Source organism: Podarcis vaucheri (assembly GCF_965113315.1).
Source record: "Podarcis vaucheri genome assembly, chromosome: 2".
In the NCBI taxonomy this organism is placed as follows: domain Eukaryota; kingdom Metazoa; phylum Chordata; class Lepidosauria; order Squamata; family Lacertidae; genus Podarcis; species Podarcis vaucheri.
The window spans coordinates 88925457-89062533 of NC_138760.1; the positions used below are offsets into that span (position 1 = coordinate 88925457).

At 43.5% G+C, this 137077-nt stretch overlaps 1 protein-coding gene and 1 long non-coding RNA gene across 3 annotated transcripts; one reads left to right on the forward strand and one right to left on the reverse strand.

The window, feature by feature from the left end:
• Positions 1 to 12897: 12897 nt before the first annotated feature.
• On the reverse strand, positions 12898 to 14746 carry LOC309526940. Its single transcript, XR_014217030.1, has 3 exons — positions 14677 to 14746; positions 13885 to 13963; positions 12898 to 13002 (listed from the first exon to the last, which is right to left on the reverse strand). It is a non-coding gene; the product is annotated as an uncharacterized lncRNA (long non-coding RNA).
• Positions 14747 to 23731: 8985 nt separating this feature from the next.
• Positions 23732 to 111183, forward strand: NCKIPSD (NCK interacting protein with SH3 domain). 2 transcript variants are annotated; one of them, XM_082209593.1, is made up of 14 exons: positions 23732 to 24038; positions 62172 to 62284; positions 64266 to 64461; positions 68778 to 68807; positions 72542 to 72629; positions 77022 to 77620; positions 86634 to 86804; positions 87911 to 87997; positions 91063 to 91201; positions 99593 to 99673; positions 100778 to 100906; positions 105736 to 105828; positions 107620 to 107792; positions 109501 to 111183. In XM_082209593.1, exons 1-14 carry the CDS (start codon positions 23868 to 23870, stop codon positions 109702 to 109704), a joined length of 2274 nt encoding a protein of 757 aa, XP_082065719.1. In that variant the 5' UTR covers positions 23732 to 23867; the 3' UTR covers positions 109705 to 111183. The 2 variants fall into 2 exon arrangements, with proteins under 2 accessions (XP_082065719.1, XP_082065720.1); XM_082209594.1 differs by lacking the exon at positions 68778 to 68807 and having other exon boundaries at positions 23733 to 24038.
• The last annotated feature ends 25894 nt before the right edge of the window (positions 111184 to 137077 follow it).

The window sequence follows — 137077 nt, forward strand, 5'->3', positions numbered from 1 at the left end:
AATACAGCCTCTGGGCCTCCTGGTGTTAGTCAGAATCTCCTTTCTGGTAACTGGAAGCCATATATTCAGTTCCTACCCTTTGGAGCAGGAGAAAACAAGCTTTCTCCATCTCCCATGTGATAGCCCTTTAGATACTTGAAGATGGCTATCATATCTCTTCTCAGTCTCCTCTTTTCCAGGCTAAACATACCCAACTCCCTCTACCATTCCTCATAAGGCTTGGTTTCCAGACCCTTGATCACCTTGGTTGCCCTCCTCTGCACATGTTCCACCCAGTTTGTCCATATGTTTCTTAAATTGTGGTGCCCAGAACCAAGGCAGAATAGAGTGGCACTATTACTTCCCTTGATCTGGACACTAGACGTCTGTTGATGCAGCCTCAAATAGCATTAGTATTTGTTGCTGCTGCATCACACTGTGGGCTCATGTTAAGTTTTGAGTCTACTAGACCCTTTTCACATGTCTAAACCACAGAGCCTAGGGCAGCGGTTCATATCCCCGCGACAGGGTGAGCTCCCGTTGCTCGGTCCCTGCTCCGGCCCACCTAGCAGTTCGAAATCACGTCAAAGTGCAAGTAGATAAATAGGTACCGCTCTGGCGGGAAGGTAAACGGCGTTTCTGTGCACTGCTCTAGTTTGCCAGAAGCAGCTTAGTCATGCTGGCCACATGACCTGGAAGCTGCGGACAAATGCCGGCTCCCTCGGCCAGTAAAGTGAGATGAGCACTGCAACCCGAGTCGGCCACGACTGGACTTAATGGTCAGGGGTCCCTTTACCTTTACCTTTACAGGCATTGCATTGAAATTCATGCTGTTAGCTTGGGGCTAGTTTGAACACAGAACACAGCAAGCTGACTCACACCGAGTCAGGCCATTTTTCATCTACCTCAATATTGTCCACACTGACTGGCAGGAACTGCCCAGGGTTTTAGACAGGACATTCCCAGACCTATCTGGAGTTGCTGGGGGCCTTCTGCTTGCAAACAGATGCTCTAACCACTGAGCGACAGCCCCACTACTATTGATCCTTTGTATTTAGAAATCTTTGGTTATTTTATTGTCGATTGTATCGTTTTACTTTGGAGAAGCTATCAGAAGTTTTTGAGATGTTGTAAAGGAAAATCTGCTTCACCCAAACAACAAAATTGGCTAGTAATGGATTTGTCTTTGGGGTTTATTTAATGCATAGGGCAGCAAAAATGGAGCGTAGGTTCCAAGATTAACCTCTTTAAAAATAAAATTCATATATTATTTGAAGGATAAAAATACAGTCTCTGTGGCCCTGTGTTTACCCTGCTGTCTTCAGCGCCCTCCAATTATCTCTCCATCTCTCTTACGCTGCTGTATAATTTATACCCCTGCAGTGGAGTGTTTTGAAGTGGGAGGTCAGGACTTGTGAGCTATGAGCCCGGAGCCTTAAAATTACCCCCTTGAGCCCCTTCGAGGTATCATTACGGAGCCCTCAGAATAGACTGCTGCAAAGTCTTGGCTCATCCTTCAATTTATCTGAATTTGCTTTATTTCTGAGCAGCACCCCTCAACAAGTCTACTGAGCGACCATGACTCTTAAATAAATGGTGGCCAGAGAAGAAATCCTTGGAGGAGCTGTGGAGTATCCTTTTGCCTGGAACACACTGGCTTGTTCCTACATCGCTACAGAGAACCAGGGTATAAGTCTCCCTGTGTTTTTATTCTCTTTGTGTCAGGCTGCTGCCAGCGACTCCCATGGCTAGTTGCCTAGGAATGTACAAAGCCAAGGAAAGTTCTTACCGTCCGCTTTTTATTCAATATTTACAGAGAGAGGCTATAGAACCCAGCCTCTTGGATAATGACATTGTCCCAAGTGAATCTCCACTCCACCCCCTGTCTCTCCCACTTCCTCATTCGTCAATCTCATCATGTCTACGGGTGCTGATAAGTGCTCTCTGCCTTTGAGCTCTTTGCTCTCCTAATTTCAAGGCTCACCCGGTTCTGGGAGAGGGGGGTCTGGAATGCTTTCTAAAGACAGTGTCCATCAGCTCCCCCCCTGGTGCTTCCTCTTTCTCTTTCTCTTCCTCCTCCTCTTCCATTATTTTTCAACTTTCCTAAATTTATTTCCTAAATCTTCAAGGATGCACTGGCAGCCTCAGTATCCTATTTGGGAATGACCATCATAATCATAGAATTGTAGCACTGGAAGGGACACTGAGGATCATCTAGTCTAGGCATGGGCAAACTCGGCCCTCCAGATGTTTTGGGACTACAACTCCCATCATCCCTAGCTAACAGGACCAGTGGTTAGGGATGATGGGAACTGTAGTCCCAAAACATCTGGAGGACTGAGTTTGCCCATGCCTGATCCAGTCCAACCCCCTACAATGCAGGAATATGCACCAGTCCCATAAGGTGATCAAACCTGCAATCTTGCTGTTATCAGCACCATGTTCTAAACCAACTCAGCTATCCAGGCTCAATTTCTTATCCCACTGTTAAGTACAGACTGAGGAAATCTTAGGCCTCGTCCATCCTCTCCGTTCTGGAGCATCCCTGGTATGGGAAAATCCAAACGGAGGGAGGGGAAAGGGTGGGAAGACAGTGATTTGGAGGAAAATGGCATATAGACAGCAGAGAATTAATGGAGATACAGGATGCTCACTATCCACATGGAACAACAATGATGATGGATGAGGCTTTAAACTCAGAGCTGACTCTCCAGCTCTGCCTTTCAAGTATGAGACAACAGGCTTTGAACTCAGTTCCACAATCAAGTGGCAAGTGGGTCAGGGAAGTGGGAAAGTAAGAGTGCCTCCTCCTTCAGATCCGTCAAGAAGAGCGAAAACAGCCAGCAGGCATTCTTGGGTGTCCCTACAGTGCCAGAAAAAAAGTGCTTAATTGACAAGAAGAGGCCGTAGCAAAATCAACTGGACTGTTTTTCTTGGGGTAAACAAGCCAAGACGGACAAGTTAATGGCTTGCGAGAGTTTGCCTTGAAACCTTCCATGTGCACATTTGCAGACAGAGAGTCCCTTCACACTCTGCCACCCATCATTCTCACCATTTCCCCCCTTTTCGCTTGCCTTGTTCCCTGGACCTTGTACGACCTTTTGTCTTTTTCTCTTTTTTCACTTCTAGGAATTCCAGCTGTTGACAGCAGCTGAATGTTCCTTCTCTGGGACTTCAAGGGAGGGGCCCTGGGACACTGCCAGGAGCCTCTATAGATTCTCTGCACAACAGGTTATGTAATAGAGCCTTTCGACAAAGAGCGAAATAATACAGAAAGGCAACAACAAAACTCTGCTGCATCTGCAAAGACGAATGATGCCAGCAAGCCACCCAGATGCAGACAGCCCCTTTTTCTTTGGGTTTCTGTTTACTTCTCACTCGCTGTAAGCCAGGCTGGAGATGAACATGCTGGTGTTTTCAATTAGGTCTCCTCAGCCAGCTCTCTCTCCCCTGCCTCACTTCTTCTTGGCAGCAGGGTGACCTTGTGTTTACATGCCCTGCTAATGGAGCCTGATGTCCTCAGCCAGAGGCAGCGGAGATGATTTATTCTCACTGTACAGGGATTGTCTTTCCCTGCTGCTGGCTGGAGACGTTTGTTTTTGTGTTTACCCCTCGATGGAGATAAATGAATTGAATCTTGCCAGTTGAATTCCAAGAGGGAAAAAGGAAGCTAAGTAGTGACTGGCCTAAGGAACAGCACCAGTGCTTTTGAACTGCAGTGAGGAGCAGGACTGGCCTTTCCATGAAGCAGAGTAAGGCAGTTGCCTCTGCATACCCTCCGACATTTCTCCGATGAAAATAGGGACGTCCTATTCCATTATTATTAGTAGTATTAGTATTTTATAATTTATACCCCACCCATCTGACTGGGTTGCCTCAGTCACTTGGGCAGCTTTCCAAAATATATAAAAACCTAACAAAACATTAAGCATTTAATAAACTTCCCTATATAGGGCTGCCTTCAGATGTCTTCTAAAGGTTGTATAGTTACTTATCTCCTTGGCTCGGGGGTCGCATAACTCCATATCCTCCAATGAAAATAAGGACAACCTAAGGAAAAGAAGGCCATTTCTGGATTAAATCAGAAACTAGGATTGCTTCTGTAAATACAGAACTGTCCTTGGACAATAGGGACACTTGGAGGGTCTGCCTCAGGTAGCAAATTCTGAGGAGTGGAAAGTGGCAAAAAAATGTGTGCCCTGTGGTCTGCCCTGCAGCCCCTAAGCTTAATTGCTGCCTGAGGTTGAGGTAGTCTTTTAAACTACCTGTGATTGTCTTTTAAACTTCATTCCAGAGGTGTGAGAAGATATGTATGACAGACTCAGTCAAATCTCCACTCGTTTCTCCTTTACATCATGTGTATAGCCATCACCTCGGTCCATGGATCTACCCATCTGTTGCTTTATGTTCCACTTTTGCATAGTGGGGAGATTTGTGTTCTGCTCTGGACTCTAAAGCTGGATATGACACATTGTCCTTAATGTCGACAGCATAGTTTTCCCATCTTTGAGTACGAATGCAAAATGCAATTTCGCAACGCTGTTAGATTTCCCCGGAAAAGAATGCTGTGGAACTCTTAGTAGTTTAGGCTGACCCAGCACATGTGCTTGCCAGGAAGGACCTTTCCCCTGCATGATTTCCTTTCTGTGGTGCATGATGTCAGTGTACCACGTTGTGCAAACATTACTGCGTGTGATCAAGCGCTGAGGATGAGCTGCCTCACTGGAGAAGGGCAGTGAATCCCTCAGGTTCCTGAGCAGACGATGGCCGGCACTTAAACTTGTTTCCTCTTGTTTGAGAGATTATCCCATTCTTTGTATTATCAAAGTAAACTTGGGTAGGGCATGTTTCTACTATCAGTAGCCTGCTTTTGGTCTGAGCATCTCAAAATGGCTTCTTTTTAAACCCTTGTAATGCTAAGCTAGGGACCCTCAACCATTAGCTGTCAAATTAAAGTCTTCCTTGCTTTGGTGTGTGTGAAAAAAAGTGAAAATCTGAAGTCTAGAAGCAAAGAGGATATAGCCAGCAAAGAGGATATAGCCAGTTTTGTTGTTGTTTGTTGTTTAGTCGTTTAGTCGTGTCCGACTCTTCGTGACCCCATGGACCAGAGCACGCCAGGCACTTCTGTCCTCCACTGCCTCCCGCAGTTTGATCAAACTCATGCTGGTAGCTTCAAGAACACCATCCAACCATCTCATTCTCTGTCGTCCCCTTCTCCTTGTGCCCTCCATCTTTCACAACATCAGGGTCTTTTCCAGGGAGTCTTCTCTTCTCATGAGGAGAAGTTTTATGCTCCTATAAAACCCTGAAAGAAGCGTGAGGCCAGAGCACAATACATTTTTTGTCCTTTAAAAGTAAAATCCAAATAGTCCCCATCTAGCATGTGTATTACCATGAACTGCACAGCTCCTGCTCATTCCTACGTGGCCTATAGAGTAGAAGGCCTTGGTACATGGAGCTCAAAGGTCAGATGGTCTCCTTCCCTGTCTGCTATTGTGCCCAACATTTGCTGCCTAAGGTTGGCTTCCTGTCCCCTTGTCTTGTGGTCTGCCTGCCTCTGAACACAACCCACCGCCTTTACGCAACATGATCCAATGAGTATTAATGCTTCTTTCCTTGTTTCATTTGAGAAACGGGGAAGAAACACACCTGCGGTGTTTCATGTTCCCGTTCCAGCCCTGAGGGCCATTAAATCCTATCAAAGCTCCATGTACTTTTTGCTCAGTGCCATATAGAGGTGGAACAGAATAGCTTCTATAAAAAAAACCAACACGTTTGAAGAATGGTTGCTTTGTTTGTGTCATTTCATCTGTTACGCAAGCAGTCTAAGGATTATATAAAGGTATCGAGAACATGGATGCCCATGTTTATGATACTCTGGAAAATATGGGGCATTTCAGAGAAGCTGGGTGTCAAGGGCAATAGATGCCTGCTTTTTGTGTGCAAGAAGAATCACTTTATACAGAGGGTACATAGAAAATATTACTGCCGTCTGAAGACTGGGAGAGGTTATGGACCACCGGTATGAAGTTTACTGCATGCAATGCTCTGAAAGAAAATATTATGAAAATGGTATACAGGTGGTACATGACCCCGGTCAAGCTGGCTAAGATATACCATTTGTCCGATAATAAATGTTGGAAGTGTAAGGAAGCTGAGGGGACATTCTTTCACCTTTGGTGGACTTGTCCAAGATTGAAGGCCTTCTGGGAAATGATTTATAACGAGTTAAAAAAGGTGTTTAAGTACACCTTCCCCAAGAAACCGGAGGCCTTCCTTGGGCATTGTCGGCCAGAAGGTGTTAAAGAAGGATAGAACTTTTTTCATGTATGCTACTACAGCAGCAAGAATTCTTATTGCTAAGCATTGGAAGACTCAAGATTTGCCCACACTGGAGGACTGGCAGACGCAATTGATGAACTACATGGAACTAGCCGAGATGACTGCAAGGATCCGAGATTTGGGAGAAGAAGCAATGGAGGAGGATTGGAAAAAATTTAAGGACTATTTACAAAAGTATTATAAGTTATATGAATCTTAAGATGCCGTATGACTTGGAATGTTAGCCCCAGCAACGAAAGTGGATTATATATGAAATTGGATAATATTTATGAAAAAATCAAAGTTTAAACGGGTAAAAATGACAATATGTTATATTTTTAGAGTAAATGGAAAACATGAGATTTAAACTTAAACTGCAATTGAAAGTACAAAGAAACACATGAAACAAGGTCATAATTTGCTGATAACTTTATTGTCAAGAATGCATTATGTGGGAGATGCGGGGAAGTCCGATAGAAATCTGAAATAAGTTGTTGAAATGGTTGTGATTTTCTGTTTTTTCTTTCTTTCTACTTTCTATGTTCTTTCTTTCTTCTGTTTTATCTGTAATTTGGAAAAAAAATGCAATAAAAATTATTATAAAAAAAAAAGAAAATATTACTGCCGTGAACTGCAGCAGTCTGATGAGTGGTGCCTATATGATCCATGTTTGTTGCAATTAGACTATTGATTCATACTCCCTAGAAGTGCCTTTCGTTTAAGAGGCTTATTAACTTGGGTTTTATATATACCGTTCCCTGGGAGGGCTCTAAGTATAGGCCTGCAGCAAAGGTTTGCCTAGACCAGGGGCAGTCAACCTGGTCCCTACTGCCCACTAGTGGGTGTTTCAGGATTCCAGGTGGGCGGTAGGGGGTTCTACGGCGCATGTTACTGCAGCACTGGTGGGCGGTAAGGAAACTTTACCATCAAGAAAGATGCATTAGTGGGCGGTAGGTATAAAAAGGTTGACCACCCCTGGCCTAGACCAAGGGAAGAGAGGAAGTGGAGAACATATGGAAGTTAGATGGTTCTTAGGGGAACTGTGCACAGCTAACCCTAACACATTTTTAGGTGGACATTCATAGTGTTTGAGGTGTACACCAAAAACTGCAAGTAGAATGGGTTGTGTCCATATAAATGGACACAACTAACTTAGGTCCATTGATTTCAATGAGCTTATTCTGGGTGCGACTAACATTGGCTACAACTCAATGTGCAAAGTTGTCCCAGAAACTTAGCATGTATGCCTGGAGAATAGGGAGCAGTCACAGATCAGTTCTGGTTTTACTTCAAACTACCCATCGCCCCCATTTCTGCATCTACAGCGGAGCAGAGATGGATAGGGCAACATGTGGCCCAGCGCCCACCTACCTGTCAGACCTGGAAATGAGGTGCCCTCTGGGCTGTGGCAGCAAAATAAAGGCTTACTTCTTGTGGCTGGAACTGAAACGGCCAGCACTTCCACTGAGTCCCTGCCTAGCACCTCCCCTCTTCAAACCACCCTCCCCGTGGTGCTTTCTAGGGTAGAACTAAATGCCATGAAGCAAACATGGGGTTTAAAACCTCAGGTTTGTCTCCTAATGCTCATGTGGGGCTGGAGGGTGTTTGCAGGAGAATCTGTGGGAAGAATGTGGTGCCTAATGATGATGTCCACCACTCCTCATCCCGTGAAAATAGTCTAGGAGAGGGATGCAGAGGACAGTCAACACATGGAGGAAGGCTGAAGCATCCTTTTCTCCACTGAGTGAGATTCTCCCCCTGCCTCCACATTGCTCCTCACCTACAAGCGTGTTTGGGAAGCATGTTCACTGGTGTGACATCTATTTAGATGTTCTGCCAAGACCCAGGATCCCAGTCTGGGGTCATTTCCACCCGACTTCTAGTTTGAATCAGAGTGTGGAGAAACTTTTAAGCCAGAGGGAGGGATAGATCAGGCCACTTGCTGTTAGAAGCTGACTCACACTGAATCGGTTTGTTGATCTACGCCACTCACCATTATTTAATCTGGCAGTGGCTTCCCAGTGTTGCAAGCAGAAGTCTTTCCCAGGTCTGCTACTTGTTATGGTTCATCTGGAATTACCAGGATTGAGCCTGGGGCATTATGGTTCCATCACACATGACCTGGGTCACAGCACTTTCTTCCCTCAGAAAAGGCTGGTGTCTCGTTGCCTAGGTGATGGGGCCTGTTTGTCAAATTAGAGGCCATGGCTCTCTTTGCATGCTTCTTGTTTGCTATGGATATACTGTCCTCACCAAGCAATAATTTATGATGTTTGCACAGCACTTGGAATTGCCTAGAAAGCTTTCCTATTGTTACCTCAACAGCCCTTGAACAAAGGTAAAGGTAAAAGGTAAAGGACCCCTGGACGGTTAAGTCCAGTTGAATTCGACTATAGGGTTGCGGTGCTCATCTCTGCTTTCAGGCTGAGGGAGCTGGCGTTTCTCAACAGACGGCTTTCCGGGTCATGTGGCCAGCTCTGGTGCATGGAGCACCGTGATGGAAGCCAGAGCAAAAAGAAAACACCGCCCCCCCCACTACCTATTTAACTGCTCACACTGGTATGCTTTTGAACTGCAAGGTTGGCAGGATCTGGGAGAAAGAGAAGATGGGTGGGTGGATTGGAACTGCCAACCTTATGAACTGCAAGCTGAAGTGGGCTGGTGGTTTAGACCACAGTGCCACCCACATCCTTCTTTACCTTTAACATAAGAATGTATGAACACCAGCAAAGCCCCAGAGGCCCATCTCATTTAGTATCCTCTTCTCACAATAGCCAAGCAGGTGTCTCTGAGAAGCCCACACACATGACTTGAGTGCAACAGCACTTTCCCTGCTTGCAATTATCAGCAACTGGTATTCAGAAGTATTACAGCCTCTGACTGTGCACAGCAGAGCCATCGCGGCTGTGAACCACCCTGAGACCTTTAGGTATAGGGTGGTATATAATTTCAATAAATAATGATAAAATAAATAATAATAATAATGGCTAATAGCCACTGATAGCCTTACTGTCAGGGCCTGGACTGAGGAGGAATGGTGGGGGCCGCCGCCCCTTCTCCTGAACCTTCTCAAGAACCGGAGGACAGTATAGATTTAGAACAGTGGTTTGCAGAGGGGCATAGTTCAGAGGCTGCAGAGGGGTAAAGCTGGGAAATATTGGAAGAGGAACAGCAGAAATAAGAACAAGCACCAGGGAAGACACAGCTGACAGACTCAGTGTCCTTGGGAAGCATTCCTGACCCCCCCCCACCCCAAACTAGGCGGGCATTACGGGTAATAGAACAGAGAGCTCAGCGACAGAAAGCTCAGATTAACCGGTGCAGGAGTGATGTAGAATAGGGATGACGTAGGGGGGTGGGACTTTACTTGGAGCAATGTCATCATGGCATAAAGAAGGCATAGGCAAACACAGCCCTCCAGATGTTTTGGGACCAGTGGTCAGGGATGTTGGGAGTTGTAGTCCCAAAACATATGGAGGGCCGAGTTTGCCTATGCCTGGCATAAAGACTACATTCCTTAGTCTCTCTCTCTGAATACTGAATAAATTCTGCGGTAAGGACCCTTAGTGTTATCTGCTTTTTTGGCTGCCACTAGGGGAGGGATAGGATTCCCTGAGCCTTGACACTTATTCTCCATGAATTTCTCAAACCATCTTTAAACCCATCCAAGTTGGTGGTCATCACTACACAATGTGCGAGTGGATTCTGTCGTTTAACTATGCGCTGTGCACTTTCTTTCGTCTACCCTGGACCCCCACAATCATGGCTCTTGGAAGCACAGAGAAAGAGGATCAAAGGACCCCTCCCCATCAAGATGCAGTGCCCTGGGAGAAGCAAGGCATGAGAACTCCTGGCTTTGTCTTCAGTGCTGCAGGATGCAAGGGGTGTGCTCTGCATTCAGCTTGTGGCACTTGCTGCGCTGCTGTCTTCATGGAAACGTGGCATAATTATCCGGAGTGTAAACAACAGCTGAGCACATTCCAGGGAACAAAAGGAGTTGCCTGAACACCTGGCCCCAGCAGGCACCTGTTGCTGCCATTCTGAGTACAGTATGGAGACAAAGCTGGTGCCAAAGACCAAAGCAAATTGCAGCATTATAAGGGACTGCTGGGAGGGGAGGGGATAGAGCAGGCTTCCTCAACCTCGGCCCTCCAGATGTTTTGAGACTACAATTCCCATCATCCCTGACCACTGGTGCTGCTAGCCAGGGATCATGGGAGTTGTAGGCCAAAAACATCTGGAGGGCCGAGGTTGAGGAACCCTAGGATAGGGAATCATCCTTGCAGGCTGTGCAGGGTTACTGTTTCTGCAGCCCAGAGAGTGATGTCTTTTTTACCAGAATCAGGTTCAGAATCAATAATTCCAGGCTAGATGAATTAAGGAAACTTTGTCTGTTCAGGAGACAAGGCAGAGAGTGATAAGGGCCAAATAATTCCAAGATCCATTGCAACTGAGGTCCACCGCTGGACTGGAACTTAGGGGCATAGGTGTAGGCAGATAGAAGCTTTATATCAAGTCAACCATTGATCCATCTAATTTATTTTTTTTTATATAATAATTTTTATTAATTTTCCAAACATATAATAAAACAAATAACAAAACAAACCCTACAAGACATACAAACAAATAAACATGTATAATTTCTTAAACTTATTTTCAAAACCTTCTTTCCCGGACTTCCCCATACCTCCCTTTTTCTGCATCCTTATATTAACCCTTTCTCAGCAACCCTTCGTTCAGTTAATTCGCTCATTTTCTTTGTACATTCTTTAAGATTATGGTTTACAGCTGCAATTCTCTATTTCTTATAGCCATAACATCTCAAGCATCATCAATTCATTGATCCATCTAATTTAGTTCTGTCAGCAAGGCTAGCCAACATGGTACTGTCAGGTTGTTCCTGCACTACAGCTCCCATCATCCCTGACCCCTGGCTGTGCTGGCTGAGGCTGATGGGAGTTGGAGTTCAGCAACATCTAGAAGGCATCGTGTTGGCTACCTCTGATCACCAGGGGCTTGCAATGGCTCTCTGGGGTTTGAAGCAGGAAGTCTTGCCCTGCCCTGTCTGGAGAGATCAGGGGTTGTACCCTGGGAGCCCTTTTGAGTGTGCTCTGTGGCCCAGTGCAAAGCTGGGAACAGGTTGAGAAGGCCAGTTCTATGCATGGAAGCGCCAGGAAAGGCATTGAATGAAAGTTACTACTAAAGCTGTGAGGAGAAACAGAGGGCTGGGCAAAACTGTCCTGAACATGCAGCCACAATGTGCATTTCATGTCTCCTATGGAGACACATTTTTTTGGTCAGGGTACACAAATTGCTGTCCGCATAGTATGCAGGTATGGACCCTTGTAAAGGTAAGTCTACAAAAGGGCTTTTAGAAACCCCGAACTGCAATACTTCTAAGGCTGAAGTGTATACACAGCCTAAGTGCAGATCCTCGTTTTTTCTTCCTCCTCCTCCTCCTTCTCTCTCTCTCTCTCTCTCTCTCTCTCTCTCTCTGTGTGTGTGTGTGGGAGAAAGAATGCATTTTGAACACAGACTTGGTGAATTGTGTCCATAATCTCTCCACTGCTACCTGCCAAAAAAGATTCCATCTGCTGAGTCATTTGTGTAGTCTTTAGGCGTTAAAAAAACACCCCAATTTGTCTGAAGAACAGAACATGCTTTGGCAGAGATATCCTTCAGCGCTTTGCTCTTTGGACCTCTTATTTCCCTTTGTTTACAGCGTGTCTTTATTTAGCTTCCATTTGTCAAGAGCCCTGGGCTTTTCCTCACCCTGAGAGGGACACCTTAGCTTCAGGTCACCGGTCGGTACACGTCACTTTCCCCATCAGCCCTTGAAACGCAATGCTCCTTTGGTGGCTGGGCCCTTATGGCCAGGTGAGGCCTCTGTTCCTTTCCCTTCACGGCAGGAATACAACACTTGGTGTTAGTTTACCTCCATGAAGGGACAGCCAGGTAATCTGAGCGTCTTGCCATTGTATCATTAGGCCACGCTTGGTTTTGTAGCCCACACATGACATGTGGAAAACTACCCCAGTCCCATCATGCAAATTTCCCTGCTCCCTCAGTTTTGATTCAAACCGGCATTTGACTTTTGCCTCCTCACTTTCTGAATAATGTGGAGGCAACTCTAATGGCATCAGTGCTATAGTGACTTGGATCCCCCACCCTGGTATGGCAGCTACTAAGGCAGAATGAAACGCAGAATACTTTAAAAGCTAAGAGAAAAGCCTATTGCACATAGTTTCTTTGAACGATCTAGTCCCTCTGTTCACTCTGGAACTGTGCCTTGGCTAATTTAAGATTAGCCATAGTGCAGCCTCAGGGGTGTGGGGGTCTTCTTACAGGGGAATTGTTAAGCGGTCATTCCTGGACGTCTTCCATTTATGGCCTTCTTCTGAACCACAGCAATGGCCCCCTTTCTCGCACCATAAGAAGAACACAGAAATCTCCTTTCTACCGAGGTCAGACGAGTTATCCATGTAGCCCAGTGCTGTCTATCCTGACTGGCAGCAGCTGTCCTGAATCTCAGGCAAAGACCATTCACATTATCTGTTCTGATCCATTTACCTGGAAGTTCCAGGAACTGAATATGAGGCCCTTTGCAAGGAGTGCCATTGCACTCCTCATCCAATAGACAGCAGGCAGATGGAGCTCATAGGCTCCGGGTTCATACCACAGAAGAAGGGATGTCAGAGAATCCTGCAATAAAACAGGGGCAGATATAGAAATTGAAACAGACTGCTTGTTTGCATCCCAGAATGGAAATAAGTCAAGGGAAGACAAGTGGTATTTGCTCATATCATTGTTGTTTCTAAGCCCCCAAATGGCACATCATGGATGAACTATTTTTCACATGGTTTTACATTTATATTTATGCAGGGTATAGATGTGTGAAAATGTTCCCCACATGGAACATTCTCGTGCTCCTGAACCAAGCGGGACTGAACTCCCTGCATATCAGCTGCTGCATGGGCAGTTTAGTCCTGCTTCCTGCAGAACACAAGTGTGCCAGCCAGTTCTGTGCAGGGTGGCACGCCCAAAGCAAGCAGGATTGAATTCGTGGTGTGAAGTCACATAACCATACCAATAATCATCACAACTGAAATTATGTTAAATTTGCAAGGTGAATAACATACTACTGGGCAGAAGACAAACTGCAGCGGAAAAGAAACAGCATCGTTTATGATGAATACATATTGGAATGGAAATTTCTGCCATCTTATATTCCTGCACAGTGAAATAGCTGCCATCTCCTAGAGGAAAAGAAATGCTGGGTTTACTCATTGTTGCTATATGACCATGTATCATTCTATGCAGAAATGTGACATTTCCTGCAAAATATTGTGGTCAGGCTGAGCCGTGTAGCTACATCCGATCGTAAAATAGCAGCTGAATATTGCAGCAAATGAGAAACAGGAACTACAGCAGGTCAATCGAGGCCGTACTACTTCGCACCACCTGCAAGGATGTTACAGTGATCCTCATACCATACAAAGTGCAAGCTGATAACACTGATCACTGGGCTTCCATTAATTAAGTGAATCTTATAAATGAAACTTGGGGGGGGGTGTTGATGCTTACCCTTCTTTCTCCATTTGCAGGAAGGTGGAATATTTATTTCTTCTTATCCCACTTGTCAACAGAAATTCCTAGGGCAGTTCTGCATAAAAGGAAAACACACAGAAACAAAATAAATAAATAAAGCAGAACAAAATGGAACTATAATAAAACACAAGCTAAAAAGGCAGCAAGACCTTAAGAGCCAGATTAAAACAACTGGAGAAGAGCCACAGCACAGCGGCAGAGCCTCTGCTTTGCATACACGAGGTCCCAGGTTCAATCCCCAGTATCTGCTGTCTGAAAACCTGGAGAGCCACTGCCGGTATTGTCAGTGTTGACAATACTAAGCTAGTTGGAGCAAAGGCCTGACTTCAGTAAAAGGCAACTTCCTTTAGCAGGGACTAAAATTAAGACTGGGGAAAATAGAAAAGGACTTTGCCTGGCACTGAAAAGTCAACAAAGTATACCATAGGAAAAGCATCTCATAATTGGGGGCCACCATTGAGAAGGTCCTCTCCCTGGTACCTTGCCTTAAATCAGGGGTGGCTAGACTGTGGCCCTTCAGATGTTGCCACCCTACATCTCCTATAATATCTGAACATTGGCCATGTTGGCTGGGGCTGATGGAAGTCCAACGTCATCTGGAGGGCCACAGGTTAGCCACACCTGGCTTAGATTTTGGGGGGCATTCGCAGAAGGTCCTTGACATGGTTGTGCTAAACGCCCCATGACTGCCAAACTGTACTGCCAAATACTCCATTACTGTAAGCTGCAACCCTAGACACTGTTCCCATAGAACTAAATAGGACTTACTTTTGAGTAGACGTGTATGTGATTGTTCTGTTAGGCACAGTGGCAGGTGCATTTCAGGCTTCTATGCTGAGTTCTGAGTCATAGCTGCTGTTTTAAAGAAACATTTGTTAAACTCGTGAAACTGTTAACTATTGTCTGAATTTTATGTGTGCTAAGTCACTACAACTGTGGAGCCCTCATCAGTCACTAAAATTCCTCTCCTCTGTGAATATTACCTCCGTTAAGCACCTTTTGAATGAAAGCATTAACAGCAATTGGGGAAAAAACAACGTACTGACAGAGAAATCTTAAGAGAGTTCTGTCTTCTGTTCCTGTCTGGGGAGAAGGGCTCTGAATCTTCATGAGTGTTTCATCTCCCCCAGGAAGCAAAGTGGAGCTGATGGGGTCTGCTCTCAGGCTGTTATTTCATCATTAGCCTAGTAGCTCCTTTGAGAAATAGTGAAGAATATGGCTGTTAAGGTCAAAATTAGGCTTCTAAAATCTTGGCTGTTTTGTTAAGATGGTCTTAATGCTAGGGATGTGCATTGGCTCTGGATGGGAACAGAATAATGTGGGAAACTGAGGTTATTTGGGGGTCAAGTGTGATGTCAATAATCCCCTGAGTCAGATTCTGTAGTGTATCGTTCAGCTCTAAATTGTCCTATATATCTCTATGGTCCGTGGGCTTTGCAAGGAATGAGGCTGTCCAAAATGCTGCCTGCAGAACACTGGATTTTTTGTTTGTTTAAGAATAACAGTGTGGGATTTTTAAAAGTTAAAAGCTTCATTTAAGTTTGTTTTTTTAATTATATGTTGGTCTGCTAAAACTAAAACACTCAGAACTTGCCAGAACTCTGGTTGTTTGTAAGTTGCTTTGGGCAAGATAAAGCAACTAACAAATTTAATAAATAACAATAAATGGTGGAAGACTTCTTTAATATAAGACAGTTTATGGAAGGAACAAACCATGCAGCAGGCTGGTGCTGCTAATGCAGAACTGCAAACTAAACTGCTCACTGCCTAAGAGCTGACTGGTATGGCAAGCCAGGAGAGCCAGTACACTGTGCAACAGCCAGAAAGGAAGTCTGGAGTAAAGCTGCAAAACATTAAAAAAAATGTAAGCAATAATACACAGCACTTCACCACTTCTTAATTATTTTAGGGAAGAGTCAGCCCCCTTCTCCCACCTCCATAAGGAATTCCTGAGAAATTGGATCCCCTTTGCTCCTCATATAAACAGCGCCTGGACTATCTGTCTGCATGGCAGGCTTAATCCCTAGAGACGACTGCTGCCAGCCAAACCACTTACATATGTTTTGCCTGTTGTATTCCAATCCTAAACAATTTGGCTGTGTTACATCTAAGCCCTTTGTGTGCAGGAGTATCAAGAGATCATCCCACTACTCACTCTGAAAGGGGCTGGCTGAGCTTTTGTGAGCGCTTGCTTTGAGCGCTCGAGAAAGGTTTATAGGTGCTCAAAAAGCACCCACCTGCCATCTCCCTCTTCCTGTAGCTCTTACCTTTTAAGGAAGGGGAAGATGGCAGCCCACAATTTACACACATTTGACTTGTGTGCATTCAGCTTTACGAGTGGCAAAAAAATAAAAATAAAAGAGGGAGCAGAAAGGGAGCAAGGTTCTTGGGGGGAAATGTCTTTGGCAATCCCACCCGCCACTGAACCCAATGTGTTTTGCGTATACGTAATTGTGGCAATCGGAAGGTCAGCGGTTCGAATCCCCGTGACAGGGTGAGCTCCCTTTGCTCGGTCCCTGCTCCTGCCAACCTAGCAGTTCGAAAGCACACCAGTGCAAGTAGATAAATAGGTACCGCTCCTGTGGGAAGGTAAATGGCGTTTCCATGCACTGCTCTGGTTTCACCAAAAGTAGCTGAGTCATGCTGGCCACATGACCAAAAAAAACTGTCTGCGGACAAATGTTGGCTCCCTCGGCCAGTAAAGCGAGATGAGCGCAGCAACCCCAGAGTTGTTCGCAACTGGACTTTACTGTCGGGGGTCATTTACCTTTTTAATTGTGACTTTAGGTGTAATACCTGGAACGTAACTCCTACATAAATTGTGGGCATACTGTACTGGTGGAACTTGTTTCCTCACCAACAATGGGATTGGGATTCCCAGTCTCATAATTCCTAAAAGGAAACTGATACTATTTGTGTCATTTCCACCAGACAGAGGAAAGGCCTGGGGGGAGGGGTGTATCTGCAACATGGTAGCAAAGGGAGGAACTAGATCTCTGACAGGCAAGGATGTTCTAGACACTAGCCAATACTGCCCCACCCCCATTTGCTCCAAAGAAACAGGCTGTATTCTTGCGGCCTGTTTCTTTGGAGAAAAGGGGGTGGGGGTAGTGACATTGTTTGAAATAGTAGTGCTTGCAAGAAAGGTGTTTACTGAGCGAGAGGTTGCACAGTCTTCCCAGGAAAGAAGAAGACTGAAAAAGGCTCCTGGTGACATACAGTACTTGGAAATTAAAGTGCATAATTCAAGCTTGGGCGTTTTGCTGTTCTGATAAATATGATGAAATCTCATAAGGAAATGAATTGTGTTTTCTAAGAAAACCTTGCAGTATTCATCTGAATCATCTGAATTTATTTTCCGTTTGCCTGTTTCTTTGGCTGTTGGTTCTCTAATAAATATTTTATTATTCTTGTGTGCTTTTAATGTTTTGTGCATTTTTTCTTTATTGTCCCAGACTGGGCCAAGGGTGCCTGTCGTGCAATCACAACCATACCCCATCTCTGGCCTGGTGTTTTATTGTAGACCAAGCAGCATGATAATTTAGGATAGCACAGAGCTGGCCCCGAAACATTGCATTTGCATCGACAAACATTGCATTCGCACCCAGTGGGAATGAAACCTGTTTGCATCTGTGCAGCCTGCCAACTTTCCATTCCTGTTTGATCCAGAGAGATCATAAAGAAAAGACAATACATTTCAAGAGCATTCAAAACAAGTTGAGAAAGGCAAACCACTTTTGTTGATTTGTCTCTTTTAGTGGAACTCTCCAATCCCCTGCAAACCCTGGTTAGTAAGGCCCTGTGTAGGTGCCAAATTGTGGGGATAATGTGGAGGAGTAGGATTGTGCCCAGTGGTCTGGCTCCTGACCACTATATACTGAACATGTCTCTTGTGCATGTAGAAGCTCAGCAAAGAAGATCTGTTGGAGGTGCTGGTGGGGTTCAACCTGCTCCTCCATCCATGCATTGATCATGCCCACATTTTGGTCATCTCCCCAAGAATTAGAGGCAAAATTATTATTGATTGATTGCATTGATATACCACCTTTTTCTCCAAGAAATGCAACGTGGTGTACATGGTTCTCTCTTTTCTCGTTTACTCCCCATAACAAGGTAGGTGAATAGCCCAAGGTCACCCAATGAGCTTCATAGCCAAGTGCAGATTTGAACCTTGTTCTCCCTGATCCTAGCTCAATACTCTAACCACTATATCACACTGGCTCTCAACTAGATTACTTGCAACTAGATGATTCTATATGACCATGAGCAGTGATCCCTCTTTCAAATTACCAGAACAGAAAACCTGTCATCTGCTCCCATCCTAGGCAAGTAAATAAGGGTTTAGAATGGACCTTTTCTATAGCTTTAACAGTGCCCAAATGCACAAGTAACTGAAGTAGTTGGGCAACATGACTTTTTAAGATGCTGGTGGAACATCATACAGTCCAAAAGTTGTTCCCTGGGAAGGATTCCTTGAGAACATGAAAGAGCAATGCCAAAACACCATGCCTAGGTAGCATAAGCTGAGAGGTGCATGTGCATGGAGCATATATTAAGGGCTGCAAAATGTCTTAGGCCAGCATGAGATCCAAGCATAGATTGCTGTTTGCAAGCATCCCTGCAGATTTAAGCATATTTGTATAAATGGTAGCAGTAAAAGCTCTGCTGAATGAAGTACAATTGCCTCCGGTCTATTTTTTGGGATCTCTGCATTGTGTTTTTTCCACCTCTGGCAATGGCATGACAGAGACGGCTCTGGACCTTGCAGCTCCCTGATGAGCCAGAATATGATGCACCTGCCTCCTCTTTTTCCTGCCCTGGTCCTTGTTGCCCAAACAGCCATGACATTGCAATGTGTCCGTACATTTATCATGCCTCTTTTAGACGTTCCCAATAACAGCTGTTATTTTGGGGGCTAACAGCAGCTCAGAGGAGAGTTTTCCTCAGGATGGTGGCATGGGGTGAAAGGGGCATACTCCCCAGTCCCCACAGACCTGCTCCTGCTCATCTCATGCAGTTGCCATTTTGAAAATTAAAGAAAGAGAGTCAGTGTAGTGTAATGCTGAGACTGTTGGGCTATGACCTAGAAAACCAGGGTTTGAATGCCCGCTCAGTCATGAAGCTCACTGAGGATGACTTTGGGCCAGTCACTGTCTCTCAGCCAAACCCGCTTCACAGGGTTGTTGTGAAGATAAAATGGGGAGAGGGAGAAGCATGTATGGCACCTTGGGCTTGTTGGAGGAATGTGGGGAGTATGAATGTGAGAAAGACATACAAGATCAAGAAGATGACCTTCTCAGCTGGGTTAGGCACAGCCTGTTGGCCGGGAAACATCTAGTGTAAAAAGTCTCAACTCTTGTGTTTTCCTGGGAGATGACTGAGACCTGTTTATCAGATCCCCTCAGTCCTTTCTTGGTTTGGGGCCAGGTCACCATGACTGAGTAATCAGGCAGAATCAATGGGAATTGTCCAATATGTATTTTGCTTACCATCAGTCAGTCCATGATTTGGCAAACTTGGCCGGGGGAGGGGGGTCTTGTGTAAAGTTCTTGGGGGTTCCATTTTAGTGCTATGTGCATTGGCAGGGTGTGTTCCTATGACTGGACAAATTCATGGAGAATAAGGCTCTCACTGACTACAAGCCATATTAGTGACATTCTGCCTCCACTGTTGACGGGACTATGCTTCTGAATACCTCTTTCTGGGAATCACAAGAAGGGAGAGTGCTGTAGCATTCAGGTTCCGCTTGTGAGCATCCCATGGGCATCTCGCTGGCCACAGTGAGAACAGGATGCTGGTCAGATGGGCCTTTGGTCTGATCGAGCAGGCTCTTCTTACAAGGAGGGAGGGAGGCACCTGTTTATTTCTGGTCTCCTTCTGGGAAAGCTAGCTTTCACCTCATTTGTGCTTTCTTGGCCATCTTACTTTTTTGCTCACCAGACTCCTGCTTCCTAGTTTCACCCACTCTGCTCTCCACCATCCTTTCAGTCATCTACCACTAGATTCAATCCATATCTGTTTGGGGTGAAAATCTCACATACCCGAAAGTTGGCAAATTAGGCCATTGCCTGCAAAAGATCATGCCACAGCATGTTGCCACACTGTTCTAGATCTGTGCATTTTTATATTTTTTATTTTTAGCTGGTAGGGAATAAAAGTAAACCATGACTTCCGAAAGCAAAACAAAACAGTTCAAAGAAAGCAGAAGGCAGAGCTCGAGGGCTTTTCTATATTTGGTAATTTACAAAGGAATTGGATAGCGAAAGAGCTCTGTTTTGCAAGCTCCGATCGCCCTCTACTGAGCATTTGCTGAACTAAAGCTTCATGGATATTGTTAGCCACACACACACACACACACACACAGAGAGAGAGAGAGAGAGAGAGAGAGAGAGAGAGGCCAGACACACAAACACGAGAGTTATCAGCAATCTTGGAGGAACCCCAAGGTTTGCAAAAGTACAAACAACTGCCTACGAAAAAAATTACAATGGGAACTCTGCAAAAGACTTATGAGGACTCTCTGAAGCCACGGAATGCTGGTTGATTTTGGTTGGGGAGGGAAGGAAGCTCAGAAAAGGAAAAACTCAGTGGGAGTGGAAATGACATGGAGTATCCAGGAAGGCGGGAATGGCTGGCTGGTTGGAATTCTCAGCAAGAGAACTCCATGCTGCAACACTTCGTTGCAGATTCCACTTGTGGCAATCTAACAGTCCTTTGTCCTTGGAGCTCTGTACTTGGAGCTATAACACTCTGTAAAGACTCAAGAGCCAGCTTTCAATCTCAATTCAGAGACTGATAAGGTTACATCCATACTATACATTTAAAGCCCATTTTGAAGCACCTGGCTCCCTCAAACAAATAAAATAAATCATAGCAACTGCAGTTTACCTCTCATAGATTTACAATTCTCAGCACCTTAACAAACTACACTTCACATGATTCTTTGGGAGAAGCAATGTGCTTTAAATGTGGGTATGGCTTGAATAATACATGGAAGCCTCTTTTATTTACAGGTCTAAAAAAAAAGTATTTGTGGGGCATTCATGCAGTTGGGGCTGTGGTTAGTCCTAGAATTAATTTTAATGTCTACTGTGGCTAGGGCCTTGTTAGATACAACTTTCAATCCGCCCCGCCCCCCCCCCGGTGTTTTTACTTGTGTAGCTCCCAAGCTCTGTTGGATCGTTCTGCTTTCTTGCCTCTGCCATAACTCATGAAAAAGACTGTCATAGTCAAGCCTTGAAACAGTTCCTTTTATTCTCTGTTTTCCATTATCAGCCTTTCAGTCTTACTGTGCCTCTCTCTCTGTCCTTGTCAGGTAGCGGAGAGTGAAAGGAGATATGTGCTCCGTACAGTTCATTTTCACTGGGATTGTCATACCAATTTCAGATGCTTTAAATGAATAGAACTGTGTTCTGTTTAAAAAATAAAGAAAACTTGGCAAGTGACTAATCAGTTCTGTTTTGCATGCATTTACATAGTACAGTCCCTTAATAAAGGTGCGTCTTGAAGGTGACAGTTTCTCTCAAGTATAAGGTGACTGAACATTTAAATGTTCTGAAAGCGACCACATTGCTTACGCTAGAGATGCCTGCAGGCAATACCCAGCCTCCCCTCTCATTCCCTTGTCCTCATTCATCCTCTCCCCACTCCTGGCAAGAGTGAAGGGAGCAATCTCTGCTTTCCGCCTGGCTAGCATCACTTCCAGGATGTTAGAAAACTGTGCAGGCAGAGCCAAAAGGGAGTGTGTGAGAACTGGCACTCTGGAGCTTTTTTCAACATAATAGCCAGCAACAAACAAACAAACAAACAAGCCTTGGCCCACTACAGACTGTAAAAACAAAACAAAAAAACCTTTGTGTTTTTACAGTGGATTTACATCTAATTGTTCCAATTTGTTTGCCATTCCTTTACTTATTTATTTCATAAAATTGATATGCTTCTCGAATGTAAAAAAAGAACACGTCTGCACTTGCCCGCAGGTTTCAGGATACAGTGGTACCTCTGGTTAAGTACTTAATTTGTTCTGGAGGTCCGTTCTTAACCTGAAACTGTTCTTAACCTGAACCACCACTTTAGCTAATGGGGCCTCCTGCTGCTGCCAGGCCGCCAGAGCACGATTTCTGTTCTCATCCTGAAGCAAAGTTCTTAACCTGAGGTACTATTTCTGGGTTAGCGGAGTCTGTAACCTGAAGCATATGTAACCTGAAGCGTATGTAACCCGAGGTACCACTGTAGTCTTGTTGTACATAATAAGCAGCTGGTGACACAGTTCAATGTACAGTATGTCTTTACATTAACCAGTGTCACTGGCAGCTGATTGCAGCTGAAAGGGAGAAAAAAATTCGGTCAAAAGCATATGAGCAAAGAGTGCAGTAGGGGTGGGTACTGATCTCCACTGCCCCAGTATTTCTCACTAACGGTGATCCCAAAATCAGCTTAGGACATCATCCCAGTGCTTAGATTCATCACTGTCTTCCTGCACTGCTTTTACTATCTGTCTCTGAGATTTCACCTTCCTGCACTAGCTTTGAAAACTTGCCGCATGCTTTGCAGTGCTGTCCATATGCTAGGCATTTTTCTTTTCTCTTTACATGTTGTTTCCCGCAATACAGGCATTGTCTCCTGCATGCTCCTCCACTAGGTGGCACATCCTATTTATAGTGATGTCTGGACTGTTGGACAGCATGCACCTGTGTCTCTTGGGTGCCTGCTAATATTCTAATTCTTGCTTTAGAAAGTTCTGCTGACCTGCGTACATCCAGGCAGCGATGTAGTGTTAAACTGGTTTCTCGCAACAGCTGCTCATGCAAATGCTGATCTCTTGTCCCCCAAACAATTGTGAATCTGATGAGTCACCCTAAAATTACAGGTTGATGCTAGAGTTCTTAACACAGCAACATAAGCATCTGCCTTCAGCACCATGTTCCCTCATAAAGAACTTGACAGTGTCCCACTGTTTCATTTTGTTCAGGTATACAGTATTCATCCAGTGCCTTAAAATATCTCCTCCAGAGTACTGCCAGTGATCAGGCCAAGAGACATGTCCTTCTTGCCCCTTGTCTCCAGTAAGGCAATAGGACAGCTTTACTTTGTGATTTTCCTCCTCTCTCTTCAAAGCAAGAACCAGATGAGAGTTCAAACTCTTCTCTCTACTGCCTCCATGCCTGGGTTAGATTAGCTGCAGTGAAATTTGGTGGTGAAACTACTCTCCTCAATGTGTAGCTATTGTGGATGCATCAGGAAAGAAAGGCCTGTAAGAGCTTTTTTGTTGTTGTGATTGTATGCTTTTAATAGAATATCTATCTACCTATGCTCGTTTTTTAATGAGTGGGGGGCTTTTTTGGCAGTTTAAAAAAAACCCTGTAAGTTACCTTGAGACCTATGAGTGAAAAATGAGGGTGCACACATAAATATATATAAAACCACACTATGGTTTTATATTTGCTGTGAGCCACCCAGCCAGGGTGGGGAAACCCCATCCAGATGGGTGGGGTAGAAATAATAGAATTCTTATTCTTATTCTACTATTTCTAGTAAGAATAAGACTAAGGGAAAATGCAGCGTGAGAGCATTTTAGTACAGAGGGGCGCCGGAGACGTTCCCCCAAGGCGGGGCGAGGGACGACAACTTGACCCAATAACAACAGCAGGAGCAGCAAGCAGCCGCTTGAGGCGCTGTTGCTCTTTCCGCCCCGGGTCGCGCTTCCCGCCTCCCTCATAGAGCGGCAGCCCAGCAGGTGGCGCCGCAGCCCCGCGAGCCCGGCAGGGGGCGTGGCTGCGCGCTGACATCGCCGGCGAGGGTGACGTAGCCCGGGGCGGGGGCGGAGCCTGGGGAGCCGTGTTTTGCATCGGGAGCCGGCGGCAGCGGCGGAGGAGGCGGCGGCGCTGGCACTTGACCGGAGGGTCCCCTTCGGGTCCGCTGCCCTGTAGTGTTTCCCCCACCCCACCTCCACGGCCGCCATGTACCGGGCCCTGTACGGCTTCCGCTCGGCCGAGCCCAGCTCCCTGGCCTTCGGCGCCGGAGAGACCTTCCTGCTGCTGGAGCGGAGCAACCAGCACTGGTGGCTGGTGACCCGGGCGGGCTCCGGGGAGACGGGCTACGTGCCGGCCTCTTACCTGCAGCGCCTACAGGTCAGGCGGGGGGCGGCGACGGGGGCAGGGGGGCGAGGGAGGCGGCGGCGGGGACAGCTGTCTCGAGGGGGGCGCGGCGGGTCTCCGGCCCCTTCCTCCTCCTGCTGCTGCTCCCCGTCTGCCATGGGTGGGGGTGGGCCTTGCGCCCGTGCCCCCCCTTCCAGGTGTGCAAAGTACACGCACGCAGCTGTCCTGGGGGGTTTTCCAGGCGCAGCCCATAACTTCGAGGGAAGGAGTTAAGTCCGGATTTGTTTACGACTGCTTCACCTTTCTGCCGCTGCGCAGGACCATGGAGCAAGAAGGTGCGCCGGACCAAGGCTTCCCAGAGCCTGTGGCCTCTGGGGAGGTTGTGTGCAGCTCCGGGCACTGAAGAAGCACTTCGGTACTGTGGAAGGAAGGGGCGGAAGCGTCCCCCACCCCCGGGGGCTTTGCTGCCTTTAGAGAGCTGCTAGGCACCCGGTGAGAATGGTGCGCGCACCTTCCCCTGGAAAATTAGGCGGCGCTGGTCTCGGCGACGCTGTGCCGCTTTGAGTTGTGTCAAGTGGCGCAGGGCCTGCTCCGAGGAGATGGGCTGCTTGGCGTGTCTCACATGGTGTGTTGACAGGGTAGGGGTCAAATGACAAGCCTCGTGAGACTTGAAGGTGACTCTGGGCTAGAGAGAGTGTCTCCTTGCTAAAGGAAGCCTCACTTTAAAGTGCATCCTAGTAGTGACTGTGTCACTTTCACCTCTCCATTTCAGGTCTTTTTCAAAGCTCTTTTGCGGATGTTTGCCCTTGGTTTGTCCCTCAGTGGCCTGGTATTGCTCTTGCCATGCACTTTAATTGACTGTGATTTCTTATAGTTGGGCCAGGCAAATGGTTAAAAATAAAAAGAATATTTTGCAAAGAACGCTTTGCAATCTTACATCAGTAACTGCTCTAGTGTGCCAAAAGGAGGGGAGGGGGCATTTCTCGTTACTTCCAAATATCACTATGTGAGATGGAAACTGATGGGGATTGGTACATAGGGAGAAATGAAAATATGCAGTCTTGCTTAAGTGGCAAGGAAGAGAAACAGGTGCAGAATGAAAGATGGGATAGTAAATCAGATGAGGTGCACCCTAAGATGCTTAGCCTACACCTCCTTCTCATTGCCCAAGGGATGTGATACATGCATTTCATCCTAACTTTCACACCAGAAAGTCAAGCTCTAATGTGGGCACGTTCAAGGGTGAGTTGCATACAACCCAAGGTATTCATGGTATACTGTATTCAGAAACTGATCATGGGGGGGGGGGGCTAACACACACTCCTTCCCTTTATCTCTAGTGTTTGCAAATCCAATGACCCATCTTTCACACCTGATCTCCATGTGCAGAATATATAGTGCATTGGAGCTCGAGTGTATTGATGTGGATGAAATGTGAAGGCATTTGTAATGCGGAAAAGGAAAAGGAAAAGCTATGTGGCAGTTACTCCCAAAGGGAGCCTGTGTTGGATGATAGCCATTACAAAGGATTTGGAGCTCGACTAATGCATGTATTTCTTGATGTTTATGTATACATTTGTGTGTGTGTACGTACACACACACAATCAGGCAGCTGTTTAGAAAGTATCTCTGAAGCTGGCTTTCTGTGTCTACTGAGAATACTGTGACTCCTTGAATGCAGAGGAGAGCAGCAGTGGTTTCAAACCTCCTTCTAATGTGGATTATAATAGAGAGAGGCTAATAACAGGCCTGTCCAACTACTGATGAAGGGGCCAGACGGCTAAGCCTGAGCAAATGTTTTAACAATAGTGGCAGTAATTATAGCCAAGTCAGACATGTTAGCAATTGTGGAAAGTGAAAGAACAGATTGCTTCAGCCCAAATAGGAATCAGAGTGATGAGTGATAACACCCTCCTCTCTAGTGTGAGGGTGTATTTAGTGGAGAATTCCTAGGGATAGCATAAACATTGAAATGTGAATTTGCTTTGAAACAAACACAGCTTGGCTTAAAGCATTTAGTTCTAATGCTAGAAACTTGAACTTGTGCCTGAAGCAGCTGCATAAAGAAACCATGCTTTTGTGCTTAATAGTTATAATTTACTTACTTAAGAGTCAAACTAGAGGTGATGTTTGTCACATAGTTTACTCTTGCATTGTTGATTCCCTCCCCCATATTTGGGGTGGGGGGTAGCCTCTTTTGGAACAGGCATGGAAGAAGGGGATCATAAGTCTCTAACCCCAACCACTGTCCTAACCTCCCTCACACTTGCCATTTGCAGTGGGAGAAACACTCCCCTCTTTCAATTATGGGAGCATGCAACATACTTCATTGTAATATTTTAATGCACATATGAAGCTTCCAAATTTTTGAAAATGCAAAAATCCTCCAGTTCCCTCCCCCCAAAAACCCTACAGCACATGTACAAGGCCCTATAATGTTCAGAACATTATACAAGGTCCTATAATGTTCTTAATATAGGCAATTAATTAGTGTGCAAATTTTAAAGAAATTGTGTCTTAAAACAGGTCCATGACTCATCAGAAGCACTGGCCTTTGTGCTTTTCAGGCTTCCCTATGTTTCAGTTGCTTATTTTTGAAAAGGCCTCTTTTGCTTCAGTATCTGCCTGTCTGCCAAGAGAAAAATGGGCCCAGTGTAAGGATGGTGAAGCCTTGCCCCTTCCTATTAGTGGCACTGCCACATCCTGCCAACCCCCTCCTCTGGGGGCTGGATAAAGTGGATATGTGGGGTTGGAGCTGATGCAAACCAGCCCCGTCTGCTGTCCCATGCTCCTTATTTACATTGATGTGGACTTAGAACTTGTAAGTCATATTAATTCATGCTCCTTACTTCACGGGTAGCATTTTATATTATGTTGTGTGAAGAGCTCTGAAGTACCGGTAAATGGGACAACCATGACTGGTTATGGGAAGTTGTGCTCTCATCATAAAATATTTTTCGGCAACTGCTTTATAATGGATATTGGTCTGGAGCCTGTCATTAATTTAATGTCCTGTCAGAATGTACCTGAAACATTTGTTTTTTCAACCTTGCCTGGTGCATGATTATAGGAGTGTGTGTGAGAGAGTGTGCATACATGTGTGTGTGCAGGGAGCAGAATACATTCAAAACAGTAGACTCCACACTGACCTCTGCAAACTGCTCGATGCCAGAATTCCAGTTTTGCATCAGAAAACTGTGAAAGGGTCAGACTGCATTGGGGGTGCAGTCTTCATTGATGATGTGAGGGTAGGAGAGAACAGTATTTTTTTAATAACCAAATTCAGCCAAACAGGAGTAGGGCATTTTGGAAATAGCTTCAAGCATTTTTAGAAATAACTGCTGAGTTCCCTGGGGAGATGTAAACTCCTCTCTGCCCTTGTGTAGCATGGAGCAAAATGCCAGCCTATCCCCTGTCTATGCATGCAGTAAGAAAGGGTGCTCCAAAACTTCTTTATTTTCACAGTTGAGGATCAGTGTCTCAAACTTGTATTTAGCAAGCATTTTCCTTCTTCCAGTACCTTAAAATGCATTTTGAGTCCATCTTTTGCCATCTTTTTGTCTGTATGCAGAAGAAAAATAACTAGTGGACTAACTCATCCCTTTTGGTTTAGGGACACTCTGTATTGGTTTTTAAGAGGATTTGCTTTTTGAGCAGTCCAGAGAAGTGAACTCCCAACTGATGAGTTATGCTTTTGATGATCAGTTTCTTTCCAGGTTAAATTGCCAGCATCTATAGCACATACTCAAGGATGTGGTTGGTGCTGTGGTCTAAACCACAGAGCCTAGGGCTTGCCAATCAGAAGGTTGTCAGTTCAAATCCCCGCGACGGGGTGAGCTCCCATTGCTCGGTCCCTGCTCCAGCCAGCCTAGTAGATAAATAGGTACCGCTCCAGCAGGAAGGTAAATGGCGTTTCCGTGCACTGCTCTGTTTCACCACATGACCCAGAAGCTGTACGCCGGCTCCCTCAGCCAGTAAAGCGAGATGAGCACTGCAACCCCAGAGTCATCCGCGACTGGACCTAACAGTCAGGGGTCCCTTTACATACTCTGTTCTTAGCACATACTCTGTTCTTCATAACACACTATTTTCTCTTTTGTTGTGTTCAAGCACCAGAAACCTAGCTCTTCTGGTTGTTCAGTAACTTGCTGTTAATTTAGTTGTGACTTTTCCCCCCACACGAGCCTAAAGACATTTCTCCCATGAGTTCATTCTGGTAGGTACTTACAGTGGAGTTCAGCTAGCCTAATCATAGCATCCTGTATTGTAGAATAATTAGCCACTGATTTCAAGGATTTGCTAAGTTATCCATCTATTGATTTTCAATCAAAACAAGGTTTATTTTTTAAATTGCTGTAGCATAGCATAGCTAGGCCTAGTGAGCTCAAGGCTTCAATTTCTAGGAGACAGTGTTCTGGTTGTTTACAGTGATCTGAGCAGGAGGTTTCCAGTGTCTCGGTAACTGTAGGATGGCAACCTCTGTCCCAAATATTTCTGAGCTGCTTTCTAACTTTGAGTGTACGTCTATTGCTTCCAGTTTGGTGGTGATGCGAGTGTTGATGGATCGAAGATGCCAATAATATTTGGAAATGAACCAAATCTTTTATAGAAAACCTGTGTACCAAAGAGTAGCTTAAGGGTTCAAGAGCTGTCTGTTCTTGAGTCTCATTTAATAAGTGCATTGATGCTAATTAGCAAGATGCTTAAAGGTAATTTATGTTGCCACGCTCGCTGCAAGAACATTGCATCAAATGATAAGTGACAGTGTGTTGAGACGAGAGAGGATGTGTGGTGCCAATGAGAATCACTGTTGCAAAAAGTAACCCAGCAGCGAACTTCATTAATAATGCAGTCAGGTTCCAGGTAAACTCCACATGCTGCAAGAGCTACAGTCAGCGGAAGAAAACCTCCCTCAGCTGATGGAACTTCCCAGTGGGAGTTATGAACTGATATCACAGCATGGCAATTGAAATAATGTAATTTAAAGTGGGATCTCTGACTTAAATTAAGGCATGACACCTGTTAATGCCACCTGCATGTTTCCTTTGAGTTCTTCCGTCACATCTTGGCTTCAAGAGGCAAAATGCACAACTAGCTTTGTTTTAGAAAATGTTCTGCCAGGCCGTGTGTGTTTTCTCCAGCTTAGTGGTATGTCAAGCTATTTTTGTTCTGTGCAACTACAGAATGTATAGTGCTTCAGTGCAAAACGGGGCACTGCTAGGGTTTTACTGTTGACCTGGTTGTAAAGAGCAGCTTGAGAATTTGAGGGCCATATCTGGTGAAACCTAGAACACCAAAGGGTGGTTGATTTCAACTGCAAGTGCATACTTGGTGAGGCTTAGTACCCAGTGAACCTATTGATCCCTGTCCCTACAGGTTACCTGGAACAGATGTCCAAATCCATCTTTTCTCTTGCCTTATGCCCTACCATCTTTCTCTTCAGTAAGAAATGCAGATTAATTCATGAAACAGTCCAATTCAGTTTTACTTTGGTGAATTGTTTTTCTCATGTTCAGGATCTGTCACAACATATTTGAACCGAAAAAGCTAGCAGTGATCCTGGGCTTTCTTTTTTGCCTTCCCCTTGAAATTGTGGCTTGAGTCACCTTGATAATGGGAGAGTTTAATGTAAGCAAGGCTTTAGTGTCTAGAGTTTTGGATACAGGATCTGAGGTCAGCTACACTGTAGGGAACAATGACTTGAACAGGTGCTACAGCTGAGAGGTATGAGAAGCGCACCTGACAGCATCATCTGGTTAATTGCTTGGAGTTACTTGAGAGTCCCTAGTAAGTGCTGCCAATAGTTTAATGCAAAGCAGATGTTGTGGTAGGAAAACCAGCCTATGAACTTCACAGTGTCTGACTAAACAGGAGGATTCCAGTTGTTGGAAGATCTCAAGAGTGTAAGAGTGATACTTAAATAGGTTGCGCACAACAACAAAAAGTGTGGTGGCTACAATGGAAGCTTTCATCTGAGGCAGAGAATAATTTATTGTAGATAGAAGAGTGAAGTTTTATAGGAAGTAATAAAAAAAATCAATTTAAAAGCTTCCTCAGGAGAAAGGGATTTATTCTGTGTGTCAAGGAAGTGAATAGTTGCTGAATAGGAAAGAAAGCCCAATGTAACAAATGAGGGCCTTATGGTTAGGTTAAACAGTCCATACATTATCTTAATAGTAAAACATGTAATCACTTAATGGGAATCTGGATCTCTTCCAAGTTTCAGCTTTTAGACCGTAAGGGTTTGGATTGCACCATAGCTGTACAGGATCTTTGTCATCAAAGATGAAAGTGAGAACAATATTGCCTCTGTCTCTGCTGTTAAAATCATGACCAAAATAATAACAATTTATTATCTGTTACTGTAGGACTGTTGTCTTCTGTCTCTGAGAGTGAGATGAGGAAAAGACTGGCTCAGCTGTCACTGTAGCCTGTTTATTCAGTTGCGGGAAATGGTCTGTGAAATATTAATCTGTTTTGAAACCCTCATACGTGCAAGCAGACACATGGGTAACCAGTTGCAGCACAGCTACATGGGTAGAACTCAACATGACCATGAGCAGCTCATCAGGCAGGTTGGATGGATTCCAGCCATGCCAGTGCAATTCCAGCAAAAAAAAGGGGGGTTGCATTGACATGGCTAATCTATATGAACCATGTAGAGAGCTTCTCTTACATATGGTTCGCTACACGTAACTGCTCCCTTGCTGTGGCTGTATTTAAGAGCATTTATTACCAGCTTAATATCACAAAAAATCTCTTAAGTGGCATACAAAGCTCAGAATATAGAACAGTATAAAACCACACATCCCACATCATTGTAATAATGGATAAAACACAAGTCACAATTGCCAGGTACAGGGGTCCAGCTTCAGTAACCAAGTGCAGCGGTCAGGGAAAGCGTGGGAGAAGAAATATGTCTTTTAAAGATCTGTAAAACACAACCGAAGTATGGCAGAAGGAAGAGCATTTTGAAATGCAAGGGCACAATAGCCCATAGGACTTGTTGCTACAAGTAAGATTGAAGTGATCTATCTATGGGCAGGCAGTCTTTCAGGTACCCTGCCTAAAGTTGTTTAGGGCTGTATATGTCAACAGCAAGACAGCCATGGACCAATAGATGAATAGGATCTGTCTTTTGAGAACTGTGGATTTTCGTTGTGGCAGGTTAATTCAGACTTTTATTTCATGTCAAACTCTCAGCATTCCACGCAGATGATTGTAGAAAGGGTCTTTAAAGGATGAGTGGTGAGGACAGAGCAATGAGAACACAGCAGATGAGTCAGGGCAGGAGGTTAAGGGTAATGGCCAACAGAAGATCCTGTACAGGAGTGGGGAACCTCCAGTTCACAGGCCAGACTTGACCTGCCAGGAAACCACAACTGCCACCCCTACACCTGAAATCAGGTGTGCGGCAGGAAACTGGGACTTCAAATGGGCTGCCTGTTGCTCCTTGGCTGGAGCAAGATTACTTTGTTGGAATGTGCTTTGCTCAGCAAGGAGAAACAGCAAATATTCTGTTGGAACTGTGTCTCCCTCTCTGCACTTTGAAGCCTCCCTGTGCTTCTTTCCATCCCCTCTGTGGTGGTCAAGGAACAACTGTGCTCCCAAATGTTCTTTTGTGGTGGGGTTTCATTTGGTGCTGGATCCAATCCCTGATGAAAGCAATGGGACTTGCATTTGGTGCTAAATTTTAAAAGGACTGAGTGCATGCTTCACTGCAAAGGGACAACTGGGATGACACTCTCAGCTGTGCCCTCCCAGTTGTTCTTTGGCAGCAGGGCTTGCAGTTGTCACTGTTTAAATTCAGTGCTGAATGCATCTCTTCCACACCCCATTGCTTTTGGCAGGGATCGGGTCCACCTTAAGCCAGGTGATTGGCAGCTGGGTAGACCCCACCCACCTGTCAGAGATGGCCCACAGAGGGTCGGCCTCCTGGACAAAAGTGGTTTCTCCTTTTAGGAGTTGAGGAAGTGCGCAAGTCTAAAAAAAACACAAGCCATTCTGTTTAGGTGGCTTCCTGCTTTCAGTGAGTTCTCATTGGAACGGCCTGTGTTCACATGCTCAGGCTGGTTTGCTGCTTGAACGCTGCTTCCATTCTTTAGCGTTGTATCCTTCCTTGTGTGAATTCTCTTGTCCTTCCCCCAACAGTATTGACCAAGTTCAAGGGTTAATCTTGCACTAATCTTATCCGTGGTTAATGCTATTGGAGTTCCCTCTGTAAGCAGAGATTGAAACCAAGACATGGACATGGTTTGCAAACCAGGGTTAAAAGGGAACCTATTTAGCATAAAACATGCCACTATAAGTCTTGGACTGTACCTGTGTACCTTAGAGTACCTTGGACCTTTATTGGACTGACCTCTGAGTAGAAGTGGACAGGATTGCACTGCGCACTGAGAATGCAACTACAAAACGCTAGCCATGGGACTCTGTGCTCCCTACCCTAACCCATGTCTCCTTGCTCCGGTGGCTAGATTTCTACAGTTGTAGTCTCAGTGTGCTAAACTTGAATTTGCAGTGAAATGGTGTGGAAGGTCTACTGTTGCTTTTGATTGGACACTGCTTCCAGTCTGGGAATAGGATTTTTAATTGCCTAGGTTCACTCTCTAGTGTGATTAATACTGGGTTATTTTAAGCCATGTACAATGGAGCTAATACTCCCTCTCTCAGTGGACTAGAGGATTTTTGTGACAAAGGAGGTACCACTGCAATGCCAATTTTAAAAGGAGCTGTTCTCCTAGTTTATTAGTCTAATTTCGAGTCTTCTCTTTAGAGAAAACAAAGGCATTGCCCATGGATTATAGCAAGGTTTGTAGCTTCTTCCTTGCTCTGATCTCCCTGCCTTAATCAAAGCCTCTGAGGATCAAGCTCAGTTCTGACAGCTCTATTATGCTGGCAGTTAAAACCTTTGTTGCTTTACAGTGCTAAAGAGGGCAAAAATAACTACCTTAGTGGCTGTGGCTAAAATTGCAAAGGCAGGCATTTAACAGTCTTAGATCAGGTGAAGCTGAGTAAGACCAGGTGGCGTTCCTTCCTCCTTTGAGGCTACAAGAGCTATGTGCAGAATTGGCCTGATGTCCTGCTGCAAAAACTTTCTTATACTTACTCAGAAGTAAATTCCACCGTGTTCTGTGGGCTTGCTCCCAGGTTCGTGTGCATAGGATTGGAACTCCAATGTAGTAAATACTTACGAAAGATTTTCTTCGATAAGCTTCTTTATCAGTTTCTGCAGAGTTCTCTAAATGTCAGATTTAGTGTTTATCGCTGAATCTCAGTGCTATATATTGTTATATTTTGTGTCTTATTATAGAGCTATAGGAACCGCACCACGGCTAAGGCATCTTGTTTGTCCAGCATTTACAATGTCTGAAAATCCTATTTGTTCTAAAACTGAGGGTTTGTCCTTTCAGTACGTGTATAAGGGTTTGGCATGGGCATCTGCTTCATAAGGGATGTAGGTGGCCATTGTGTGCTAGTGTGTGTTGTGTGTGAGAGGGAGAGAGAGAGAACGAGAGAATGTGAACAGTGCGGGAGGAGGGAAAAGAGGAGGAGGGAAAGGAGGAGGAGGGAGGGGGTCGCTGCGTGAGAGAAGGTGTCAGGAGTGAGGTGCTGCATGTGTTTGTCATTTGGTCAGGTCTATTTCCTGTTGAAAATTGTGTATGTGTTTTCTACATACCATATTTTTTCTCTCTCTTTTACTCTTACGCTTACTACTGTATATACTTTGTCTTGTGACTTCAGTTGTAGCCTATGGGTTGACTCATTCCTTGAGCCATTGAAATTCCTGCCATGGATTTACTTGATCTGCACTCTGTGATAATAATGGGCTACATTCCAAAGTTGTTATAAACTGCTCGGTCTCTGTGTTAGCCCCCACCCCACCCCTTTGGGCCAATGCACAATACTGCATTGCAAAATTGTATGCCTACTATATTTCTGGACCAAATGACAAACGATGAGCATAGCAAAGAGGCAAGGGTGGGGGATAATTAAAATGGCCTACATTTTACAGGGCCGATGTAAAGTGATTTCAACACATAAAAGTGTAGTATATAAGTATTATAAAGCCACAGTGATGTTAAATCTTGCTACTTTAAAGATGGCTCATGTGATTCTGTGAATTGTTTTCAAAAACAAGAAACTGTAGCATTAAAAAACCTCTAGTTTTAAGACTTCAGACTCTTACAGATTCACACATGTACCAAAAAATCACGTAAATTTCACGTTAAAGGAAGAACCTTAAGTTGTATGTCATGCAAGCAGCAAGTACTCCATACGTACACCCATTCCTGTTCTGTGCACACTTGCAACTACTTTCCTTTGTCTTTCAGCCCCAGGCCCCTTTCTCATCTTAGGGGAACCACTGGTACTTGCTCTCCCAGCTCCATGGTCCCAATCCAGATTGGCTCTGATGGCTGCTCTTATTTGGCAAAATTTGAAAAGATGGAGGATTCAGTCACAGATCTGTGGTCTCTCTTACTTTGGCATTTAAGATACAGCGCAGGCTTTATTCAATGGTGGTTCTGCACAGCTGTTCCATGCTTGGAAATATTTAATATTGACATCATATTATATATAGCTAAAAGAAAGCTAGGTGTAGCCTTGGTCTCCTGTTACTAGGATGATAAAAGCAGCAGCTTGAACTGGAGGAAGCTCTTCTGAAAGTGTCAGCCCTTTATCATATTATGTTTTACAAATGAATAGCTTATTTGGAAAGACTAAACAAATGGAGAACGAATGCAGAAAATGCATCACCTGGGTTATTGGTAAGTTTTCAATTCCTCACAGTTAAAAGTAATGATACAAAATGTAGTAGCAAACGTTGAAAAGATGTTGATGGAAAGTTTAACAGTTGGGGTGGCAGGGTTGGGAAAGGAGATATGAACAGAGGAGCTAAAATATTCTAGGCCAGAATAGCTGAGGCTCCCTTTCTCCCTGTCTTCATACAAGAATAACCTGGCATGCAATGAATCGAGAGTAAATACTCTGCCAACAAGCAGTCTGTGAAATTCACACCCACAGCATACTGCTGAGGATATATATAGGAATAACACTGCTGCTTTAATAAAATTGTGAAGATAAGCATTTGTTTTTGTGTTCCAGAGTGCCTGCCACAAGGTTTTCAAGCAAGCCAAAGTTCCTCTAAATATCTACCACACTTGCTCTTGAACTGCAGGATTGGGCTATTTTTTTTTTGGGGGGGGGGTGCTTAAGAAGACCCTTGATGGATCAGATCAAATACTTACCTGGTCCAGCATCCTGTTATCAAAAGTTGTCAGCCAGGTGATGCTTTGGAGTTCATATGAAGAGTATTCGGCCCCCTAGCAACTGATATTTAGAGAGATAATGTATCTGAACCTGAAAGTTTGATTGACTTATCTTGGCTGATACCTGTTGATAGTTCTGTTCTCCATGAATTTTTCTGAAACACGGGATCTGATTGTTAGGCCAGTTCTTCACCTCCTCCACTCCATGGACCAGCTTTGACACAGATGGGCACAGCCACCCACCTGTCAATTCTCTGACGCTACAATGACGATCAGTCATCCTGCTTTCCTTTGCCCACACAGGCACTGGTGATCAGCTGATTTTCAGCATCTGCAGATCCCTGTGCCTTTGTAAGCAATGTCATGATCATTGGCACTTAAGAGGCAGCACAGGGCTTCACAAGCCTCTGCAGCCAGATGACCTGCTGTGCCTTTGCATGTGGCATTCATTGCAGTGGCTGTAGAGGGCTGTTGCCCCACATTTCTGAGCAGCAGCAGATGCATTTCCACTTGAATGGTTCTCTGCCTCTAGAGTTGTTGCCAGAGTTTCTCTGCCATTTCAGACAGGGTGCATCCAGAAACGCTTGATGCACAAACTGCTCCCACCAATGACTGCCACTGGGAGAGATCTACAACTGCAGTGGTGTCTTATTTGCAGGCCAGGGTAAGGGCAGCATCCCTATGACCTGCAGTTCCTGTCTTCTTCCTACAGATCACAGGGCTAGCCCTACAAAGGTTTGAAAGGTTCCCCTGAATTACCAGTTGGTACCTTTTCCTGCTGGGTCAGACCGAAAGTCCATCCAGTCTAGCATCCTGTTTCCAGCAGGGACTGGCCAGATTCTTCAAAAAAAAAAAAAAAAAAAAAAGCCCCAAGCAGCACTTGAAAAGTAACAGCCCTCCTCTGTTTGCCCTCCAGCTTCTTGGGATTCAGAGCTATACTGTCTCAGAACCTGGAACTTCCCTGTGTGCTTTGGCAGCCCTAAGAATTCAAGGAAAACCCAAAAATCTTGGCAGTTTATTGCCATGGTGATGTGTAGTCTGAACTCATTGATATATTTGGCTATTATGCTGTTAATTGTTTTTAGGTTTTCAGGGGACATTGAAATGGTTTTTTGGGGGGAGGTATTTTGAAATAAGGGTGCTGTGGTGGTTGTAATGGTCTTTGGCTAAAAGCAAGAAAAACGTATTAACCACAACAAACCAGAATGGAGGGGAGGGGGATATTTCCTTCTGCCTGTTAGAATAGCAAAGGTACTCAGTTGGAATTTTATTTGAAATTAGATTGATCAGTTGCTATAGTTAGCTTCCACTAATTACTATAGCTATACAGTATTTTTATTGGAAATCCAATTTTTGCACCATTCATAGTAATTAAAGTTTATAAGCTAATGATTTTTGGACCTTTTAAGTGTGAATATGGATAGACTGTGCTCATTTCTGGCATTTTGAGCAGAAATAAATTGAATCCTTGGTACTGAGTAAAATTGACCACTATGCTTGGATTCCCAAGTGTGAGTGACGTTGGCAGCCCAGGGCTGACTGTGCAATCCATTGTTCACACATTCTATCAGCATGAAGCATGCTAGGGATGTGTAAACCTCTTTATAGAATTTGCTGTGATGACATCTGTCATCTAGTGTTGCCCTCATCACACAAGCTGACCTCTCCCTTAAGCAGTTGCAGAAGATTCATTTTGAAACAGGCTTCAACCCAGTCTAGAGCTGTGTTTCTAGAGCTTTGGGGCTGGGTTAGAAGCGCTCTATATTCACCCCAAACACTTTCTCTTTAAAGGTTATGCTCAGAAAAAGGTTATTTTAAGTCTGTAACATAGGCCACCATACATGGTTCTGATTGGTTGGCATGCTATGATGTCACCAAGACCACCCACCCTCACATTCAGAACAGCTTTGCACTTTATAACTTCTATAAGTGCATGCAGCACTTAAAAAAAATGAAACAGGCAGATCACAAGGAGCATGTGGAGAAGAGTAAAAGTCAGCTTCATGGTTTGCAAGGCTCATCCAAATTGCAAAGCAAGAATGAAGCCAAGCTTATCTATGCCTAAGGGTCATGTTGTGAATTCTTTTTATATAGGGCTCTGTCTTCAACCAGAGGGGTAAAGTCCACCTTGTGAGTTTTGGAATGCTACACGTTTTGGAAATGGGGAAATGGGTTGATGTCCTTTCTAAGTGTCTGCACATTTGAAAGATGTGTTCATGCTAGCAGTCTGGTTTACTGCTATAATTACCCCTGGAAGTGGCTCTGCCCTGCAGATTTATCCTTTTTCAGTAGCAGATGGGTGTTAAATTATCAGAAAAAGCACCTAGCAGAAGTTTCAAGCATGCTGAGGATACATGTTAGAAAACAATTAAAGGGTTTCTGGATAGATAGAAAGTTCTGCATTTACATTTTTCTGGGCACATGTACTTGTTGCGGTTTTTTAAGATAGGAAGCTGAAAGTATTCTCTTTATGCAAGGCAATATGAATGGGACTTCTATTGATATTGGGGAGGGGGAGTAAAGACAGATTCAGTGCACCTGGCAGAGGCAGTACAGACCACTCAGAAATGTGCTTTTACTGCTGAAGTTAATGTTAGGTTAGTCCACTGATGTTTGAAGAGGTAAGTGTGAATGTGTCTAATTTTCAATTTGGGCTCCCTTAGAGGTCTTTAGAGTACTTGACAGATGCATCTTAGTATCTTATTTTAGAAAAATAAAAATTCAATAATGCTTCTTTTCCTCGTGAGATTGGGAATTAATGTCTGCGAAACCATGATATGCTGAATTGGAATGGAAAGCACTAAAGAGAAATACAGTTGCCATTGGTACTAATTGAAATGATTAGCATTTGCTGACATGTTGTGTAACAGCAGAGATAATTGAGCCATACTAGAAGAAAAATGCCTGTGCTGTGAGAAATAGGGTTGCCCTAAGGAGAGACTGAGATGTAGGGTACTCTGGCTCTGAGCACAGGACATACTGCATAGTGCCCTAGTTGCAGCTATAGCTGTTATCATGCCCCTTGAGACATCTAGCCAATCTGCTTGCTTCCAAGTAGGCATTCTCTTCCGTTCAGCAGATGGAAGCTGAGAATCTCTCTTCTATCCTTTACAGGAGCAATACTCTTTTTTTTAATAATAATTTTTATTCATTTTCCAATATAAATTCCATCCATATTTAACATCCACTTCTAACATATACATCTTTTAGACTTCCCTCAGCCTATCTGACAATTTTCCATATAATCACAATTACTCACATTTCTTAAATTTATATTGCGCTTTAACAATCTTAATCTTATCATATCTTTTAAGCAACATTTCTATCCATCATTTTCACAGAGCTTCTTGAAAGCCAACAAGCATTATTTGCTTCTCACATACATTTTTGGTATACTCTGTAAATTTATTCCAGTCCTCGGTGAATCTCTGATCACGTTGATTCCGAATTTTCCCCGTTAATTTGTCCATTTCTGCATATTCCATCAATTTAATTCTCCATTCTTCCCTCATCGGCATTTCTTCCTGTTTCCATTTCTGGGCCATCAAAATTCTAGCTGCTGTCACTGCATACCTAAATAGTTTCACATCCTTCTTTTTAATTTCATTCCCTAATATTCCTAATAAAAATGCTTCTGGTTTCTTAACAAAAGTATATTTCAACATTTTCTTCATCTCATTATAAATAATTTCCCAGAAGCTTTTCACTTTCTTACACTCCCACCACATGTGATAGAATGTTCCTTCTTTTTCCTGACATTTCCAACATTTATTACTGACTTTATACATCTTACCAAGTTTCACTGGTGTTACATACCATCTATACATCATTTTCATAACATTTTCTTTTATTGTAGTGCATGCAGTGAATTTCATTCCTTCTTTCCACAATTTTATCCACATCAAATTGTATATTATAACCAAAATCTTTAGCCCACTGAATCATAACTGATTTAACTTCCTCGTCCTTTGTATGCCACTCAAGTAATAATTTATACATTTTTGATAAAATGTTAACATCACTGTCCAAAATTTCTTGATGAAACCTAGATTTCTTTTCCTGAAAACCTCTTTCTGACAACTCTTTTTTGAACATTGCATTTAACTGAAAGTAGTGCAACCAATCATTTACGTTTTCTTTAACTTCTTCATATGGTCTCAATTTCAATTTATTACCTTCTTTAATTATCAAATTCTCGTAAGTAATCCATCTCCCTGTCATATTGATCTTTTTCACACTCATTATCTCCAATGGTGATAACCAGTATGGAGTTTTAAACTCTAGTAATTTTTTATACCTATTCCAAACTTCAATCAACGATCCTCTAAAGATGTGGTTTTCAAAACCTTTATGCACTCTATTCTTTTCACACCATAAATACGCGTGCCAACCGAATCTATTATCATAACCTTCTAAGTCCAACAATTCTGTGTTTTCTAACTTTATCCATTCTTTCACCCAGCAAAGACACGAAGCTTCATAATATAACTTTAAATCTTTAAATCTGGCAGGAGCAATACTCAGGGTACTGCTTCCCACCTTAGCTTGAGGGATCCCTGGAAAGAGCAAGGTAAGTGGTAGAGCAGCAGCTGATCTGTGGCTTGCCTCACGGCAACTCTTAAATGCTCTCTGTAAATAGGATTTTGCCAGTGGTCATCAGATCCACCCATCATGCAGGTGGATCCCAGGTGCCTCAAGCAGGAAATAGTTCTCCCCTCTTAAACAGTCTACTGACAGTGCCCATCTTAAATACTCTCTTGAGGCCAGTCACTCTTCAAGCATGTAATCCATCGCCCTTTCAAGTCTTGCATAGGTGCCATATACATTTGGCAGGAATTTTAAAAAACAATCTTCACCATTCTATTTCGCTTCCTAGCATCTCTCATTAAACAATCCCTCATAGCAGGGCCTGGAAAAACCTTTATCTGAGACTTCTGGTGCTGTTGGGGAAGAGAAGACATGACTGGGTTGGATAGACCATGGGTCAGACTCTCCACATCAAGCCACAACATCAGCATGTTTTGTCTCAAGCTACAAAGGTAGAGTGTGTGTTGTGTTGATGCACAAGTGTTGACACATGGCTTATGCTCAAACCCATGTCCAAATCATGGATGTTATGGAACGTATTGGAAGGATGCTTCATTATTGCATGTGCATAGTTAACCGCTATACACAGCTAAAATGAAGGAATGGCCATGCCCACAGGATTAACGTCAAATAAAATTATGTAAAGGTTGTTCTTCTAGGGAAGGAGAAAAGGGGCCCTGTAAAGATTTGGTGGGATAGTTGGAGTTGTATCTAGCTAAATCATTGGATGCATGGAACAACATCCACAACCTCCATGTGTGTAGTAGAATGATGGGAGCAACAGCAGAAGCTTGGTTAGAAATCTAGGCCCTTAAAAAGCACCAATAAGTAAGTAGAGATCATTTTTGCAAGCGTTGATATTTCGCAGTGGCTATTCTGACCTTAAGGGACGCGGGTGGCGCTGTGGGTAAAACCTCAGCGCCTAGGACTTGCCGATCGCATGGTCAGCGGTTCGAATCCCCGCGGCGGGGTGAGCTCCCGTCTTTCGGTCCCAGCTCCTGCCCACCTAGCAGTTCGAAAGCACCCTTAAGTGCAAGTAGATAAATAGGTACCGCTTTATAGCGGGAAGGTAAACGGCGTTTCCGTGCGCTGTGCTGGTGCCGGCTCGCCAGAGCTGCTTCGTCACGCTGGCCACGTGACCCGGAAGTGTCTCCAGACAGCGCTGGCCCCCGGCCTCTTAAGTGAGATGGGCGCACAACCCTAGAGTCAGACATGACTGGCCCGTATGGGCAGGGGTACCTTTACCTTTACCTTTATTCTGACCTTGCTGATAAAGAGATCCTTCCTTTATAGGGCGTGTCAGTGTCTCAGACCTGGGCAAACACTTAGGCCTCTGTTTCTGTTACAGAGACCAATCTTTTCTCTTCCTCTTTTGGTAGCGTTTCAGTGTAAATAAAAATAAACAGAATTTTTAATAATGTCTTGGCGCAGTTCCCGGTGAACAATTTAAGCTTCATTCTGTCTCTAGCTAAGATTATGTATTCAGCAACTGAGCTGCCATGGAGCTAGTAAAAGGATAAATCCTGAAGGAGTTTTGAAAATTAAATACAAAATAGCCCTGATACACAATCATAGTATCAGTCTTCCAAAAAACAAACAAACTCCTTTCATTCTCTAAACTTAAACACTGACACGAGTGGTCAGCAGTAACCCAAATTACATAGCCACCAGGTTGTGAAGGATCCACAGTGTGCAAAGTATTAAATAGGTAATTATATTATTCTGTGATTCTGGAGAGGCTAAAATTGCATCCTTTCTTCATTACTGTAGCAATTTCAGTTGTATAATTTGCTTTGCCACCAGATGCATTTTGAATAAATCGTTGCAAATGCCAAGCAACCATTTGGTGCCCTATTGATCCTAACAAACCCATACCAAATCCAAGAGCTTTCCTTTCTGATATATATGATTAGGTTGCATTTGTGAAGTGTGTTAGTGCCAGTGAAGGCATCTTCAGAACTAGCTTGCTACAGTGCTGTGGAAAGTGCAGCATCTTGCACAACACCATGTTAAGCATATTTTAACTCTGCTCACGAACAAATGCAGTAAAGCAACAAAATAAATCTGCCTGACAGGTGACAAACTAGATTCCCTCTTAAAATGCTGATAATCAATAAAAACGAACCTCTTCTAATCCATTGTTGCTGCTAAAATAAAATGGAGTACTTCATTGTAAGTCAGAGAGGCAACTTAAACACTACCAAGAAAACACATGTGTTTTCCCCTGCTAGAGACAGTTGCCATCTGTCTGTTTTTGCTTTTGTTCTAGCTGTGGGTTGGATCACGTCTGGAGTCATTTAAGCGTTTAAGAGTTGAAGTTAGTATGATGCAGGCATCATTTTCTGTGGTACATGCACTCAATTTAGGTCCCACTTTAAAAATAAAATAAATGCATTCCACAGGTGACCCTGGAATGACTGAACATGCCAGGAACAGTTTGGTATCTTCAACGTGTGTGAACTGTTACGTTATCTTCCCTTAAAATGAATCTGTTAGCTTTCCTTTTGATTCCCATGGCATGGTGCAATGTGTTTCCATTTCTATATGTGCTAGCCCATATATTTAGAAAATGATAGTTTAAACTCAACAAGAGTCTTGCTGGATCAGGCCAATGGGCCATTTATCCAGTCTCCTGTTCTTACAATGGCCAGTCAGATGCAAGCAGGACTTCACCTGCAACGGCCCACTCTGCGCTTGTGATTCTCAGCAAGTGGTGTTCAGAGGCATACTGCCTCTGGAGTTGGCTATTGTTGTTGTTTAGTTGTTTAGTCATGTCCGACTCTTTGTGACCCCATGGACCAGAGCATGCCAGGCACTCCTGTCTTCCACTGCCTCCCGCATCTTGGTCAAACTCATGTTGGTAGCTTCGAGAACACTGTCCAACCATCTCGTCCCCTTCTCCTTGTGCCCTCCATCTTTCCCAACATCAGGGTCTTTTCCATGGAGTCTTCTCTTCTTATGAGGTGGCCAAAGTATTGGAGTCTCAGCTTCACGATCTGTCCTTCCAGTGAGCTCTCAGGGCTGATTTCCTTCAGAATGGATAGGTTTGATCTTCTTGCAGTCCATGGGACTCTCAAGAGTCTCCTCCAGCACCATAATTCAAAAGCATCAATTCTTTGGCGATCAGCCTTCTTTATGGTCCAGCTCTCACTTCCTTACATCACTACTGGGAAAACCATAGCTTTAACTATACGGATCTCTGTCTCTGCTTTTTAAGATGCTATCTAGGTTTGTCATTGCTTTTCTCCCCAAGAAGCAAGCATCTTTTAATTTCATGACTGCTGTCACCATCTGCAGTGATCATGGAGCCCAAGAAATTAAAATCTCTCACTGCCTCCATTTCTTCCCCTTCTATTTGCCAGGAGGTGATGGGCCCAGTGGCCATGATCTTCGTTTTTTTGATGTTGAGCTTCAGACCATATTTTGCGCTCTCCACTTTCACCCTCAATAAGAGGTTCTTTAATTCCTCCTCATTTTCTGCCATCAAGGTTGTGTCATCTGCATAACTGAGGTTGTTGATATTTCTTCTGGCAATATTAATTCCGGCTTGGGATTCATCCAGCCCAACCTTTCACATGATGAATTCTGCATATAAGTTAAGTAAGCAGGGAGACAATATACAGCCTTGCCGTACTCCTTTCCCAATTTTGAACCAATCAGTTGTTCCATATCCAGTTCTAACTGTAGCTTCTTGTCCCACATAGAGATTTCTCAGGAGACAGATGAGGTGATCAGGCACTCCCATTTCTTTAAGAACTTGCCATAGTTTGCTGTGGTCGACACATTCAAAGGCTTTTGCATAGTCAATGAAACAGAAGTAGATGTTTTTCTGGAACTCTCTAGCTTTATAGGCTTATCCAGCATGAATCTGCCTTAAGCCCTTTAAAGGCCAGTCAGTTTTATAGAAGGCACCAGCACCACTGGAAATTGCTGTTGCACCCAGGTAGTTTCCTTTCAGTGCTAGGAAAGGAAAACACTTAAGTTTACAGAATAATAATAATAATAATAATAATAATAATAATAATAATAATTATGGCCCAGCCACTCTGGGCGACTTACAGCACATATAAAAACATAGTAAAACATCAATCATTAAAAACTTCCTGATACAGGGCTTCCTTCAGATGTCTTTTAAAAGTTGTGTAGTTCGTTATCTCCTTGACATCCTAAGGGAGGCCGTTCCACGGAGGGTGCCACTACTGAGAAGGCCCTCTGCCTGGTTCCCTGTAACTTTGCTTCTCGCAGGGAGGGCAACAAGACACCTGTGGACAGAAATGCCCATGCTGTTATGCCATTGTGGTATTTACTTATGAGTCGAACTACTCCAGTTTCTCTCTTCTGTAGCCTGGCTGATGTTCTTGCCTTTTTCCCGGCTCCCATTTATGGCTTGCACGGTAATATCGTTTGGGTAGTGCATGAGTACATAGGGGCTAAGTACTCTGATGTTTTATTAGAGGTTTATTTTAAAAGATTGAGCTACAAGGCAAGCAAACACCATGTACACACCTGACTTCTGTGTTACCTGGGTGTGTAACCTTACATGCTCTCGTTTGCTAAGTAGTTTGGTGTAAGTGATGGTGACATTACAAGCACATAATGCATTAGTTGCATTTTTCTAAGTGATCACCAGTTGAAATCACACAAGAAGAAACATGGATTGACTCCCCTCCACGGAAAGAATTAAGTGTTCTGTCATCAGAAATGGTGAACTCTTATGATTATGGTTCTTTTGGTTGTTGATCTCACCACAAAATTGGGCATTCTCTAGAAAGTTGACCCTGAGGGACTTATACCTTATTTATTTGTGTACTTACTGGAGAACTGCACAGCTATATCTCTGTCATTATGCCATTCTTAAATAACATACTGTATACTGTGTGGATATGTGCATTTTGACAAAACCGTTTATCATATCAAATGTATGTGAAGGCCTATCACACATGAAATAACTGTATTCTAGACATTTTTCTAGTCCTTCACACCAATTTCCTCCTGTTCTCCTCTTGTGTTAGCAGAGATCCATTTGCCTCCTGCATTATAGAAACCTAGGTGGTGTTCCTTATAAAATATAATGCTAGATATAATAAAGGATGAATGCTTTTGGAGGTAACAGCTATGTGAGTAGTAGAAATTTATTACTTACAGTGATGACATAAATATTCATTCTTTCCTTAGCCTGTTGTTCACTGCTGTATTTATTCACCCAGATTTTAGTGTGATGTTAAAATGCTGCTAACCCTTTTCTTTGTTCTTTGGATATTTAATACATTTATTTATTGGTTGAAGCATAATTGGATCTGTTCTTTTTTAAGCAGTGTACAAGAGCTTGCCCTAAAGTGAAGAGAATGCAGACAACATAACATAAAGTCTATTTAAAGGCTGAAAGGCAGAACTTTAAATTGCAGCTGAGAAATTTTGAAGGAAGCTGTTTACATCTCACCACTATGCTAATCTATTGGGAAATATGATAGACAGCCTTGCTTTTTCTACCCAAGTTAACAGGCTCCCACTTGATATTGGCTGTGGAATTGTTGCAAACACTTTTAACTGCTTGTAACTCTTAATGCATCTTGTGTTTTTTGAGAGTAGACAACAAATGGCAAGTGAATAGCACATATTAGAAAATGGGGCTTGCAAAATTCTGAATTAACAGTGAGCTATAGGAACTTGCTGACACTTATCTGACCCATAAAAAATTACTTACTTAGAAGTGTTCCTCTCTGGTGGCTTGGATATCTGGGCAGCCCATGTATATATTTGAATTTCATATTGTACCTCACCTTTTTGAAGGCGTAGTATAGGCTAAAGTAAATTTAAACTGCTTGAATATGAAAACTCATTATACCATCCAAATAAAATGTACCTTAGTCATCTGGGCAGCCCAGGACCTCCATATTCACTGCCCAGGCTTGTGCCCCATGGACGTCACTTCGGTGCTGCCAGTGCAGCAGTTTGACTTCACTCCCAGAGGTGCACTCCATTGTCTCTTGAGACTGACAGGGACTCAAGGTGCCTTACAGATAAATTAAGAACAGCTAAAAACATAGGAAAAAATAAGCATTCAACAGTTATAGTAGGCCAGCAGCCTGATTTTCACCTGGCTATTTTTATTACAATAAATGTGCAGTTGATAACTCCATTTTGTGTAGCATTCCAGATCTTTCTCCGCTGAAATATTTTGTTGCTGGAAAATTTAGGGCTTCCCTCGAGTAGTGTGCATGTTGCAGTTATGAGTATTGTGTGGAACATGTAAAAGCACCCTATTGCATGTACCCTGTGATAAGCGACACAGCTTTACTTCCCTAATTACCTAAAACACGTTGGAAACTTTTTAATTTTATCACTTTTTCCTTGAAGGTTTAACAACTTTTGCTATACAGTAAGTGCACAGCTTATGCAGGGGTTGTGTTCCAGGGATCTCACCTAAAGCAAAAATTGTACATAGTCTGTACACGTTGGGTTAAAATGGTGGGTGGGATTGCCATAGCCATTTCCCCCGGAAGCCTACTTCCTTTCTGCCCCCTCTTAAAAAAAATGGCAATGCACATAAAGCTGAATGAACACAGTTAAATGCACGTAAGTTGCAGGCTTATTGTATGGCTCATCTGTACCTAACTTAAAAACAAAATATAAACAGGAACAGACACACCCACCCACTCCCCTTAACTGTAGAGATGCTTCATTCTTTTGTGAAACCTCTGTATGGAACGTGTTGTCTTTCATTTGGAGAGTACCCTCACTTGTCACGAGGGTAACTGAGCATTGCCCGTTTTGCTTCTGCTAGTAATAGTTATTATTTGTTAAAGAGGGCAGGTGAAATTTGGCCACAGCCCATTTCATGGTTGCTATGAGACTTGTAACATTTGCATTCCACCTGTTGCTTTTTGCATAGCGTGCATTTCCCTGGTAAATCAGGGAGCTACTTGGGCTCTCCATGTGAGAGGGCACTTGAAAAGCAATCATGTCCATAGCTCCTTCTACCTCACCATATCATAGCAAGACTAGATAGACCATTAATGGGAATGCCAGCCATGTCAACCAGAAACATTCTTGGTGCATTCAGAAGTCCATTGGATTCTGTAAGCCTGCACAAGTAGAACATCTTAATGGCTCCTACACCACTGCAAAGGGGATTAGCTACTTCCAATCAAAACTACACCAGGAAGCGGTCTATCCATGCCCACGAGGTTATTAAAGCACACTAATTTCAGACCATTACCCTCCAGCCCTGTTGAAAATACTAGATCTGGAGCTTGTCCTGCAAAATGTTTTGACCAGTGATGTTTTGAGGCAGCACTGTGGTTGTTATAGTAGCCATGAAGCTCTGAGCTGGTCCTCCCAAGGCAGGCCCAACATGGATGTTAAAATCCACAGGGCAGTTGTGTGTGGGTTTTCCCAACACTGCAGTTCAAACAAGGAGACTGATGGGCAATGGGATGATTTTTATAACAACAGAGTTTATGTGTATTGCCTATATATAATGACAAATGTAGATTAAAATGGTGGGTGGGGGATGATGCTTGTGAGTCTTCCAGTGTTTTTGTAAAAGACAACATGAGGGGATTCTGGCCTCTCCATACAAACAGAAGTCTATGCATGAGTAATAATAATAATAATATAATATTCCACGATGTGTAATAATGGTGAGTTTCCTCCACATAGATAAATGTGGTGCTATATTGGTACCTGAAATCTTTTACCATGTACAAGCCCCCCTCCCCCAAAAAAACAAAAACCCCATATGAAAGTGACTTTTCTGTACATTCCTTGTGATGGAGATTCACCTGATAATAAGCTATAGTAGGAGTTATTTTGAATGCATATGACATTTGAATTTATGTCGGTGTTTTTGTTGTGAGGTGATGGCCCAAAGATAACCCCGTTTTAGGAAAACAGCCGTGTGAATGACCTTGTTTAATATGAGCGTGTCCCGCACGAGGCAAAGCCTTGTCCTTTAGATCAGAATAAAACGTGTTCAGGGAACATCTCAAGGTCCCTTTAAAGTTTGTGCTGATGCCTTTAAATTTCACAATGACAGCTTTGTAGGAAGAAGTGGAGGCTTCTCTGTCAAGCCCCTGGGTTCTCTTCCGATTGCTGTTAAAAAGATCCTTGGGATTTGTGTCTCTGGTTTACTGTTCTCTTTGTACAATTTCTCTCACATCTGTCCAGGAAGAAAAATGTAACTAGTGGCATTTTCTTTCCAAGTCCGTCCCTTGAGCATAAGAGGAGTGCCTTTCCCTCATTAGTGGCTTTATTAAAGTACACATGGCTTTCCTTATATAGCTTATACCTGAAAGCTATGTTTTGTTTTTGCATGGGTTTTAAGTCCACAGCTTCCCCACTGGCTTCATTGATCCCCTTCCTTCCCCCTTTGCAGCTGGGCTGTTGACTGTAGAGCTGTGTGACTGCTGGCAGCTTCCCTTTTAATAACTACTTGCTGATGCTGGCTATTGATCAAGCAGCAAGCTGAGCTTCAGCTCAGGGGAGTAAGGTCAGTTTATTCTTCCTCCCTTTTCCTTTCCTGTCAAGTCAGTGCAGAACTCCCTTTTGAGCTGTGAAACTTCAGAACTCATGGCTGGTACTGTGCCTGTGGCAAACAGGCACTATCCACCTGGCATATGCCAGTCGTGAGGAATGTAACCCGACTGTGCAAAGGAAGGGAGGGAATTTACCCCTTGTGTACTAAATATCTGCCCTGTAAAATATTTCTGCATGTAGCCGGGGGTGTTTTCAGTGGGGGGAGAAGAAAAGATGAAGATGTGGTTATGTTCTCTTGGTAAGGAATGGTGTTTGCTAAGATGCCAGGGTTCTTTTGGTTATCAGCACCTCCGCAGCTAGAGGATAGCCAGGGCAAAGGAGCATTTATTCGTTTATTACATTCACTCCACACCTTTCACCAAATGGGCTTCACTGCAGCATACAATATAAAACACTAAACTAGATGGGGGAAGAGGGTGGACTTCATTGGATGTCTAAAAAATAGCGAAGAAAGCACCAGAATAACATTTCTGGGGTAGGTGTTACATAGTTTGGGCACCATCAGACTAAAGGCTGTGTTACTGTAGTTTAGCCGATAGGTTACTAGTGCATGGATAATTAGCCAAACTGTGGACACAGTCCATGCATTACTTTAAAGTGAGCTGGTGCATATTGCTTGAAAGTCCCTGCAAGCAGCTCCTCTGCTCCTTGTTATTACATGTGAACCAGGCCATTATCAAGAGCTCTGGAAAATAGTTTTAATGGACAAGCCTGTGAAAGAAAGTCAATGTGTCTTGACAATTTCATTGAGAGCTGGTACCTACTTGCATAGTATGCCAACCAGCATTCATCCTGTGGACATATTGCCTAGAATGTATGAGTAGTTCTAGTTGAATATTTTACCGTATAATTTCATGGCTATTCTGCTATAATTCTAACAATTTTTCTACCTCTATGACCTTTATTGCTTCTATCGCCATACTTGTACTCTCAGTGCTTTCTATGTTTATAAGGTTCAAAATTTATTTTTCTCTTCATTTTTATTACTCTTGTGAAAATCCATAAAAATGTAATGAAGAAATGAATCCTGAAACAGGGATGGCTTAAAGCCCTCAGTATGCACTGCCAGGAGTCTGCTTATACAAAAAGGTGCACAACTTGTTTTTGCCTGGGAGAGATCTAAGGGTTGTATCCAATGCTACTCAGAGTAGACCCATTTAAATTAAAATATGTGACTAACATAGGTCCCTTTATTTCAGTGGACAGGATTTGCCTAACGTCATGTCAGCAGAAGCCCTGCTCAAGGACTTATTGCGCAATGGGGCTTCCCCTCCTCCTCCCATGTACCCTTGCTCTTGAAATTGGATAAGCCCCCCAGAACAGGGTTCAGGGGGAGGAGAGTGGGGATTGTTTCATCTGTGAGATGCTTGCACTGGTAGGAGGTTTGTAATAGTACGACATTGAATTCCACTCATTAGGTTAGGTGACAGCCTTAATAGGGTCTGTCTCTCTCTCTCTCTCTCTCTCTCTCTCTCTCTCTCTGTGTGTGTGTGTGTGTGCTTTTCACACTTAACCCCTAATTATAACCTATTGCCCATTTAGATTTAAGAAACACACTCACAGTTCAAGACTTGTTGCTTTTACTTTGCTCCATATAGACATGAGTTTCCCACTGACCTTTTTTGTAAGTGCGAGATACTAGTTTTTAAAAATACTGTAATGTGAAATGGAATCTGTAATGTGAAATGGAAGGGCTAAGTAATATCATTTCTGCCCTTGAATTGCTATAGACCTTTACTCATTTCCTGGATTCTAGTTACAGGTAGGTAGCCGTGTTGGTCTGCCGTAGTTGAAACAAAATAAAAAAAAATCCTTCCAGTAGCACCTTAGAGACCAACTAAGTTTGTTAGGAATTTTTTTTTGTTATGTTTCATTTCCTGGAGTCTCTGCTTAATGAACCAGTCCAAATGTGATATGTACAATCTGTTGGAAAGTGGGATTCTCAACTAAAATCTGATTTTGTAGTCCTCTAAACTTAGCGTTGGCGGAACAATTCTTCCTGTCTTCATCCAGGAAAAAAATGGCTCACTAAAACCAGAATTTCCACCATTAGCAAATGTTTATTATAACACAAGGCTTTCTGAAACAGTTCCCTAAGTTTATTTTATTTATTCCCCATGCAAGTCAGCAGCAATGTAAAATGTCTGCCTGGCCCCACTGAAATGCTGTAAATCCACGAACTCAGTAAGCTGGCACTTGTGTGAGTCTACCACATCAAGGCACTAAGAAGCAATCAAAAGCAATTTCAGAGGTATTTGACCCAACTTACTGGAAAAGTGGTCCGTTGAGCTGTCAGATGTTGGCTAACACCATGTAGTTTGTGTCCCCAACTTGTATGGCAGTGATTAGGGCAGTTTCCATGCTTCTTCGCCTATATTTTTATTGCAATGGATGTATTTTTCAGATAAGAGGGAGGAAACATGGATGTATTGATCCTGACAATGTTGAGCTCCTATCTCCTTCATTTTAGCCCTCTGCTATTAGTGTTGGAACTAATGCTCGATAGCCAGATTTGTTTGGGAAGGAGAGGAGCTGATAAAGGAGAAGGAAGGTCTTATTTCTTCCCAGTAGTGCTGTTCTTCTAGGCTCCTCAGGTGGGGGAAGGGAACCTTGCGCATTGTGTTATCCAAGGCGATCCAAAGTTGATTGTACTATTAATATGTATATTTTGGTCCAAGTCAGGGGTAGACAGGCTGTGGCCCTCCAGATCTGCCTCAATGAACCTGGCAAATGGCCAGAGATTTGGGGAGTTGGAGTCCAACAACATCTGGAAGATCACAGCCTTCCTATCCCAGGGTAAGAGTAATTCAGTCCATTATAATGGCTTGCCCTATAATTACTCTGAGGAAAAAACTGTCATTTGGAACAATCAGGCAACCCCTAAGGGAGCAGAATGTTCTGGCCGCTTACGGTCTCTGAGTTTGTCTTGTATTCTTGGGTGCACCTTCTCTGTTGAAATGGGATTTTAGAAACAATGTAGCTATTTATTTAGGCAAGTTTTTTAAAAAAGAATTTACACTAAATTATTCCCTGGAATCCATATTCACAGTACATAATCACATGGACAAAAGTTAGGGGGAACCACATGTACCTTCATGCATTACAGTACTGAGATCATGGCTAGCGTAAAAAGTGCAACTATAATCATAGATATGTTTTCTTTTTCTCCATGTGTACATGCAGAGGTGCACACCAACCTTTTTCCATGTGGTTGTGGACACTTGACTATATGATTTCACAGAGGAATGCAACAACTGGCCTTTTGTTTCTACATGTGCAATAAGCCTGGCCCTTGAGGACATACAGTGGTGCCTCGCAAGACGAAAAGAATCCGTTCTGTGATTCTCTTCGTCTAGCGGTTTTTTCGTCTTGTGAAGCAAGCCCATTGAAGGATTAGCGGATTAGCGCTATTAGCGGCTTTTAGCGGCTTATCTGCTCATCGGATCAGCTGATAAGCGGATTAGCGGTTTAGAAAGGGGGGGGGAGGAAAAAAACCCAGCAGGGACTCGCAAGATATTGTCGTCTTGCGAAGCAAGCCCATAGGAAATTCGTTTTGCGAAGCACCTCCAAAACGGAAAACTCTTTCGTCTAGCGAGTTTTCCGTCTCGCGAGGCATTCGTCTTGCGGGGCACCACTGTAACACTTTAACCACGATTAAGTGTTGTGTCTGAAAACTTAAAGCTATTCTTTGCTTTTTCACTACCTTTCCTCTGAGTAGCTCAAGGTGGCTCTCTCCCCCCCCCTCATTTTTATTTTCACAACAATCCTGTGAGGTAGCTGAGTCTGAGAGACAAAGACTGATCCAATTGTACCCAGTTGAGATTCATAGTCCAGTTTGGATTTGAACCTTGGTCTCCCAGGCCCCGATCCAACACTTCAGGCACCACACCACAACACTCACTTTTCAGTGCTTAAGAATTGATCACAGAGCAGGTTGTAAGCAATGTTTAGCACTAATCATGGTTAAGCATTTAATTCGCACTGAGCAAAGTGTGATTTGGGCAGTTTTTTCACCTCACAAGCTGGTTCTGATACTGCCTTCACACTGGCATCTTTTGGGTGGAAAGTATTGAAGAAAAGTGCAGCTAGCAGCACTTACAATCTTGTGGCAACAGCAACAAAAAGGTGAGTGTGTGGTTTCACATACTCTTCTGTTTTCCAGCACTGAGCTGAAGAGTCTCTAAAGACCTTCTGGCGTGGCTCTGATTTTAACTGGGTTAAGTCAGCCAGCCATGGTTATGCAAAATATGGTTAAGCATTATGTCTGCAGGAAGCCACTGTAGCTTTCAGAAAACACCTGAACAACATCTTTGTTTCCCCTCTGTCTGCTTCCTTGGGAGGGTATGCAAACTATTGTTGACACTTGCTTGAATGTGGTACATTAGCTTCTGTAAGTAATTCAAATTCCTAACCTTGAATGTAGAAAGCATCTTGCTTCTAATTTAGCATGCGACCTCTGGAATGAAACCATTTCGGGCCTGTGTTGCTGTCCCCTAAATTGGGAGAGACAAGGAAGAAGTAGAATATTATTGTGCTTAATCTAACCTTGCCAAAGGAAAGGAAAAACTTGGTTTGAAAGGCACATTTTTCAGGGGCTTGTCATATCTGTAATAGGCCCATTGCCTTAAATATGTAAATTGCACGCACAGCGCATGCCTGCAGTCCATCTTTGGTTCTGTCAGCAGACCCTATAAGATCCCATTTGTCTAGAAAAATGCTTTTCTGAAAGGTATGATTATTCTAGACTGCTGAACAAGTTTTCCTATGTGACTGGCATTTAAACAACCATGGTGTTTTGTAGAGTGACACTTAGAGAAGTACTCTGCAGGAGTGATATAAGTGTGTTGGAGGGAGGCAGAAAATGGAAAAGAGAAAAGTGGTTGGGGGATGGGGTGTAGAAAGAAACATACTGTACTATCATTACGTCCCCCCTCCCCTTCTGATCAGCACAAAAGCCTGAATCTTCTACAGTCAGAAGATTCCGAGCAGTGACTGCAGAGAGATGGATTTTTATGGAGAAAGGGGTGAAGGCAGTTCTTTTGGGAAATGCTGATTAGTAGCTCGAACACTTGCATGAATATTCTGTAACTGAGTTTAATTAAAAACGCTTCTGAAAAGTGAAGATAATCTGTCCTGTTAGTTGTTGGGAAAGGAGCAATTTCTTTTTATGTTGGTCTCAAATGCAGGCTCAAGCATGTTGTATGAAGCTTTCAAGCAGGAAATGTCTTATTTATATTATTTGTTGTCTTAATCCAGCAGAGAAGTAAGAAGGCCTCTGAGATTCAATGATTAAATTGCCTGTTTGCTCATGTTAATAACAGAGATTGGAAATATCTGTGTCTTGATTCAGTTCTATAGCTTTGCCTCTTGCTAGACTATAAACAAGGTATCCTCTGCACAATTAATGTTTGATGATTCAGGCCTCTTCCAGAGTCAGTCTAACATGTTTGAGCAACATGGACCTCTCGTAGCACCATGAAAACACACCATGGGGTCAATCACTGCTGTAAGGAAAAGCCTCCACATTTATTTGGTTCACGTAATAGTTATACCTGCTTTGACTCCTTTGTTTGAAACCTGTTCTATGTTTCTCACATCTTTAAACATGCATGCTTACAAAATTCATTCTATTGTACAAAGACATCTGCATTTCCCAGCAAAGGTTTCTTTGCTGGTAGTGATTGTGCAGGGATTAGGAATGCTAAACCATTGAGGTATCTGTCGGCATTATAAAAGGGTAAAACGCCTACTAGACCCACAGAGGTGAGTCTAGCATCCTCATTGTATAGCTTCTGTCATATGGTACAGATGCAACTCTTTGCCCTGGTCTTTGACACCTAAAATACATGTTTTAAGGTCCTAACCTTCTGATTTTAAATGGTTTTAACTGATTTTAATATGGTATGTTTATATCATTGTAACCTGCCCTAGAACATTATGGTGAAGGTTGGGTAAGAAATTCAGTTAATACTATATGAAGGTTATCGTTATCATCACCACCGCCTTTCATGAATTTATTGAATAATGCTCCTTTTAAACTCACATCTAAGTCAGACTGATTTTGTCTCAGGGGCATGTCATAAAGTCCTAATAGCATGGTTTCCTTTTCAAAACTGCTGTCGATTGAGGCACTTTGAAGCAGTGAAGGATCGGAAGGGAAGGAAGAATGTGCTTACCCCTTTACCCCCTTCCTATTTTCCTGTTAATCTCCCCATCTCCTAAACTCTGTATAATAATAAAAAAAAACATAATGAATGCATTTTATTTATAAGAATAATAAATCTTTATTGCAGTCCAAAGACCCATAGAACAATTTCAGAACAAAATACAGTTAAGACAGCCAACCACAAAAGAGAGAGAAACCGAGGCGGTCATTTTGTTTTGTCTCAAGCATGATGATTGTTATGTCTCAAGCATGACAGGTCTAATGATATTACACTGGCCATGGCATTTTATTTATATGCCATTCTTCTGCTGTCGTACCCCAGAGTGTAGCCAGGGCCAGCCCAAGGCCCTTTGGCACCTGAGGCCAACCACTAAATGCTTCCCACCCCAACCAGGGAAGAAGGTGTGAGTGAAGATCTACATCAGGAGCAAGGGCAGGAGGAGACCAGCAGCCCCTTCCATTCACCAAGAAGCCCCTGTAGAAGTGGCATGGGGTTTGATTTGTAATTTACAATTGCAATGTACTGGTTTTTATCCCTGAGCTATAGGCAGGGCAGACCCACCTGTGAAGCAAGATAAGGCAACTGCACCAGGCAGCAGGACCCACGGGGGCAGCAGATCCAGCTTCCAAGGAATGCATTGCCCACTGCTGCTGAGACAGTGGCAGTGACAACTGTGGTGCACTCCTTGGGGGTCGGATCTGCTGTCTCCTTGGCCTTTTGGCCAAGGCAGAAGGTGAAGGTTGACAGGGGAGATGCCCCTTTACTGTGCCAGTTCCCAGGCTGGTGCAGTGAAGAGGCCTGGATAAGTTGTTGCCATCATGGGCCAGCTCCTGAACTAGCATTTCAGGATATTTTGTTGGCTGCTGCTAGCAGAGATGCTATCAACAGTACCTTCCCCTACATTTTGGGTTGGGTGAATTGGGGTGCTCCTTGCTGATGGGGCTCCCTCACTGATGATGGCTGGGATGGACAGAGGAACACACCCCACTTGTATAGGGGCTCGGATGGTTCTGTTAAACAATGATTTAAAACACTGTTTGAAGAGATCTGTCTAAATCAAGTTTCCACTTCATCATTCATAGATCCCCTGAAAAGGAGTGCCTGCTATTTGGCTACTATACCAATGGAAACATGATAGTTTACAACTTTTTAAAGGGTTAAAACTACCTGGGAGCATGCTCTAAAACCTCTGGTCTTGCAGATCATGCTTACTTAAGAAACAAGGGGTTAGGACTGGAATTGTGAAAAAATAGATTTCTGTCTGGCTCTTCTGTACACACTGAAAGGCAGTAAGCAAGGTCATTTGCCTAAAGGTAACTTTAATTCAGGATAGAGTTCAGTGTGCTGGGTTGTGGGTTTGTTTCCAGAAGCAACTTACTGCTTACCATTTGATAAAACTGTATTTCTCCATGAGATGGAAAGTAAATTTCTGTGAAGCTAGTTATAAATATTCATAATTTGCTGTAATACATTGTCTGCAATCCATTTTAATACAGAATTAAGCATCCTTAAATCCGTTGAAAACAATTGGCTTAAGCATACTTTATGTTCTATTTATAATGCTTGACCTGACAACTCTTCTCCATAGAGAAGAGTAGGCTTAAACGCAGGGTGTTTGATGGAGGGCCATGAACGGAGTTTCATGAGCAGCGTAGAATTTAATACGTTAGTATTAAATTCAGATTTTATGTTTAACTGGATTTTTTAAAAAGTGACAATTGATCTAATGTGGGAGGGGAGACTGGCCTTTAAAAATATGGTTGTACATGATGGTTGCTTTGCATCAATCATGTGATCATTCCTCCTACTGATCACAGCCCTTTGTGCCATAACCTGTACTGTTTGAGGGGTCCCCAGTGCTTAGAAGAAGCCAGCGGTGGAACATATGCCTGTGCTGCCCAGGGTGGGTTCACGGGGCACGGAAGGCACCCTCCATGTGCCACAGTTCAGGGTTAGGAGACGGGCGGGGAAGCTGTTGCCCACTCTCCTGCTCTCTGCCACCAGGTCAGGCACCAGGCAGAAGCACTGCAGACAGGGCACACCTCCTTCTGACATGGAACCAGGCTCCGATGAAAGAGTCTGCTGTGGGGGCACCTCTTTGTGCCCCCTCTCAACATTGCCCCCGGGGCCACGGCACTCCCGGCACCCCCTGCTACGCCTTGGGGAGAAGCAGGCACCCCGTCTTGTGCAAGGAGAAGCAATTCTGCTAGCACTACAGTTTGTTAATTCCCCCCCACCCTGGATGTGATGCTGGTGGCATAATCTGCAGCGCTTCTCTGGAAAGAGAGGTGTCTGTTTGGGGTGGGCTGCCAGTCCCCGATGCAGTTTTTCTACTCGGAAGAACAGGTGGTGCCTAGGGCTAGGAGCTGCTTTTAACAGCAGATCAGCTGTGCTCCTGCTCCAAAATCGGGAATTTTGGCATCTTCTATCATGCATTTGTAGTCTTGAGGGTCATTTTAAGATTATGCCATTCTACCAGGGACTGCTTTGAATATGACTTGCAGCTTTAATTTAGTTCAAAATGCTGCATGTTGCCTCCTTGTAGAAGTGTGAATGTGAGGATGTATTCAGCCAGTATTGTGGTCACTGTAGTGGTTCTGTTGGTTTTCTCAGCCCCTTCACAACCTGTTAACAACATATACCACCCACCTGGGTCGCTTTGTCAAGGACCTCCAATGTAAAAGAAGCAATAACTGCTGTGGGGTGGATTATGACGTTTGTGCAGCAGCCCCAAGACTTTAGAACATGTCCCTCCCAAGTTATGCTTTAAAATGATAACATTTTTAGAAACCATTTCTTTAGGTGCTGGTGGTTTTGAGGACTAACTTGGTGCCGCTTATGGCGTAGTATAAGTACTTTTGTGTGTGACAGAAGTTACTTGAACTTTAAAAGAAGAGGGGGTGCTTTTTTAAAAAAAGACATGCAACGTTAACATGATAACTGGAGGGCTGTGTGTGTGCATTGCATAGCATTATTTAAGTCAATAAAGGCGCATAGCTTATGTTCAGAAGCTTTTGCTGTGAATTCATAGAAATGATGTAGTGCCTGCCTCACAGGAGGGAAGAAAGGAGGGGTAGCCCAGATGAGATGATAGCTGACAAAGATGCTCTAAATGTCTTAATTGTTCAGTTTTTGACACTAGTAAGATGATGTCACAGGAATAAACAACAACCTCTTCTTTGGAGAAGTCTGCACAGTTTGATACTGCTGTTTGGGGTGGGTGGGAGGGTGAGCTACCCAAAAGAGTTGTACAAGAAGCATTGTTTGTGGTGAAGGGTTCTCAAGGAATTACCTCAGCTGTAAACTGACTTCATCTACATCTCCTGGCCTGATGTATGGATCAGGCAAAGTTGCCCTCATATTTTATCACTTTGTAGAATTGTTAGTAATTAACGTTGTTAGTAATTTTTGCACATTAAAAAAAAAACTAAAAAAAATTGTAGCATGATAGAATGGACTTGGTGTTAGCATATGCAATGACACAAACTGGAAATAGACTCTTCCATTTGTCTCTAGGTGAAGGTGTTAAATTGATTTAAGAACTGGTTTATGTGGTGCTCTTATTTAAATGTCATTCTAATAGCTATTTTAAATTTTGGAAATGTGTTGATCTGTTGTAACTGCTGGGCATGCACCCTAAAAAAGGAAGGAAGAGACCTTCCATAAAATGATAGTAAATAGTAAACTATTTTAATAGCGATTTTGTTATTACTAGGGCAACATCTTTGGCCTGTTGGTAAAAAGATCAGGGAAGATTCCCAAAATAACTTCTTCCAAACATGAGAAGCAATTCTCATTTGCTGAGCTGCATTGTCATAGAAGACAAGCTGTTTTTCTCCTCGAGTTTTTTCCTAGTCTCGTTGGGGCTGTGTCCTCTGCAGCCATCTCCATGACTTTAGTGGTCTTGATTGCAGGAATTATTTGGGAGAGGGTGTGGCAGATCTTACAACTTGGGTGGGAGATTAGACCATGTGACCATTTGGATCTTTCCTACTCTGAATTTAAATAATAGCTTTCCCTACAGAACGTACCCTGCAAATGAGATCTTCCGCTTAGACTATTAATCACACAGTATCTCGTGCTCTCACTCTCCATAGGAAAGGTTTAGAGAGGGCTTTCTCACAGATTTGTATTAAAAACACCAAGGTAGCTTAGACCCATTTTTGATATTTTTAATGAGTCCGCAGAGTGTTAATGAAATTCATATTCTTCTCCTCCATTTCTTCTCCCTGTCTTTTCTCTTGTAAGATAATTATTTTGAAAAAAACCCCGGAAGTTTCATCTTGACCTAAAAGCTCAGCTGATGGCAGCGTAGTATCTAAATTTTGGAGGACTGCGAGGTCACTTCCGTTTGTCATCTTTGAAAGTCTATTTCCATAGTATTCATAGTATTCTTTAAGTACAGATTTGGCATAGTAATGTAATGCCTTCATAATGTACAGTGCTTTATGGCATTCATATTCCTTTGTATGGGCAACAAAGATCTTAACCCCCTGGGTACCTTCTGCTGTACAAGAATCCTGCCTAAGGCAAATAAAGTTTCTAAACACTCCTTAACTGAGCAGAGAAGATGGTTGGCATTTATATGACATTAACCCATCTAAGCAAATTGGGTTTTGCCCACTAATGGCTAATACGTAAAGGCTAATACATCAAATGTCAGTCAAGTACTCTTCCCTTAAACGTGGTAGGGCCACAAAGCTGATCCTGTGCTCTGCTTCATAAAATGAAACATTAGGCTTACAGTACTGGTAAAAGGAATTTTCTAAATATTGCTCTGACTTGGGGAGTTGCCGCCACATCTGTATCTAACAGACTGAGGTTGAATCCTGACAAGACAGAAGTTCTGTTTTGGGTGGACAGGAGACGGGCAGGTGTGGAGGACTCCCTGGTCCTGAATGGGGTAACTGCCCTGAAGGACCAGGTGCGCAGCCTGGGAGTCATTTTGGACTCGCAGCTGTCCATAGATGCACAGGTCAGTTCTGTGTCCAGGGCAGCTGTTTACCTGCTCCATCTGGTACGCAGGCTGAGACCCTATCTGCCCGTGGACTGTCTCGCCAGAGTGGTGCATGCTTTGATTATCTCTCGCTTGGTCTACTGCAATGCGCTCTATGTGGGGCTACCTTTGAAGGTGACCCAGAAACTACAACAAATCCAGAATGTGGCAGCTAGACTGGTGACTGGGAGCGGCTGCTGAGACCACATAACACCAGTCTTGAAAGATCTACATGGCTCCCAGTACTTTCTGGGCACAATTCAAAGTGTTGGTGCTGACCTTTAAAGCCCTAAACGACCTCGGTCCAGTATACCTGAAGGAGCATCTCCACCCTCATCGTTCTACCCGGACCACTGAGGTCCAGCGCTGAGAGCCTTTTGGCGGTTCCCTCACTGTGAGAAGCCAAGTTACAGGGAACCAGGCAGAGAGCTTTCTCGATAGTGGCACCTGCCCTGTGGAATGCCCTCCCACCAGATGTCAAAGAGAACAACAACTACCAGACTTTTAGAAGACATCTGAAGGCAGCCCTGTTTAGGGAAGCTTTTAATGTTTGACAGACTATTGTATTTTAATATTTTGTTGGAAGCTGCCCAGAGTGGCTGGGGAATTATTATTATTGTTGTTGTTGTTGTTGTTGTTGTTGTTGTTGTTGTTGTTGTTATTTATTATATCTGGGTAGCTGTAGCTAGAACTCTGCTTCACTAGCATGGGAAGAGTGGGGAAAGAGTGCTGGGCAGAAGCATTGGAGCCAACCAGCCACTATCTCTAGAGCTAGATCCATGTCTATCAAATACTGGAATAACTGAGTGATGGCAAATGTAATGGTGGACTTTGTAGCAGGTTTTAGCAAGGAGTGGACTGCACAGCTCTGCCCCTCCCTACTTTCACAGAATGCCCCTAAAGCTGCAGACTTGCAGTGGAGGTTGGGATTGGGCTTCCCAACTTCATAACATGCTGGCCTTTAGTGGGTCAGAACCCACTACCAGGCCACAGCCTGATCTAAGTTGGGTTGCAACAGCAGTATCCAGCACCGTACAAATATATGTAAAATAAAAATAGGAATGGGTCCTTAATTGCATGTTTGGGTTAAAGGTGGGTCCTGAGTTAGCAAACATTGAAGACTATGGATCTATTGAGCTCCTGGTTGCTCTTCCCTTCAGATCAGGGCCTTTTTGTACTACGTAAACACTTACTGATTAGTCAGAGGAAGTTAAAAGAATAGCCATGTTCTTGCCCAGCAAGAATTCCTTCTCCTTGACTTCACCTTCACATAATGCTTTCTCCATTTTCCACCTTCCAATTTTATAACTTTCATTTCGTTACAACTCCTTCAACTTTCCAACAGGACCTTGCCACTTCTAACAGCAGCATATATAACTAATCCAAGAAAGGTCTCACTCAGTATGTCAGATCATGCAGAGCCAATATGTGAGTGTCAATGATGACTTGTGCCTGCAGTGAAGCGAATGGAAGACTGTAGCCAGCAGTCGTCAACATTCATTTGTTTCCATAAGCATATTAAATGTCTGGGGTAGATAACATTTTGGTGAATGTGAAATTCATGATTTGCCTTAAAAAGATTTGACAAAAACAAAGCTGGTTGATGAAGGGCATGCCCATTTGCTTGGAGAACAATAGCCATAGGGATAACCTTACCACATGGTTGCTGTCTAAAGGGGCTATAGTGCAACAGAAGTAGGATGAAAATAAACCTGAATAGTGGCATAAATGGTACAGGATTTCAGAAGTAACAGGATATGCGCTGACTGGAAATGAAGCAAGAGGACCACCCCTACAACTTTTGCCGGTGCAAGCAATATTTAAATTGGGATCATGTATGACTGCCCTGATAACAGCATGAGCACAAATCATCATGAACATGTAATAAAAAAAGGCTGTCATGAGGAGCCTCAAGTGGTATGAATCATGGGATGGCTGTTCTCAGGTGTTTGGTTGCCTGACGCATTTCAAGTCAATGCTTGCGCCTATATTTTTTCAAGATGGGTGTTGGGGGTATGTGGAAATCTAGCCCCTTCGTTCTATTCTAAAGGCAAGCAAAGATAGTGGAAGGAAACACGCTTCAAATTGTCACAACTTGCAGTGGAGGGTGGAAGAGTCACTGTGGCAATTTGAATGTGAAATTGATCTGAAGAGCTGCTTTGCGCCTCTGAAGTCTTGCCATTGATCTTCATGTAATGAATTGCTGGGGCTCCAGGGCCCAAGATGGGTGAGTGGAGTTGTGATGTATCCTCTGCTGCCTCCAAACAAATGTTTTTCTACTCCGCCAATAAATCTTGCACAGACAGAATCCATTTTGTATATTACTTTTTTAAAACACACGCATACCCCCCACACCCCCCTTGGGGTTTATTTTTTGTTTATTTTTAAAGAAACTTTTATCAAATACCCATAAGAAACAAAATGAGGGAATTGATTTTTGTTACGAATGTACGTTGTGGTTGAGTACCAAAACAATGAGAGAGTTTCAAAGTCTGTCCATAAAACAGAATTAAGATGGCTACGCTTGTCAGTTTCACGTTGTCATTATAAGTGTTGATGGGGAGATGAAAGTGAAGGTGTTTAACACAATGCCTGTTACATTCCTTAGGTGCTGGAACAAGATGTGGTTCTGCAGTCTATTGACAGAGCTATTGAGGCCATTCATAATGCCGCAATGAAGAATGGGGGGAAATACAACTTGGAGCAGAGGGATGTCCTCCAGTAAGTACAGCAAGCAGGACTATTCAAGACAGTATGGAAATAATGTTAGGGAAGGCACATCTGAAGGCAAATGACTGTAAGGCATGCAGTTAGCATTCAGGGCCAAGCCAGGTGTTTAAAAGACACATGGAGCGGTGCCTGCTCTATCACTTTTTTGTACTCCAGTCTCATCAGGAATTGTTGGAGCTAACGCCTGATTGCTTCACATCTCTGCATAATCACAAAACCTGCTCTCTAAAAAATAAAATAACACTAACAACAATGTTATTATTTGTACTCCGCCCATCTGACTGGCTTGCCCCAGCCACTCAGGGCAGCTTCCAGCATATACAGGATATGATAAAACATCAAACATTAAAAAGAACCTGGTGCCTCCAGAGAATGGAGAGGGAGGAGGGAGCAACGAGTCTTGGAAGCCTAGAGCTTCCTTAGCTAGCAACTCCTAGCAGTCACTTTGAACCCCGAGAAGCGCAGAGGGCGGAGCAAGGCAGACACATTCACAAAAATCAGACTAAGCACAACCCAATAGTGGACAAAGAAACATGGGTTTTCTGGAGAGGGTCCCGGGCAAAAGTAGAAAGTGCACACGTGAACTTCAGGACTTTGCTAGCAATTCTAGATCAGCCCTGAGAAACTATCCATTTACTACAGATTTTCTCATGATAGTCCCACCTAGAAAAGGCTGCTGTGTATCTGGGCTTGACATGTGCAGACACAATCTTTCTTTTGTAATATATTTTTAATTGTTTTTCAATTGGTGGAGTGTTATCTGGCACTAATAATGGTGGCTACAACTACTACCCATTCCCTTTCCCAGCCCTGCCCACCCAATAAAGGAAAAGGGGAAAAAACAGAAGAAAAGCAGTAGGCTACTAGAATAAGCAACCCAATGTAATAAGCAATAAGGAAGACAAAAGGCTTGAATATGCAAGAAGAAGTGGGAAGGGTAGGGAGAATGGGATATAGGAGGGATGTGCAGCAGCAGAGGAACCCAGATAATATGAGAGTCACAAAGAAAACCATGCCATATAAATGGGAAGATGTCAGCATGCTGGCCAGTGATTAAGCGATGCTAATCCAGAAACATGAGGGGAAACATGAGGATTTCCAGTTGTAATAAGATGATCCTTTTGGCAACCAAAGCACCTCTATGAATCCAGAGCACCTGATTTTTCAGAGGTGCCCATAGAATTGGTATGTATTCCAGATCAAAGTATTAAAATTTAAGGAAGAAGATAAAGCCACAGTAGTTTCATCACGAATTATGTGCAGGTGCCAAGATACCAAAGAGTTGTGTAATCTTGAAATCAATGAAGCTTTCTTTCCAAGGTGGTAACCAAAGCTTAAAATTCTGCATTCACACTGTTTGCAATCGAGTTTCATTGGAGGGGAAGTGAAGAACTTTGCAGAGTTTCTTCCTCTAAACTGAACTCCTTGGTTTTCTAGGCTAAAAATGTCTGGTGCCTGCAAATCAAAACAGGTTTTCTTTCCAACATTGGTACTTCAGTTTCATGAGAGATACATTCTTTCCTCGCACACATCTTTTTATTGTCAAATATGTAATGAATCATGAACAAAAGGGCAAGAAATAGTAAACCTTGCACACCATGAGTAGGAGATGGGAACATTCATTGGGAGGAATTCAGCATTGCACAGTGGAAGCTTTTCAGCTTGTCAGATGGAATGATCCCCTCCCCACTTGCATGTTGCTCTGGGAGTTCTCCCAAGCCCCTCTCAGAGCCAGTTTCTAAGGGCACAGGGAAGTGGGGGAGCCCTGTTGTGAAAGTGGAATACCTTGTAAAGGCATTCATTAGACGAATCCTGCCCATAGCTCAGTGGAATTGGATTCATTCTGCCGTTGAAGTAAGATCTTCAAGGTCAGTCCATGTTCACAGTTCAGTAATATGACTTCAGCTTTGGAACTCTGGACCAGTCCTGTGAGCTCTACTTCCTCAATATGGCTGTTGTTTTATATTGCCAGGAAGCTGATACATCATCGGAAAGAAACTGTTTCCCGCAAAAGTCACTCACCGTCCACTCAAGGAATGACTCCATCTTCCAGTGATCATCACCTGGACCTAGCCAGGCAACCCAATGGCGTCTGCAGGACTGGATATGAGCGACACCATAGCTTGCCTAACACAGATCCCCAAGAGGAGGAAGTTGGTGTTTACCAGGTGAGATCTGTGGCATATTTAATCCTTTATCTTACAAGATATCTACTCCATGTGCTAATCATGTCAAATTTTTTCCTTGGGTGGGAAAGAGAGAATTTCCACCTCTTACACTTAACCATTTATAGCTGGCTGTGAGTGTTGATCCTAGAGAATAAGTAAAGAGCTGGGGTTTTTTATTGGACCTGCCAGCTATTTAGAAGCTCAACCTCTATGCGTTATTTTATTGAGCATAGGTGAAAATATGTTACATGCCACCTGCTGTTTCTTGACAGTGTTCTATTTTGAGAATGAAGGAGGTGACTGCAGGTGATATTAACTGAACGGCAGCTTGAGATCAGTTCTTAAGTTGTGTTCACTACAGTTGACAAGCACTATAGAGTAGCTGAACCTATGATAGACCTGGCTACTGTGTGTGATGGTTTCATTTGTAAAACTTTGGGGAACTCCCAGGAAAAGGCCAATAGGAGAGAGATTTGTGAGAGCAGATTAGGGCATTCAGCAGTCTCGTACCTTGCTTTTAAAGAGATGCTGATTTCTCAGATAAGTAGGAAAAATGTATTTGGGACAGTGTTTCTTGTTGTCTTGCCCATTCTTCGACGGATTAGTTCTTTTAACTACAGTGACTGCTTGTTCCCCAGTTTACTGCATTGTGCAATATGCCCTAAATTTTCTGTGCTGATGATAAACTAAGGAAGGAAGCACAGGAAATATGATTTGTAAGCAGAGATTTGTTTATTTAAGGCATTTATATCCTGTTTCTCTAAAAAGACTGTTGGAGCAGCTTACAAAAATTACCGTATTTTTTGCTCTATAAGACTCACTTTTTCCCTCCTAAAAAGTAAGGGGAAATGTGTGTGCGTCTTATGGAGCGAATGCAGGCTGCGCAGCTATCCCAGAAGCCAGAACAGCAAGAGGGCTTGCTGCTTTCACTGCGCAGCAATCCCTCTTGCTGTTCTGGCTTCTGAGATTTAGAATATTTTTTTTCTTGTTTTCCTCCTCCAAAAACTAGGTGCGTCTTGTGGTCTGGTGTGTCTTATAGAGCGAAAAATACGGTTGTACTAGGCTGGTCCATGGCACACTAGGAAAAAAACAATGGGAGGGACAAAGGAAGCAAAACTAAATTTGTAGACATTTAAATATATTCTGAGACTTCTCTGATGCCTGTGTATGTCTTTCAATTGGTAGGCTGAGTTCTGAAGGTGATAGTACAGTTTGCTGGAATTACTGGCCCAGTAAAGTATGGGTTCCTTTCCCTCCCAAAGGAACAGGGAGACTCTTCCTTCAGAAATGATGTTATTTGTCTTAGTGGTTGTTAGGACATTAATATTGACGGGAACTATAAAAAAGGTCATCTGAATGGAATGGAGCATGTCACTTGCCATAACAACTTGTTTCTTGATCTATTTATATCTACACTCAAGGCAAATAAACTCATTAGATCTCCTTTGGAAGAGGCCAGAGAATGCTTCTCTATAGACAGAAAAATGAATGATGGAAATCCACTCCCCATCTGTATTCTCCATCATGACCCTCAGTACCAGTGAAGCTCTAGCAAAACATAAAGTGCCTTGACTAATAGGAAGGAAGCTTCCCAAACCCAATTTGGCTATAAATCCTCCACAATCTCTTTTGAGTGTGCTCCTGATGGAATGCGCTTTGCACTGTGATAAACAGATGATGAATTTAGAATCGCTGGAGAGAAGATACTTTTTGAACATCCAAATTGAAGAAGACCAACCTGTCAGCTCTCCTGATTGTTAAGATTGACTTCTCTTTGGCGCTGTCATCACCGTTGTAGAGTTGTTAGCAAAGGTAAACAGGGAATTGCTGCCAAAATGATATTGAGGATGGGGCAATGGGGTTTGGAGGACACGTGTCGTAGGGCACACATCTTGCAGAGCCAATGCCCCTCCCCAGATACTCTTAAAGATCCTTAAAAAAAACAAAACTCCAGAAACCTTGGACTTGTTTAGGGAAGCTTTTAATGTTTGATGTATCACAGTATTTTAATATTCTTTTGGAAGCCACCCAGAGTGGCTGGGGAAACCCAGCCAGATGGGCGGGGTATAAATAAATTATTATTATTATTATTATTATTATTATTATTATTATTATTATTATTATTATTATTACTTGGGGGAAGCATGTTCTGTTAGACAGCTTGCTCTCAGCCCCCCATACTAGGGATTTTCTGGATATCGGGACATGTGCTTCTTTTTGCACAAGAATCTCTAGCTAGCAAGGGTATGCTAAACCTGAAGTGATCAGAACTTATTTAAGGGTGTGACTTGTGATATGGTCTTACACGTGAAACCAGCTTGCAAGGAGAGAAGGAAGATGGAAGTAGATTCGCCATCAAACAACCCCTCCCCCCACCATTTCTTTTCAGTATTCCCTTGTTATTGTTGGTGCTTCTCTTAGAAAGCATCAAAGCATCAGCAGCGTGAAATTGACCTGATTCTTTGAAATTTCACAGGCTCTCACTTCTGGTCGACATCCAGAAAAGCAGCAAGCAGCAAACATGTTCAAAACTGGGCTATTCTTCTCATTCTACAAAGCAAGGGTAGATGCAGAGGAAACTCAGGCAGCTTCAACATTAAGAGCAGAATTATGCTTCATTATGGAAATATGCCGTTTCCAAGCTTGTGTTGCCTGGTAGTGCTAAATAGGGACGGGGCATTTACATGGGAGAATTCGTCAACCACTGAGTGGTATTGACAGTGTCCCTCTCCTGGCCATTTTAAAAAACTGTTCTGCCCACCATCATGGGCTCTGAGGCTGGAAGAAATCTGGCTGTTGGGAGAAAAACATTCTTGTGGGTATTGACAGGGGAGGATTAGCAGGAGCTGTTGAGCTTTCTTGCCCGCAGGCACACGAACCAGCAGCAATGTATTTGAGAAATATATATTTATTTGCCTGTGCAAAGCATACTTACAGCTACACCTGCGGCTGAGCTTCCAGCCTTTATAACAATAATGAAGGTGTTGCTTTATAATCTTATGAAGTCTCAGACGGAAGTTTTAAAAATAACTTCTGTTTATGCAAAACAACAAACTATATTTGTCTTATCTGTGTTGCATCCTGTTTTGGGGGTTTTAAAAAGATTTCCTGAACACCACCCAGGACTAAAGTACAAATTTTCATCGTTTTGTAAAAAAGAAAAGAACAAATAGGGGTCAATTTGAGAAGTTTGATGGAAACCATTGAAAAACCAAGATCCTTTTCTTAGCTGACTGCAATGGAACAATTAAAATATCTGGCTTATTTAGTTATATTTATTTGTTGGTTTCCAAGTGGCGTGAAGCACTTTTATTTGCAGTTTTGCACACTGCCCTAGAATCCATTATTGGAGCGCTGCTAAGAACTTAAATAAATAATATAAAAACAAATTCTGCTGCTTCCTCGTCATACCAAGCAGTTCTCATAGCCTTTAAAGTTTAGAGAATGCCAAGGTTTGAAGATTTAAGTTGACTTGGTGCATGTGCATAAACATAATCTTTTAGGGCAGGGGTGGCCAACTCCCAAAAGACTGCGATCTACTCACAGAATTAAAATCTGGCAGTGATCTACCCCCTTTTTGGGGGTTCAGGTCAAAGTTGTTGGTCTTTTTTAGGGAGGAGGAAAGCCCTGATTTTTGAGAATTCAAGGGGACAAAAGGGAAAAGCGCCACTCACCAACGGATCACTGGCGAAGCAAACAGCCTCACTGAATAAACTCCGTCTTCCATTCTGCAGATCGTGCAACGATGGAGGGTGGGGTGAGGGGGCGGAGACAGATTCTATTTTACCAATGCTAAGGAAAGGGACCCAGCCATCGACCGCAATCTACCAAAACCTCCCAGGGATCTAAAGGTAGATCACGATCGACCTGTTGGACACCCCTGCTTTAGGGGAAAGGAAGAGGCATTTTGCCAGTATTTTGAAAGACATCTTTTTTGTCCTTAACTCCCAGCTGTCTGATATTTATTGAGATGGAATACCCATAATTTCTAAATGAACAAATGAGTTGTTGTCTTTCGTTAGAATCATGTGTAAGCATTGCCATTTTTCAAACGAGTAACACTTTTTTCTTTAAACTTAAAAAAAAACAAAGGACTGAGTTTGCGCTTCATCATGGTTTTAGGTATTGTGTTTATGAACTGTAACTGTTAATTCTGGGCTAGGAGTAAAGAATGACTGTGGAAGGCAAACACATAGGCCTCACTATGGTAATGTAGTGAATGGGATGGAGCTGTTTAAATAGTATCTTCCATTTTAAAAAAATATAATTTCATTTTATCTATTTATTTATTTTTTATTCTGGATTACGATTGTCAGAATGATAAAAGGCCAGAAACAAAGTATGGCGTAAGTTAACATATTTTATGGTTGTAGTTTCTAACTCCATATACCCTAATTTTAACTTTTTAATACTTAAGTGTAAAATGTTCTGCAAAACATAACCATAGGCTATGCTTGTTCTGTTCAAAAGCTGCATTTCATTTTAGTTTCCATTTATCTCCTGCCCACTGCTGTTTAACCAATAATGTTTATATATAATTCCTAGTATACCGTTGACATGAAGCTGCCACTTGCAAATCACTATTCTGCAAAATACGCTGCTTACACTAGAATATGCAAACGACTGGCTATTTGGGATGCATGGAGTTCCACAAATAAGCTGGCCTAAGCACATGGGACGCGGGTGGCGCTGTGGGCTAAAGCCTCAGCGCCTAGGGCTTGCCGATCGAAAGGTCGGCGGTTCGAATCCCCGCGGCGGGGTGCGCTCCCGCTGCTCGGTCCCAGCGCCTGCCAACCTAGCAGTTCGAAAGCACCCCCGGGGGCAAGTAGATAAATAGGTACCGCTTACCAGCGGGAAGGTAAACGGCGTTCCGTGTGCGGCTCTGGCTCGCCAGAGCAGCGTTGTCACGCTGGCCACGTGACCCGGAAGTGTCTCCGGACAGCGCTGGCCCCCGGCCAATAGATGTGAGATGGGCGCACAAACCCCAGAGTCTGTCAAGACTGGCCCGTTCGGGCAGGGGTACCTTTACCTTTAAGCACATGAAAAGTTCTGAACATTTTTCTTCAAATGAACATCTTTTGAACATCCTTTAAAGCAGCAGCCGCCCCCAACCTGATACCTTTCGGGTGTTGATAGAATATAACCCCCTCAGTTTCCAGCCAGCATGGCCAGAGGCCAGAGATGATACAACTTTTAGTCCCAAACATCCAGTGTAGCTTCTAGAGGTTTGATTCCTTTTTAGTTTATTTATAAAGCAGCAAACCATAAAATAATAAATTCAACAATAGACTAAAATAATAATTTTAGTAAAGTATGTGTTTTAGATATAACATGCAATTCAGCAAAGCAATAGGACCTTGAGCAAAAACAACCTCAGCTTCCACCAAAGGCCTGAGTAAACAGATGTGTCTTAAGTAGATGCCCCAAGCCCAGAAGTGTTGAAGCCAGTGGTTGAAGCCACTCCAAGAGCAGAGAATCACACAATCTACCGTACATCACCACACAGCAAGCTGCACCTAATGATGGGACAACTAGAAAGGCCCACCAACAATCTCTATGCTTGCACCTTTTAAAAACATGAAAACCAAGACCAACACTTGCAAATCAAAGGAAGCATGCCTAACTCATTGTGCAGTGGATTGGAGCCATACTTGCGAGGAGTGTTAAAGACCTCCCTATCTTCCAAGCTATGTTTGTGATCCAAACTGGGCCCCCTGCACTGGCAACGTGTGGGAAAGAAAGAACCACCTACACATACAAGCACAGCTACATATCTTAACATAATGCGTAGTTTAGCTCTGAGTGGTGCATCCAATAAATCGGCATTCACCAAACCGATGCCCTCCAAAGGTTTTAGATTACAACCTCCATAAATTGGAAAAGGTTGCTCCTAATAGAAAACACTGGGCATTCCTTTTGTAAATGCTGTGTCCTTTTCTAGGAGATCGCTCTCTGTTTAAGGTGTATCAAGAATGAGGAACCTGCAGCCCTCTGTGCTGTTGGGCTGCAGCCCAGCTGCCATCATCCTTGGCCATGCTAGCTGGGGCTGGTTGATGGTAGGGAGTCCAAGGACATCAGAAAGGCCTGAGGTTCCCCATTCCTGATGCGTATGGTGAGATCTTGTTTCTGTGATATATTATAGGTCCCATAAAGAGCACTCATAAGTAAGGTGGCTTTTTTTTATGGAAATACTGTCACAGAGTTGGAGAGTGTGGAGGACTAGATGCTACTGAGTTGCCAAAGGAGCAACAGATGGATTGGGAGATGGGGTAAAAGATGGAAGAGCTATGGGGGACTCTTTCTTGGGGAGCTAACCAATAAAACACACACAGAGAGAAGGAAGGACAGAGCCTCTGGCTCCAGGATATTTGAATCCTCTGAATTTCTGCACCGCTTTTATATATTTTTATACTGACATTTCACAGGGTTTAGGTTGTGTTCTTGTTTTAATGATACATTAACTGTTTTAGACTATACACCGCTTAGATATTTTTGAAATAATAATCAGTATGTAAAGGCATTTGAATAAGTATAAGGAAAGGACTATCCTTTTTTTCTGGGAGGGGGAGAGAAGAGAGGGGGAAAACATAGATGAGGAAGAAGAGTGCAAGAGACAAGTGCTGGCCCAAAGGGTGAGATTTTTGGTCTCCACCATCCAGACTCCTGAAAATAAGTGTTGGTGTCAAGAGAGTTGCCTCCAGCTGCCACCTGAGTGGCAAGAACTCCAGGAGCAGAATGAGGCCAAATAGAGGAAATCAGGTGCAGGACCCCTGTGGTGATGCAGCCCCTCAGAGCCTTAGGTTTGGGGAAGTGGGTTGTGTTAAGGAGCCCAGAATGGTGTGTGCCATTGGATGGGAAACTGTTCTCTAGCTGGCTAACCACCTTTGTTATAACAAACACTAATGGGAAGCAGTGTTAGAAACTGAGATATGAAATCTAGGAGCTAAATGACACCTTAAGCCTAGGTTATGGGCACAACAACGGAATGGCTAGGTGTGCTTTTTTATAACAAGAATACAAAGCTGAAAAAGAATGAACTGCAGCTAAAATAATACGCTCATTTTTCACATGGTCTAGTCCTTCCCCTGCCCACTCCCCTAATATTCTTAAGAGGGTCTCTTCTCCAGTCTTCAGAAAGTAGCTGAAAGGGGGGAGGCAGAAAAAGGTCCTCCTTTCCTTCCACTCTGCAGTTTTAATCTGAAATTTTAGGCGCAGTACGGCGCCTAAACTGATTGTGCTAATGAAATTCCCTGTTGCAAAATGCGCCTAGAACAATGGGAGTTTCTAACACGGCTGGGAAGTGCTTCTTCTGTATCCCAGAAGAAGGAAATTGAGCCTTAAAACCTAGAGCTACTTCTGTCTAATCCAGATGTCACAGACGGACTATCTAATCTAGCCTCTGCCCCACTCACCTCCCCCCCCCCCACTGCTGATCAAGCTATGCAATTAATATTCCAGCCTTATCTGCTCACAGAAGAATTGTGTGACTTTGGAAGTGTGCTAGCTGTAGGGAGCTCTAAGCACCGTGCACGAGTCAAAGCTTTCCTTGTCAGGAGCCTCTGCAGGGAATGAATGGCATTGTAAATGGCCTTGTCTAGCCTGAGACTTTTTTCCGGTCTCAGTAAAAAAATGCTCTGAATGCATTAATGCGAAGAAAACCTACATGCTTCTAGTCTTTGTCTTTATCCCTTTGCGAGCATAATTTGTTGCATGGATCGCTCCGAATGCATCTAATATGCACATGGTTTGCTGCCTCTGTGGAGGGGCTGAGAGGAAGGCAAAGTGTACGTGTTTGACAGGTCTGTGTAACACAAGCACACAGGGCACTGCTGAACGTAGCAATTAAACATGCTGCTTGTCTTGTCCATGGGAGGGAGGAAAGCGACACGTTCAGACGCTTCCGCTTTGCTCTGGGAGGAAACTGATTATTATTAACATTGCTATCCTCCAGCGGCATCTTTAAGGAATGAAAAGAGCAATATTGGGACAAATTTGTGCACACAGAGGAAAAAAAATGATTTATTTTTTATGTGCCTGTCTTCGCTACTTCCTTTGATTGTTCTAAAACCTTTTCTTCTAGATCCCACCACAGCCACGCCGTGCGGCTCCCGTTACTCCGCCACCGCCAGAGAAATACAAAAACACACAGATGGCAGCCTCTGTTAAAAGTAAGAGAAAAGCTTTTTGCGGCTGTATGACACTGAGGTTGTCAACGATTTGGAATGTCAACGATTAGGAATGTGGAAAACTTGCTTATAGTATGTCAGGCTGTTGATCTGTCAAGCTCAGTATTGTCTACATCATGGTGGGGATCCTCTGAGTCACAGGCCTGGTTAGGCCCACCAGGCCTCCCTGTTTGAACTGTCAGGTCGTTTTGGCCAAGCCACGTCCACCTGCCTTATAATCATCTGGTGTGGGGTGGGTAACGTACTGCTGAGCTACTTCTGGCTGCGTGTGTTCCACAAGATGGAAAGGAGTATATTATAGATAAGAGTTTATTCCAAATGTTTTGCTTTTGTATTTTTTTGCCATGGAACTTTGAAGAAGGCTTGCAGTCCTAGAACGATTTTTTCCCATTGTTCTAAAACCTTCTAGCAGAAAGCTTTCCAAACTTCTCATGTTGGTGACACACTTTTTAGGCATGCATCATTTCGCGACACAGTAATTCAGTTTTACTAGCAAACCGGAGGTTAAACTAACCCATTTCCAGCCCTGGAAGCAACGTGGGGAGCTTTTGCGTGACACACCTACACACTGTAGCCGACACACTAACGTGTCGCGGCACACAATTTGGAAAGCTCTGTTCTAGCATGATTTCAGCTAGTTGAGAACTTCAGGCTGTTCCCATATGATTTTTTTTTTTTACAAAACCACCAGTCCTATGACTTAAAGTTGTTATCATGGGAAGATTTTCATGAGTAAGCACACAATATAAACATGCGTATTTTAGAAAGCTCAGGAATGGATTGGTGTATCTTTGTGTTCTTTGTGGCTAGATTTAGGTATTCCAGAAACTGCTGGAATCTTTCATCAGTTAGAGAGATGCATGTGCCTAGGGCTCCCGCCTTAAGAATTTTGTTTCTGATAGTAACTTGGAGGGAGAACTTAAGAGATTGATGATAAACAGCTTCATGGGAACCACCATCCCTCCTTCTTCCTTTCTAGTCAGTTTCAGATGAGCTGGAAGTGGCAGTGGTTGGTCTTTCCCAAATGACCTGGCAGTATTTGAATGACAGACATGCCTCTGTGCAGTTAGTTGCTTTGGCTAAGGTGCATAAGCACTTCTTGTTGTTCTTTGGAGTACTGCAACCAAGTGTACTGAGAATCCCAGCTTCCCCCTGACCAGGATGTGATAATTCCATAGATCACCAGGGGGAGCCCACTAATAATGCAATGATGAAGGGCTCAATTAAGAACGAGCTTTCTGGGAACAATCCATCCTGCTCTTTGTTCAGAGCTGAACATTGTAGAAGCGGTGCTCTCGGGAACCATATTCTTTCAGCTTTTACCAGGAGGGTGTGTCAGTTATGTAACTGCTGGCCGTCACTGATGTATGTTCATTAAATCTGAAATGCCCAGTGTTGTTGAGAACAAAGCAGATAATTCTCCGGTGCTATGCTTTTTAGAAAAATGGATTATCCAAAGGGTCAACCTTATTCAACGGGAACTATTTTCTTCATGAATGCCCAGTGCAGACATAAAACATATCCATGGTTAGAACCAATCAGCATTTGTTGCTTTAACCCTGGTTAAGGTTCCTAAGCTAAGTGTTGCCCCTTTAAGTCACCAGTGAGACCGACTTGTCACCTTGTAATCAGAAATGTTTGAATGTCGGAAGTTGAGCTTAAGTCATAGACCAGGGTTGCTCATTGTGGATTTCAGTCAGTCCTGACTACTTCTAACCATAGTTATAATAGCTGTACGCACAGCCTCTTTGCCCCTGCTTCACTCTTCCTTTCATGCACATAGTAAAACAAACCAGGAAATTGCAGTTAATCAAAGCTTCCCGTTATGTCTGAAATGGGCAACTGTGGTTAATGCCTTCCAAACAAGTCGGGGAACTAGAGGTGAATTTTAAACCATAGATCCATATCTGGCTTGCTTCTAAGCCATTAGTTTGGGTATTTTACCATCGGCTTTCTGCCTGCTTCCCCTGCTTATGCAAAGGGAGGAGTGAAGAAGGAGCAAAAGGGCCTTTTTAGGTGCATGTGTAGATTCAAGCTGAAATTTTCAATAACAATAACTCCAACACATCTAGAATCAAGGGCACCAGGAAGAAACTGTGTCCAAAAAAATTTCCTTCCTGTTTCCTCTTCAGAGATAGATAGCTAAAAATCCAAAAAAGTTTGAAGGAACCATGAACCTTACTAAACTAGGCACATAGTGAGGCAAATACAACAAAAGCAACTCATTGCTTATAGGAGGCTTGAGGTGTGACGGTCAAAGTATTAGATTGCGTGTAGGTACTAATAATTTACTTAGTACCAGATTGAGCACATACAATGAGTTTCATTATTTAAAGTTTAATCATGCTGGATTATTAGGTGCAAAGGAATTATGCTAGATGAGCCCCAGTCACCCAGGGGAAATTTAAACTGTGTTGAAGCAACCAGGCAAATGATAGCATTGAAAACTTGGTGTAAGGAAAACAAACATTGGTTAAGCATTATGACTTAGGCCAAAAATAATAAAGTATAGTACTTAAACTTGTGCGTTACTTGAGTCCTACTGGTCTTTGACCGTAATAAATTATCTGAATCTGAGTCCTACTCTGTATAGAAAAGAGATCAGTAGGTACAAAGGATACCAATGTTTCTTTTAAATAAATAAAGGAAAGGAAATATTCTGGAGCCAGATCCTGCTAGGCGTGTGTGCTGAGTTCAAGGCAATGAAAGCGTGTTAGTGATTCATTAGCAATTTTTAAAATCTTTTTGGGAATTGAGAATAAATCTGTTCCCCTTTGGTTTTTAAGAGTGGTGGGTAATATAAAGGTTATACAGTTAATCAAGAATTAGAATCAGCGTTGTTGCCATTTGAAAGTACTGCTTTCCTTTTACAGATAAGGTTCTCAAGTTGTTCATCTATGTCACTATTTACTATATATACTCTTCCTTGTCTTAGCAATGAAAGACTGACTGTGGGATATATAGTAGCCTATTTTGGGAAGATAAGGAGTAAAACTTAGTACGGAAATGCAGGCAGAATCTTAAACAAGACATTCCAGCGTTTGGACTGTTGGTACATATATGCTTGATTTGCCTTGAGTATTCGGGTTTGTGAAGGTATGCGTTTACTGCTGCAAAAATAGCATGGTACTTAGAAAGCCTTAACCAGCAAGATTGCTGAAGAAAATAAATTATGCAAATCTAATAAATTTATTTATTTATTTTAATTATTAGGTAGAAACCTATCCTATTATCTATAAAAGTTGCAACTGGTTATTTCCACTTCTTAACAACGCCAGCCATGCAAGAGCGAATCGTAATATAATGCAAGGTTTTTTTGTTACTGAAAACCAAAGGGCATCCAGAAATTCCATGCAAGAGGAAGATCCCTGACCAATTTTAGGATAAACTTTGTGAACCAACATCCCATTGTGTTAGTTAACAAGCTAAAGGTCAGAGATGCAGAACTTTTTGGCCTGGAGGGCCAGACCTTTATCTCCACCCCACGGGCCAGTTTTGTCAGGCAGATGGGACCACATACTGGTCAGTCATATGACAACATAATGATGCCAGGTGATTGACACCTGTCTAAACACAGTGCTCTTCACAGTGCTTTCCAAGCATCCAACATCCAACTGATTGTTGGGCACTTCTGAAATGCTGCGTGAAGCACTTTGTAAGCCGTGCACTTGGCGACTGTCAGCCAGCCAGCAGGGCCTGCAAAGCCCATCAGTCATCATCCTATGACCTCACTTAACGTCCTATGACTTCAGGTGTATGTTAGGTGGGCATGGCTTACCTGAAATAGCCTTGTGGGTCAAATGGACAGCCCTGGCAGGATAAGTTTTGCCCATGAGCCACAAGTGTTATAGATGGGTGGCGGTCAGTACCTTTTAGCCAATGATCTCTGTTGTTGACTTCCGTAGATAGTACATTCTCAACTGGTGCTTGAAAGTAGCTGCAGAAAGGAAAAGGGGGATGCTTCAGCAATGGGCAGTTTTCCTCTTGTAATTTGAAATATGTAAGAAACATTATTCAAAAGTAATAGCTGTATGCTTAAAAATGAAAGAGAAAAAAAAAGTGCATCTATTCCTGCGGGGAAAATCTCTTCCACCCGCAGATTAATGCTTTTTAATAAAAACACTGGGATCTTTGAAGAAAATTCATGTCTGCAGAGCAGTTTTTTCTCCCTTGTTGGAAAGAGGTTAGTGATCAGGAATACTCAAGAGAGAGTTAATACAATTTTGCTTTGAGATAAGTGAACCAGGAAGGCTAGTTAAACTACTTTGGAAGCATGCACAATGTGCTTCTTAATGGACTCTGCTGTTGCAGTTTGTTTTTTCCCCTCCTTTCCTTTGATGCTGTTGCTAAGACATTTTAATCGTTGCCTTTCAGACGCAGTTGAAATCACCTCTCGGTCAGTTTCTAGTGCCTCCTCTGTAAGTACAACTTCGCTGGATACCTTGTACACTGGCTCGACAGAGTCGGCTCTCCCGACTGCTACTCCCAGCCCCAGCAACACCCCTCCCCCTGTTCCCAGCAGAAGTGCCCACACGATGGCATCACACAGCTTGGATATTAGCCCGCCAGGGCAAAGAAAGCATGGGAGTGCAAGCAAATCACCCCAGACCAAGAGGGCTGCCCCACAAGTGCCCGTGCAAGCAGGGGCTTCAGGTGCAAATGACGAGAAGACCGTACAAGCCAAGGAGACTGTGCCAGTTGCTCCTGCGGAGGCAGCGGATTTTGACTCCCTTTGCCCGGAAGATAAAAAGCCAGCTGATCTAGAGGATGCAGATCATGAATCACCGAGCCTAGTAGTATCTGTGCCAAAGACAATAGGCGCTGAATTGATTGAACTCGTCCGCAGGAACACGAATCTCAGCTATGAGCTCTCCCGGGTTGCCATTGGTGTAGTAATTGGCCATATCCAAACTTCTGTTCCTGCCACTAATAGCATCATGGAGCAGATTCTCATCTCATTGGTGGAAAGCAAGGTAGGAAAATACATAGGTTGAAAAGCATTTTCTGTGGCTTGCTGGCTGATGAACTTTGTTTTTAGAAGGCATGGGGGCTTTTTTTGGTGGGCAGGCAGTAGTAACATGAGTTGGGAGCTCAAGTACTTAGGTGACTGAGGCCGCATATATCATATTCTGTCCAGCGTAAGAGTGGACATATCCCCTTGAGGATATGTCGGCTCCTTTAGAGATGGTTGAACTTCAGACTAGCAGGATGTCCTTGATTTTTTTTGTTCTAGAATCCCAAGATCCACCAATCACAGCCAGGTGCAAAATACATTGAATAAGAATTAAATAATTTTGAGCCCAGAAATTTGATTCCAGAACCAGAGCTGAATTGAGGTCACAGTCCTTTCAGACAAGAATCCGCTCCTAAATACCCCTGCCCCCTGGTGTGTCAGAAGTATAATTTGTAGCCGGGAAGGGGGTGTTGTTACTGTTAAACAATTGGGAGTCAATAATCCTTGCCAAACTGCTTCAAATTACCCAGATCTACCAGTATATCCTGCTTTCTGCCCATCCCTACTCTATGGTGTATTTGTCACCTCAGAAAGTAGCAGAATGCATGTTCAGTTACTGAGCTTTATTTATGAAGAGATGGTAGAATTACTAAACACTTCATATGCCAGAAGAACAACAGAATAAAAAGGGAATGGGATCATGCGGTCTTGTTGACATCCTTATTGGTAACTAATACACTGGCAATGTAGGGTTGGGCTTACAGAGAAAGAACTGCATAAATTTGGCCTGCATAGATTGGAACCCTAAATCAGAGATGATTTAGGCAGCAACTTAATGACCCTGGTTGGTATAGACTGAGTTAGTGTTATAAAAATAGCAGTTTTCTATAAAGGGGAAAAAATAATACAGAATCTGCAAAGAGGTGGGAGAACCATAAGCAACATTGGTTCATTGTGAGGTCCTGTTCAGATTATTTTATCCAAAACCACATTTCCCCCCCCCCCCTTAAATTAAGAGTTCTAGAGATAATGCTGTTACACTGCTTTGCGTTCATATGGCCCCAAAAGTCAAATCCTTTGGTCTCTGTCCCTGGGGTACGATGTTTTCTTTTTCTTTTATTTATCTATAAGCTAGTTTTGTTTCTATCCTGCTACATCTTTTATTTACCAGTGTATGGTCTGAGGTCACTGCCTTGCTGAAGCTAAGCAGGCCTGGATCTGGTCAGTGCCTGGATGGGTGTCCGCCTGGGAACCATGTGTAAAAATTAGTGTAAAATAATCAAGTAACATCCTAGCAACATTATCACAGGACAAAAACAGCATCAAGAGCATTGCCATAAAAAGTGTGTTTGAGATCAGTGCGCTCAATGACATGGAAAGCCAGATCTCCCACAGCTATGAATTACATGATGTGAGCACTGATTATGAGAAGGTCTGATCCGTGTCCTCTATACCTCACAGGTAGATGGATGCTTAACACAGATTCTGATGGGTGCAGCATGTAGGGCCAGGTTTATGCTTTGTTCACAGTTTCCAATTCCCTCTTTAACGCACCAAGTGGCATCTTCAAGCCACTTGAGCTATGCTGGAACTGCTCGTTCCCCCAACATTAAATTGTGCACTCTTGCCACTGACTCCATAGTCTGTCTGGCTAACTGGCTTTAAGTGGAAAAATATTAAATTCAGTTCCTTTCTGTTGTGTGGTAGTGGAGAAGGAAACTTCCTACTGACCTCTAATAGGAAAGCTTTATTGATGCTGGCAAGATTACAAAAGGGTTTAGCGAGGCATACAGATATGGAAAACTGTTTTGCTCAAAATTCAGATCAAATCGTAATCCAGTTAGCTGTCCATAGTGAACACAATCGCTAGATGCAGCAGCGGAACTTCACATTTCTGGGATCATGTGACCACTGGGTAATCAAGATAATTGCTTTTTAACTTGATAAAGATGGCGTATCAATACTCAGCCTCAATTCAGCAGAAACCTATAAGCAATTTCATGCTGCAGCCTTCCCCCCCCTCAACTTTGGCTTAGACTGTTGGTTTCTGTTCCTGTTCTATGGCTCAAAGGAAACACCTACTTCAAGCTGACCGTATCCTGATAAAACATTAACAAAACCAATTTTTAATTGAAGACTGGAAATGTGTGGAGTCTGTGCACCAACTTCTCGTGTAAGGATAATTTTAAAGGGCTGTATCCAATGGTACTGCTACTCAGAGTTGCCCCATTGAAATTAATGGGCATGACTAGCTTAGGTCTCTTAATTTCAGTGGGTCAACTCTAAGTAGGACTAGCACTGGATCCAATCCCAAATGTGCAACCTCTCTTGTCACTTTTTCCCTACTCAGAAAAACAAGACCGTGGTTTTTCCCCCATTTGGCAGCGTATGGCAAAAAATTATCAATATTATTAATTCCATTTCTGTACCGCTTTATATTTTAAAGAAAAATTTCAAAAGTGTTTTAGAACACATTAAATAATCAAATAAAACAATCCAGAATAAAACATTACTGAAGAAAGTCAAATATAAAGTATACAGTCAAAGCAACAGGGCAGCCAAGAGTGTCTACGAACCCAGGCAATTTCCTTAATAATTTAGTGGGAGTGAAGAAACCACCAAAATCTTAAATACAGAGCTAAACCACAATCCTAGAAGTATCGTTCTGAGTTTGAGGGGTGGCATGTAACAGTATTACTTCATGATTCATCTCAAGGTCAACCCCATCCCAATTACCTTTCTTTTAGCTGACTATAACAACCTAATTGCATAGTGTTTGGGTGAACTAATTCAGCGCTTATTATAAAATAAAACCTACAAGCATGAAATTGTTGACAAGGGAAGCCATGTGAATAAAAATTATTCAGGGCCAGCAACAAATTTAAAAAACCAAATTAAAATTGCGATGATAAAATGTTGGGGCAAACAAAGCCTTAGAGCCCACATATTTTCACAATTGCTCTGAAGCGCTTTCCTCACCTTTTAACAGTCCACTTTATTTCCCTCCCATCTCCCATCCACAGGGTTTCCACTGTGAACCAAGCCGTTAATGGACTTGAACGAGATTAATCTATTAGCAAAGCTCTCTAATCTGACTAACTTCTTGACATATCATGCACCTCCTTAATGCGATTTCATCACTAACTCCATTTCTTTCACTCGCACTGCTAGGGTCAGATCTTATTAAGTAGCTAGCAACGATTACTACTGTATAGCCACCCCATACAGTTGTTTCCAGGAACCAGACTACGCCTTACGAAAGCAACAGCCAACTTAAATGATTTACACTACAGTATTTGTAAGATGTGCCTTAAGCTCATCGGTGTTTGTCATTCTGCATTTGGAGGGCAAAATTATACGTGGGAAACCTCCAATCGCAATCTTTTCCGCTGAAGAGAACATGGTTATTTTGGGAAAGTTCCCTCTGCCGCTATCTCGCCTCCACTGCTAACAGATGGAATGACAATTGTGCTGTGCAAGTGTGGCTGCACTTCTGCAAAAGCTGCTCCGCTCCTTTCCCCCTAAGTCCTGGCTATCCATTCTAGAAAGCCAATGGCACTCTCAAAAAAATGTAGGCAATATTTTTAAGGGGGGGGGTTGTTTCTTTGTTTTTTGCGTGGATGTGCACAATCATCTCCCCCGAGCCCTAAATAAATAAATAAATAAAAAGGTATCATTGTATATTACTCCGTTGATGACTGTGTGATAAATCCCTGTACGAACCTATGCTTAATGCAAGAGATGGGGCTGCCATCTCAACAGCACACCCTAGGAGACTCCAGCCCAGATTAACAGTGCCGAGTGAGACAGACACTTAATTCAATTTACTGAGCCTCTCTCTAGGGTAGAGCCTTTGGAAACTTAGTGTTTCATTTAGGAGCAAGCTCAGCTCCCTGGCTGAGTGTGTAGTAATTACAGGGTGTTTCCTTCCTCCTTCTTCTGGAGTTATAATCCTCTTACAGAGAAGGCTATTTTACAGCGCAATGGAGGCAAGTGCTTACAGATGTTCAGCAGCACCGGACAGCAAGAGGAGTTTTTTTGGCTTCTCCTATTGCAATAGTTATGCTTCCCCCACTTTGCCTGTCAGGTATTCCCATTGTCATCTGTAGGCCAGTCACTCAAGCACTCCTTCCACAGAGTTATTGGGCCGCAAGATATGCTTTGGTGACTGCAGTCAAGGGACTTAAGGCACAGCCAGGTTTCCTGATCCCAGAAGGATCCCAATGTTTGTCTTGCAAAACTGGAAGCGCTGAACAGCACCGGACACCAAGCTGGGTTTCTTTTATTTATATATAAACTTACATTTATTTCTATCCTTGTGTGTGAATCCCACCACAGTCGCTTCAGCTCCTAATGTAGTAACTTTCCCTGTACAACTAGTGATGGCTGTCCAATTCCGGTACTTGTTTCAGCTCTGGATCTGGCTCTCCCATATTTATAGGAGGAGGCAATATCATGAAGCATTTTCAATGGAAGACCCCATAGTAATGCAAGGGGCATAGGCCCCAGCCAAGAAAAAGCAAATCCTGTAGCTGCTTATAGATCAGATCAAACTCCTACAAGAGGATGTTTGGAGCTATTTAGTCTAGGGAGAATTTTTTTAAAAAATGAGTAAGTGGGGATGCTATGGAAGTTCACAAAATTACACATTGTGCAGAGAAAGCACACTGGGTGATTTTCTCTCTCTCTCCTCCTGTCATAATCGTAGAACCCAAAAAGCCATCCAATGAAGCTGAACGGTGGGAGATTTGGAACAGACTAAAGGAAATGCACAGTGCATCTTTGCGCAGTGCATAGTTAAACTATGGAATTTGAAGTCCAAAGACGGCCAACATTAAAAGAGGATTAGTCAAATTCCTGTAGTATAAGGCCTATAATGACCATTATTCATTCGTGATGGCTATAGATTACATTGAGTGTCAGAAAATCAGTACCTCTGGGTACCAGTTGTTGGAGATTATGAGCAGGAGAGTGCTGCTTCCCTCACCCCCTGCTTGTAGGCTTCCTGCACAGACATTTGGTTGGCCACTGCAGAAGCAGAATGCTAAACTTGATAGGCCTCTGGTCTGATCCAGAAGGGCTGCTCTTTTGATCTTATGGATGAATGCATGTTTGCCACACTTGGATATCAATTAAAATGTGCAGAGGGCATGTGTGCAGGGGCGCTGAAGTTAACACAGGAGCAGCTTACACAGTGTGCTAGTGGGCCTTCATCAGCCTGTCATTATGTGGATGTATGTTTTCTTACATTGCCCAAATGGGCAATATGTTAAAAGGCAATTTAGAGAAATAAGTGGAAACCCAAAGCTCAAGGGAAAGCTAGCTTCTACTGACATTTTAAAAAGAAGTCTCTCCTACATCAAAGGAGGCCTGAATTACACCTTTGGCTAGATTCTCTCCCTTCCTGCCTTATTTAGGTATATGAGAGTACCTGAGAGGTACAAGTTCCTTCTTTTTGAAATTGCTTCCACTATAGAATAAGTGCAAGGACACCCTGGCAGACTATGTGCAACATCAGAGGTATGAGTATATTTCTTTTCCCTTGATCCTTGTATTGCATGAACACAGCAGCAAGGCAGACCTGAATGAAAAATACCACAAGCAATTCATCCTTCAAAAGAGCACATTGGGAATAAGTCTGTGGTAATGGATTCTAAAATTGATTTAGTAAAGCAGTGCTTTGACTTTTAATTTAAAGTAGGAGGACAGAAGAAAGGATACAACTAATTAAAGAATGTAATATGAAGCCTGAAAAAAGGTTGAGAGATTTAGTATAGAGCAGCAGGAAGCTTTAATCAATGATGATCTCTTATTCCATTTGGGAGGAAAAAAATCTTAGAAAATCTTTCAGCTCCCTCCTCCAATTCTCACTTTCCCCAGAGAGATCATAGTTAAAGTTGTTTGAGAAAGAAGCACTTAACTTCATGCTGAAGCTAGCACTGCTGTCCATATACACTTCATGAGTTTGGGGAAAAACATGCTCCCATTCTCAGAAACACTACTTATACTCAAAAAGCTTGCTTATACTCAAAAATTAGTCAAGCGCCATTTTAGCTTGAGGCACCCTGATGGGCTGCACAGAGGTTCCTTGAAGGAAAGACCCTCAAGACAGGGAATTGCCCCCACCCCCAATAGCACAGGGACCATGCTGCCTTGAGTCAACCCCTTGGGGCTGGGAACAACGTCTCGGTGTTGCAAACCTGTGAGGCCACTGCCTCATCACTATGCCCAGTGTTCAAAACTCCCATTGTTCTAGGCACATTTTGTGATGGGCAATTTCATTAGTGCAAGCAGTTGCTGAGCTCAGGGCGCAGTACTGCACCTAAGATTTCAGAGTGGAAGGAAAGGAGGACCTTTTTCTGCCTGCCCACTTCCAGCTACTCTCTGAAGATTGGAGAAGAGACCCTCTTAAGGATATTAGGAGGTGGGCAGGGGAAGGACTAGACCATGTGGAAAATGAACGTGATATTTTGGCTGCAGTTCATTCATTTCCAACTTTGTATTTTTGATATAAAAAGTGCACCTAGACATTCTGTTGTTGTGCCCGTAGCTTAGGTTTAAGGTGCCATTTAGCTCCTAGCTTTCATATCTCAGTTTCTAACACTATGCTGTTCCCACACTGCTGTTGACTAGTCTAAAGGTCATCTTATATGGCACATTAGTTAAGCCCTATCTTGCTGATTACAGAACAAAGTTAGTTATTGCACTAAGCAAATAGCTGACTTGGATCTTGAAGTCATTATAGTTCCGTGATAAGTTACATCAACCCAACTTTCAATCCATATACACCCAGGGCACACATAGTGGCTCTTCGGGAGGAAGGACTGGATATAAATTTAATAAATGCACGAGTAACATAGTGGAACTGCAATTATGGCTGCCCAGCATGGATAGAGGGGAAACAGTTTTGAATGTGCAGCTGCCCAAATACACTGACCTTTGACTTCTTTATCATCATGGAGAGTCTGGTCATGATCCCTCAAAATGACAGTGTAAAACTAGGGCCTAACTTGTCTTCCAGCGACACAGCTTATTTGTGCACCTTTGCTCGCAAACACCTTTTGTTTACACTCTAGCAATGAAACACTTTAGTTCTGCACTCTTCAGACTACCAACTCTTAAATATTCAGCCAGCAACAAATTTAGTTTATTTCTTACCCAACTGGCAATATTTCACTTCCATGCTCTCCTCTATCCATACTTCTGGATTAAACGTTTGCTGTTTGGGAACTTGTGTTGGGAACTTGTCTGATCACATAATGGTTCTGCGTGTACCTTAGCATCATACAATGCTTCTCCTCTGGTTTGGGTCATATTATGGTCTGAATTGATCAGTTTGTGGAAAATCCTGTCTCAGACCATAGGGCTGGATAAAGACCTCCATCACTATAAGTCTATGTGAAGATAAAAGCATAAAGTTTTATCTTGGTCCTGAACAAATGTTGCATGAACCATCTATAAGGCTCAGTCAGTGTGGATGCACAGAACAAGGACTTATTTATTGTGGCATCACTTGTTTGGGGACACGCCTCCAGGAAAAGCCTGGTTTTTTGTTTCACCAAGCTTTTGTGGTTTTCAGAGCCTAGTATCTTTTGTCCTTATTCCACTCTCCCACCCTCATCCCAAATATAAGGCCTCAGGTTCAATCTTTGACATTTCAAGGAACTGCTGGGCATTCCTCCCATCTGAAACTGCTGAAGTACGGCCAGCCACTGTAGTAGGGTCAGCATGCAGCTAAGTGAGCTAATGGTCTGACAGTATAAGGTGGCTTCCAATTTCCTTCCTTGCAAATTGCTTAGATACTGAGAGATGACATTTCAAGGTGCTGATGGCAAATTCTAGGGCATGTTTTGCATGGAAATCAGGCCTCTAGAGAAATCATCTTGCTCAGTTCCAACCATGTGTTATCCTTTCTACATGAATTACTTTTCAAAGATCCCCCCCCATCCACACTGCAAGTTAGCCAGCTAAGGAACTCTTGGCTGCATCTAAGCAACTGCCCCTGTATGGTTTTTGTTGTTGTGGGTGGTGGGGAGGCACCCCAAAAAACATTAGCATGATCCTTTACCTGTTCCCAATATAGTACCAGTAGCGCTCCGTCTAAGGAAGGGAGAGAAAGGGTTGGAGAAATCTGATAGAGTTAACGGTGCTTCTGTTCTCACAGTGTTGATTTAAAATGAGGTTGAATGAACAGTGTGATGGGAGATGGAGATTCTTACCATCTTAACTCTAAAATGATGCAAGGCTCTTTTAGTTGGGTTCCTAGGGCTATGATTTTCATCACATTTTGCAAGCACATAGGGTCACTTCCATGCCTTGTGAGAAAACAAAAGTTGCACAAATAGGGAGAAATGGATTTCTAATCTTCAAGAGAATCACAGTTGCTTTATACACCTCCTCTGCCAATGTGAATTCATTTGTTTAATCAGGTTAATGGCATAGGTGGCAGGTGCAAAAACCCAACAGTTGTAAGATTCCCAAACTGCCTCCTTCCTTACAGATATGATTGTGCCCAATGAGCTGTATTGTGTTGACACTTCTGCTCCCCAGGTTATACACATCTTTGAGGAATATCGTTTTCTGTGTACCAGCTGAATTAACTAATTGTTCAAGCTGTTTGCCATCCATTTCCCAGGACACTGAGCAGAACAGACATTTCAGTTTTCAGAGTACTAATTCATGCTTATGATTGAGGGTATTCTCATAAGTGATACTAACCCCATTAAACCTCTTGTGGCTAGTTCAAATAAAATCTTTATTATTATGGCCAATGACCATTAAGAAACAAAGGGTAAGAAACAAATAGAAGACATTGTCCTGATGTGGAATAAAATAAAGTAAAATAAGTCACTTGTGGCATTTTTGGATGCCTGTACATGATTTGCAAATGGCAGTTCATTGAAGGCCTTCACTTGGAAGGTGCACTTACCTTAGCCATTTAAATCTCAGTTGAAAATTAAATTATAGTTGAAAACAAGTGCTTTTCCAGTAAGTGTGTCCTGTTAAAGCGATGTGTATTATTTTTGTTGCAGGATCTTTGTTCAGGACTGCCTTCTGGTCAGATCTGCCATGACGAAGAGAGGCTAAAGGTTATATTTGCAGATCTGGCCCGCCATAAGGATGATGCCCAGCAACGCAGCTGGGCCCTCTATGAAGATGAAAACGTCATTTGCTGTTACTTGGAGGAACTTCTTCGTATTCTGGTAATTTCCTGCTCTGGCTTTTGCATGGCTTGAGTCTTTGTTACTTTCTCAGACTTCTGTTCAGCAGAAATGTAAAATTTCATTTATGTATTATTTATTGAATTTATACCCCCACGTATCCTCCCAGAGGAGCCCCGAGTAGCAATCAAGACAGGGTAACTTAGAGCTTTCCAAACTTTTCATGTTGGTGACACACTTTTTAGACATGCATCATTTTGAGACACAGTAATTCAGTTTTACCCATTAAACTAACCCTTTTCCAGCCCCGGGAGGAGCGCGGGGAAGCGTTTGCTCAACGCAACTACACACTGCAGCCAACACACTAACATGTTGCGACACAGTTTGGAAAGCTCTGGTGTAACTTTTTAGCTGGGGTGGGAGATGAAAAAAAAGAATGAGGCAGATGCATTTCTGTTATGTATGTGGCATGATAACCTTGTCTTGATCCATATCTCTCTTGAGAGGCCAGCATGTGTATGAACATGAATGTGAACTGAAATGTGAAATTGCCTAATGTTGCTTGTTTTTAGTGTGAACTTCAATAGCGTTTCTAAAGTAAGGAGTCTGCAGGTGAGAATTTACATTAAAAGCCCAACTCTTTCAGAAGAAGCATCTATTAGCAAGCGGAAAAGAAGTCCAAAACAACTTATACCTCTCATATTTGGTGCATTTTAGTGAATGTTCATTATTTAAGGATGTGATTGGCTCAAGGTCCTTTGCCTCTTCCGGGCCTGAAATTAAATTGGAAATTGGGGGTTGGGGGGGAAACCCTTATAGGCTATTTTGTCTTCCAGAATGAGAGAGATATTACTTTATAGGTAGTGGCATGCTCTTGTTGGGCCTTTCAGCAGCTTGCATAGCTCTCTGGAATTATATATGTTTGGTTTTTTTGTTTGGACCATACATCCCTAGACTGTTTTTGTTTCAGGACAGAGACTTGTTTTGGTACTGAATGTAACTTTAGTTTGCATTATGTTAGTTTATGTTTCGGGAATGGAAAGATTGCGGTTTGGGACAGATCTGCAGGTTCATCTTGCATGGCTATTGTCAGAAACAATCCATTCTTGGTTCACTGGGAAACTGATTTTTTCCATCCACATTTCCAGACCGATGCGGATCCTGAAGTCTGCAAGAAGATGTGCAAGAAGAATGACTTCGAATCGGTTATGTCCCTTGTTACATATTATCAGATGGTACGAGGCTGCAGTCAATATTTTTTGTTTCCAGAGAATGGTAGAGGATGTTTTATCCCATGCTGATGGCCTTTCAGCTGATTCCCTGGTGGCCCAGATGGGTGGGGTATAAATAAATTATTATTATTATTATTATTATTATTATTATTATTATTATTATCATCATCATCATCATCATCATCATCATTATCATCACAGCTGCATGTAGGGGGCACACTGGTTTTATGTAATCCTTGTTCACAAATCAAAACTGATGGAGAGTTTTTGGGGACAGGAATGAGTGAAAATGTGAACACAAGTTTACAACAGTGTTGTCAAGAACCTTAACCTCCTCCTGGCGTTCTCGGTTCCAGGAATATTTGTAATTGGTTTATCTAGCCTGTGAATAGTGAACCTTTAGCCATCCAGATGCTGTTGGAGTCCAACTCCCATCTGGCCAGTGGTTAGAGATAATGGATGTTGTAGTCTGGCAACATCTGGTGGGGGGCACAGTTTCCCCATGCATGGGCTTGCCAGTTAAATCAGGCAACTATGAAGGCCATAGTATTCCACACTACGATCAAGTAGCCAAACAGTAAGAGCAAAGGAAGAATATGAGCATGCTGAGTGTGAGCTTAACACTGTAAATCTAGAGAGCGTAAGCTGTAAATGAACCCATAACAAAGGACTGCTTATTTCCAAAGTTTATTTGTGGCATCAGGAAAAGTGTGCCTGAAAACAAGCCTTATATCTGGGTCATGGACACATCTCTGCTAGCAGCTTGGAAGATAAATCTAGATGCCCCTTATAAAAACACACAAAAGCACTCCACTCAGGAACAGAGGTAGCAGCTTTGCTGTCATCGAGAGGAAGGATTTCTGAGAATGCCTTGGGAACATTGGCAGGCTGTTCCTGCTCTTCTCTTAATTGATGCACATCTATGCATTCATAAACAGCTTTGGGTAGGAAATTAGGTTATGAAGATACTTCTCTGGGACAAAGGAAGGAAATCAAGTATGCGGAGAAACATGTAGGTGTTTCTCTTTAGTGCCTACAAGAATGCTTCTTTGCTCCATCCCTTTCCGAGGGCTCACTGTTACAGCCATCTGCCCTAGATAATCCACTCTCCTATGCTTGTCATAATTAATTCATTTTATTTTAAACATGTTTTTATTTTAAAAATCCAGTGCATGGAAAGTAGGGGGAGGTCTGTAGTTTACTGCTGGAGCATCTTCTTTGCATGCAGAAGGTTCCTGGTTCAATGCCCAGCGTCTCCAGGGAGGGCTGGGAGATGGAGATATTCCTGTCTAAAACCCCAGACAGCCACTACCAGTCATTGTAGTTGCATCTGAACTAGATCGAGCAACGGTATGACTTGGTACGAGGCATGTTCCTGTGTAATAATAATAATAATAATAATAGTAATTTATTATTTGTACCCCGCCCATCTGGCTGGGTTTCCCCAGCCACTCTGGGCGGCTTCCACAGAAACCAAAAATACACTAAAATATCACACATTAAAAACTTCCCTGAACTTCCCTTAAGATGTCTTCTGAATGTCAGGTAGTTGTTTATCGCTTTGACATCTGATGGGAGGGCGTTCCACAGGGCGGGCGCCACTACCGAGAAGGCCCTCTGCCTGGTTCCCTGTAGCTTTGCTTCTCGCAATGAGGGAGCCGCCAGAAGGCCCTCGGCGCTGGACCTCAGCGTCAGAGCAGAACGATGGGGGTGGAGACGTTCCTTCAGGTATACTGGGCTGAGGCCGTTTAGGGCTTTAAAGGTCAACACCAGCACTTTGAATTGTGCTTGGAAACGTACTGGGAGCCAATGTAGGTCTTTCAAGACCGGTGTTATGTGGTCTCGGCGGCCGCCCCCAGTCACCAGTCTAGCTGCCGCGTTCTGGATTAGTTGTAGTTTCCAGGTCACCTTCAAAGGTAGCCTCACGTAGAACGCATTGCAGTAGTCTAAGCGGGAGATAACTAGAGCATGCACCACTCTGGCGAGACAGTCCGTGGACAAGTAGGGTCTCAGCCTGCGTAGCAGGTGGAGTTGGTAGACAGCTGCCCTGGATACAGAATTGACCTGCGCCTCCATGGACAGCTGTGAGTCCAAAATGACTCCCAGGCTGCGCACCTGGTCCTTCAGGGGCACAGTTACCCCATTCAGGACCAGGGAGTCCTCCACACCAGCCCGCCCCCTGTCCCCCAAAAACAGTACTTCTGTCTTATCAGGATTCAACCTCAATCCATTAGCCGCCATCCATCCTCCAACTGCCTCCAGGCACTCACACAGGACCTTCTCCGCCTTCACTGGTTCTGATTTGAAAGAGAGGTAGAGCTGGGTATCATCTGCATATGTGGTGAGAGTTGCCATTGTGACAGATAGTCAACTTGTATGGATCAGAAATTACTTTTACAAGTGTAATGTTTCCTTTCTGTGATGAAATATCTGAAAGGATCTTCACACACAAAAAGAAATTATAGAGGAGTTAGAGTTATTTATTAGTGGATAATTCATCTGTTCCCAGTTGTATCAATTAGGAGACTCTCTCTTGAGGAGTAAGCTTACTTTCCTCTAATCCCAAACAATGCTTGGTTTGCACTCTATCACAAAACTTGTGTGATGCTACAAATTGACACAGAAGGCAAATTGGAAGGTGGTAATAAATGGGTCTGCCTCAAGTAGGAAGAGGTTATCTGGCACTGTCTTTTAGTGTTTACAGCTGGTTTTGACAAACCAGGAAGTCATTTCTCTGTACTTCAAGTCCAGGAAACTGTGGTTAATAACCCCAAACAAGCTGTAGCTTCATTTCTGGCTTGTCACTAACCTTGGTTTCCTGGTTTATTGATTATCATATTCATAAAGAACTAGGCAAGAAATCCAGTTCACCACCATTTTCCATACCCTGAAAGGCCAGCTTCCATGTGAGCTCACTAACTTGAAACTGTTCCAGTGAAGATAAATGTACTCGCTTTGCTGAGCTCAGTTCTTAAACTAAATACTAAACCTTGGTAAGTACAGATAACAAACAGGAAGAATTTTCCTGGCATTTTGTCATTTAAAATTTGTCGTTTATAACTTTTTAGGAGCACAGAGTGCCATTACGGCTACTGCTTCTGAAGTGTTTTGGAGCAATGTGCAACTTGGATGCTGCTATTATCTCTGCTCTGGTGAATTCGGTCCTGCCAATGGAGCTAGCTCGAGACATGCAGACTCATACCCAAGGTAAGGCAAACTTATAAAATGGCTCTTGCTACATCTCTGCTGCTTGTCATGGAGATCTTTAGGTGGTATTATTATTAATATTACTACTACTACTACTACCTACCCACCCATCTGATCTGACTGGGTTGCCCCAGCCACTCTGGGCAGCTTGTGAGGTATTGTGGGGTTATGAATATTGGGCATCCAAAATAATTGTTACAGGTATTTGGACAGCAATCTAATCCACCATTGCAAGAGTCTCTGAGATGGGTGTTAGTAGGAAATTAAGACTGATGGGCACAGTGGAGTTATGCCACCAAGTTGAAGCAGATAAGGGCTGAGGCTGGACTATAAACAGGAAGTGAAGAGAGGGAGGGAAAGTAGATCTGAAAGTACATTCTCTTACCCGTATCCTTGATCAATTGCCTGGCATTTCTTCCACGCTTCTACATCCTTGGAAATCTTGTTGCAAGCTGAGGAAGCAGCTCACGATAGCCAAAGAGAGAGTGCTTGAGTTTTAGTTTGGGGTTTGCAAGCATCTCCCGGGTAGCTGACTGAGTAGTAAGGTGCTGGTCTATGTGTTTTGAGTTCACTGGCCTCCTTCTAAATGATCATTCAAGTAGCTTCTGTTTCCATTTCCCCAGCTAAACTCTTCAAATCTTGCTCATTCTGAATTGTCATGAATTTGGGCCCCTGGGATTGTAGTTGAATGTTCCATTTTGATTATTTGGCTTCACTAGCATTTCATTTAAGTGACTGCATGTCTCCCAGGTAAATCTTCAAGTGGCTCAGAAGTTGGCTTGGGTGAGTTTGGAGACCATTGATAAAGGTCTATGATGGGAAGTGTGTGTGACCGTTCTATGATGGGAAGTGTGTGTAAATCTTGGGGAAGGGTGGCCTTGTGTATTTCTGATTTAGATATGAGGGAAGAGCAATAGCATGAATATGGTTGTGGTACTGGGGTGGGGGGTGAACTTGCCTGGTTCAGACAGTTTAAAAAGGGACGGTAGATCTTGATCTCATGGGTGACCTTGTGTGAAGCCATGTCTTTGAAAGCAAAGTTTTGCAGAAGAAAAAGATTGGAAGTGCTTTCATTAGACAGAGAACATTTTTTATTAACTAGGTTTAGCAGAGCCAGCTACTTCTGCTCTTCGATATGTATAAAATATGCAGCAGGCTGAATAAATTAATTCTGCAGTTTGTTTATTGCTGCCAAGTGCCGATTTAAATCTCTTGGCTTTCTATCCGTTCCATGGCTTTGATGGGCAATGCATACATATCTCGGAGAAAGAAGCCCATGGTGTCTTTCTAGTGGGCTGTATCTTGTTTCCTTTTACCTTTTTATATTCAGCTGCTGAACATGGAATAGTTAAAAAAAAAAGAGTTGCTGTCTTTGACTTCGCGGTGTTGTCACCTGTTGCCATATAGTACACTGGCAAAAGTGTGGGAGTTTTATTGGGATTTAATGGGCTATTTGATTTTTTAAAAAATCAGGTGAGTATCCCTTAAAAATTATCTGGCTTAGTATCACACACACACACACACACACACACACACACACACACACGTGCTGCAACAGACTGCCACCATGGGAACTAGTTTAATTAGAATTCTGAAACTAATGCAAGCGCACATGATAAAGTCTAGACCCTTAATCTTTTAAAACTGAATCCATAATCCACTATCAAACGTGGCATTAACAGCCTGCTTTTCTATACAAATGAATAACCCTTTGAAGGTAAGCATTATAAATGATGATTATATGACTACCCATATTTGCATCCCATCCTTTGACTGAGCTCAGCGTATACAGGTGAACTACCTCACTTTATCCTCATAGCCTACTAGTGAGAGGTTAGACAGAGGGTGTTAGCTGTATAAGCTTAACTCTGATCTTCCCAGTCCAAGTTCACCGCTAACCTTTGCACCCCACTGCCTCCTGCGATACAATCCTGTTCAGGTCTGCTCAGTAGTAGGCTCCTCCGAGTTCAATGAGACTTCCTCTCATCCAGGTGAGCATAGGATTGCAGCCTTACCAGCTCTGGGTGGGATTCAGCTACACAGCATACATCCACACAAGCATTTCAGCTTGCTGTATGGAACAACCCACCCCTTTCCTCTGTGTAGCTATATACAGTGCAACCTCGGTTATCGAATGTAATCCATTCTGGAAGGCCGTTCGATTTCCAAAACATTTGACAACTGAGGCACAATGGGCAATCGGGAGATTCCATTGAGAAACGCGTCTCGGAAGCCATTTGACTTCCAAGGCACGTTCCAAAAAGGAAGCAATTCAGCATTTGAAAACCAAAACTTTTGGCTTCCGAGATACTCAAAAACTGAGGTTCCACTGTATCTAAAACGAGGTTTGCTCTCAGACATCCCAAGGCTTCTGATAAAGGATTTGGAAGCTTAATGGCTTTAATCTAGAGTTACGGGTTAGAGGGAAGAACCGGACATTTACCAAACGGGTGCAACGTAGCTGTGGTAATGAGAAACTGTGTTCCGTCTGTCTAGGGTGCAAACAGATCTGTTCGATAAGTCCAAACAGAGGCTCACTACACGGTTTCTTTGAAGAACAAAACTTTGAAGAGAATCCATTGGCCATCTTTAAGAAAACCACAGTTCTGTTTTGTTTCATTTGTCGCATTCAGAAACCATTTGAGGGGCACACTCAGGTGCTAAGCATAGGGTTGATATGTCCCAGTAAGACGGCCTTTCCTCAGTGCAAGCAGCAAACAAGGGAGAGGGGATTAATTAAATCCAGCAGAAGCACAAGGTAGGCTAGAGAACATGAATGCCCTGCGCTTGATCGGATGCAACTCTAAGCCTTGCTGAGCTGCAAGGGGATGAGAGGGAATGCCAGGCTGCTGTTATCTGCATACAGATAGCCAAGATTGTTCTGCCCTGAAGGTATAAAAAATCTGACAGTCACACTTAACACAAACAAAATGGGAAAACTACAGAGCAGAACTAGCATGGGGAGCAGGCGGGCGATGTGTGTTCTTGAGTGGGTGGGATGGTGATCTGAGAGATGGCAACTGGCTTCTCACGCAACGACCCGGCTATGCTCTGTGATACATTCATTCATTCCCTGTGTTGCTGCAATGCAAATATGATCTGTGCCTGCACTTTATACTTGTTATGCTTATAGATGTCTGAGCTTTCTCTTTATCACAGCAGTTTATTGATTGTCCACAGTGTCTGAAGTTGTTAGCATTTTTTATCTTGGCATGCAAAAGTCTCTGTAAGGGTGTTTATTTCTGCTGGTTAAGATGGCAATACTTGAAGCTGTAGTTCTCATTGTTCACTCTAGCGGGAAGCTTGCCTGGATTTCAAGATTAGTCCTAGCTTGCTGGCATCTAAAAATAAACTTTCGGCTCCATACATCACTAATTTATAAGTTCGTCTACAGGCAGATGTTTTTACTCTATACTCCGTATTTCTCACAAATGGATTCCTTTCTTCATCTACTGCTCAGATAATTCAGAGTTCAGGTGCCCTTTTAGACCTCTAACTTGTCTTTGCTGGGGGCGCTGAAAAAGAAGGTCTTTTTTGTCTCCTGTTTCTTCCTTCCTCCTACAAGTCCATCCTGCCAGAGCTGTGTGGTAGCACCTGCACAACCTGGCCTGCCAAGTTAGCTGTCATCAAATGTGCAGACCATGTTCTCCTGGTAGCTGCCCTGGGCTGTTCCTTTGTGATCTCCCTACAAATAGTACCTTCCAATCTTCTAGAGTCAGCCTCTGGCTTTGTGGCCAGTAGGTGCTTCCTGGTTAGTATTAACTAGCTTTTGTGCAATTACGCCCTAACAGTTTTGTTTTTCAATTCTGCGTGCTTCAAATACAATACAAATAAGCTGCCAGGGGAAGAGACCATAAGGCTAGATTATAAATATTACATATGCTTTCGTTTGACTGAAGCATCTACTTCTGGAAAGGTATTCTGCCCCATGCCCTCCTGTCATGTTTATTTTCAGCTTGAGCATCTTCTATCCCCACCCAGCACATCTGAGGAGCATTCATCTTGCGCACACACTATTGCTCATGTGTTAGCAATGGCAGACCTTGACAGGTATGTGATTTTGACAGCCAAAACTATCCAGCGCTTTCCCTTCATGTCAGTTACCAGTTCATTTGAAATAACACTTCACAATGAAACAGGACTGATAACCGAGACAATGAAAAAGTGGCAAGGGGCAGTGAATACTTTGCCACCGGTCCATGTCAGCCATTTCTTTCTTTCCAGGGGCCATTTTGTGCAACAGTGCTTAGATGATTTCTTTTTCTTTTTCTGCTGTTGCTGTCACAAAACTGTAAACAGATTCTCTCATGAAAAATGACCTTGAGTGCTGGAGTGATAGAGGCTTACTTTGTTGCTTGGAACTTGGGAATCGAGGCTGATCTGTCTTCTGATAGACTGCAGAGCATCTAATCCCTTTTGCGGATGGCAAAGAGCAGAGCTATCCATGCCAACTCTCAGGCGGCTGGGGATTGTTGTCAAGCCAGAAGCAAGCGTTCCATTGGATCCTGCCTGGTGCTTAAAGAGGAATACTGGAGGCTAAAGCTCTCTGCATGGATTCTGGATGCTTTTGATGAAATAATGCTTTCCCCTTGTGCTGATGCAAGCACCTTGGCTGCTGTCCAACTTTTTCTGCTAGATGTTTCTTGCCCCTGGACAGCCACTTTCCTGTGGTGCTTCTAGTCTGCAAATCTTTTCCACATGGTATTTTGGGGGGGAAGCTTATTATAAGACACAGCAAGGCAGTATTAACTAGAACAATTCTGTTTATAATCCACTCCTGTAATCAACTGTCCCTTGCCATTGCTACATAGAGACACAACACTGCTGTCAGTTCTACATTTTTCTTTGGCTCTCTCCTTTTTTATGAGCTTCACTTTTTGAGCCCTTCCAAAGTCCTAATCTTCCTTTGTTGCATTTGTGGTCCAGAGGATTGGCTTTGTGGTTAAGTTCAGAAAACATTCAAGTTGACTCAAAACTCTGGGTAATGCAGTTTTCATTTCCTCTGCCCTTCATAAACTGGCCTCAGCTTTGTGTGTAGTGTCAGTCATCAGAGGTCCCCTCTGGTGAATTGTGTCTTCAAAGTGAATTGGGTTGAATCGTGGTTTTTTAGTCTTCGTAGAGCTACAGGTAACCCTTTCCCCTCCTCCTTTAATATGCCCAGGATAGAAAAGTGACTGGTCACATTTGCTAAGGACGCACCATTTTGCCAAGGCTTAAGAGAAATGAACTAGGTGCTCAGAACAAATCTTAAGGTTTTGTATCAATGAGTTTAGCATGCACTGAATAATTGAATTAGCTTACATATTGTATTCAGCTTCTAGCATTCCAGATATATTTCTTACAAATCTTTAATTGCCTTAGCTCTTTTCATTCCTCTGCAAGTAACTGCTACCGGGTACAGTACCAGAGAAGATGGTAGCAGGGGCCAGTGGCAGCTTGTATGTTGCCACTTGTCACTTGCCACTGCTGCCCAGTGCAAAACCTGCTGCAGTGATGGCTTGATATCTTTAGAAGGCCCATCAGCCCCAAATAGTTCCTTGCCTAGAATCCCCATACACTGGTGGGTGTGCTATTTGATTAGCAGAGACCCTATACAGCAGAACATGTTTCATTGTTCTGCTCTTTCCTTGTTTTAGTTTTAGGGTGCTTTTGAGTTGTTGACATATTGTCAGATCATGTATCATTTCCCCCAGTTTCTTTATCCTTTCTCTTGGCTAACTGGGGCTTCTGCTCCTTGACTCCTTTCCCAGGCAGCCAAAGGCCTTCTCCCAGGCAGCTGCACCCATAAACAAAGCTGATGGTGTCTGGACACGAGAGTTTCCCCTAGAATGGCACATTTACTGGTAAAATAAAAGAGCGAGGTACCTATGAAACATTGGCGCTCCCTAACCTGTTCTGGAGCTTCAGGGAAACCTGTGTCCAACCCTGCCACAAATTCTTATGTTCATCTGCCTGACTGGTGGTCACATCCAGCGGAGGGGGATGGTTGTGCCAGATGAAAGTTGGGACCCACCCGGGAAACAAAACATGTTGAGAGAGAAATGGACAAATCCACACTTTCGAAGTCCAAGTACTTTCCTGCTAATCGTCACATAGAGTACATAACCCAAGTATTGGCCTATACAGAAATGAGCCAACTTTTACTGGGTTATTCATCGCTGCACATAATAACTAGGCTGTGTAAACCTCTCCATGCTTTAATGATCTCTTGTAAACAGTGCAGTGCATATTTCATTGTGGCCATATGCCCTATCATGTGGCGTTTCTTATTTAAACCCCTACTGGAACATGCCAACTAATTAAGATTCAGGAAAGGCTGTGGCTGTGATTCTGTGGAGCGCTCATGTATAGATGCTGCCAGTGAAAATTGTGCTATACTAGCAGGCTGCAGGACAGGTTGATGCATGAGGTACAAATGTGCACTGGAAAGGAAGCGAAAATGCACACCTGGAATAGTCTGAATCTCAGGTGACTTGTAGCCAAACTATTGCTGATTTATGGGAAAGAAATGTGTTCTACAGGAACGGCTGTAAAAAAAACCACACCAAACCAAATTAGAATATATGTGAGATCTTGAAATACTATTTGTGGTAGGGGAAGCTGTTTAACCCAGTTTTATTATATTTTTTAAATTGTCCTGCTTTTCTTTCACTTAGGAGCTCAACACAATTAACAGCAAAGCAAACAAACAAATCCATATACAAAGGGCAGAATTTAATGTGTGAGCAAATTTCCAATCGTGCCCAGAACCTCCCCTTTCCCTCTTCCCCCTTGCATCCCCTCCCCCACTATCCCAAAATCTGTTCCAGAGGCTCCCCATACCTTTTGGAGAAGACTCTGAGGTCCGTGGAAGGCTCTGGGAAGTGGGGTGGGGAGAAGAGCGGTGAAATTCCTCTGGGCAAGCAGAAGTCTGTTCTTCTCCAGCACAGCATTTGATAATGTGCCATATCCCCTGTTTTATTAAAAAGCAAATCAGAATTTAATACTACAATAATACAATTAGCAGTCAGAGAAATAGGAGAAGAGGTCCTGTCCCAATGTGCATCAGTAACGAGTTAAGACCAGGATTTTTTATTAAATCAATTTTTCTTTAAATGTGTGCTCTAATGCCTTAACCAACCTTGTTTTTCCTTTAAAAGGCAAGTTTATCCTCCACAGTGAACTTCATTTGTGTAAAATTTACTTCCGCTTTGGTCTAGTCAATTTCACCAATCTGAAATGTATTGGGCAAAAGGTGATTGGAATTAGGAAATATGAAAGCAGGGAATAAATAGACTCTTTCCTCTACTGCCGATTATGTTTGTGCTATTAGAGCCAATGGATGGAGGCACCCTTTGCAGTAAGGAGTAAGTCACTACCATTCTGCTCAACAGCAGGGATGGCTAATCTGTGACTCTCAGGTGTTGATGGGCTACAACTCACATCGTCCTTTACCATTGGGGCTGGTGGGACTTGGAGTCCAACAACATCTGAAGGACCACAGATTTCCCATCCTTGCCCTGCAGAAATCAAACTCTGTTGCCTTAACCAGACAGAATGGATATCTGAAAGTTCAGTTAAACTTAACACAGAACAAGAATTGTAGAAAAAAAGGAAAATCCAGCAGACGTGGAGCTTAGCCCTTGCCTTTTGCAGCGACATGCTGGTCTTTGGACCAGAGATGAGGAACCTGTGGACCTCCAGATCTTGCTCAGCTCCAAGTCCCAACAGCTTTAGCCAGCATGGTCAGGGATGGTGAGAATTATATAGCAACATCGGGCAGTGGGCAAATTCCCTATATTTAAACTTAACAGTTCTGCATGTAGCTCTTGCATACTCCACTTCAAGACTCAATACTTTGTTGACGGTATCAAATATCGAGAGAAATGTACCGTATTGCCCCAAATATAAGACACACTCCCCCCCCCAAAAAAAATTCAACTGTGTAAAGTTAAAATGTGGCTTAAATTTGCGACCTTACAAAAATTGGCTGTTATGACATCATTGCTGAAACACATACGGTAAAATGGAATGGGTGTGAGTGCCCGCGGAATTTTAAGGGAGCGGCTTGTATTTGGGTATTGTCTTTTTTCCCCTTTTCCCCCCTTGAATTTTAAAGGTGCGGTTTATATGCGGTTGCGGCTTATATTTGGGCCAATACGGTATCTGTTTAAGAGCTGACACCATGACGGAAATGTAACGCATATCTTCTGATCTTCTGCATTCATTGTATAATCTCTTCTTCCATCTTGACTTTTTTTCAATGTGGCAGAAATTTTGCCTTAGGGGAGAAAGAGAGCAGACCTCCAAGCTGCCTTCCTTCAATTGCTGTTCTAGATGCCTGCCATGTTTAGATCGCATGAGCATGTGCCCTGGCGCAGGTGTAACTGAACTCGTGGCTTTCTTTTCCAGACCATCAGAAGATGTGCTACTCCGCTTTGGTGCTGGCTATGATATTCTGTATGGGAGAACCGCTGCCATATCATCACTATGGTGAGAAAAAGCTCCACTGCAGGGGGTGGATGGCAAGCTGCCACTGAGCAGCGGATTTCTGCAGTTTTTTTAACCTATAATTAAAGAGAGACAGCTTGATCCGAGATTGCTCTCCACAGTCTGGGAAACGGCTCACCAAAACGCTTACAGGGAATATGAGAACTGGATGGAGCCCAGATGAGTGAAAACTTGCTTGGTCTTCCCTTCAGAACTGTGTGTTGAATTCAGCTTCCCCGAGATCAGTCAGGACATTTGTTGGAGGGCAGCCATATCTTTCTTATTAGCTGATAAATGGCCCTAAGCCTTCAACTCCGTCCTTCCACAGTCTGTGTCTGCCTATTTCATTTATACCCCAAGGAGCTCAAAGTAGCATACATAGTTCTCCTCCTCATTTTATCCTCGCAACAACCCTGTGCAGTAGGTTATGATGAGAGCAGGAGAGACTGTCCCAGGGTCACCCAGTGAGTTTCATGGCTGAGTGGAAATTTGAACGCTGGTCTCCCAGATCCTAGCCAGCCACTCTGACCACGACACCACACTGGCTCTCAGTAAACCACCCTTGCAGGGCAAACAGCAGCTTGGGAGGAGCAACTTTTCAAGGGAAAATATGCAAGAGGAAAGGGGTGAAATCTCCGTCTCCCAGCACCATAGCTACCAATCCTAGTCCCTCTCCCCAAGAGCTGTGTTTAACCAGCAGGTGGAGCGAGGGCATAACAGGGATCCATACTTGGATTACCCCTCTTTTATCATCTAGTTTGGGTCCTCACTTAGTGGAACTGTTTGGCCTTGGTGACTGCTGTGCACCTACTTCATACGAATACAATACAATATGATCCATTTAATGCACATCAGACACAGACTTCCTGTCTTTATCAAATGGACATGACTAGCATAGTTTCATTTATTTCAGTGGATCTACTCTGAATAGGACTTAAATACAACCCCAAAATGAATAACCTCAGTTTCTCATTTGCTACTCAGCTTTGTGAAATGTAGTGGCTGGACTTATAGTTTTGCTCCACATACCAGAAATCATGTCCCTGTGGAGTCTTTAAAAAAAAAAACAGAACAAAAACATTTCTAAACATATTTTATTTTGCACAGAGCACCTCAATTCCCAGTTTGTCCAGTTTCTGTTGGATGTGATTGAAGATGGGTTGCCATCAGACACCACAGACCAGCTGCCTGACCTGTTCATTAATGTTCTTCTGGCTTTTAACCTTCACATTCCAGGTGAGTAATAAAAGTTTTCCCAGCTGAGATGATGCCAAGGTTTGCAGTGAGCTGTGGAAGACTTTTCACTGTACTTTGTTTAAGTTGCAAGAAGCCTCTGTCTAGGTTTTGGAATGGGTAAGATACAGATTTAGATAAGACACTTGGCCATACTCTACAGGTGGAAAGGGAGCAGATTTACATTTCTGAAAATATGAGCTCAGGTATTATTAAGGGAGATTTAAACTGCTTCTGGACTAGCCAGCAAGCTCTCATTTCTGCACCTCTTCCTCGAGAGGGAACACTTTCCTGCCAACTTGGTAAACATGGTTGGCAGTTTTCCCCTTGGAACTTTACACTGACCTATCAGAGCTCTCCTTTTGCACTGTGATCAGTATTTCCAATTGGCTCAGCAACATGCACACATCTTGGCACAATTCAGGATTAAATCCACAGTCACCTCCTTTCTAGCCAGCTCCATGCTCCATGGCCAACTCTTCTAGGGCACTGTCATTTGAGGTATCTAGAAATTTTGCCTCTTTGTCCGGGTCAGAACACACACTTGCCCAGTCTGTGTGAGGCACATTGAAGTCATGCATTATGATTGTGCTTTCTGTGTTGGATGCTTCCCTGATGGTATGTCTTCAGTACGGAATTAGTTTGAGGCTGGCACTGCCCCCTAGAATTATTCTGTGGATGAAGCTGTTCCATTGGAGAGTCCTAGTTTGTTTGGCACTGTGCCCTCTTTGATGTCCACAGTATGCCCTTCCCTGAATCCCCCCATTTCTCTTTCCACAAGGTTTCCTTTTTGCCCACTACATCTATGGCTCCCTTTTAAAAATGAGCACGCCTATTCTACTGTCTTGACTTGGAGGCTTCTATTGGTAGCATATAAATATCAATACATGTTTTCCCCTACACCCTTTAGCTTCCTTGACTGGCTGTATGCTCATTGTTTAATATTAAACTGTCAATAGTAACCTGTGCACAATCAAAAACAGTTTCATCCTCCTTCCCCCTGCTTTCCCCAATAGGTAAAGTGTGCATGCGAGAACTGCACTTTCATAGTTGTGCTCCATGAAATGTGGAGACTCAAAGCTGGGGTGCTGGGAGGAAATTCCAGTCTGAGACTTCGTTGTAACAAGTACTGGGTCCTTAGCAATGCAGTTAACTGGGCATCTTCCTCCTTTCGGTGATTGGCAGGTGTTCTGCTTATCCCTTGCTGTGCCTTGAGAATTTCATTAGCTGTGGACGCATTGTAGGTTATTCCTTATAATGGTATTCTGCTGGGCAGCACTTTCTCCAGGAATACTTGATCTCCCCTTGTTCCTGCCAGGCTGAGCCTTTTGGGAAGCAGCTCAGCTTAGCCTTTCTGTTGGTGATTGCAGGCACTTTTTAATGTAATTTGTTGAGTGGGCAGTCATAAGCAGGTCAGAACACACCGTGGTATCAGGCTGCATCTTGTTAATCCTGAATATCTTGGCAAATTATTACGCTGCCAAGTTCTCATGGCCTTGCCTTAATTGCTTTCTGCTTTTGCATGGGGTGCCTTTCCACCTTGGCTTCATGAAGTAGAATGGATTAAGCAGTTATAAACACATCCAGTAATTTGCCACGTAGTATTTAAGGGATAACATCATTAAGATATGGGTTATAGTAAAGTGTGTGTGTGTGTTTGTAAATAAATAAATCTGTTGCATTATTAATCACCTAATAGAAACGGATTTAAGTCTATTTTTTCTTCCCTTTTATTCATTACAGTTTTATTCTTTCAGTGCTGGCTAGTTTGAGTAATTACCTACACTGTTTCACCTGACGGGCAGAGTATTTATATGAATTATTTTGTGCCCACCTGGGGTACAGTGGGAAACTGGAACTTAGTCAAGAACTTACAAACTAATGCTCAGCCTCTTTTTGGACTGCATTTCTTTTTGTGTGGAAAAAAGCCTATGTCTTTCAAGCCACCAGAGTGTGTAATGCAGAAAAGGCCACAAATTCTGCTTCTCTGAAACCTATTCAATGTGTTTGTGTTGTCTTCGGCATGACGCTTTCTGAAATGTTACAGATATTTCCCGGCATGTAGAGGTTCTACTGTTTTCTTCCCTGACACATCTCTGCCTTTCTGTTGCCTTGCTCTGATTAGTCCTAAGAGTGCCAACTAGTATTAGACACAGCATTCAGTAAGTGCAGATGGAGGGAGCAGTAATGGAGGCAAAGACGTCACCATGGCAAGTTGAGGTCATTTGCAAATTGCAAGGGATGGCAAGACAGAATCAGTTGCCTTCTTCCATCCTTATGGGTTTCCCTCCCCACTTCATATATAGCCATATTGTATGCTTCTGAAACAAAAACAAAGACCAAATTCTTGTTATAACCATGCATCTCTTCCATCCTAGGCCTTCCAAAGCAACTTCCAGTTGAAAAAGCATAAATAAAGAAGGGGGGGGGATCATGTAAAAGCGGCAGCACATTCTTAAGGATTAAGATTCTTTATTTAAGGAATAAAGCACAAAAACATAAAGTAGAACAGAACAGAACAGAACAGAAAGAAATCCTTAAAAATATTCCTCCCTACGCATGAATAGTAATGAGATTGTTGTCCATGAAACAAGGGGTGGGAGGTAGCTGGCGCAAAGTCAGGTGACTCAGACAGACCAATGGTAGCCCTGATTGGGCAGAGGCTATGGCATCTCAATGTTGTTGTTTTTTTTTTTGGGGGGGGTCATTTGCATTCATTTGCTGCCTTCATTACAAGTTGTTCAGGATGGGAGTATGAAACATACAAAATTAAACTTAAACCAGACTGTGAAATACTAGCTTTTTCACAGGGAGGAAGGGAGCTGTTGCCTACTTACTCCTGTCTCTTCCTCCTGCACTCCCATGCCCATGCTGTGTGATAGAATGGCATCAATTATGGAATGTGCCGAAATAGCGGTGGGCCTCCACTGCGTGGCATTGTCTGAGCCTCTTTCTGGCTTCTTCCCATCCCCTGTGGTGGTGTAGCGTAAGTAAGCTCAATTTTCTATATGGTTGTCTGAATAATCTTGGCTTCTTAGTTGAGCAGGTGTAGTTTGCTGACTGGAGAGCAGGGAGCTTCACATTACCTAGCAAGACATATTTCTGCAGCTGAATTTTGCAGCATAAACCCTGATGACTATTTCAGGAGCAAGCTGTGAGCCCCTGTTTTGAAACAGTGCCTGACGCAGTGACTAGATGCAAATGCACACGGTAGAAATGAAGAAGTGCGTATTGCATAAGTTAAACATTTGTTCTAGAATCTTCGACCAGATTTTGAATATGGGCTTCCATGGCTTTAATGCTTGATAATGGCTAGTAGCAAATTTAGTAGTTTCATGTATGAAAATAACAAAAAGCTGTATTTTTAAAAAAGAAAGTAGTGGTATTGATTTTTTTTCCCCTCAGGTGTATAAAGTAATAAAGAAAACTAATAAATGGAGGATACAGGTGACAGCCCAAAGATTGCGGAGGGGACACATGTATAAAATGAAAATGGCATTTTTAACAGACAACTACGTTACAACACTGGTTGCATCATAACAAGGCTTCATACAGGAAGGGTTTCTCCAGAGGACATATTTCTTGAGCATTCATCTTGACACGCTTACAGAAAGCTTATACAGAGGTTATACAGTGTCAGTTGTTTACTGAACATTGGTCCTGATTGGTTTGCGAGGAAGTTATATGACAGTGAACAGTCATCCTGATTTGCTTGCTCCATGTCTTTGTTACTTCATTTCATTCCATTTGTTCATTTATTAAATATACTACCCTTCATCCAAAGATCTCAGGGCAGTTCACAAGATTAAAATACAGGACCAAAGTGCAAATAAATACAGTGGTACATCAGTTTAAGAACGGTCCGGTTTAAGAACGATTTGGTTTACAAACTCCGCAAAACCGGAAATAGTGTCTTGCTTTGAGAACTTTACCTCGGTCTAAGAACAGAATCCAAACAGTGGAAGGGCACCGGCGGTGGGAGGCCTCATTAGGGAAAGCGTGTCTCAGTTTAAGAACAGTTCTGGTTTAAAAACGGACTTTCGGAATGGATTAAGTTCGTAAACCGAGGTACCACTGTAGTTAGAACAAAAACAAAACCATAAGCCACCCCCCAAACACGTTTAAAAGGCCACAGAATATTAATCAGCTTTACATCTAGTATTATGAGAGAGCAAGAACACCCTTTCCCTATCTACTTTCTCCACACCAAGCATAATTGTATACACCTCTGGCATGTCTCCTCTTACTTGCCTTTTCTTTAAACTAAAAAGTCCCTTGCCTCCATTCCTTTGATAATTTTGGCAACCCATTTTATTGTGATCTTGCGTCAGCTCTGCAGTAGCTGTACATGGCATTCCCGGTGCAGTCCCACCTTAGGCAACAGCATTATGATATTGATATGTTCGTGTTTGTGAGACCTGATGGAAGTGGGATGTGCATCCGGGTCGAGTGATCACTGTGGGGTAAACAACACTAGCCCTGTTCAGTCATTCTGCTTGGTTTCAAGCCTTAAACATGAGCAGAGACAAGCATACGGAGCTCCACCATTACCCATGTCGCTATCCCCATTGTGGAGGATGACTATGAAGCCTCCTCTACTAATAAAAGATTCCCACACATTGTAGGCTCCTGAATAAGTGGTATTTTGATTGGCACAAAGACCCTCCATTCATAGAGAGAGACCCCAACTTTGCATCGCGACGCTCCAGAAGTTTGGGGGTGGGCAGTGGAGATGTGTCTTCCCCCCAGCTCTACCTATCACTGATAGGTATTGTAACTAAGCCAGTTATAGGCAGCTGGTCACTTCTAATAAAGCCTGTTTTATTTCTTAGTGCCTGAGCATAATGTGATCATGGTTACCGTGAGCAAGCACCCCAATGTCAAAACCTTCACAGAAAAGCTTCTTCTTCTCTTGAATCGTGCGGGTGAGTTTGTCTGCAGGTTTCTATTACTGTTTCGAGATAACGGTAGCACTAATGGCCAAGTAGATCTGAAGAGTGGCACCTGCTGACATTGCAGAGGAGGGATAATTGGCAAACAGTTTCTAAGCTCCCGTGAAGTTTTCTGCCTTTTAAAGTTTCTAGGCCAGGGGAGTCGGTTCTGCCTCTGTGGTATAAGGAGACTGACCTGCTGGAATGCAGGTAATTGCTCAGTTAGTGGCAGAACGGCATGCAGTGACCTTATCTGGCCAAAGAGCTGTATTCCAGGTGTGTAGAACTAGACAAAGCGCCGTATGGAGGGCAGCTCCCCCAACATCTTAACCGTGGTGTCCTTAGAACTGTATTTTTGGGAACTGAATTTTTAATAGCTGTTTGCAATCACTTTGGAGTGTCTTGGTTGCGAAGCAGAATAAAAATATAATAAATATTTAGTACAAAGCTCTGTGCAGCTGTTTCCCAGGGATTTTGAGATCTGTATAACCAGGGAAGATGGTATTGAATAAAGGATCTGGTAGCTGATGTGAAATCCTAATAACCCTTAAAAGCATGCTTTTTAAAAGCATGCTTTCTAGCCTTGGTAGTCACTGTAACAAACCCAAGGGACTCCCGCCTTTGTTCTGTATTTTGCTTCTGCTTTTCCCTTCCCTCCTTCAAAAGGATTTATGGTTTGACAAACTGGTCTTGCCATCAGCTTTGGATCTATACTGATTCTCTTTGTGCCCAACCTCCAGTGATATTTTGAAACCAGGGTGTGTGAGTGGTTGTGTATGTCTCAACAACTGGATTTTCTTCCCCATTGGCACACTCTGTGAACCAAAAACCTCCAGAGTCTAGCTTCTTAGGGGATCCTGTTGTGTTTTCTTCCTCTCCCAACCCACCAGCGTTTCAAGTAGCCCACCTATAGAATACTTTGCCGGTGCTGAACATTGTGTTGAGTCTGCTGTAGAGCCTATTGTAAAGCACTTCATTAAAGCAGGAAAGCTTTCCCCCTACACTCTCTAATTCCCTAAGTATTCTACCTATGCCTTCCTAACAAAGGACTGTGTGGTCTAATGTATTTATCAGCATGGGGGTCCTGCTTGCTTGTGTGTGTGTTTAGGCTCCCTTTACTTTGTTGATTTGCTCTTAAATAACTTCCTCTGTTTCATGCTTCTACTTTATCCCTGGTTTAAGCCCTTTTCCAGACTGAAAATGATGTTCTTAGCACACTGCAGGCTGTTTTTAGCTTTTGAATCTCCTTGCCTTGGCCTCCTTTCAGATCCTTAGTTGTTGCTAGAAAGCCTACTCTTGACACCTCCCTTTGAGTTTATTTCTCAAATGCCAAGACTTAAGCGAGGTTCTCCTTGATCGCCTCCCTACAGCTACTGTCTTTGTCCCTTGTGCAGGAGTATATGTCCTGCACTTACACTTTTTCATGTACGGAGCTGCAGTGGTCCATGGAAGAAGTGGGTGTCTTAGGGGGTAAGCTAAATGTTGCAGTTGTATGATCCATGTGTCACAATACAGTTTATGCCAATTTTCTATAAAGAGAGGCGCTGATAGAGAATACAAGGCGAGGGTAATGCACTTGTGGAAAGCTTTCTCTCTCCTCCTAGGGCAGTACTGCAATGGGGAGGGAAATATTTCTGCTCTTCAAGAGACTGGTTTCTTTGCTGCTCAGAAACTAGCTAAGCCTCTCCTTCCACACACATTGTGTATAAATTGCTTCCTTCGGCTAAAGGGAGCTTGTGTCTATGCATGTCACAACAAGCTTCTTTCTCTCTAACCTGTGATCAGACGACCCCGTGTGCATCTTCAAGCACCAGCCGCAGCCACCCCACTCTGTGCTGAAATTTCTACAGGACATCTTTGCCAGCAAGGACACGGCAAACATCTTCTACCACACAGACATGATGGTGATGATCGACATAATTGTGAGGCAGATTGCAGATCTCTCCCCCGGAGAAAAGGTACTTACAGAAAGAAAAAGAAAGCCCATGCCTCCTCTTTGGAAGTTTGAAAAAAGAGAGAGGCAGAACTGAATATGAGTGAAGAGGTAGAAGCTTCCTGGTGTGTGTCTGAATGGATAGGCAGCTCTTCCAGCTTGCAGGCATTTGCCACACACTTAAAGGCATATCTTCGCATCCAGCAGGGTTAGAAAGATGCTTTTTTATTTTAAGAAAAAGTAAAGCTCTTAAGAAGCCAAAAGGGACAGCCAGTGCTACAGCTTCTACCTTTTGTCGGTGGGGTTTGTGTACAGGCTCTGAGGCTACACTTGCTGTATCATGAAGGTGCATCTCCTGGTAGTGATGGAATGCTAGAAGCGCATTATGCCAGTGCTCTAGAACTGCAGTCTTCAACCTTTTCAGACCCAAGGCCCATCTTCAACCCAAACATGCATTTGGGGACCCACTGCTTAAGTTTTCAGCCATATATTTATGTGGTGGAAGCACTGCTGCTGTGACTAACCATAGATCAGGCCACAACCCAATACAACCTTGGAAGTTGAACAGAATCGGTTCCGGAAGTCCGTTCAACTTCCAAAATGTTCGGAAACCAAAGCGTGGCTTCTGATTGGCTGCAGGAAGCTCCTGCAGCCAATTGGAAGCCGCTGAAGCTCCGTCAGACGTTCGGGTTTCAAAGAACGTTCGCAAACCAGAACACTCACTTCCAGATTTGTGGCATTCGGGAGCCAAAACGTTCAGCTTGCAAAGCGTTTGGGATCCAAGGTACGGCTGTATTAGGTCCTGAACCACCTGTTGAAGACTAATGGTCTAGAATCTGCATTTGCCTCCCAGGACCAATTCAATGTGCTCCTGTTTTGCAATGAAGTTCTGATGGGTTTGGGGCACCAATATTTCGGCATCTTGCTTCTGAAATCACTTTAATATCATCCTGATAGCATTTGTGCTCCAGAAACTCAAATGGGCACAAAGGTTGTGTTTTGTTCTAGTGTTTCCATTGCCGAACTACTTTTTCTAGGGATTCACTAAAAGCCTGAATTATGCATGCATAAGATATATTTTTATATTTCATAGTTGCAAAGAACATCTGTTCTTAAAGCTGTCACCCATCTCAAACTTTTTCCGATAGGCTAGACTACAAGACCAATAAATATGGATGGCTGACAGCTTCTTTTCAGAGGAGGGCTTCTCAGTTTACTGGGCCTTTGGCCGGTCAAGGTTGGGGATTTTAGCTGTCTCTCTTTTTGGATTCACACAGTGAGCCTGAAACCTAAAGGAATGTTTCTACCATCTCCTTTCTCCCCTGTGTAAAGCAATGAGGCTGTATATTCTAGAGTCTGCATTCTTTCTGGCCAGTTGAGTAATTGTTCTCATCCCTGAAGCTCCTTGAAATGGAAGAGGCAAATCTAGCACTGGGATGTGGTTTATTGAGCCACCTGAGTCCGAGTCCAGTTGACTAGTATTTGAAAGCCATTCAGCTAATTCGATTGGTTGGCTAAATAGATTTCCAGAACTCCTCTGAAAGTGAGGGCCCCTACGGACCAATGGGGAAAACAAAGATTGCAGGGGAATCTTTCACCTATGAGCCTATTCTGTTTGAAATTGCTTGTGCTGCAGTCTTGCGCTTGACAAACAGATTGTTTTCCAGTGTCTGTGTTTCTGCTTGTGTTTATCTTGCTGCTAAAGCCCTTTTCAATGTCTTCTGTTCCCGCAGCTGCGGATGGAATACTTGTCTCTGATGCATTCTATCATCCGGTCGACGCCATACCTGCAGCACAAGCACCGTTACACTGACTTGAAGAGGACCTTGCAGCGCATCATGGTGGAAGAGGAGGAGAATCAGCAGTGCCAGATGGACAAAATGATAATCCAAGAGATCTATAAGGAGTTTCCAGAAATATCTCCTGGAGACAGCTAACTGGTGTGGGGAAAAGACAGTTTGGGATAAGAATGCCTCTTGTGGTTGTATCCTTTCCATCCCCTTTTCCGGTACCACTCATACCTTATTATCCCTTCAGGTGAGCCCTAAGGTTTAAGTGGAGTGCCATAAGACCCTACAGAAGAAATGTTCAGCATTTATGCAAGTCAGTGGGCAGTTAGCTAAAGTTGATTGTTTGCCCATTTCTAAGGGGTGGGGCAAAACAGCTGGAGACAAAAGAGGTGTCTTCACAGATGGAGTGCTTTGACAAGTCTAGGAGAATATACCTCCCTAGTGACCTTTGCACAGGAGAGAGGGCAGACGGTCTTTGAGCTGCACCTAGGATCCCAAAGCAAGAGGTCTCTGCTGTCAGCATCCATTTCCACCGGCATTTCTTGTCCTGCCGCTACCCAGTGGAGTAGGCCAGTGTTTGCGGCCAGCTTTTGTAACATCTCGTCTGCTGTGTCTAGTGCTCAAGTGCTGCAATCCTAGCCAAGGAAGCTGCTGCTTGCTACTCTCTTAGTCCTGTGTCCAGTGAGCCTTTCAGTCCTTTTTAAACCCCACTGCTTGATCTCTGGGTTAGAGACCGGCTTATCTAGGGTCTAATACAAGTAAGCAGCTGCTTCTGTTCCTGTTGTATGCCGTGGTGTTTGTGCTTAAATTTCTCGCCCACGGCGGCAGCAGAGAGATAACGATGGTCCAGGCAGCAGGAGTTCCTTCGACAGATCTTCTGCCTGGACTCACTGCTAAGGTGTGTCCTTTTTGAGAGTTGCTGCTTGTCTCCTGCGATGTACTGGCCTTGTTGCCTCTGGCACTGCACACACAAGGACCATGTATCTGTAGATGGCAGCGCACGCTCTTCTCCCTTCAGCCTGGGGGTGTTTCTTGCCTTGAGCTTAATAGCAATTGGTTCTGCCTAGCTTTACCTTTTTATGTCCTGAAGGCTGCTTAAGCCTGGTATCTGATAGCTCTGCTCCTTAATATGCACAGATTGGGAGAGCTCCCTTTTCTTTATCTAATTCCTCCAGGTCTCCTGCAAAATGGATTTGCCTGCTTTTTTCCTATTTAGATCTTTCCGACAGGCTCACATACTAATACGGGTCTGTAATATCTTAATAAACATGCACGCTGCCAAAGCTCTTTGCAGAGTGGGTAAACAAGAGCTTTGCAACCTTCAGTGTAGAAGTAGCTTGAATTAAAACTGGAAATATTTGGATAACCTCTAAACCTAATGTGAACCAAATAAATTAAGGAATTGCCTTGGGCCAGGGCATCTGCTTTGGTATGATGTCAGTGCCGGGAGCCTCCAGAATTGGCCATCAGGTTTGAGCTGGTGAGCAAAGTGTTAGTTTGGGGGTCACTGTCTGAGACAAGTGAACAGCCCTGTTTTTAAGTGAAATGTTTAAAATAAAAACCATTGTGAACGTTGAAAGGGATTTGTATTTTCATAGAATCAAATAAACGTAGTCAATGGATAAATATTTGTGTGTGTGTTTTTAATTTGATAATATTTGCATATTCTGTATCAGTTGCAGGATATTGGAAGTGTGTTTTTACAAAGGGCAAGACAACACTGCAAAATTGCTAGCTAAAGCAGTCTGCACATGTCGCTAACGCTTTATTTTATAGCCTTGGGCCTGGTGAGGCCTGGTGACTTCACAACCTGGTTGCCCCTGTTCTCCCTTGCCTGCTCCACTTCACTCCCAGAACCAGCTCAACAACGCAGATAAAGTGGATATCTGGGGTGTCCCAATGCCACAGGCACCCAGCCATACAAATAGGAGCACATGAACTTAGACCATTGCACTGCTTCTGGTGCGGCAAACTCCCAGTGTAAATGGAGAGAGTACCCTAGCATTCTCTGCAATTTGAGCAGGGGCACCTCTGCCCTGTCTAGGACAACCATATAATGCTTGCAATTCTCCTTCTCCCTGTCCCCACCTCAAATATGGAAGGATGAACAAAATGAGAACCACCACTCCAACAGGGTTTGATTCTGTTCGTTTTATTTTAAATGATAAAAAACCTTGCAACTTTCCTCCTCCACTTTGACATACAACTTTTGCCAGGGGAGGCGGGTAGGAAGCACCAAGAGTTTCTCTTTGTTTCTTTGTTTTGTTTGTTTGTTTGTTTGTTTGTCTCATCCCAGCAGTGAATGACGTAGGTGGCTGGCATTGAGGAAACTGCCAAGAGCTTCTGCAGCCCTGTGTGTTCATTTGATTATCTTAAAATGATCCAATTACAGTTGCTTCCTAGCTTTGGGAGTTTGGGCAATTTCAGCTAGTCAGTGAGAACAAATAAGCTCCAGGTGGGGATTGTTTAAAACACCATCTTTTGCTTGAGAAGTGCATTAAGTGAGGTTCATTGAGCTTCTCTTCTCCAGTCAGGATATCATTTCCCGTGCCGGATTTATGTATAAGCTAAACAAGTTGTAGCTTAGGGCCCCACTCTCTTGGGGCCCCCAAAAAAATTAAAGGGGAAAAAACTGGATGTACATTTCCAAAATATAAGATAAAAAACCAAATAAAATAAAACCTACATACAGTTAGAACTTAATAATTATATCACTATTAATATACTTCTTAATTGTATTGCACAATTAATATACTTCTTAATTGTATTTCAGTTCAACAATTACTTTGATAAAATACATATTTTGTTATGTGCAAATGGCCTTAGATACCTATTAGGTCCATAAATTACCATATAGCATATATTCAACACAAAAAACAGCAACAATTTGTCAGCCAGCCAGTCCTTTGACAGCCAGACATATAAAGGGCCCCATTACCTTCTGTAGCTTAGGGCCTCATCAAACCTCAATCCGGCCCTGATCATGTCCTAGTGTGGTCAGATAATTGCTTCTCCCATCTTTGGTTCTGCAGATCATGAAGAAGTCTTCTTCCTTTTTTCTTCATAGATTAAAACCATGACTTACCACTCGGTGGGCACTCCTCCTGTGTGACACAGAGCACTTAAGTCAGGGATGGCCCTCTGTATTGTGTTGGACTGCAACTCTCATGATCATTATCTATGATGGCTGGGGGCTGCCACCCAACCCCCTCAAATATTTTATTGGGGGGACCAAAGGGACCTTGGTCACTAGGAGTTGGCTCCTATGCTCCTGACTTCCTGCCTAGTTCAGTATTTTGTGAAACTTTTTAGAACATCAAGAGGACATTAACTGAATACTTCATTCCTTGCTGTAGAGGCCAAATTTGCTGGGCTTATAAACAACCTATGCATGATAATACATCAAAATTAAGGTAGAGATAGATCTGTCACCCATGAATTGCATTTTGTCTGCATTTAAAATTGCAGGCCACATTTTTGCTTGCAGGGCTGAATTCTTTTTTTTTTTTTTAAGAAAAGCAATGCATGATGGCAGCAGGTACTGCTGACTGCTCCCTACACAATCTCTCTCTCTCTCTCTCTCTCTCTCTCTCTCTCTCTCTCTCTCTCAGATTGAAAATAGGTGTAGTGCAGTTAGGCTTGTCTGCCAATCTCTGCTCTTCTGTGGCAGTGAAATAACTTCAATAAATTGAGAAGGAACTAATATCTCCAAGGTGCTTGATAAGGCCTTTCCAGGATATTGTACAAGGAAGATGAATAGCTTTTGCAAAGCCTTCCTCATATTGTGATAAGGCCCATTATGTAATAACGGTGTCCTATAAACTGAAGGAGACATCTTGTCAAAGAGTCTGATTGGAACGGAGCAGGCCTGGCATTTAATGAGATGCCTTTGACCCCTATGTCTGCCTAAACGCCTTTCCTAAAAGAGGGTAAGGGGAGGGGGGTGCTATAAGCAGCCCCCTAGCAAGACTATATTTGTTCACTTTTGCATGTATGCCTTGTGCTGCACCCACTGCTGGCCCTAGAAATTTCAAAAATTGTGTGTATTTTTGCTTTCATTTTTGACACTACCATAAGAGTCCCTTAATCTTTTTATACATTTAGTTGATGTCTTGGAAGGCTCACAAAAAGTGAAATGGGCAAGGTTTTTCCTGGTGTCTGTAGGAGGAGTATGCCACTCTGAGGACAGTTTTGACAGCATGGGAGTGAATTGTTGGATAGTCTGCAGTGGGGGAATCCAAACTACATTTATGTATATCTGATCGTACAAGGATATTCCTACACAGTGCAGAAGAAAGGATGTACATATAACATTTTTTAATTCATTTTGCTAGCTGATCCTGGCCTGGGTGACTGGCTTTCCCCCCCTTCCTACTGATACTAATTTTACAGATGAGCAAGATGCGTCCTTTGCTCACGAATTTCGTGGAGGAATTCAGAAATGTGATGTCTCCCAGGCCCCTTAGTCCTTGTTCCACTGAGAATGTTTGGCTTTCCCTTCCCCCTCCCCCGGTGGGTATAATCTGCATTCATTTTTTTTTTTACTTTGCATTTTCTGAAAGAGGCAAATCAGGAGTTGAATCAATTCTTACTTACTAGAAAAAAATGGAAGTGGGTGCAGGATTACCAACTAAAATTCTAGGTTGGAACTTAATTGTTCTTATTCTTGGAGTGTGCGTGCATGCACATGTCTGTATGTGTGCAGTTTTTTTAAAAAAAAGTACAATGATTTAAAAAGCTGACTATTAAGCAGTATATAAATACTTGAAATAAATAATAAATGTCATCTTCTCTGTAAAACATCTCACAAAGGAAATCCTTCAGTGGTTAGTTGTTGCCAGAAGATTCACTAACATTGTTGAAAATGTATTTTTAACCACCTGTTGTTAAATAACAAGGCTGCTCTGGTAAGAGGGGGCAGTCTGTGTTTTGATTTGTTTGAAAGACACCTGTCAGGCAGAATTGCAGACTTGGAAAGTTTGTAAAGCAAATTTTTATTTTTTAAAATATATATATATAAAAAGTGGTTTAAAATGTGATTTTAATGCAAACATAGTGCAGATGCCATTCATGGGCTGCTGCCAGGCTGACTCTATCTTCGGGTGAGATTCAGTCACATACTGGTAAATTCAAGTTGTGCAATTATAGTGGGCTGGGAAGTCTGGCCCAACAAATGAATCAGAACAAAAGCTCATTAACTAGCCAGTGTTGTCTAAATTTCCTGCAAGAACATGTAATCTTCTTGCAAACATATCACAATGAATGCTCAACAAACAGGTCAGCTAGAAGTATCCGTTGTCTCTCAAAGCCGAATCCACAAACCTTTACTGAACACAGAAGCTGAGTGCTGCTCTTTCTGCAGAAAGAGAATCTGCTCAGTGCAGGCAACGTTATGACTTAAATCCAACCAAGTGTTAGGTATGCATTGAGTTTAGTAGGCTTGAGAATGCCCCAAGCTGTGTTCGGTATAGGCCTAAAAATATTGCCACAGCAGGTCTCCTATTATTTTACCCTGAGCTTAAAAATGGGGACCAGAAACTAGTTAGCCATCACAGCATCCAGGCCCTGCTTCAGAAGATGCTCTCCTCAACCATCCCTTGGCCACCTGCATGCACTCACACTGCGGTGCAGCTAGGGCTCAATCTTGGGGCTGAAGTCCAGGGGTCTACAACTTGGAGGGGCCACAAATGACCACCCAGAGAGCAGCAGCAGATAGCAAACTGGCCAATATCAACCCTTAGGACTGTCATGGGCATGTTGGAGCTATTGGGGTTGATGCTGGTCCCCACAGCATCCTTTCAGAACCATCTGGGGAGACATGTACAGGGTTACAGAGCCTATTTTTATCATTTGTACTTTTAGAATACATTAACCTTGTCTACAGCAACATGGGGGACAACAAAAGCAGCTATCTTATCCCTGTCGCCAGGATGGTGCTATGATTTAAGTGAGGCTTTTTAAAAAAATGGGAAATTGCACGTGCTCAGAAGGCTTTTTCTTACTAGGGTTGGCAAGCTGCTTTTTGCTCTAACACATCAGGAAAGTAGAAGCAGTTGTATGGGGAGGTGTGGAGGGAGGTGTGCACAGCATCACATAAATTTGCAGCTGGGTTCTCTCCAATTCTTCTGTAAAAAGCACGTTCACTGGTCCCAACACAAGAAAGTGTAATGTTGTGACGGCAATCTGCCCCAGTTACAACTTTTCCCTCTATCCCTTCTTAAGTCGTTAATTCGGCCACCGCATTCAGTAGATTGCAGCTCCTCTAGATACAGCATGGTAAGAGGGAGGAAAAATGGAACCCAAGATACTGATGAGCAAGGGTTAAAAATACCGATTAACCAAAAACAAAACCCTTCCTCCTCCTCTCCCTCCACTCATCGCCACATCCCTGACGGTTTGTTTCCATAAAGATAGTCATCTTCTTTTTCTTTTTAACTTCCTTATCCCAACATCTTTTTAAAATGTGGTTGCCTGAAAGGGAAGCCTTGTTGTGGGTCTTTGGAGCTGAAACTCTGTGCATTGTGGTCTTGTGTAAGGCTAAAACAAAGGCAGCTTTGGGAGTTAAATAACGAAGCTGATGACAGGTTTGCAAATGGAACAAAGCCTAGGTTAGCGGACAGGCTCTTGCCTCCATTTCTACAGGTGATTGACTCTGAACTGCCAGCTGAGATAATGGGCATAGGACTGATTGCTCTTTCCATTCCAGGTTTCTTTCATACATTCAATAACCTGCTTTTCCCTAATAACAGGCAGGCTGTGTCCCACAAATGCTAGGTGATGGGTGAACCACAGATGAAATACCCATTACGTCTAGGTTATGGGCCAGTTCCTTGAAAGAGCTAGAAAAGCAACCTTTTGCAAAAGGTCAATTGTATATAGTTTCCCATTATCTGAATAGTGCAATCCGCAGGAAGTTTTTAAGCCAGCAGATACGCACTTAGAACGGGTTCTGTCTCTCTTGGAAGTCAGCTGGACTCAACTTCCTTGAATGTAGCTACCTCTGCTTAAGCGCTCAGGTGCACTAAACATGCCCAAAGAACAGCATGGATTACTTACAGGTCTACAGACCTTGAAAATGATGGGCAACCTTGGCCTTCTTAATGTAGTACATGGTGACTTCATCACCAGCTATCATAACCCTCAAACCTAACTATCTTTTCTGTAATAGGCCAACTCCTACCAATGTGAACCACTCTGCACCATGCTGCTGGTTCAGACTAGAGCATCTGCATCAATGCTTGGATCATCCATAGGTGCTGGAGCCTCTGTCTGGGGAGAGATGCTCAGCTGTTGAACTCACCTGTTTTAGTTTTTGGTTTATGAACATGCTTATATCCTTGCCCTGGAGCTGTAATGCTGTTGAGGAAGTCACATCTAGTGTGTTTGCTGCCTGCCAAAGGGCATGAATTTGTGCCTTGTATTTCATGGGGTAGCCTAGGAATGTGAGTTTTCTGCTGTGCTACAGAAGAGACAACCTTGACTTCAGCTCTTTTGCACAGCTTGACTTAAGTTTACCTTGGCCACAGTGACTGGACTGTCAGTGTCTCCTTGGCTACTCTTTTTCCTAGCTCCTACCTGTTCCTTTTATATATATAATCGACCCTTCTCTGTGCTGCTCGCCTCTTATCCTTTCCTGCCTCTAATATTTCCCCCTCTGCTCTCTACAGGTAAGCAGACTCTAGCCATGAGGCAGCCCACTGTTTTCTTTTGTGAGGAACTTCCCCAATTGTACTTGCTTCTTATACCTAGTGCTGAACATTAATGAGGCTGTAAACCCCTGTTATTCCTAAGCCTATTAGAGGCTTCAGTGGATTATAGTATGATATTAGCTTTATCTCTATCAGCTGATGGCAAAAGTCACAAGACTGATGTAGTCATCAGCCCTCGCTACTCAAAGAGCAGCTTCTCTTCCCTCTCTCCCCTCAATTTTTTTATATGAAGGTGGGGAGGGCATTTTGACAATGCCCCGTTTCCCTCCCTCAGATGCAAAGATTATTTTTTGCTTGCAGTGCACAAGAACAGACTTAAATCCATGCATACATGTAAATAAGCCCACACACGAAAAGGCAAGTGTCTGCAGCTAGGAGCTACATAACCAAACACTGTGTTAGCACTGTTCAGGCAAATCTTTGCTTATATGCATATTTGAGGGGCTCCTTTGGACCTGTGACTGGATTTTAAAGATCTGTCCCTGCAGAGAGAGAGAGAGTGTGTGTGTGTAAAGCATGTGTTTGCACAGTTACAAGGACAAGCAGGATGAGTGCTTTTGCATTCAGCTCCTGCTTGCACATTTTCCTGTGGGATATGGTTGGTGACTGAGAGCAGAATGTTGGAATGCAGGGGCCTTTGGCTTTATAGTGCAGGGCTCTTCTTATGACTACACTTGGAATTAGGGATATCCAACAGAGGGCGCTTCTGCTCCTGAAAGGAAAGGGTCATTACAGACCCTCCCGAGTGTCCCTGTTCTCCAGGGACAGTCCCAGATTTACGGAAGCCGTCCCAGTTTCTGATTTGATCCAAGGATGTCCCACTTTTCCTTAGAACAGGCATGTCCAAAGTCCGCCGGTCGGTTTAATCCGGCCCCTGTGGTAGTTTATTTCCTGGGGTAAAATCCTAAAAAAAACCTCAACTTCAACAACTTCAATCCTCAAAAAAGCTCAACAACTTTGGGGTAAAATCATAGAAAAGGTCAACAACTGGTTGTTGGTCAGCCCTCACGGCCCTCCACTTCATCAAATCTGGCCCTCTTTGAAAAAAGTTTGGATGCCACTGCCTTAGGACGTCCCTATTTTCATTGGAGAAATGTTGGAGGGTATGGAGTCGTGTGACCCCTGAGCCAAGGAGATAAGTAACTATGCAACCTTTAGAAGACATCTGAAGGCAGCCCTGTGTAGGGAAGTTTTTTTTACTGTTTTGTTATGGTTTTTTATATGTTGGCTGGGACAACCCAGTCAGATGGGTGGGGTATAAATAATAAAAATATTATTATTGAATAGGATGTCTATTTTCATGAGAGAAATGTTGGAGGGTTTGCACAATGGGCCTAGGCTTCAGCCCCTGCTGATCCCTTGCCTGCCTGTAAAACAGTTGAAGACCAGCAGGTCCTGTGCAAAACCCACAGCTGTCTTCTTCTAACTATCACCCCTGCAGCACCCAAGGTAAAGGCATACCTGTCTCTTCCCAGAACACTTCTGGCCCCTCATAACATAGCACTAATATACAGGACGTTGGTGGCTGTCAAGCCCAGAACTAGGTGAGAGTGGCTAGAGAGGAACCAGTACAGGATACTGGCAGGACGTATGAACATCAAAATGCCAGCTCATTCTCTCTCTCTCTCTCTTTAGAAAAACCCAGCCTACAACATTTAATCTGGATTTCGCCTAACTGCAGAAAAACTGATAAGTGAAAACATGATATGTAGCTGCACTCATTACTATTACGGAAGCCTTTAGCATTTGGGAGAGGGGTTTGTAAGTGGGTGGTGGTGTTTTGGTGGGTGGTCTCTGTCATCACACACACCCTACTTCCTTTTGCTCCTGACCTGAGCACCACCTCGCCATTTTGTTCTGGCAGACTCCAATACCAAACAAAAGTCACCTGTTTCAACCCATTTCTGCATCCTGACAGCACACTTGAATTTCAACGGCCTGGTTAGAGGAGTCTCTGAAGATCTGGTGCAGGCAACCACATACAGTGGGAGAGTACACAATCAGGACATGAGGGCACCTCTAACTGTTCTGTTCAGCATCTCCTGATGCTGTGCCGCCTGGGGCGACATCCTGCCAGGCCTTCTCTGCCCCTTCAAGATGGGGCCCCGTCCCAGTGGACATTAGGGGAGGCGCTGTAGAAGCCTCACCCCCATGGAGTTGGTGTATGCCATCATCCACACCTCTCTCATCCAGGCAAGCAAGAGGCATGATCATATTCTACCCAGGCAAAACCACTTGAGAAGGGGACACAGCTGGAAAGAGAGGTCTGGAGGTAGGCCAAAGGCTCTCTACCTCGGCTATGTAGGAACGGTGGTAAATTTGCCCCCCAGGAGGCCTTGTGGCTGGCAGTGTGTGCTTCTTACCCCACTGAGCTCTCCAACAAAAGTGCTCTTCTCCTTGCCCCCACCCCCCTCAGATCAGTATGCAAGAAGAAAAGCAACATTGCAGCTACAGGCAGAATAGAAAGCAAAGGCTTCTTTCTGTTCTGCAGCTTCCCTGAAATATCTGCACACCTTTATGTTGTCGGCCCTTTTGATCTTGGCTTGCAGTCCATGTAGCTTCTGGTGCCAAAGGCTTGGGGCTGCACTGTGCAGAGGAAGGCTGAAGAAAAAGTAGGACACCTGAGCTTACAGGAGAAGAAGGAGGAGGAGGAGGAGTTTGGATTTGATATCCCGCTTTATCACTGCCCGAAGGAGTCTCAAAGCAGCTAACATTCTCCTTTCCCTTCCTCCGCCACAACAAACACTCTGTGAGGTGAGTGGGGCTGAGAGACTTCAAAGAAGTGTGACTGGCCAAAGGTCACCCAGCAGCTGTATGTGGAGGAGCGGGGAAGCGAACCCGGTTCACCAGATTACGAGTCTACCCCTCTTAACCATTACACCACACAGACTCAACGTGCATCTTAGTATTGATGTAGAGCTGTGTATCGGTGTTTGCACATCTCTTCCCATTCAGGTGGGTTCATTAACCTCACTTCCAAGTCCATTGGGACGACTTGCTCATGCGCAACACACTTTGCCAGCCTTGCCTGTTACATATTTGTTCCATGGAGTAGCCACTTTAACTACAGCAAGACACAATGGGAGGTTGGTCAACAGGAGCCTGGGGTCAGAAAGCTTCTGGTAAAGACTCTAAATTGGCACTGTTTTTTGGTTTGCTCACTCGAGCCAAGAAAAGAACCTGATAAACTCAGCTCCACCTTAGCCAAATCTACTGGATCACAGCTTTTGCCAATCTGTCTGTTCCACAAACAGAGGCAGGTTGTTCAACTAGATTACCTCCTCCTCCTATTTTAATAAATACTTATACAGTCTCTACAATTTTCTAAGTTCTCTTTCTCTCATATGTTGGAGATATAGATATAGATGTAAAAGGTAGCTCCTGCCCATGCAATCACAGACTAAGGGACATGAAATGAAAGAGAAAAAGGAATGCAGAGGGAAGAGGGAAGCAAGCATTGGAGCATCTAAAAGGTAAAGGTAAAAGGACCACAGGACGGTTAAGTCCAGTCAAAGGCAACTATGGGGTGCAGTGCTCATCTCACTTCAGGCCGCGGGAGCTGATGTTTGCCCACAGCTTTCCGGGTCATGTGGCCAGCATGACTAAACTGCTTCTGGCGTGACGGAAGCTAGAGTGTATTGAAACGCCGTTTACCTTCCCACTGCAGTGGTACCTATGTATCTACTTGCACGGTGTGCTTTTGAACTGCTAAGTTGGCAGGAGCTGGGACAGAGCAATGGGAGCTCACTCCGTCATGGGGATTCAAATCACTGACCTTCCGATCGGCAAGCCCAAGAGGCTCTACTCCTTCCCTGGCCAACAGATGGGGTCAGGTGTGTCTCTCTCCCTTGCCGTGTTTCAGGTCTCCTTTAAGTGTATCTGAGGCATAGAAACTTGGATGGAAGTTCAAAGTTTTCAAAGGAATGAATCACTAGTGCAGGGACTGGGAAACTCTGGCCTCCCTGGTGCCACATCTACCATCATCACTGACCATAGGCCCTGTTGGCTGGGGCTGATGGGTATTGGAGTCTAACAACATCTGGAGGGCCTCCTGTTCCTTGTCCCCCTGCACTAGGGTAAACAAGTCAATATGAACATATCAGTAGAGATAAATAACGTTGTTGTTGTTTTTAAATAATATTTATTAAAAGTTTAAGAATTAAAGAAAAAAGTAAAAAAGAAAGAGAAAAAATAAACAGTACAAATCAACACATTACAATACATATATATAAAAAAACACAATACGTCAAAACAAAAACAAAAACAAAAGCAGTTAAAAACACGTCCAATATTTCCATATCTTTATCTTTCATCAACTTGTTTCATCGACCTCCTCACACCTCCCTTTTTGTGTTCTAGTTGTTAATTATTTCAGCAAATCCTTTCCTTCTTTCACTGTTTTCTGTCATTTAATTATCTTAATTTATTTTAACCTTATCTTACCATTAAAACCCTAAAACTTATTTATACTTAACTCCTTATAACATTTCTACTAAAACCATATAATTTCATTCGAACATTTTTCTAACACTAATTAATTTTGCAACAGTTCTCTAAATAATTTTTTAAAAAAAACTTTCCCCCCCAATCTTCTTCCAGGTCTCGGATTCTGTCAGTCCTTTCTATCAATACCATATAGTCCATTAACCTGGTGACCTTCTGTCCGAGGCTCTTAACTCTCTTCCATGTCCCTTCTGCAAATCTTCTTCATATATATCCATACACATTACTTTGTCTTCTGCTGATCTTGTTCTTAATTTCCTTCCTTTGGCGTTAAGGAGTAGATCTCGGGGGAGCTCCAACCTAGCAATGTCTTTATTCCTTCTCAACAAGTCAGCCCATTCTCCATAGTCAGAACTAAAGTCCAAAAGATATTTCAGAGCGCCACTCTCCCCCTGACCCAAATCCAGATCCCAAAGGCCAGAGCATCCCTGCATAGGAGGATCTATCCAACTTTCCTTCTCCAATCCAAGCAGGGCTCCATCCCACCAAATCTGGCTTTCTCTAGATTTGATCATAAAGGGCAACAGCTTATGTTCATTAAATTGCCTCTGGGAGGCCGGGGCTCTCTCCACTTGAATTACTTGAGGTTCAACAACAACTTTCTCCTTCGTCTTCTCCACAGCTTGCCATGTAAAAATAGATTCCTGGGTCAATTCCTGAGTAATTTCTGTATAGGTATTCCCTTTTTGTCCCAACTTGGTCATTTTTTGTCCCAAATTGTCAATTTTAATAATCATCACATCCATCTTCTCATGAAGCTGTTCCAATAAAGCACTTGTCTTGCAAAATGCAATCACTATGGCTTCTTCTGTCAACATTCTTGTCCAAGGTCAAACTCTGATTCTCACGCTCTTTAATCTCTGCAGCTGGAAAATTTCCCAGCTCCACTCCTGCAACAGTTTCAAAAGCTCCCTCTAGGGGATACAATTTCTATTTGTATTCATCCTTTTAAACACAGATCCAGCAACAGAGCTAGTTTCGATTTTCAGTTACTTTTTTTTCTCCTTTTTAAGTGTAAATGGAAACAATGTATTTCTCTTATTTAACTATCTGTCAACATCGTTTTATTCACAGTCAATGAACTTTCTCAAAACGTCAATCTTACTGGCAGTCCGTTCCCAGGTTCAAAACAGTGGTGATTTATCTTTCTTCACTCTCTCTCCTGCAGGCTTAAACAATAGAATTTCCCCCCTCTTCTCCTGCTTCCAAGGGGGGGGGGGTTAGTTATTTTAACCGATGGAGATTTAATCCTTTACAAAAGACTTTCCAGGCTTTAGCTTGCAACGTCTTTGCTTCACTCTATTTACAAAAGAGGAAGGCGGACTTCCTGTTTGAAACCTTCCCGTTTTGATGCCAAATTAAGAAGTTTAGAAATCCAATTTTCCGTTCTACTCACGGGTAGTTGTTTAGAGTCCAATTGTCCACAGGAAAAAGTCAGCGCTTTCCAGCAACAGCAATGCGGCTTCACTCTGTTAAAGAAGCAGTCGATTCGAAGCACCGCGCCACTCACCCCACGTCGCTCCGGATCCCCAAAACCGGGTTTCCCCGTGAGTAGGGGAGGCGCAAAGGGTGCCAGCCGAAACCCACGTCCACAGGCTTCTCCCGCCTGTGGTTTTTAGTGGGTCTCCGCCTCGCCGTGGCGGTCAGACCCTGATTTCCACGGAGCGGATTCCTCCTGATCAGAGGAAATCCGCCATTACCAGATGCGCTAACCCGGAAGTCCTGAGATAAATAACGTTTTAACTATGGAAATATGTGGAGTACCCATTAGTATAATCAACAAACAGCATGTGGTGTGAACTAATAAAATACACTTTATAGTCAAAACAGGAATTGCTGAGATTCAGTTCACAATTTATGGACAAGGGCTCAGATTCTAAAGACTGTATAGAAGAAGTCCACTCATGTGTGTATGGAAGAATCCAGGGCCTCAGCAGGTCACTCCACTGCAGGAAGCAAGCACCAATCTGCATCTTGGTCTTCAGCAGTCCTCAAGAACCTGCCAAAAGAATTACTAGACCCGGAGAATCACTTGGCAGAATCCATTCTCCGAAGTTAACAAAACACATTTGAGGAGGTAAGCCCACTGAAACGTTAGAAAAGGCAAGCTCTGTGCCAATTACTCTGCTACAGCCTTTCCCTGCCCCCATTTGGTGGTTTTAGATTCTGACTCTCACTTGACTGTTTGTGGACGGTGGTCAAGGATGATACTAGTTGTAATCCAAAACATCTGGATGGTGCCCGACTGTGAAAGGCTGTTCTGCTACATGAACTTGCAAAGAGTGCCTTTAAATGTAAGGCTAATTGTAAGAATGTGTAAAATACATTGACACTGCCACATCATCTGGGCAGCTTACCAAAAACCAAAAAAACAACAACAACAAAACCCAAACTTCAATAAAACGTAAATAATCAAAGCAATTAAAACAAATCAATGCAACTACCCACATAAACAGCATAAAATAATCAAAAACAGCACCAGAACACAGCTTGAGGAAAAAAGCTTGTACCACAGACAGAAATAAAATGTCTGGGAGAATAAAAAGGACTTTTAACTGATGCTGAAAAGATTTTCATTAAGGTAGGTGCTAAGCAAGCTTCCCTGGGGAGGGCATTCTTTAATCAGGGAACCAACCCTCCCCTAAAGGCCCTGTCCCTATTGGCTTGTTGTTTAGTCGTTAAGTCGTGTCCGACTCTTCATGACCCCATGGACCAGAATACGCCAGGCACTCCTGTCTTCCACTGCCTCCCACAGCTTGGTCAAACTCATGTTGGTAGCTTCGAGAACACTGTCCAACCATCTCATCCTCTGTCGTCCCCTTCTTCTTGTGCCCTCAATCTTTCCCAACATCAGGGTCTTTTCCGAGGAGTCTTCTCTTCTCATGAGGTGGCCAAAGTATTGGGGCCTCAGCTTCAGGATCTGTCCTTCCAGTGAGCACTCAGGGCTGATTTCCTTCAGAATGGAGAGGTTTGATCTTGCAGTCCATGGGACTCTCAAGAGTCTCCTCACCCCATTCAGGGAGGGAAACTGGAGAAGGGTCTCTGATTAAGATGCATCAGGGTTTCTGTAGGCAACATGTTCATTGAGCATTCATCCTGATTTGCTGGCACAAAGTTTGCATGGAGGTTATATGATCTCCTCTTGATTGAGTTTTTGTTCTGATTTGTATGCGGGCATGTTCTAAGCCAATGAGAATTCATCCTGAATTATTTGTGCAGAGGTTATACAATGGCCCATCAATTGAACGTTACCCTACTCTCTCTTTTTTTAGTGCATTTCCCCTTCACTTTCTTAACCCCAGATAAGTTTGTGGGTTTTTTTAAGAGGATTTGTTGCAACAGAGCACCGACAGAATGAATTCAATTGCACAAACCTACATTTCCAGTATGTGATTGAATTCCTCCCTGGAAAACAGTGACAGTTTGGAGGCAGCTCAAAAGTGTGGCCAAGTATATAGGGCCGGTTGTGATCCTTCAGGAATTCTGGCCCATCTCAAAACTGAAAAAGGCATTGCAAAATATAGATGTGCTGGTGGCTGAGCAGCCTGACAGAGCATTTGAGATTTCATTATCTCTGCTTCCTTGAGAAACTTGCACTCCACTTGACAGGGCAGATGCAGGTGATTGATGGAACATATAAAATAATGTGAGAGGAGCCTTGCTGGCCTATCTAGTCTAGAATCCTCTTCCAGACAGGGAGCAACCACATGCATAGGGGCCTGAGGGCATCTCCCACAGTTGTTCCCAGCAGCTGGTAGCCAGATATGGACTCTGGCCATGGGAGGAAGGAAAGTCCCTTGCAAATAGACTCACTAAGTAAGAACATAAGAAAAAAAATTGCTGGATCAGGCCAATGCCCCTTCCAGTCCAACATCCTCTTCTCACAGTGGCCAACCAGATGCCCATGGCAAACATACAAGCTGCGTAAAGAAGTCCTTTCTTTTATCTTCGAAAATTAATCTTCACTGGACAACTACAAGTTCAATTGTTATGCAAAAGGGAGAAAACTGTTTCCCTGCCCACTTTCTTCATGCTCTGCATACTCTACTTTTATTCACTTTATTTTATTTTATTTATTAAATTTGCATGATGCCCTTCATCCAAAGATCTCAGGACAGTTCACCGCATAAAGATACAAAATACATAGTAAAAGCAAGAACAAAAACAAAGCAGACTCATAACACACTGTAATGTGTATGGGTTGCTCGTGCGTAAGTTGCCGTCTCTCCAGGCTTTGTTGCCTCGCTGCCTTTGTTGCCTTTGCTGCCTCAGTCGCTAGCAGAATCCGTCAGTGGGTGTTTCTTAAATCTTTTCCAACATAAAAGTTGTTTGACACCCAGTCTCCTCCTACTCTCTCTGCGTGGAAGTCTTCTGCGCAGGAGGGTGTGGGTAGCGGAGGACCCGTGCTCTCCCCGCTGGTGTCCGGTGAAGAGTCCTGGAGCCCTCTCGCCGATTCCCCCATCAGCCCCTCTATATCCCTGGTGTTGCGCTGATTTGCTTCCCCATCTGCGGAGCTGCCTCTCTCCCTGCTGGGCCCTTCTCCAGCATCATTTGAGAGCCTTCCCTCCGCCTCTAGCTCTGATGTCAGTTCCCTGACACACACCATCCCATAAACACATAAAAAGGTGGATAAGAGAAGAGAAACGTTTTTGCCTGGCTCCTGACTATGTATAGTGAAGGCGCCAGGTGAGCCTCCCTGGGGAGAGCATCCCACAAACAGGGAGCCACTGCAGAAAAGGCCTGTTATCATGTTGCCACCCTCCGGACCGCTTACTCGCCTTTTCTCCAAACTAGCAAGTCACAAACGTAGCAGCCTTTCCCCACGGGGGAGTCTCTGCCTTCCCTTGACCATGTTGGTTGCTCTTTTCTGAACCTTTTCCAACGAATGGGCTTTACACACAGGGGGCTTCAAGATGACCTGTTTACATCCCAGTATGTATGCTGAGTGGTTAGATTACACTGGCTATTTAGACAATGTGACATAAAGCAAATGCTATCTCATGTTTTCCAGTGCGTTTTCCCATCGCTTTCCTGGTCGCAAGAAGAAGACAAGTCTTTGGGGGGAAGTGGGTTTATTACACACCATCTCCAACCCAAATTTAACTGTGCAACCTGAGCAGCAGTTTGGAAGTGTCCACAGTCCTACCACTGGCTTTATAATGTCACCGTAATTAATTCATGTGGCTCTGTAAAGAATGCTTCCTGCGTAATAAGCATTTCATTGTAGTCTGTGGTCTGTGCGGTTATCTTCCCGCTGAAACAATGTATTAAAGAAGGCTGCTAATAAATCACATTGAGCTAGAAAATAGCAGCAAAAGATTATTTAGAAACTGAATGCAAAGGAGCATCCTTTTCCCCTTGAGAACTCTGTCTTAACTGTTGTAGGATCTGATGATAAAAAGCATCCTATCTGAGAAGCTGACGGTGCTTTTAAAACAAATGTCTGCTTAAGGAATCTTTAACTTCTTTTTTGTCATTGATACTGGTAGGTGACCCAGGGGTACTGTCAATGTGGGAGAACAATGAGTGGTCAGACGGAGAAGAGGAGAAGACTGGGAAGAGGAGGTGGCAGAAGCTGAAGAGGCAACAGGGCTTAGTGAGGAAGGAGAGTCCGTGACAAAGAGAAGTCTCTTGGGAGAGACCAAGAGACAGAGATGAGTCAGGCTGGTGAAGAAGCAAGGGTGTCTCCCCCTCCTGCTGCTACGAGTTCCCCTCCCCCCTGGTTTCCCCGGACCAGGAGAGGCATGGAACAGGAGGAGCAAAGGCAGACATGCTGGCGTAGTCTCAGATTGCTTGGGGAAAACCCTGAAGAGGAGGGGACTTACGCAACTGTTGGGAGGCGGATGCCTACTGAAGAGAAAGTGACAGGAGCTGGAGACCTTCAGGCAATTGTCAACACTTCCATATAAAAAATATGAAAATTGACCCCACCTTCAGTTCTTATCAGCTGTCCAGGGCACAGGACCTTTGCTGTCCTGTATCCCTGTGGAAGATCTTCCCCCAGCCAATTTCCCCAACTTTCTCATTCCTCTCGCACTTCTCTGCCCCTTCCATTTGTGTTTCCAATGAAGCTGGTTTCCTTCCCACCATCCAATTTTTCCCCTTTTGCAAGTAACTGGCAGTTAATGAGGAACATTGCACTGTGAGGAAAATAAAGTCTGTTTAGTGTCTGCATTTCATTGGACAATGATGATATAACCGTGGCTGAAGTAGGGTGACATTTTAACACTGCCTTTTTTGATTCTGTCATTATCAGGGCTCATTCAGACGGCACCAGAGCTTATTCCAATCACGTCCTCAGAGAGCAGCCATTGCCGCCGGTTTGCTTTCGCTCCTCTTGTCTGAAGGAATGAAAGCAGCCCACTTCACTCAAGAAGTTCCATCCGCCCTCTGCTCCCCAGAATGACCCGCCGCTTGCACAGGTGCTAAAGTTTCCACGGCATTAATTGGCTGGGCTGTGGCGGCCAGATCGCTATCTGAGTTGTATAATTGGATTTTTGCAAGTTGGCAAGATCACCCCATTATTCAAACATGGAACTCTAAACGCAAAGTAATGGCTACACAACTTAGATTAAAAGAGGCTGGGGACCTATTAAATATTATCTCATTTGAGCAAATAATTAGATTCCCCCCCCCTCCTTCCTGCCACACTCAGGGCCTTTGCCCAATAGGTACTGCTAAAAACTGTCAGATTTCCTGAAGCTGGGAGGCTGGTTTGTTTTCTCTTAGCCACCTGACCATAAAGTAGAGCATTAAAATGCAAGAGATTTTTTTAAAAATCCCAAACATTTGCATCACTGAGTGCACACAATGAGAGCAAGCATCAAGCTCCAGAATCTGAGCCTTGCAGAGTCTACAAGGTAGACAATGAGCGGCTGACGGCCCCTCGTGCTGGGTATTGGTGGGCGTGAATTGGGTGGTTTCCTTCCACTATAATAATGGGGACAATGAGCCTCTGATTGGAATTCTCTTCCCAGCCCAGCTTCTATTAAATCATTGTAGCAGCCTCCTATTAGCCAGCTGAGCACTGGCTCATGCCATCCACATGCCATAGCCAGGGGTGGCCAGGGCTGTACCACTGGAAGCCATCATTGGAACTGGCAAGGGATGGTTAACCCTATGATGCACAGGGCATTTCCGTCATTGACCGCTTTAGCCACTGCAGGGAGAGAAATGCTTTGAAATATTAAGAGTGTCTGAGTTATAAACAAAGCTAGGTGATGGGGGGGGGGTAAATTATTTGTACTTTGCCTATCCTAACAACTTTAGAATCTCAATTCCTCCAGATGAAAGTTTAGAATGGGTTGAATGCAGATATAGCCAGACTTAATGGAAACCTCATGAAATCTATGGCTAATTTTAACTCTCATTGATTTTAACTGGTCCGATCTAAACACAGACAAGTCTGGCTCCAACCCAATGTTTTGACTGGTGCTGTTCAAATGGGAGAGATTGTTCAGTTAAAGGGAAATCACTGTTCAGCATCCCATTTTATAAATATACATATATTTGCAGTGCTTTTTTCCCCAGGGGGTACCCAAGGGTACACAGTACTGGCAACCTCCTTTTTTGATGTTAAAAAGTGTAGCACTTACTGTAACTTCATGGTGAGTACTGACTTCTATTTTTCTAGAAAAAAGCACTGTATACTTGTTATTATATACCAGTTCTATGTAACAATGCTGCAACCATCTTGTCTGCAAAAAGAGTCCTCTGTGCGGTGTGCATATCTCCATCAGCTCAGTGGTTTTTAAGCCCCCAGTGCAGGGGTCTGCAACCCGCAGCTCTGGAGCTGCATGTGGCTCTTTTACACCTTTGCCACGGCTCCGGGGCGGATACTAGCGAGGGGAGGAGGCGCATTGTGCGCCCCGACACTCCCCACTGTGGCGGGCGCTGTACTGGCTATGACGTTGCATGGGGGCGGTGCGTGCGTTAGTCACGCACCGTCCCGACGTCACCTTCCCGCCCACTGTCAGATCGGAGGGCAGCGAGAGTTACTGTTACATGTGCTCAGTTGCCCACCTTTAACTAGAAGGACTTTATATTCTTACTGGCCACCCCAATCTCTACCGGGCAATGCGGGATTCCAGGGGTCTTGGCACTTAACCAAGGTTTGTGTTTCCTTTGGGGGGAGGAGAAGAGGCACAGTGCAGACCGTAGTGTCTTTATGAAATACAGTTTATTCACATGCATTTACACCTGTCAGGGTAGAGAGAGGGGACCAAGCATCACATCTTAAGAGGAGCTTGCTTCCCACAACTGCACAGCATTGAAGGCAGCCAAAGCACCATATCTGTGTCACAGCATGTCCATCCAGCATTCTGCATCTTTCTTCCCCCAAACGCTTGCTAAAATGCAACCCAAGCCTCATGCGAAGAGGATACTTTTTTTCCCCTGCAGTGACATCACACCCCCTTGTAACCCTGGCTCCCTCCCAGGTCTGCTATTGTATTTTTGCTAACTAACACACAGCTGGGGGAGGGACTCTACTCCTCTTCTTGTCTGATGTTGAATGCTCCACCTTTTGTCAGGGTAATGACTCTCTCATCACCTGTTCTGTTCTTTGATAGCACATCTCTCAGCCACATTTTTGTGTGCTTCCTCCGTGTGAGGTTGGGGGGGGGTAGCAACATGAAAACGGGCCTTTTCTGCAGTGCCCCCCCCCATTTGTGGAATGCTCTCCCCAGGGAGGGTCACCTGGCCCCTTCCTTATATATATTTTAGGAGCCAGGCAAAAACATTCCTCTTCAGCCAGACATTTGGCTGATTAATATACTACTTTTAAATGTGTCTGTGGGAAGAGGAGGTGTTATTATATTGCTTTTTGTTTTTGTTTTACTTACTTACTTGTTTCTATCCTGTATTTTATTCTGTGAACCACCCTGAGATCTTATGATGAAGGGTGGTATAGTAATCCAATCCAATCAATCAATCAATCAATCAATCAATCTATCTATCTTGAGGAAGCTGCCTTGACTTATTTTTTAGGCCTTGCTAAATCCATTGATCAAACTCCACATTTACTAATTTCAGAAATTATGGGGGGGAACTTGGAACCCAGGAATTTTAGGGGATCCTTGCCCCCTACAAACCCATAACAATACCTTTTTAAAAAATGTTTTAAAATTACTATGTACTCTGTCACAGATCTATGGTCACTCCCTACAGCAAGAGTGAGGGAACCTTTCTCAGATCATGGGCTTACATTGCCACATGTGGAACTGCCTTCTGGGGCACATGATTGTGATGGATGAGACCATAGGCAGAGCAACAGAGGTAACCCTTACTATTTGTACAGTGGCCTACATTCCAGCCATGCAAAGGCTAGCGATTTCTGCACAGACACTCCTCTGACCAAACTCGCTTGATTGGTCTTCTCCCAAATGTCTGGACTGCCATGTATGTGACCAAGAGTCAAAGGACCATCATGCAAGACATGGCAGAAGACCTTTTGGAAATAGTCCTGCAGTAATCAAAAAGCTTTATGAAGGACAGAGGCAAAAAGTTACAACTCAATCCTCTGTATGTTGACTCAGCAAGTTGTACAGAGGGCTGTCAATGTGCATCAGGCTGAAGCCTCAGGCACAAAACTATTTTAAAAAAACAAGAATAGATTCCTAAAAAAAAATATTGCTCTCAAAACCTAGAACAAACCACGAGGCACTGGAGCATTAGATTTTTCATACATCAAAAAGATTTCTCAAAATCTCAGCTTCCTGAGTGGCAGCCCAGGAAATGCAGCTTTTTTCGTACCATTGATTTCCACTCAATGCCTTTTTGTCATATTTTGTATTACTAACACACAGCAAATGAGCTGTTCGTGCAAGCTCTAAAAGAGCAGAGAAAATCCTATACGAGGAGCCAGGGTCTGAAAAAGGCGGTATGTTCAGACTGTAATTTGTCTGACTGCCGATTCCGGGAAATATCTGATGTAACCAAACCCTGAGCTCAGTGCAATGCATAATTAGCCTCCTTGCATTGGAGTCATTGGATCTAGTGATTAACTGAGATCGACTCTCAAGCAAGGGGAGAAAGTAGGTGAACGCTAATGTGTTTGTCACTGTGACCTGGGTCATCCATTAATGTACATGAAACTCAAGTCCCTTCCATTCCTGCAAGAAATGGGGGTTTACTCTTCCTCCTAAACACATACTCCTGATTTCCCCAGTTGAAATCTAATTCCTGCCCTGGCCATGTTACCATTTGGAAGGAAGTATTTCAAACTGCCATACGTTAATGGGAGAATCTGTGGGTTTGTGGTTCTTAGCAAAGAACATAGATGTAATTCTGGGCTACAATCAAGCTCTGTTTGGTTACAAAAGTTCATTGGAATCCAGCCTGTTACCAAGGTTCTCAGGCCTCCTGGCACCCTGAGCGTGCCCCTGAACTCCACAACATCGAGCTTCACTCTGCAAACTGTGTGGCTTTTGTAAGCATGACAGAGGAAGCTCATCTTGGCTCCCACTAGGTATCCTCCCTAATAGGAGATAAACTTGCCTTCATTGTCTGAGAAGAGAAGGTGCTTCAGATGTATGTACCCAGTTCCTGTGCACATCACCAACCCAGACATGGAGCTCTATTTGGGCAAACAAAAGCACCTTCTCAATGAGCAAGCAAGTCCTGGTTTTTACTTTTTGAAATATGGCAACCCTAGCTATTTGCATTTCTTAAGTTTAGGATTCTCCATTTCCTCTTTGCTTTTGTACACAACTCTCTTTGCACTGGGTGCTTTTGCAGTTGGCGCTCAGGGTCTCCCTATTCAATTTTCTTCTGCTACTTAAGGCTGCTGCATACTGTTCTGTGGCCAGAAACTTAAAGTAGCCTACTTCCAGCTACTTAGCATACATACATTTTATTTTACAAATTCCACCCTTCTCCTGTCAACCTTGCTGGCCTGTTGTTTTGGGAACCCATTCCTTAAGTTCTTGTCCCCAATGGGCCATGAGGTTCAGTCTACCAGGATTCCATGGAATACTCCAGGACCCAGGAATACTTCAACTCCAGCAAGCATCTCCTTCCTCCCTCTTCTACCCTGTCCCCTTGCCTCTTCTCTGTGCTGGCCCATTTCAGGTCTAGTCAGGAACCTAAAGGGAATACAAAATCATGTACTTTCCTTTTAGTCATTTTTCTGTTCTTAGCCATGGTAGTGGGTGGGGGGAAGTTCAAGGAGAAGCCAGGCTGCTTGACCACATGGGGTTCAGGGTAACCAGTGAACGTGTGTCTATGTTTGGTCTCCCATCATAGGCATATTGCCCATACCATTTGTATACTAGTTTTTCCTGTTGCATTTAGGCCTCCAGGCTGCCTGTTACATCCCCAGCACCATCTCCTTATATGGCAACAATAATATTCATTGCTTCCATCTATTTTTGCATCCATAGAGATGAGCAATTTTAACCTGTTAGTCCTTGTTAAAATTTTGACAATTTTATCCTCTCTAGCCATTTGAATGTTATGGATTTTAAGCATTTTACTCACTGTAATCATTCTGGTGTTTTATAATAAGTCTTCCACTCTACCGGGATTTGGATTTGGTGAACTAATACTCATCCCCATTGGTAATTAAAGCACAAGGCAACATCCATGAAGAATGCCACAACTCGAGGCCCACGTTCTTGAATAACCACATCTCTGTCATTCCATGTGTTTGCATTTGTGTCGTGTGTAAGATGGGCTCAGGTACAACAAGCCTCCCTACCACAGTTTTCAGCAGGACTGGGGAACTTCAGCTCCCTTCAGTCCCACGAAATATGGCTGGGGGGGGGAGTTAAAATCCAACAATATAAGGAGGACCACAAGCTCCCCTGCACTGGTCTTCAGCATCCAAGGATCTCACTTGAAATTACCTACTAAACCAGAAATGCCACCTATCCCAGCACTATGGTATTCTAGCAGTAGTTTATTTGGGTGGGGTTTGCGGGGGGGGCGCCTCTCTTTGAAGCTGCTATTCATCCTGGAAAGGAAGCACTCCTTAGAATCAATGGAACCTCCTGAGCTTGAGGACAATTTAACTGAGACTGCAGCACAGAGGGTTAACCCACTCCCCATGCTGCCTGGTTTTGGTCCTGGTGACAGCTCTCCCATCACTGCTATTTACACTTAGGAGAGTGGGAGGGGTGAAATGCCTTCACATATTTCATGCATGGTCCCGGGCTTGTCTCCTGCATACCACAGCAGTACATATACAGCTTCCTTGTGCCTTGGAGCATTTTTTTCTCTCCTCTAGCTCATGGGTAGCCAACATGGTGCCTTCTAAATGTTGCTGGTCTACAGTTCTCATCCACCCAGGTTGTTGGCTATACTGTTGGAGGTTGGAGTCCAATGCCATCTGAAGTGCCCCACACTGACTACCCCTGGTCTAGCCTACCAAACCAGGCAGCCAATAGCACAGTATTACAGACAGAGGTGACCACGATAGGACCATGTCCATGGGACTTCTTGCTCTTACATGAAGGTGCAACAAAGCATGCTGCCTGAGCCAATTGTGGTGAACATATGGCAGGTTTGTGTACGATTATATAAAGGACAGCACACACATATGCATGTTGGTGTCATGTTCTGGACTTCACCAAGACTGCTGCTACTGTTTTTGGGGTCTCCTGTTGGACACCAACTCCCTTCAGTCCTAGCCATCACAGCCAAAGGCCTGGGATGATGGACTGCAAGCCTGCACCTCTTCAGTGAAGCAATATTTCTTCTCCTCAGCAATTTTATTAGGGAGGCAGAGTTAAAAGAAAGTTAGCCATCTATTTCATCTCCTCCAGCACTATTGTGTATAATGACATTTGGCAGACAGCCGATCTGCACCCTGTCAGAAGTGTTGTACCTCATCTCCCTTGATTGGGGATTTTTATGAGCAGCATGACATTGTGGGGGTGGGGGTGGACAAAACAAGAGGAAGCCAAAGCTATGTTTCGTGTCTTCAATCAGCAGTAAGAGCATGTCAGTCCACCATCAATTTCCTGGTTTCCCATTTTAATTAAAAACTGAATTTCCTGAGAAGGTGTTAATTCCCCACCACTGATGCATTAAAAATGCATGTTGAGGGAGGTGTGATTGGGGGGGGGGAGGTCAGCTTGGGAGACTTAGACTAAATCAGCAGGTCATCCCAACTGCTGGGAAGGGAAGAGTCAAAGGGAAACGACTGGTGCCCCAAGGAATGGATCTCATATCTTTTCCACATTGGTTGACCAAAAAGCAAGGATAGGAGGGGAGGGAGAAAAGGGAAAGGGACAAAGAAGCAGGATGGCAAGGGAAAATGATCAAATGAAAGAAAATGGCACATGGCAAACAGGAAGGCAGGTGTCCTAAGTATAGCAGGTGAAGCATCATTTTGATCAGGGCTGGAGAAACTTTTTCCCGCCAGAGGTTGCTGAGCTTCAGTTCCCACAAGCCCAACTACCATGGCTGATGATCAGGGTGCTGGGAGTCATAGTCCAGTTTTGTTTGCTTATTCAAAAGAAAACTCCCTGAGCTGTTGAATAAGAAACTGGTGTTTAATTGCTGCTGTGCTGTCAAATAAGTTTGGGGCTGCCCCATATTCTATTGACTAAAGGTAAAGGTAAAGGGACCCCTGACCATTCGGTCCAGTTGTGACCGACTCTGGGGTTGTGGCGCTCATCTTGCTTTATTGGCCGAGGGAGCCGGCGTTTGTCCGCAGACAGCTTCCGGGTCATGTGGCTAGCATGACTAAGCTGCTTCTGGCAAACCAGAGCAGCACACGGAAACACCGTTTACCTTCCCGCTGGAGCGGTACCTATTTATCTACTTGCACTTTGATGTGCTTTCGAACTGCTAGGTTGGCAGGAGCAGGGACTGAACAACGGGAGCTCAATTCATTGACTAGGAGTCCTTTATTCCCAACACACTCCCTGTAGCTTTATTCTTTGCTGCCCTCCAGTGAGGTTACCTTCCTCATCCTGCCCCTCCGATCCTCATTCTACATGACCCTTCCCCCAAACATCTTGCCATCGTCATCTTCAGCAGCTATGCTAATTTTGGCATCCTTATAATCTTCCAGTGTCATATAATTTATCTCTAGATCTTTCATTCCCCTGGCCCCTGCAACATATTCTAATCCTGTAGAAACAACTTGCTTCACTGTGGCCAGGAGCACACCAAGCTTCATTGAATGCTCTTAATGAATGGAGATCTAATTAAGTCTTTGGTCCTAAGCATTCACATATGGGTACAAACCTCATTGGTCTTGGTGGGATTTACTTCTGAACAAACATGCATGGGATCTGGTGGCAGATCAGTTAGCCTGAATGTCTCATTTCTTATAGACTGATGATATTTTAAAAAGTAGTCTGGAACTACTTTTGTTGGGATAGAAAAAATAGCTGGTGCCTTTTTTCTTTTTAAATAAAAGTAAACAGCATATACCATCTAACCATTGTTCTCTGCTCTAATCTGGAGAAAATAACTACTCAGCTAATTCATTTCAATTACTAACCTGGTGCATAATGCCCATATGCCTGCGGGTGGCGCTGTGATCTAAACCACTGAGGCTCTTGGGCTTGCTGATAGGAAGGTCGGTGGTTCAAATCCACATGAGGGGGTGAGCTCCTGTTGCTCTGTCCCAGCTTCTGCCAACCCAGCAGTTCAAAAGCACACCAGTGCAAGTAGATAAATAGGTACCTCTGTGGCAGGAAGGCAAATGGTGTTTCTGTGCACTCTGGCACTCGTCACGTGTCCCATTGCGCCAGAAGCGGTTTAGTCATGCTGGCCACATGACCCGGAAACCTGTCTGTGGACAAATGCAGGCTCTCTCAGCCTGAAGCAAGATGAGCGCCTCACCCCATAGGCACTTTTGAAAGCAACAGAATGGGAAGAACCAGAGATCTGTTCAAGAAAATCGGAAATATGAAAGGAACATTTCGTACAAAGATTACCATAATAAAGGACAAAAGTGGTAAAGATCTAACTGAAGCAGAAGACATCAAGAAGAGGTGGCAAGAATACACAGAGGAATTATACCAGAAAGATATGGATGTCTCGTACACCCCAGGTAGTGTGGTTGCTGACCTTGAGCCAGACATCCTGGAGAGTGAAGTCAAATGGGCCTTAGAAAGCACTGCAAATAACAAGGCCAGTGGAAGTGATGGTATTCCAGCTGAACTGTTTAAAATTTTAAAAGATGATGCTGTTAAGGTGCTACACTCAATATGCCAGCAAGTTTGGAAAACTCAGCAGTGGCCAGAGGATTGGAGAAGATCAGTCTACATTCCAATCCCAAAGAAAGGCAGTGCCAAAGAATGCTCCAACTACCGCACAATTTCACTCATTTCACATGCTAGCAAGGTTAT

Coding starts and splice junctions, on each gene's coding strand:
- NCKIPSD (XM_082209593.1), top strand. CDS start 23,868: ATGTACCGGGCCCTGTACGGCTTCCGCTCGGCCGAGCCCAGCTCCCTG. Junction 62,285..64,265: donor GAGCAGAGGGATGTCCTCCA/GTAAGTACAGCA, acceptor TTATATTGCCAG/GAAGCTGATACATCATCGGA. Junction 105,829..107,619: donor TCTTCTCTTGAATCGTGCGG/GTGAGTTTGTCT, acceptor ACCTGTGATCAG/ACGACCCCGTGTGCATCTTC.